Here is a 133,775-nt window from a genome sequence, read left to right on the forward strand (position 1 = left end):
GGATTTTGACCCTGTTGGGATTTTGACTGCATCCCCTCTCAAACACTTTAACTAATCGTCTTCAAACTTTGCACACTTCCTTATCTTCTTAAGGGACAATCGAAGTACGAAGGGCGCTGTCTTAAGGGTCCATAATATATCTTGCGCATGCACAGAGCCCCAAACATCAAAACGGGGCTGAATTTGGCCCCATCCAAATGGATCACAATCATCCCGCTTATTAGTTACCACGAGTTGCAGCAAATGTAACACGGCTTTAGCAAATACCATAAAATTGGTAGTTCACCATAAATTTTTAATATTGGATATTTCTTCAATGCAAAAGAGAAACTAGACTTTTCTGTACACCCGTGCTCATCCAATGAGAACACGCAGATCCACGCCTTGCTTCCGCCCCTGCGAATAGTCCCAAGGAAGGTTTTATTGTACCAACAGTTACATTTCAAATGCATAAAAAAATACAGCAGATCATGAAATATCTTATGGTTCAGCATACATAAAACATGACATGGTAAAATTGTAGTGGCCCCAAATATTTCTATTAAAATAGCTATTCATATTTAAGCAACAGTTTATATAAATACCAAACAAACTTTATTACATAAAAAAAAAATTCCCATCACTTGCTTCTATCAACAACAAAAACAATATAATACTAAAATAACGATTACATGTTAGTTCGGATACCATCCTGAGGATTTTGCCATTTCCATTCATCTAATTGGTTTGTACACATCATTTTGGAACTTTCTGTGCTTTATTTATTTCCACTGACCTTGGATAGGACACATCGCTGTTGTGCTTTGCATTAGAAACAATTCTATCAAAAGGATGGTCTGTACCTCATACAATTACACCACTCTGCCCGATGATTGAGAATCATGGACAAAACATAGATATCTTTGGACAGATAAAGAAATGTTGTAAAATCCTGCAGGCAGAAAGGTGCAATCCAATTAAGTAATTTAAATAGCGGTCTCTGGTAATACTGATAATAGATATACGGTTTATACATTTATTGGACTAAACAACATTTAAGTGAAAAGTAACTGGGCTTAAAAGGCAGTTTCTGAAATACTGTAAGTAGGGCAAGTGTTACACAGTAGTGCCATCTGCTGGTGGAAGAACAAAGCGCTTGTAATACGAAGGCAGCAAACAGTAGAGGTTCCTTAACTTAGTACTCAAGGCACACTAGCGATCCAGGTTTTAAGTATATCCATACTTAGCCACAGTTGACTAATACCCCTTCACACTTGCAAGCCGGTACAAAATCCCGGCTTGCAAGTGCTTTCACACTAGCCACCCAACCTGGCATAAAGCCGGGCAGGTGACGTCATCTTGAGGTGGGGCCGGGGAGGCGCTGGGAGATGTCAGCATCGTCCAGCGGCGCCTTTACACTGCAGTGAATGGGACCCGGTTCGCGTCGATCCAGGATTCCAGTTCACACTGCACCTGGACCTGCGAGCGTTCAGGGTCCAACCCTGGTCAAGACCTGGGTAGATATACCAGAACGCTGGACCCGGCATCATCTACCAGGACCCTTTCACACGGACCAATTTCTTGGGTTGATGCGAGTTCATGCGCAATATTTGTCAGTGTATTAGGGGTATTAATTAGTACCTTAGTCAGTTTGATTTAACCATCTGTGTACCATGTATATACTTAAAGCAGGCGTGTCCAAACTGTGGCCCTCCAGCTGTTGTGAAACTACACATCCCAACATGCCTTGCCATCATTTTAGCATTCCCTAATAGCAAAACTGTAGCAAGGCATGATGGGACTTGTAGTTTCACAACAGCTGGAGGGCCATAGTTGGGCCATGCCTGACTTAAAGGCTGGACCCTTAGGTTGCCATGAAGAACGGGATCTGCCTCAGGAGATGAACAATTTATTTAGAGCACCAACACATTAATGAATGGATCCCAAAATTATAAAATCAGGACATAATACCTATGGTAAATTGACCATAAAAATGATAATACAAAAAACAGATCTCCTATCCAACACTGTATCACACAGTAACCTTTAGTTGGTTTGTTCTAGGTAGAAAAAAAAATGGTATTTAAATGTTATAACAAAAAATAATGCTAAACAATAAGCTAGTGTGATTTTGTTTTTGTCTTTAACGATGTAACAATATGGCAAACGTAGCAATAAATATACAAATTCTCATAAAAAGCTCATAAAAATAGTTTTGCTCTGTACAGTACAAAAGTAACAATGACAAGAATGGTCCATAGTAGCCCTCTGGAATACAGCGTCTGTCCAGTATTACAGCAGGAATCTTTCATCCACCAGAGTTTTGGATGCTAAGTTCCTCTTCCCCGCAGCAGCACGAATAAGTCGGAAGAACTAAAACAGAAAGAGAAGACAGGGCTTTGAAAGTAGCGGAAAGGGTGACAAACAAGTGTGACAATCTCCGGCAGTAGTTGGCAAGAAGCTGACCTCGTGTTGCAGGTAGGTGAGGACAGCAGACAGAACAAAGCTCTGAGACATGAGATCCACAGTACAGAAGCACAGGGTGTCGAAGATGAGAAGCATGGGTTCATGGCCATAGAACAGAACGTCGCTGAAAGAGTGGTGTTCATCTGTGGATGGAGAGATTCACAGTCACATTACTGACAATAACAGGAGTTCCACATCTGTGGTTCCCAGCACAGTCAGTGTATTGGCTAGCATTGCTGCTTCTTCATTCGATTGCCTCCATGGCCCATACTGTACCAGGAGGGTCTTCAATTCGGTGTTACAATACAATGAGAGAAGATGAACAGATCGCCTAGTATCACATTGGTGTGACACACACACACACACACACACACACACAGTGTGTGCAAGCCATATGAAAAAAAGTAGCCAAATTGCATATAAACAAAAATCAGTGTACAGATCGCTATAAAACAAATACATTTAGCTTGACACCTTCACAAGAGGATCACAGAAGACAAAGAAACAATAATGTCACTAAGGGGGTTATTTTGGTTCACTCTTTCTGACAAAATACTTCTTAGAAGGACAAAACCATGTGCACTGCAGGGGGGGGGGGCAGATGTAAAATGTGCAGAGAGAATTAGATTTGGGTGAGTTATTTTGTTTCTGTGCAGGGAAAATACTGGCTGCTTTATTTTTACACTGCAATATAGATCTCACTTTGAAGTAAAATCCCACCCAAATCTAATTCTCTCTGCACAAGTAACATCTGCCCCACCTGCAGTGCACATGGTTTTGTCCATCTAAGAAGGAATTTGTCAGAAAGAGTGAACCAAAATAACCTCCTAAATCCTCAGATGTTCTTCTAACCACATAGTAATAATAATAATAATAATAATACTAGATGATGATGATGGTGGTGTGGTAATAGAAAAAAAGCACAATACCATTATAGAAGATACTCCTGTCCATGGGCTCCATAAATTCCATGTTAAGTACTCGTTCCAAAAGCAACTTATCCTTCACAAAGTAATCCATGTCTTTAAAAGCCTGGAATAGACAAATGGAAGTGCTCAGTAAGACAAAACCCTGCACTGGACGGAATCTCCACAGTGCGGCTATAAAGTCTCTGTTTCTAAAATTGTATAATTGAATTTTAACTATGAGCAGTGAAATCAGTGTAATGCATATCAATGGCATGGACGGCGCGGCATTAGTCGGGCGGGGTTTGGTGAACTCGCAAGGCTGCGACCCCCCTTGTCTTGGAGTGAAACCAGGGCACTTCCTGCATAGACAATTTGATGTCCTTGCATCAGTGTGGAATTCGCTCTGGAAACTCCAACTTCTGCTCATGGACCAAAAACATACAGGTAGGTTCATGTTCTTACTAATTTTGAGTTCCCCTGTTGGGGTGCTACCAGCCAAATAATTCCTGGCGGCTTCCCACGCTAAACATGGAAGGGTTTAGCACAATTAATTAATTAACAGTTTCTTATATCGCGCAGCATATTCCGTTCCGGTTTACTAAATGATTAAATACGACCTGGCAAACACAGATAACACCACCACACTGTTACACTGTATTAGGTAGTGTGAGTCTTACTGGAACATCTGAGAAGCAGTAATGGCGTTCCTCTCACAGGGCCACACAGCTCAGGGAAGATCAGCAGTTGGAAGCAATAGGGAAGGATGGTACTAGGTCCAGAGACATACAGATGTAACTGGGCTAAGAAAGGAAAGTTGGGAGCAATGTTTGGGCAGGAATCCAAGATGTAAGTAACCTGAATGTTTCACAAGTGAGAGATTATCGGCCTATGTCACACCGCACATGCTCCATGATGGCATAATGATGGCAGTCGCAGAGAATATTTTTCGCAGAGCGACTGACAGAGCGTTAGGGGCAGTGGAGTGGAGGCGAGAAGGCAGACATGTTGTATCTGGGGCGTGCTACTGCTTGCACCTGTATGCAATATAAACCTCTCCAGCATACTTCTTCCAGGCACTGTAGCTCTACTTAGCAGGACGATGTTTGTATAATATATGCCCGATGGCTTCATCTTTGTCAGTTGCAGCACGGGGTATGAATCATTGGGTAGACAGCAACTAGGTCGACAAGCATTAGGTTGACACCACTAGGGTGACATGCGGGAAGTTCGACATGCGTAAAGGTCGACAGGGTCATTAGGTCAACCTGCATTAGGTTGACATGGGGGTTTTTCTTTTTTTGTCCCTAATTTCGACACAGTCGACATGGACACTGACACGTAGCACCGCGTCTGCTCGCCATGCTCCGGGTACGGTGCCTCGCTGTGCTTGGCACACTATTTTGTTCTTCCACCACGCCCTAGTGGATGGGAGGGCATGAAATACCGCCTGTCAGCACATGTCGGATCAAAAAAGTGAAAAACCCCATGTCGACCTTCCACGTGTCGACAAATTGCATGTCGACATAATGGCCCAGTCGACCTAAGGCATGTCAACCTTCATTCACGTCGACATTCCTGCCGGTCGACCTTCAGTCATGTTGACCTTCATGCATGTCGACCTAGTGGTGTCAACCTAATGCTTGTAGACCTAGCGACTGTATCCCGCAGCAGGTCAAAAGGTGAAGAATATGGGCGTTTCTATACAAATCCCGGTGGAAGCTACATTACCATATTTTCGCACAGCGGCTGCGGACAACATCACAGCTGCGAATGTAGTTGGTTACATATCTGAGCCAGGCCTTAGTAATAACAATCACCAAGACGTGGTACGCACATGATCAATGAAAGAAGAAAGGAATTTGTTCATGGTGTGGTAGGCCTTTGTGCTCTGCTCCGACATGCTTGATGTGCTCTGCATAATCCGAGAAGGCCCATGGCTCTGCAATAAAAACAGACACATATCCATGTACCGAGACAGACAGACACATATCCAGGTATCAACGTACTGAGACAGACAGACACATATCCAGGTATCCATGTACCGAGACAAACAGACACATATCCAGGTATCCATGTACCGAGACAGACAGACACATATCCAGGTATCCATGTACTGAGACAGACAGACACATATCCAGGTATCCATGTACTGAGACAGACAGACACATATCCAGGTATCCATGTACCGGGACAAACAGACACATATTCAGGTATCCATGTACCGAGACAAACAGACACATATCCAGGTATCCATGTACCGAGACAAACAGACACATATCCAGGTATCCATGTACCGAGACAAACAGACACATATCCAGGTATCCATGTACCGAGACAGACAGACACATATCCAGTTATCCATGTACCGGGACAGACAGACACATATCCAGGTATCCATGTACCGGGACAAACAGACACATATTCAGGTATCCATGTACCGAGACAAACAGACACATATCCAGGTATCCATGTACCGAGACAAACAGACACATATCCAGGTATCCATGTACCGAGACAAACAGACACATATCCAGGTATCCATGTACCGAGACAAACCTGTGTAATCAGCACCATTGCCCCTTTGCCCCTCCGTACCCCTGGTCAGGGATAGAAGTCTCCGTACTGCACAGACTTACCTTTGTTAAATTATCATGAATCCGGTCAAACTGCAGCCTGGTACGATTGGAGATGGACATCTGGAAAGTCTGGATATCCGTGTTTGGTTGTAGCCCTCGCTGGCTGCACATATTCTCCTACACAGAGAACGACATACCAAAATGACTGCTGGAGCCTAGACTAGGGAGTCATTCCTATACTGGGGGATGGACGCATATCTTATCTTTAATCCTTAATAGAGTCTGTGGTTCCTGGATATCACGGTCACCTGCATGCTACATTATTATGTCTGGGCCGGACATACTCTATATACAGGTTGAGTATCCCGTATCCGAATATCCGTTATCCGAATTATTCCGAAAACCATACATTCCAGAAAGTGAACAAAAATTTATTTTTTTGCTAAAAACTTACTGGGGACATCTGTAACAGCACTACTGGTGACATGATATGTAACTGACACTATATATGTGCAAGAAAATGATTGCTTGGCATTTAAATTCAGTGCCTGAGATTGTACACAAACTTTGTTTCATGTTTTGAAACATTGTTTTATGCTAAAATAAAATATATTTGTGTTCATTTCATGTGTTTGATGTATATGTACAACATAAATGCAAGATACCTCAAGATACATCATTGAAATATTAAAATATTCCGAAATACGGAATAATCCGTTATCCAAAATTCTCCTGGTCCCGAGCATTTTGGATAAGGGATACTCAACCTGTATTACACAATACAATTACCGCTTCTCTCTTCAAATTCAAATTCATCTCCTCCATGTTGGTGTCTGAGTGCCCATGGACTGAGCGACCATGGATGTAGTATCCATAGCAACGGTGTGACAACATGAACACGGAGATCTGAAATGTGGATGGAAATTGTTATCTATCTATATCTATCTATATATATATATATATATATAAATAATAAGGATATTAGTACAAACCCATTATATACAGTATATATGGGCTGTCATTACCCCCCCCCGGTAGCATCATGGGGAGATAAATGACAACAAGATAAAAAAAAGACCCAGTGGTACTGTGCTGAATGATCTCTCCAAACCCACTAAGCATATAACCTAGGTATAATCCCGTAACAATACATATTTTTATTTTAGAAATTCCTTAATATTTACATAAGACAAATACAAAATAATAATATAGGAGTTATGTCTCATTAATATAAAATTATTGGTTTACATTAAATCCAACTTTAAGGACAGAGTAGATGGGCAAGTGGTTCTGATCTGCGGTCAAATTCTATGTTTCTATGTAAATGTTAATTGTGAAAGTCTAGCTTATAAAATCAGCAGGTTACCTACATTACTCATGGAACATAAATCAACAAACTGTCGGATTTTGTCTTCCACAAATCTTTCATAAATTCCAGAGAAAAAGAGAATCTGAAAGGACAGTATGAACAGTTAGTTATCAATCAGTTACCTTCCGCTAACGTAACAGGCTCTTCCTATTGTAGCCGTACCTGTAGCCCTCCGATGGCGAGCCACAACGCGGAGGCCACGCCGTAGCGCAGAATGCGGCTCCATGGAGCGATGTAATCCTGGGCATCTCTGGAGAGGCTGGCGGAGGAATCTCGTAACGCCAAGTTATCAAAACCAACAATCTGTAAGCCAAGAAAATGTTGGTTTTAAAAATGAACCATGCCATACCATGGGCGTGTATCTACGATCCTTGCGGTGTGTGCGGTGCACACTGGCCCTGCATCACACACCTGTTTAAGGCCAGAACATGGGCCCCAACCTCACTTGAAATAACCAATTTCCTACATCCCGCCCCATCACATTTATGTCACATGCACAGACAAATAAACCTGTGGCGTACTAGGGGGTCGATTCTATTATCATCGAAGGGGGTGAGTTGCCGTCCGGGTGCAGTTTTAACGCTGAAAACGGTACCTAAATTAAGCCTATCTAATTAAGCAGGGCCGCATTCGCTTAAAATTGCTCGCACCCCTATGGAGGTGCGAGCACTTTTAAGTGAATTCAGCCCGCCGTAAAGTGCACCCGGTGCCGTGATGATTCGCACTCTCAAATCATGTAATAGGATCGACCCCTATGTGTGCTAAGCAATGAATAAAACTTGTAATGATTGAACAGTTCCTTTTTCAGACATGTTTGACAGGGGGGTTTTGTCCTGGTTCGGTTTTCACCCATACCCGTCCAGGAACAGAGCATTTTCTCCCTGAAGGAGAGGGTCAGTGGACCCTATCCTGAGGCCATTGGAAGGAGCTGCATCCCCACTGAGGACCACTGGTCGGCTGCTGACCCACGGCACAGCATAAGGGTCCTATCACCCTGAGGGGTATTTTGCCTGTTTTTATCGATCACATGTGAGTGTAATAAATAAATGTAATTTTAATCTTTAAAAGACGTTGTTGCACTATATATCTTTCAGCGAGTCCCTAGGGAACGGTCATATGGAGGATCATGTTGGATTGAAAGAAAAAAAAGACCCATTGATATGCGCATTTATTCCAATGGAATGTGAGTGAATTGAATAAAACACAATAATCTCATGTTTAAACATTGCTGCACTATGGTCTTCCCCTTTTTTTGTTTCTTTTAGATTGAAAGAGACTCCTTTATAGAGTGTATTAATCCTAGTGTAAGTGATTTATACATTTCTCTATGTGAAACTCGCCAGTGGATTTACAAAAATTCTTGTTGTATCCTATGTTTGATGCAACATAATTGGTGGGCTCAGCCCTGTGACCCATAGTATGGTAATCTGCAAATCGAGGGCCCCTCCCCAGGTATACAAAGCTGACTCAAAACCAGTATTGTCCATGGTTTACTCAGCCACAAACACACAGCGGAGGGGCACGTGCGCAGACACTAGTTAACTTTTACTAGTGTAACTATAAAAGTGACACTAAAGATACTTACCTCCAGAAAGAAGAGCACAACGAGAACTTGAAACAGGGGATTGATCTTGCGCACAGTCTGTATTTTGTTCCACTCATTTGCTATAAAATAGGTTCTCCAAATACTGATAGGAGCGGGGCCAGTCTTCACACCCCCTGCACAGGAAAAACAAGTTCACACTACAAGTAAAGTGATCGTCAGCCCGCCAACATTTCATTATTTATATATATTCATATTTTGATACTGTAAGCCAAACAGCTGTTCATTTTAAAATAGGTGAAACAGTTGTTTAGCGTCTCAGGATGATGATAGGAAAACTTTAATAATTTTATTAAATTATTTGTAAAATTGAAAGAAGTTCCGAAAGAGTTCTGTTTACACAGGTTATTACTGGATAACAGGAGCCACTTTCCCTCTCAGCATGAACTAATAAATGAACAATCATAATTTAGTATTAGTCATTTTGTGCACCCACATTTTATTAATGCACTGTTTCTAAAACCTGGTCCTCCTGGAATTCTAAAAGGGATGCCGGACGGGGTCCCGACAGTCGGGATCCCGACGGGCATTTACCCGACGTCGGGATCCCGACTGTCAAAACACTGACAGCCGGGTTCCCAACGGCCACCGGCTATTTTTCCTTGTGGGGGTCCACGACCCCCATAGAGGGAGAATAGAATAGGTGGTGAGCACAGCGAGCCCGCAAGGGGCTTAGTTGCACTCGCCATGCTGTCTGGGTCCGGCCAGTTGGGATCCCGACGTCGGGCTAATGATTGTTGGGATCCCGACTGTCGGACCCCTGTATCACACCCTTCATTCTACAAGTGCATGTTTTCCAAATAATGTAGTTGGATCACTGGTGCCATGATTTGCTAACAATAGATTTACATGAAGTACTAATTATACCTGAGAAAACCTTGAAAATATGCATTGTTAGGGTTCCACTAGGACTGAGATTAAGAAAGACTCTCCTTATGATTATAGAATAATGTGTACACAGAGTCAAATTTGAAACTAAACAATTAGCCTCGCCACATTGGGTAAGATAACTAACAGTTCTATATTACTAAATGTATGGAAAAAGCATAGTAATATTTTCACCTTCCGATTTTATGGGTCTATTTTTGGGTCTCTCCCAGTCAATGAAGAAAATATCGATGTTAAGCTGCAAGATGAGTGTGTGCAGGAACTGAAGACCCTGAAACACAGAGAGAGGCAATGAGTGTGTGCAGGAACTGAAGACCCTGAAACAGAGAGAGGCAATGAGTGTGTGCAGGAACTGAAGACCCTGAAACAGAGAGAGGCAATGAGTGTGTGCAGGAACTTAAGAGCCTGAAACAGAGAGAGGCAATGAGTGTGTGCAGGAACCGGAGAGCCTGAAACACAGAGAGAGGCATTGGGCGGTATTCAATGTGAATACCCTGCGAGGTGCAGCGAATCCTTTTTAGGATTCGCTGCACATTCGCCACGTTCCGGAGCCAGCGGGCTCCGGTATTCAACGTGTCAGGGGCTCGCTGCCCCTGACAGGCGAATATGAGCTCCTGCGGCGATTGCCGCAGGGAGCCTCAGGACGGTGCCAGGCAGAGAGATGGTAGTCTCTCTGCCTAGCCCAGACCTTTGTGGGGGGTTAGGTGTGCTCCCCGGGTGCCAGGCAGCACAGGCTGCCCCCCCGGGGGTCCCAGCAGGCAAGCGTATATTCACTACACAGGATCGTAATGATCGTGCAGTGAATATATGAATATGTAATGAGCGGCTCCGCTCTGGCGCCACCTGCTGGCTGCTGTGTAAAAAAAAAAAAAAAAAAAATAAATATTATTTTTAAAATTAAATATATATTCATGTGCTTACAGCACATGAATAAAAATAGCATGCCCCTCCTCAGAAGAAAATTCCTGATTTTTTGACACCAAATGTAAAAAACAGAACACTTTATTTTAAAAGTTCACATTCCACTTCACCATAAAAAGATAGCGATTGCTGCTCGGTGAATCATGGTGACCAAAACCTTCAAATGTATTCGCCAACTGGTCATTGAATAGGGTGATTCACCGTTTTAGTCAGAAATTCGCCAAACAGCACAAATTCACCATAAAAACCTGGCGAATCAGGCTCATTGAATACCGCCCATTGAGTGTGTGCAGGAACTGGAGAGCCTGAAACAGAGAGAGAGGCAATGGGTGTGTGCAGGAACTGGAGAGCCTGAAACAGAGAGAGGGGCAATGAGTGTGTGCAGGAACCGAAGACCCTGAAACAGAGAGAGGCAATGAGTGTGTGCAGGAACTGAAGACCCTGAAACAGAGAGAGGCAATGAGAGTGTGCAGAAACTGGGGAGCCTGAAACAGAGAGAGAGTCAATGAGTGTGTGCAGGAACTGGAGGGCCTGAAACACAGAGAGAGGCAATGAGTGTGTGCAGGAACCAGAGCCGAATTTCCCATTAGGCACGTGAGGCACGTGCCTAGGGGCGGCACATGTTTGGGGGCGGCACTTGGATGCCTGTGATAGCACTGTCAGCCCAAAATGTACTAATAACTGCAAAATATCCACTGTACAGTACTATATTCCATCTTGTATAGAGTGTAAATGGATGGAACATGCAGATACTGCCCCTGTAAACTGTCCTACTTAGTAAATATGTATTCATAATAAAAGAACATCTCACTGATAGTGGCTATTTTATAAATCCATTACACTGGCTATTATCAAATGAGGGCTTATAAGTAATCAATAAAAATAATACAATTAGGTGTCGGGGGGGGGGGGGGGACATTATTGTTGTGCCTAGGGGTGCCCTCATCCCTAAATCCGCCCCTGGCAAGAACTAGAGGGCCTGAAACACATAGAGAGGCAATGAGTGTGTGCAGGAACCGGAGAGCCTGAAACACAGAGAGAGGCAATGAGTGTGTGCAGGAACCGGAGGGCCTGAAACACAGAGAGAGGCAATGAGTGTGTGCAGGAACTGGAGGTCCTGAAACAGAGAGAGGCAATGGGCGGTATTCAATGAGCCTGATTCGCCATGTTTTTATGGCGAATTTGTGCTGTTTGGCGAATTTTTGACTAAAACGGTGAATCACCCTATTCAATGACCAGATGGCGAATACATTTGAAGGTTTTTTTCGCCATGATTCACCGAGTAGCAATCGCTATCTTTTTATGGTGAAGTGGAATGTGAACTTTTAAAATAAAGTGTTTTGTTTTTTACATTTGGTGTCAAAAAAACAGGAATTTTATTCTGAGGAGGGGCATGCTATTTTTTTACACAGCAGCCAGCAGGGGGCGCCGGAGCCAAGCCGCTCATTAGATATTCATATATTCACTGCACCCGATCGTTACATATGCACGATCGGGTGTAGTGAATATACCCGGTTCCCTGCTGGCACCCCCGGGGGGCAGCCTGTGCTGCCTGGCACCCGGGGAGCCCACCTCCCCCCCACATACGCTCTGGGGCAGGCAGAGAGACTTCCATCTCCCTGCCTGCCACCGTCCTCAGGCTCCCTGCGGCGTTCGCCACAGGAGCTCATATTCGCCTGACTCGTTGAATACCGGAGCCGGCGAGGCTCCGGAACGTGGCGAATGTGCAGCGAATCCTAAACAGGATTCGCTGCACCTCGCCGGTATTCACATTGAATACCGCCCAATGTGTTCAAACATGGATATTCTTAAAACCTGGACTGTTCTTGTACGTTGAGGATAGAGTTTGGGAAACACTAACCTAAAAAAAGTATGTAGGCCCCTTTCCTGAACTCCTCATCATTTGAGGTAATAAGAGTGATCTACTGTCATAGGACCCATAATGGAACAGACTTAGAGAACTAATTGGAGACTTCAGAATCACGGTTTCAGTTCTTCCCGGCTGCAGAGAGATGAGCGGCGGTGAAGGCAAGAGGCAAAGGTCCTAAGTGTTGGGTTGCATAACTAACTACAGTAAAGGATGTTGTAATTTGGGGGAGGAATTTTTACTGCAAAATCGTCCGTAAATCGGCGACCTCGATCGGATGCGCGTTCCCACGGATCTTTTGCTAAATCTTCTGATCTTACATGCTGCATGAAAGATCAGAAGATTTAGCAAAAGATCCGCAGATGTTTCTAGTGTGTGGGCACCTTTAGATCAGAAGATTTCGTGAAAGTTCCGCGGCAGCGCACATCTGATCGAGATCGGACGATTAAAAACAAAACAAAAAAACGGCAGATCGTTTGGAAATCGTCCGATCGCCAAAAAAAAATCGTTCTAGTGTGTGGGCACCTTAACTCTCTCTGCACATGTTACATCTGCCCCACCTGCAGTGCAGCATGGTTTTGTCCAATAGTGAAAAATTTTGCTTTTGCGATCCATGGGCCTGATTCAGACCTGATCACTGATGTGCTAATGTACGATCAGATAAAGTGACATCCCGCCCCTTCGGATAATCCATTCGCAACTTACGCAGCCTGACCATAAATCTCTGACCCTTCTACAAGTCTGCGACAGAGACAGACTGACTGAGGCTGGCGCTGACCTCGCAGGGGATCGTGCACATGTGCTCTACGGTCCGTACGCATTCACCGTCGTATGATAATCTATAACCACAACAAGTATCAGCTCTGAATAACCCCCACAGTGCGGAAAAGAGAGTATCACATACCTTGAGGAAAAAAGCACACGATACATAGGTGATAAAGTTTTTTTCATCGTTTGGCAGCGGAAGCAGGACAGAAACATGTAGCTGGCCCTGTAACACAACACATGAGGCAGGTATTAGTACACATGAAAGAGGCGACTGGAAATAATCACAGACCGATCTACATTAAAGAGTCCATGTCCGGACATAGGCCCTTATTCTGGTTCACTCATAAAGGCAAATTCCTTCTCAAATGGACAAAACCATGTGCACTGCAGGTGGGGCAGATGTAACTTGTGCAGAGAGAATTATATTTAGGTGGGGTTTTACTTCAAAGTGAGATCTATATTGCAGTGTAAAAATAAAGCAGCCAGTATTTACCCTGCACAGAAACAAAATAACTCACCCAAATCTAATTCTCTGCACAAGTTACATCTGCCCCACCTGCAGTGCACATGGTTTTGTCCATTTGAGAAGGAATTTGCCTTTCCGAGTGAATCAGAATAACCCCCATAATGTAAGAGGTTTCCAGCAGAATGTAACCATGTTATCTACCTCACTGCAAGCTACCGGGCACGATTTCACCCGATTCAGGCCGATTGGTCCCGTGGGAATCGGATCAGACCAGGAGATCATACGCGCTGCTCGTATGATCTACCGGTCGGACCGCCTCCCTGTAGCAGGGATCGCACATGGTCCTGCCACCCGGGAGGCTCAAGTGAAATTGGATGTGATTTCTCCCGTAGGAGAAGTCACATAGTGTATTGAGGTCCTAACACAGTGGTTCCTAACCTGGGGTACTTGTACCCCTGGGGGGTACACTGCAGTCCGGTTGGGTTTAATTATAATAATATTAATAATGGCGGAAGAAGAGGAAGAAGTCTCCCGTTGCCGTGGAGATTAACCATGTTGCGACACATCCAGTTCCGTCTGCAGCATCATCAGCGTCTCCTCGTGTGGTTACCTGACCAGCAATCCAATGGGGCTACCCATGCTGCCCTCAGACACCAGCAGCTGCATTAATCCTACAGGCAATAGCAATAACCCAGGAGACAGTACACAGGCATCCTCGTTAAGGACGGGTATGCTGCAGCATGACCATCGATCACCATGCCGCTGCTCTCCCCACCCCACCCCCCGCACTTGCCGCCGACAATTTACTCATTTAGTGTGTACTGGGCTTTAGTTTAAGACCCAAATCTGCAACAATCCTATAAGCCTGTCCATCTGCACTTGTAAACTTGTATTTAGTAAAGAACCCAAGCTAGCTTGTGTGCTGACCAGGAAAGCCATGTCCAGCAAGACAACCAAATGTACTCAAGGTAGGCATTTATGTAGACAAATGTTATTCAAAACAGGCCCACAGAGCTGACAGGAGTAACAGAGAATTCTGCTCATTACAAAAGATGAAGCAAAACACTTACTTTGAACAATAGGAGCCAGTACAGCCCGGTGCCGACCGTCACAGCGACAAACACATTGGCCAAGACTCCAGCGAATAAAACCAAGAACTGAATCACTGTCTGCAAATGAACATTTACTCATTTATTATTGCGATGATCAAGACTGGTTATAAATCATATTTATTAATAAATATTTGGGGCAGATTTATGGGTGATGTGAATTTGTGACTGGTCACAATGTTAGTTTTCAACTGCACCCCAAACGATGTTTGGCCACCATAATAGGGTGATCTGCGCAGACAAAGACCGTGGCGGCACATTGGCAAAAACTGATTCTACCACTTTTACTCCTGCAGGCCCACATCTATTATATAATGCTATAATTCATGCGTCTGACAGCTCCGCCCACTTATGCCTCTCACTGGGCCAGATGCACTAAGCTTCAAAAGTGATAAAATGGAGAGTTATAAACAGCCAGCCAATCAGCTCCTAACTTCCATCTCACAGACTGTGTTTGAAAAATGTCCGACAGGAGCTAATTGGTTGTTTATCACTGGCCCACTGGCAGCTGCACGGGAGCTCTAGAGGTCTATGTACTATGCAGTGAAGAGAGATAAAGTGGCTGAGATAAAGTACCAGCTAGCCAGCTTTTAACTATCATTTTTCAAATACAGCCTGTAACCCAGAAGTTAGGAGCTGATTGGCTGGCACTTAATCCCTCTCCACTTAGTAAATAGGGCCCAATTCAGGCCTGCTCGCTGGGCTATGAGTGTTTGGAGGCCAGCGAGCATGTAGCCCCGCCGAACGCACTCTCCCCGCACCTGTGCACGGCTGTGAGCGCGTACGCAGTTGTGCACACAGGGAGGAACATGATTCTCCAGCAAATGACTTTTCCCATGCTTGCAGCGCTGATTGACCCAGGACTCACTCAGCGCTGCCAAGGCCATGGGGAGAAGGAGGCTGCTGCTGATGATGTCATCGCCCCTCCCTCCCAACGGCCGGCAAATGCCTGCGGTTTCTGAGGGATGCCCTGAAACCGCCGGCGGCATGCCCCTAAATGCCCGCAGGGTGTCAATCACCCTGCAAGAATACTGTGCACATGCGCGGTCGTTTGATAACCACTTGGGCTGCGGATTCGCAGCCTGGGGAGCGGGTCTGAATGACGCACCATAGGCCCAATAGTGTTTGATACACAGGGGTTTGATACACATGGCGCAAAGGTTTATTTTTTAAAGTTGTATTTTAAAACAAACAAAAGAATAGAGACAGTTTTGTTTCCCCACATAAAAATATAATGAAAGCCAATGAACTAACTTGCACAACATGGGTGTCTCACCTGCAAGTCAATGACTTGGCTTCCAATCCTTCGTTTCCAGGCTGCAGTTTTGAGGAGTGACCACAGCACGGCCAGCCCGCCAAGCACGCCTAACGCCACCTGAAATGTCACGGAGTAGGAGGATAGTTGTCAAGGAGAAACGACACCAGCAATTCTGGCAAGATAATCAGTGATCGCTTACATCTGTCTGGATGAGGGAGTCTGACTGATCCATTTCATACTGTACTGAGAAGGAAACCTGGAATGGAAAAGCTGTGTAAATTATCATATGCATACTGTATATACAACACTGCCGCACAATGCCAAAGAGATCATCCGGTACTCTTTACCTAGAAGGGCGGCCATCGCATGCACTAAAAAATCGGGTGCGATGCGACCGACGCGGTGCCCGCGATTTCCCATAGGGAACAATGTTAAATGTCTCAATTGACCCGATTTTCCTGTTCAATACCTCAATTGACCCGATTTTTCCATAGGAAACAATGTTAAATGGGCCACAGAGGCCAAATAGGCACCCTGAAGTGTGAAATGGCCCCCGCAATTGTTAACGCCACCCCACAATCAACGTGAACCCGAAGCATGGCGAGCGCAGCGGTACGTGTCCTACGACCTTTTCATACCCCCACTATCCACGTCGGCGTGGAGTTGAGAATAGAAAGTGTGGCGAGCGCAGCGAGCCACCGAGCCCGAAGCGTGGCGAGCCCCGCGAGGGGAGGCGGATACCTTCACATCCTTACATAACTAGCACTGTAATATTACATATTGTACTTGGCATGTTACAGGTAATAGATTACATTATTGGGCAGTTCTAATAACTCGTGCAAGTAAGGTCCCGAAACTGATAGCCACCAATGAGATAAGAGCTGTCATTTTTTTCAGTATGGTTTAGCAAATGAAAGCAAACTGTGCTGCCCGGACCAGTGACCTCCTCCTCCCTAGCTCCTACATCCCCTTCCGGGTGTAGGGAGGAGGAGGCAGAGCCCACAGCAGCAGGATCATCAGCCGGCCGGGTAAAGGAGAGAGGGGGAGCTGCTAGGGAGCCACCAGGACCCGCTGGACATCATCGAGCTTATCGCAAAGGGCAGCTCTTAACGCAAGAACTGTCCTTTGCATTAATTATGGCATATGTTAGTGCATATGCGATAATTATCTATGCGGCTGCCGGCGATGTGCGGCGGATGTAAGTGCCTACTATCTACAGGTTGAGTATCCGGTATCCGGACATCCCTTATCCGAATTATTCCAAAAACCGTCGTTTTTGGAATCATTCGAATTTTTTTTTTTTTTAACCCCCTAACCCTCTTTTCATACTTACCAAGTCGCCGGGCGTCCACAGCAGGCCTCCGGCATCTTCTCCAGGGTCTCCAGCGGTCCCAGGAATGCATTGCGCGAGTGTGCGCGCGCGCGCTGGTGACGTCACCGGTGCGCGCGCACACTCGCGCAATGCATTCCTGGGACCGCTGGAGACCCTGGAGAAGATGCCGGAGGCCTGCTGTGGACGCCCGGGGACTGCGCGGACTCCGAGGGACCACCGGACACCATCAGGGGACAGGTAAGTATGGCTACAAAAAAATATTCCAAAAAACGGAAAATTCCCCTATCCGAAATGCTCGCGGTCCCGAGCATTTCGGATAAGGGATACTCAACCTGTATTATCTTCTAGAAGGTGCTAAACAAATAAGTAGATTCTGATTGGTTGCCCATAGCAACATCCCATGTTAGTAAATTTTCCCCTTAGCATTGCCATCTCTCTTGAAGCAGTAAAGCCCAGTTATTGGGCCTATTTATCATGACCATTGTTATACTGTACCTTAACCGTTTGGATATCGGGATTTTGTATTTGTATATCTGTGTATCCAACTGTCATCAATGGAGGGTAGATTGTTCCTCTGTGTGTTCCGGATACAAGGCTGATACTGTGAAGAATGAATGTTGTTATTACTAACAAGCTTAGTATGAAAGATTACTTGTTGCCTGCTGACAGTGAAGGAAGCCATTTTGTGGAGCTAATTGAAGACAGCCATTTTAAAGTGATGTCACTGGCTGATAGTAAAACAATAGTTTGCATTCTTGGAAATATTAATTCAGCTTACAAAATGTCTTCCCTCAAAATGTGTAGGTGATAGTTGCACTTTAATGGTTATCTGCTGAGAGAATAATAATTGAGGTTACCTTATTCCAATTTTACTGGCGACTCGAATTACACGAGGTAAGCCGTTTAAAGTATTTTCTCGCCCACTCAGTGTGTCAACCAAAAATATCCGACGGGTCAACAGCCAATTGTTAATGTTATTTTCTTGAGTAGTAAATAAAAAAAAACATATCATAGTTAGAGATGCAACCAGCAGGACTGGAACCATTATCAAAGAGATAAGGAGGGAAATGTACTAAAAGCTTCTAAAAATGAAATACAGTGATGTTGCCCATAGCAACGAATCCAATTCTGTCTTTCATTTTCTTAGATGCAATAGAAAATGAAAGACAGAATCTGATTGGTTGTTGGGCATTATAACCTCTTTTCATTTTTAGTTTTAGTAAATTCACCTAAATGTGTTCCAAACCTAGGTGTTATAAATCATCAACATCAATTTCATGCATAAATAAAACCAGTAACCGCATTACAGTCACTAGTGTGGGAAGATGCATCAAAGCATGGAGAGATAAAATGCATAGAGATAATGTACCAACTAATCAGCTGTTTGTTTTTCAAACACAGCATGTAAAATGGAATTTATGCACCGATTGGCTGTTACTGTATCTCTCTCCAGAGTTTTATACACTCTAGTCCTAGTGGTAGACGTAGTATAACAAAATGCTAAATTGTAATTAAATGTTTTAGCCCAACAACACTAAACAACTAAGCTCATTTAATGACGATTCTATTGTGCCATACATGTAAATTTCCACCAAGTGCGTTCGCATAGAACCTTGACGTGCTGCTCATAGATCCTGGGCATGATTCCCATAGAACCATGGCACGCTTCTCATAGAACCTTGACGTGCTGCTCATAGATCCTGGGCATGATTCCCATAGAACCATGGCACGCTTCCTATAGAACCTTGACGTGCTGCTCATAGATCCTGGGCATGATTGCCATAGAACCATGGCACGCTTCTCATAGAACCTTGACATGCTGCTCATAGATCCTGGGCATGATTCCCATAGAACCATGGCACACTTCTCATAGAACCTTGACGTGCTGCTCATAGATCCTGGGCATGATTCCCATAGAACCATGGCACGCTTCTCATAGAACCTTGACGTGCTGCTCATAGATCCTGGGCATGATTCCCATAGAACCATGGCACGCTTCTCATAGAACCTTGACGTGCTGCTCATAGATCCTGGGCATGATTCCCTTAGAATCATGGCACGCTTCTCATAGAACCATGACGTGTTGCTCATAGATCCTGGGCATGATTCCCTTAGAACCATGGCACGCTTCTCATAGAACCTTGACGTGCTGCTCATAGATCCTGGGAATGATTCCCATAGAACCATGGCATGCTTCTCATAGAACCTTGACGTGCTGCTCATAGATCCTGGGCATGATTCCCATAGAACCATAGCACGCTTCTCATAGAACCGTGACAAGCTTATCATAGATCCTGGGCATGATTCCCATAGAACCATGGCACACTTCTCATAGAACCTTGACAAGCTTATAATAGATCCTGGGCATGATTCCCATAGAACGCTTCTCATAGAACCTTGACGTGCTGCTCATAGATCCTGGGCATGATTCCCATAGAACCATAGCACGCTTCTCATAGAACCTTGACAAGCTTATCATAGATCCTGGGCATGATTCCCATAGAACGCTTCTCATAGAACCTTGACGTGCTGCTCATAGATCCTGGGCATGATTCCTATAGAACCATGGCACGCTTCCTATAGAACCTTGATGTGCTGCTCATATATCCTGGGAATGATTCCCATAGAACCATGGCATGCTTCTCATAGAACCTGGGCTTGCTTCCCATAGAACCATGACACGCTTCTGATAGAACCCGGACTTGCTTCTCTCAGATCATGGGCACATACTAAAAATGTCTGGACACACTTCTTATAGAACTGGGCATACTTTTCATAGATCCTGGGAGTACGTTTCATTTTAGAGACGTATTGAAAGCCCGGAATGCAGGAATTACCTTGAGTGTAACACCAATGCAATGTGTGTTGAAAACCCAGTGCGTTTCGTTAATGAGATCTACCATGCTCTCAAACAACTACAAAAAATTTGACAAAATAACAATAAGTTGTATGTATATACATGCTAATTAGCTTGACGACTTACCTACATTAACCAATAGGTCATTGTGCTGCAAGTTTAGGTTTAAGACAGGCACAGGCCAGATGTTCTGCTGTCTATCGCTACCCGAGTAAGATAGATATACGTCATAGAACACAGGCTCGGGAAAGTCTCGGAGGATCTTGGAGACGGATATTTCGCACTGCACAAGATTGCAGGAAAACATTTAGTCAGGTTCCTTATTAACAGTTATTCTTCAACTATTATACTGAGAGATGGTTCTAAGTGGGAGATGTACGAAGCCTCCTAAATAGTGGAGAAGTGTACAAGTGAAGATGTTGCCCATAGCAACTAGTAAGTTTCTAATTGGCTTTTACCAAGTACATTCTCTAAAATATTAGTAAGGTTTCTGATTGGTAGCCATGGACCACTTGTCCAATTCTCCACTTATTACAGCTCCCCCCCAAAACCAGTATGTTAGAGGTACTCACTGACATTTCATGGGACATTTAGTCATGGAATAATAATACTGCAATAATATACCATTAGCACAAGCAGGTCCACAATATTATCCTGTTCTTACATTTTGTTCATATGTCGTTCCAAAATTGAAAGCATCATCCAACCGTTTGGCAATGTCAGGGCAAAGCTGTGAAGAAAATAATCTGCATCAATAATATAATTCGTTTTCAGATTACAGCCCCAATACCGTAAGTATACATAGTACTTTTGAGATAAAGGACCTTTTTCAGGTCCGTTCGTTCAGACCTCTTCATTCACAAGGGGCCGATGGGTGCATGCGGCCACGGCGAACAGTCTGTTTGTCAAGTGCACGCTCCCAAGGCTGCGGTGGCGTATAGTTGCACCCATGGGAATGCTAAGCATTTCATGGGCGTTCCCATGTAAACGCTGGGCGTTCCCATGGTAATCAGGCCGCGACGTCCATTTGCAGGCCATGTGTGTGAACACACAGGGGAGGGGCGGGAGTGGTGGATCAATTAACCAGCCAGGATAACCCCCAAAAGATACAAGCACAAGATTTCTTTTTTATAAGGAACCATATCATTCAGATTTTATTTTCTATAAACCAGAAATAAACGGAGCAGGGTGCGGGGAAACGGGGAGCATTTTTAAATGCCATATCTCAAATTATTCAGAATAAAAGTGTCCATATTTGTATACGCGACTCCCAACATGACCATGTTGGCTTCAGAAGTATAAAGCATGGTCACAATGTTTAGCAGCGCACTACTAGTACACCGCCATGTTGGATGACATACCGCTGCCCCCTTCTGCTTGTCAGCATTCTAAATGTAGATAAGCTAACTGCATTTCCTTAATGAGAACTATGCTACTAAAGAATGATGCTAGAAACGTAAGCCCAGATCCTATATATTATAGTCCATACTTCCCCTGCAAGGAAAACTTACGTTCGCGTTTAACATATTTTTCTATTCACTTAAGAGGTTACCTGCAAAAGGCCTCCAGCCAGAGACTTCCAACCGATGAAATTTCCTCTCACGTCGTACATAGCTGCTAAGAAAGTCATGTCTGTGTTCTGTGTCTAGAAGACAATACAACCTCATGTCCACTACACTTACATCCATCCAATACTTCAGTGTACGGCAGTATTTGGCACTGATCATCCACAGTAACCAGTGATCTGATAAAGGGGGGTTTATATAGAGCTGATCGCTGTTATGCTTATGTGTACGGATTGTAACGCGCATCTGTGATGCCAAACAGTGACAAAAATCAGAGATTACTTATTTTTCACAATTCCCTTGCAACTTGACTGACAGGTTTTTTGGAGTGTCAGATAAAACACAGGCATGCCCAAGCATTTTCAGAGAGGGTGTTTGATGTCAGCGCTGGTTTCTATCAGCCGGTCTCTGCCGCAGAGTTGTGGAAGGGTCAGAGTTCTTCACACTTGCGCAGACTGGGAAATAATTTGATGGTGAATGAGTTGCAAACGGATTTGCTGATCAGCAATCTATTTGCAACTCAATTGCAGACTTGCACGGAGTGGGATTCTCTCTGTCTGGAGTCTGACAAAAATACATCAAAAGAATACATGCTCGGGGGCAGTATCCAAATACTAACAATCTTGGATAATGGTCTTGCCTGGGGCTACCCAATTAGCACAGATAAACAAGCGTGTGGCTTATCTGGGATTTTGCTACACCTGCCTCAGGCAGGTGAAGCAAAATCCCTGAAAGCAGCCCTGCTTTTGAGCTAAAACAGGACTGAAGTGGCCGAAAACACACACAAGATTTACTGAACCTTTGTGGTTTAGGGCAGGGTTGGCCAAACTGGTCCTCGAGATCTACTGGTGCCCAGCTGTAGCCATTACTAATTGTCACATGTCCCAGGTCACCTAGCTGGTGCACAGCTGTAGTCATTACTAACTTTCAAATTTTTAAACCTGCTGCATTCATTCCTACTATAGATCCACAGGTGGTCTGAGAGACATGAACTGTTGGTAGATCTCGAGGACAGGTTTGGCCACCCCTGTTTTATGGCAATCTAAAAAATAGCATTGGGAAAAATAGTGAAAAACATCTTTGAGGCTAAATGGATATATATATATATATATATATATATATATATATATATATATATATATATATATATATATATATACAGTATGTGTGTGTATTTTAGACACTTCAATTACATTTACTAAAAGACAAGATGTTAACGATTCCCCAAATGCTCCAGCTCTGTGACCCCATCTCCTACTTCCTCATACAGGGCAAAACATAAGTGTTCTTGTTGATACCCCTCCCCTGTGTACTCATGCATGTAAATAGGTAGTATGTGGGAGAGAGGCTTCATAGAATAGAATCCCTTTATTCGTCTCACAATGGAGAAATTTCATCCACATAGGAGAGAGCAGAACACAGCACTACATCCACAGAACCTTCAGAGAAACCCATCAAGTTGGAGTAACAATGCAAAACAGAATTTGAAATCATCTTTTGATCAGAATTCATGTTCACTAGGGGGTGGAGAGGGGCGTTGGGCAGCCCCCTTCGCATATGGGAACGCCCAGCGTTTCATGGGTGTTCCCATGAGAACGCTGGGCTCTCTCATGCTAATGAGGCTATGACGCGGATATCACCGGATGTCCGCTGCCTGGCCATTTCCTTCCCAGTGTGCACGCATCTGTAAGCGACTTGAAAGTCACTTTTATATCCGTGCACCCACCACATATTTCAATGGTCGGCGACCATCAAAAGATGTGGGCGTTGCCCCTGGCCTGCTAATAGAGGTTACTGCATGCCCTGCGTGCGAATTGCGTTTGCGAATGGGTGGCACCAGGCGAAGTTTGGCGGACTCGCAAGGCTGCGAGTTTGCAGCCTTGTGAATCAACCAGAACAACCCCCAATAGCTTTGATGACCTTGACTCACCTGGTCGCGGGACTTAAAGCTGAAGTTTATAGGGAATGGAGAAGCTGTAAGGACTCGCGCTGCTAAGCCTGGCTGGTCGTCATAATATAACCAGGGGATACCTGGTTTCCTGCAAGACAGGACAGATAGAAATACATTTGAGAACACAGCCTACGCTCTTGCCATGCGGAATGTAAAATCTAGGTCTTACCAGAAAGAGATTGAATGCACCATCCCCAGTGAGGCGCTGTTCTGGAATATGTATCGGAACAGACCACAGGCGTCGGCACTGTGAGGACTTGTAGAATGCATGTTCATTACACACATGTTACCCAACGCCTGGCACGCTGTTTGATTGGAGTTCAGCTGCGGAGAAGATAAATATTGTACGGCTATTTTACGATGTATGCACAGTACATACATGTAGTATGACAGAACTGACAAGTATATGCAAAAACAACTGTAAATAAATACTACTTGAATATGTTATCACTTATGTATCCAACAGGGAAGACACAGAGGGAGTGGAGTCAATTATAAGAAAACTCAGTCACCATCATACAGGTTCGACCCTGGGCATAGGTAAACTAGACACTTGCCTAGGTCATCTTAGTGCCAGGGGGCATCACGGGGCAAGGCAGCACACTGCACACCTCCTCTGTCCTGCTTGCTGCCTGCCTCTCGTAATGTTGCATACCCCCTAAGACTTTTATTATTACTAGTCATTTCTCTATCCGTAATAGATCATTTTAATAAAAAACACACAATTATTTCCGTATGGCCAAAGACAAATAAAACATCAATTAAATCATAATACGTACCAAGCAAGCTGCCGCGGACGCCTGCAAACTAATTGAAAACCACTCTGACCGTAGCAAAATGCCCTGAAACCATATAAAAAAAAAAAAAAGATATCTAACATACACATATTTCATATCTGCTGTTAAATCTGCAGTATGTAAGTGCTTACCAGTTGCCCATAGCGGACAGATGGCAGAACTCTGGACAGGATGTGACCAGTGCCCGCGAAGCACATACCATCAGCCTAGGAAAGGTGAAAACAGAAAGTGCTGGTCTGTAATACAGGAAGGGACTAATAATATAACCAGTGCTTACTAATAATACAACCAGTGCCTAATACCATCTTACTGTAATTGATGGCAAACATACTTCTATGTTACCAGTAATATCTAAATTTGTTTCAGAAATGTGAGCGATAAAGGTGAGTGGCGTACAGTACTTACCACAATATTGGGTTGATAACAGTTGCAGGAGCGGTTCTTACTGATAAATGTCTGATGGCATCTCTCACACCTAGGATAGAGAAAGTAATAGGCTAGAATAGGGAAGGTCAGCAGCATAGGGCATAACGGTCTCAGTGGCATCACTACGGGGCTGCGGGCCTCACCCAGGTGTCACCCACCGAGGGGTGACACCACAGTTCAGACTACCGCTCAGTGACAGGAGCCATGTGCTCCACTGTAACATTACATGCAGCATCTGGCTTCTGTCACAGTGTAGAAGCCTATATAACAGAAAAGGCAGTCTCTGGGGGCAGCCTGCAGCCTCCACCCCCCGGACCCCTGGAGTGATGAAAACAAGGATCCTCCACTAGCTCAAGCCCCCTTTTAGTGACATGTGTATAGAGTCCCTTGCCACACTAGGCGTCTCTCTTGCTGAAAACGCAACTTTGTCGCAACATGGTTGCAACTGGGTTGCACCAGGAGTCTGTGTTGATTTATATTATATATGCGGAACTTGTATATTTTTTGTGACTGAGTCTGTATACAGAACAGAATCTTCGTATGGAAAAAAGACACAGCCACTGGATTGAAGCACTTTGTATACAGATCCAGAGACTCAGTAGTGCAAATTAAATCAGCACAGTTTCCTGTTGGAGCCTAGTCCCATTGCATGGTGACTAAGATGCATTTTTGGCAAAACAGTCTTGAAGGACCTGGCGTGACCTGTTGGGCATGACTACAGCAAAGATATGAGATTGAAGAACATGTTAGGCATGAATTTTAGTCTCCATTTATCACAATATAATTTAATATTAATGTAGATTATCAGCGAAGCATGAAAGAGCAGTGCAGACACCACCTACATCGTACTACTATGTGCAGTAGCATCACCCATTTAACCCCTTCAGAGCGCGCCCTAAAAAAAAAAAACCCACACACTCCCTGGGTCCGGGCAGCGCCGAAGGAGGCGAGGCGTAGGAGAGGGAGCCGGGCAGCACCGAAGCTGCCTGAGTTCAGTGATTGAACTCAGCTGCGCTGCCCGGCTCTAAACAGTGGCAATCCCGAGAATTTTTGTGGGCTTGCCAGACTGGGCACTGAGGCACAGCCCGGAAAATTCTCGGGATTACCACTGAAGCGGTAAATAGCTGACTTACCGGATTCCAGATGCATCTGGGGCTGTAAATGATGGCTCAGTCCCATCGCAGGGGATACATTCAGCTTCATGCAGCAAGGTACCGTTCACACCCCTTTCCACTAAGGGGAAATATTTCAAGTTTATTTCTTCAGTTACACTATGGGGTAATTCAGACCGGATCGCTGCTGTGCATATTCACATGGAAAAATCATTCAATGGCGAACATCTTGCGACAGGATTTGGACATTTTTGCATGGCCAAGAAGTCTTTGCTAGCCATACACATCCATTCGTAGTGTTCATTCTAGCACCCGCTATCTTTGAAAACCCATGCAGTTCCTGTTCCCTGCCTGGGGTGTTGCTGTCTGCTGTGGTATTTCTAGCACAGGTCTGGTTTGCATATCAGTGCTGATTTAGAGACCACACTGTGCTAGAAGCACTACAGCAGACAGCGACACCCCAGGCAGGGAAGAGGAATTGCATGGGTTTTCAAAGATAGCGGGTGCTAGAATGAACACTACATTCGCACAGTGCACACATTAGTTGGCAAGGTGGAATTTCACAATGGTGGGGCGGCATCTATCTGTTCGCTGGCCACTGCACATTCGCTTAGCAGCGATCAAGTCTGAATTAGGCCCCATGTACATTATTTAGCATGTTTATAAAGATCACAAAACAAGGATCACAAATTATACTTACCTAATATTTTCCCTAAAGAGCACTGGCAGTTACCAACTGAAGACAACCCAGCGGGACATTTAATGCAATTCCACCCATCTGTGGTAACACCCTGAAACAGATTATTAGTATAATAAATAATATGTATATTATGAGGCTGATTCCAAGTCAGGAACAATGCAGATATTTGTGCAAATGGTCAATAGTTTCCAACTCCACAGGAGTCTAAGGGGGAGATGTACTATAAAGTCTTATATAGGTATAAAGTGGAGTAAGAGATAAAGTACCAACCAGTAAGCCCCCCAACGGCCATTTTACAAGACACATTAAAAAAAATTACACTCATGAGCTGGAAAAATCTACCAACCAACCAACCAGCCAGCCCAAACTGTCATTGTATAAGACATGTTTAAAAAAATGGCAGTTAGGGTCCGATTGGTTGGTACTTTTTTGCCGTTCACTTTACCGCTCTCCGTGGCTTAGTACATCTGTCTGATAGTCACACAGTGCATGCATGCTCAACTGCAAATGAAACACATGGAGGTTTATTTCCTAAGATGGGCGTTATATTGAAGATAGGATGTTGCTAATTAATTTAGCACCCTCTAGAACTGGGCTGGGCAACACCGGCCCTCCAGATGTTAATGAACTACACATCCCAGGATGCTTTGCATTAGTTTTGCTATGTGGCCATGCTGAAACTGATGCAAAGCATGCTGGGATGTGTAGTTCATAAACATCTGGAGGGCCGGTGTTGCCCAGCCCTGCAGTCTAGAAGAAAATAGATAAAAGCTGATTGGTTGTCTATAGCAACAACCCTTTCTCAAAATAAAACCAATGGTTTTAAATGTATTGGGAGCAGTGACTAGAAAATGGCTAGTCATACATTTAACATGAAACATAAACACGTAAAGAAAGCTAAATAAATGTTATTGTAGTCTGAAAGCAGAATGAAGAATACAAGCATCACACTCAACATTGTTATGTAAGCAGTGCATCAATGAGACTGATGTAGGCAGGCTTGTTATATGCAAACACTCTTCATTACATTTATTATATTAGGGAAGTATATACCGTGCGAAACCAGAAGTAGTCTACGGGGACAATTTAATTGTGGGTGACTCCCACGAGTAAGTGAGAACATGTACAGTTGTCCCGAGATTGTGTAGTTTATTCATACTTGCCAACACAAACGTTGAGGGAGACTCATAGTTTTTAAGTAGTCACACCTGCAACAGTAGACAGATCTTCCTCATCGCACCCGCTTCCATAGGAAGATAGCATGATGGGGGTGAATTGCAGCTCTGTATGTCAGGGGGGGGAGCGTTCAATTATGTAAATTGCCCTGCCACAGCAACCTGCAGCAATTATCCAAGATAGGGGCGTGGCTTAATAGTGTGGAAACCTGGCCACACCACCCAAAGCGGCCAGCAACGTCTGATGCGCGGAATGGAGATTAGAAAAGTAGGCAAGTATGGTGTATTTATTTTTTTGTAGCCCCATGGGGCTGCAAACCAGAATCTGTGGTTTCGGTTAGATTTACTGTCCTGTTGTAACGGCATATCATGGCCATCATCAGCAACCGGATGTTTGACCAAAAAATACAATAAATGAAAGAACTTACCATGGTGTCCGGACATTTCTGGCAACTGACAATAGGCCCATTCTTGGAAATATATTTATATCCTGGGAGACACTCACATGAATCACCTAATGAAACACAAAGACCATAGAGCGCATGTCCTCAAATACGGCACTGTACATTTTCATAGACACTTTAGCGAATGGAACAGGCTCACAGACATAAATGCTTGTATATTATGAACCTAAGAATCCTGGGCTCAGTGATAACAGATGTCATTCAAATTCCAATGTCCATTTAAATGTACGAAAATATTGTGAGCACTAAAATCTTTAGCACATTTAGCACACCCCCATTATCCACGCCACCCTGAAGTGTGGCGAGCGCTGCGAGCCTCGCTAGGGGACGCGTTACGCGTCCTCCCAACCTGTTCATACCCCCACTATCCACATCGGCTTGGAGTTGACTTTATAAAGTGTGGCAAGCGCAGCGAGCCACCGAGCCTGAAGCGTGGTGAGGTGACGCGTCCTCCCCACCTGTTCATACCCCACTATCCACGTCGGCGTGGAGTGTGGCTAGTCTGAAGTGTGGCAAGCCCTGCGAGGGGACGCTGAAAATGAGCCCGAAGCATGGCGAGGGGACACGGATTACTTGACGTGTAATTCCATGTCCCGTAGCCACGCTTCGGGCTCGTTTTCAGCGTCCGCTTGCCTCACTGTGCTCGCCACACTTTATAAAATCAACTTCACGCCAATGTGGAAAGTGGGGTATGAACAGGTCGGGAGGACGCATACTGCCGCGCTTGCCACGCTATGAGGTGGCGTGGATAATGGGGGTGTGCTAAATGTGCAAAATCGCATCGCATGTGATTTGCATGGGATGCAATCCGCGGGCAGGGGAAACGTGAAACTACAAAAGTACGATCGCGGATCGCATGCGATGCGATTTCCCTGCCGCCGTGAAACTACACTAGTACTCTGCATTCAAACCCCACTGTTACCTTCTATATTGCACTGCCCCCAACACCAACTGATATCCCCTTCACTACTTCCTTCTGATGCCTCCTGCACTGCACTCACCGGTGCCCTCATGCACTGATCCCTGAATCCCTTCCCCTCTGTCTGGTGCCCCGGGCCCATACACTTTCACTACACTCACCCCATCTCCCTCAATGCCCATGCACTTCACTCACCCTCCCGGCTGGGCCTTTGGGTCTCCGGGCACTGCACACAGGACAGGTTGCCAGCCTCGTAGTACTCCTGCGCCGAGCAGTCCTGCGGCCGTTGCAGGGGGATGGAGTAGCTGAGGCCGCGGCCTGAGAGGCAGCATATCACGGCCAGGCCGCAGCACAGCCCTCCGAGCCGGGACCTAGCAGCGAGCAGCATCCCGGTCTCCATGGCCCCGGTTCCCGTCATACAGCTGGACCAGGGTCAGACCCCTGAGCGGCGGGGGAGGGGGAGAAAGAACAGTAAGGATAAGGACATGAGGCGGCGGGAGGAGGCAGCAGCAGCAGCAGGCCGGGCCGGGGCATAGAGTACCACATGTGAGGGGACATTGTGCTGCTGTGTAACACGGCTACTTCCAGCTGTCACCTCCGCTCCACACTGCATTATATATATTATACTGCGTGTGTACACTGCATTATACTGGGTGTGTAAAGGGCTTTATATATACTGTGTTTGTACACTGCATTATATACTGTGTATGTAGTGTATTCTATACTTCTTCGGTACAATGCATTTTATAATATACTGCGTTTGTAGTGTATTATGTACTGTGTGTACACTGCATTATAAAGTATACTACGTGTGTACAGTGTATGACATGCTGTATATAAGTCGACATGGACAAAAGGTCGACATGAATTTTTTGGGTATTTATTTATTTATTTACAGTTTCTTATATAGCGCAGCAGATTCCGTTGCGCTTTACAATAGTAGACAGTGATAAGACAAACTGGGTAACAGACAGACTCGGAGGTAGGAGGGCCCTGCTGCAAGCTTACAATCTATAGCAGGGGTGGGGAACCTCAGGCCCTGGGGCCGTATGCGGCCCCCGTAGCCGGTTTGAGTGGCCCTCCCACCCTTTGCCAGGAGTCAAGTACAGGGGAATTCTCGCAAGAAGTTGGTAGTTCTTGCGAGATTCCTCTTAATTAACAGCAGCCGGAGACTGTCAGTCCTATTCAGTGGCAGCCGCCAGAAAGTGAAACGGCTGCAGCAGGACAATTTGTAAGAGAAATTTTTACATATGGCCCCCGAAGGATTTTTTTCCCCATACAAACGGCCCTTGGCACAAAAAAGGTTCCTCACCCCTGATCTATAGAATATGGTTAAAACCGGACCAGGACAAGACCTCCAGACCGGACACCAAAATCTGCAGTCCAGAGCTTGTAGCGTCCGGTTCGGAGAGGGGGGCTGCCTGTGACACCTGTCACCAGGTAGTGGAGGAGGGGGACTTCCCCATGTCCCTGATGATAGCTATTACAGGGACGACCGACCCCCCCCTAGAAAAGACACCCCCGGGTCCGGTTTTTACATAGGCCCGAATTTTATTCACTCAGACAAGTCGTTAATACTTTTTGATCCACATGGACTATAATTGGAAATGCTAAAGTCTGCTGAGCCAAGCGAGTAACCATGGCGGAAACATGGTGAATGAAGAGAGCCATTGCGAGGGTACATGTTACAGTAACTGGGGGTCCATGTTGACACAGACAATAAAAAAAGTGAAAACTTTTGTCCATCTTTTGTCAGTTGGTCTAGTGCAGGTTGCCCTTTTTCCTGTGTTGACCAATAGTGGTCATCCTATTCACTGTCCTAATAGAGCACACCTACTCAGCTAGTACTGTAAAGGTACCCATACACTTACTATGATCTGGGCACTTTTTACCTGATTCCAATGAAGATATCCGGAGATAAGTGCACAAATTGTATGTGCCTAACTTCCGATTCTGATCTGTGGTCCTCTGCACATCTGAGCCGGGGATGCAAGGGCTGCAGCCCTTTCCGGGATCGCATATGATATGTTGCATGGGATCTGGGAGCCGTAATGTTTGGGCACCTTAACACTGGAGATAAGCAATGTACTTTTTTTATTTGAAGATAATTTTTTTAGAAAGACCACAAGATGTGCCTCATGTTATTGTAACCTCTGTCTGCACCCAGACGTTCATTCGCCTGTTCGCGAAGTCATAAGGCATATGAGACATGTTTGCTGTACTAGATCATTCGGGTCATTCCCGAGAATATAACCACATACCTGGGACACTGGCTCGGGTCTTTTCAGACATAGTTGTGACTGGTCGAGCCACAAGCCCAAGTTACATTCCAGGTCTAAAGGCTATGGGCCGGATGGAACAAGGTGCGATTCCAGCGGCCTGGTAATATGCCTGCCAAACTTTGAGTTTTTATTAAAGGGGCAATAATTTACAAAGGATGGTTTTGCCATGTCTGTCCCGCACGGCTCACTGACTCGCACTGCATTACATCCAGCCCCATGTCTAGAAGGGGTATTAGTGGCATTTAGGGACTTATGTATTATCTGGGCTCCCATGTTAAATGCACCCCATTTTTTCATACCCCTACTATCCAACTACGCATGGAGTTGATTTTATATAGTGTGGCAAGCGCAGCGAGCCACCGTGCCCAAAGCGTGGCGAGCGCACGTGGTCTCATAAGAAAAATGGGAGCCCAGATATTACATAAGTACCAGCTTTTATAACGGCGTAAAAATTGTGTGGGTCCTATTTTTTTGTAAAGTGTATATTACAGTTGACATATGCCCGAAACACTTGCCATATGTATCCCTTCATCTTTCCCCTTTCGTTCATGTTTTTTCTTAAACTTTTTTATTGCATTACATTTTTCACGGTTTGACTTTTTTTTATTCTTTATGTGCATCGTTGCGAAAAAATAGTTTATTGCAAATGTGTTGTACTTTCACAATGCTTAAAATAATAAAAAATGTAATATTTACAAAAAAAAAAAAAAATACCTAGCATGTCTACTATGTATGTTCTCTGTCACTGTTATCACTGTGGGGCAAGGAGATTCTGCCAAGGTTTTCAAAAAGAGGAATCAGAATGACATTTCTTCTATACAGGGCTCTATGAGGGGGACATTCCTTACAAGGAAATTGCAATTGTATTACCAGGTTGTATTACCTCTCGCTATATGGAGCCCGGTATCTATTTGTTGCATCCAAATTTGGGTTTCAAAATACCTATCTTGACCTGCAATAGTAGACATGTAATGTACTGTATCTGTTGTGGACGTGTATATACAGTATAGGAAACACAATAAGTCAATTTAAAGAATGAATGGCCTTACACGGGTTGTCGATTTGGATGGCACTAGAAGGGGTATGGGTAAAAACCGGACCAGGACAAAATACCCGGACCAGACATCGGGGGGGCGCTGCCTGTGACACCTGTCACCAGGTACAGGAGGAGGGGTAGAATAAAGCCTTTCCTTTATGGTTCGGGCATGTAGCAAAAACTGGACGGTCCGGACCACACGGGGCGGCTGTAATCTCCCATGTCCCTGGTGATCGCTATCACAGGGACCCCTTCCCCCCGGACAAGACACCCCCCGAACAGGACACCACCTGGACCGGACCCTACAAGCTCCAGACTGCAGATTTTGATGTCCTGTCCGGCAGTCCGGAGTCTAGTCTGGGTCCGGTTTTTACATAGTCCTCACTAGAAGGCAAAGATCAAGAACAGTCTTGTGCAGAGTATATTTGAACATTCACACCGCTTTTCGCAATGCATTCACAATTTTGCAAGGGGTGTCTTTTCTGTCTGTCTTGGCGGCGGCTGTTCTCAGATTAGAAATTCATGCTGAATTAGGCCCCATAGATGTATTTGGTAAAGATGTACAGGTTGCCATCTTGTGGCGGTTTCCAGGCATTACATTACTGGTGCTGGTATTTGTAAATTTGCCATACTGGGAGTTAGGGATGCCAATCCCGGGGCATTTTTTCAATCCCAGGATTCAGGATTGAAAAATGCTCAATCCCGAGATTGGCTTCCCTAGTAATAAAAAGCACCCTGGCCAGGTTGCTAAGTGGGCGGCCAGGCTGATTGGGAGGCCAGGAACCGGGTTGCTGAGTGGGCGGGTGGGAGGGTTGCTGGGCTCATACGGCGGGGTGGCTGGGAAGGCTCGTTGGGCGGGCCGTTGTGCTCTGCGCTACGTGAATTTTGCTGTTTTATTTTATTTTTTCAAAGTGTCGAGACACCTGCGACTATGCCCAGCGTATTGGGGGGGGGGGGGGGAATCTTAGAATGCACACCCTATATACATGAGGTGCCACCATGCTGGGACTTGTAGACTATGTCCAGCGTGTATGGACAGCGATGATGTGCGGGGAAAGCAGCTCAGTGCATACACACTGAGTGGCTTTCCCTCTGCCCAGCGCCGATGGAGAGGAAGGGGGAAGGGGGGGTTGCATAGCGCAGCGCTATGCAAAGCCGTCCTGAAAGCGGCTCATCTGCTGGTATAACCAGCAGATGAACGGGTTTCCCGGTGAAGTTGCGGGAGCGCGCAGCAGCGCTCATCACCCGGGCATACACACTGGGCGGCTTTGAGCTGAAAGACGCTCAAACCTCCTGTTTTGAGCGACTTTCAGCTCAAAGTCGCCCAGTGTGTACGGGCCTTAAGTGTGATGATCTGCAATGTATGCAGTCTCTGTAGCGTTTAAGTATTTTTGTGCAAATGAGCAACACAACCTAGCCAATGTAAACGGATAACATTATGATGTTTATTGGATTATTATTTTTTTTCTTGGGCAGCGTCTTCTGATTGCAGTGCACAGTGTTTTCTGTATTTAGCAGTCCATGGTGAATTAGCTCCAATTACCGCAAGCTCTCCATTGCCAAGCCTCAATTTATTCTTTGCACTTGTTGTTAGATGACTCTTTTCCCCTAGAGTGGTATTTTAAACATTCCATATTAAATTTGGTTATCTGAAAACAGAACCCTATACTGCAGTAGTTCCCAAACTTTGTTGAATCACGGTGCTCTAAACTATCAGCAAATCACCACAAACTAATGATAAGGTTTTTTAATTGATATATTTGGGAAAAATTATTCAATTGAACTGTGGCTATATGTCATCCTTGGATTCCGTTGCATGATGTCTACATTTGTTATTCTGATTTTCCACGTTTTTATGATTGCCAGCTTTTAACCCTGATTTTGCCCATCACGTTGACTACAAATAATTTGATTTGGTCCACAGTGTGAAAGTGCAGAGTTCTAGAAGTGAAAACAGGAGTTATGGTAAAACCTACATTCGGTTAACTCCCTTTCTTCGAGGTTCCTGGGCCCACAGGGTTAATATTGGGGTTGTAGGCAAATCCAGAGAACCAGACACCAATTCTTTAAAGCTTAAGGCTGGTTTCACACTGTCCGGCTTTGACCGGACGGAAAAAAGCCAGACCCACTTTGTCCGGCTTTCAGCCGGATTTCTGGACCTTTCACATGGTCCGGTTTGGAGATCCTGTGGCCCCGCCCCCTCGTCACATGGGGGTGGGTCCAAACAGTTTGACTGGCATTTCCAGTCTGACGGAGTGTACGCCCGCCCTACTCGTCACATGGGGGCGGGCGTAAGTATCCGGTAATTTCCGTGGTGTGTGAAGGCGCCCATTGCCTTCCACACCACACTGAATGGGCAGAACGGGACAGCCACGGCACGGCAGCCGGACACTGCAGTGGTAAGATCCGGCGGCCGCGCCGTGACCGTCCAGTGTGAATGGACACAGAGCTGTCCATCACACACTGTAGGGGCGGCACGGCTTTTAAGCCGTGCGGTAATTTCCCGTCCGGCAGGAGCCGGACAGTGTGAAACCAGCCTTAGGCCGGTTTCACACACTCCGGCTCCTGCCGGACGGTGAAATCCCACACAGCCAGGGAGCCGTGCCGCACACAGTAGTTTATCATGGAGGGGGTGGCCACAGCCCGGCAGCCGTCCCTTCCAGTGGCGGGATCCGGCTGCAGCCGTGTGGCCCGGCCGTGGCCGTCCCGTGTGAATGGACACATCAGGCGTGTCAGGGAGGGCACCCTGTGGGCCCACGAACCTCGAATAAAGGGAGGTAACCGAATGTAGGTTTTACCATAACTCCCGATTTCTTCTTCAGGGTTCCTGGGTCCCACTGGGTTAACATCAGGGATGCCCCAAAGCCGTAAATTTAAGGGCAGGAGATGACTGAGGGGTCAAAAGAACTTGGCGAATGAACACCGCATCTTGGGAAGCAAAAGAGTCAAAGGCCTAGAACCTCAGAAATGTATGAACGGAGGACCACGTTGTCGCCTTGCACGGCTGTTCAGCAGATACACCATGGCGTGCAGCCCACGAAAGGACCAACAGACCTGGTGGAGTGTGCTGAGATCGAAGTAGGTAACAGTAAATCAGCCTTCTCATATGCATAAGCAATGACCATTCTAATCCAGCGAGCCAAAGTCTGCTTGTGAACGGGCCATCCCCTTTTGTGAAACCCATACAGCACAAGCAAGGAATCTGACAGTCTAATCGATTCAGTACAATGTATATAAATCTTAAGAGCCTGTACAACATCCAAAGACTTCTCTTTGGTTGACAAAGTTCAGTCCCGAAAGACTGGTACCACAGTTTCCTAATTGACATGAAATGTTGAGACTACCAGAGGCAGGTGTGACGGTTTAGTCTGCTGGACAGCCTTGTCCTGATGGAGCACCAAAAATCCCTCCTATCCTAGGCTATAGCTATCAAGAATACCACCTTAGCTGTAAGCCACTTCAGCTCAAATGAAGACAAAGGCTCAAACAAAGGTTCAGACAGGGCCTCAAGAACCACTGACAGATCCCAGAGAGCAACCGGAGAAGTATACGGCAGTTGTATCCAGAGTACACCCTGAAATAAGGTGCATACATCCTGTAATGACACAATTAGTTTCTGCAACCATATTGAAAGTGCAGAGACCTGTACCTAGGGTGGCCAATCCCGGGATCGGTGGGATCCCGGGATTTGGCCCTAAAAAGTCCGGGATTTCAATCCCGGGATTGGAGTATCCAATCCCGGGATTTCGGTATTAGACTGCGCATGCGCAGTCTAATACCGGGCAGCGTCTGAGCACTCGCTCAGACACTGCCCAGTGCCCGGCTGTTCCAGACCCCTGCATGCAGCCTGCACAGCGTGACGGTCACGCTGTGCAGGCCACGCACGCCGCCCACACTACTGTTAGTGTCGCTCCTCCTGGCCGCCCGCCCCCCACCTCTTCTCCTGCGCTGGCCAGCCCGCCCCTTCACCGACACCGGTCCTGCGCCTTCCTCCCGCTGCAGTGCACTGCTGATGAGGAGGTGCACGAGCCCGACGGCACCGTGCACCTCAGAACCCACTCCACTCCCGGCCGCCCATGTAAGTAAATCTGCGGGTCGGCTGGTGTGGGGGTGGGTATCGGGTACACGCCAGCAAACTAAGGATGCCGATCCCGGGAATCCCGGGATTGAGCATTTTTCAATCCCGGATCCCGAGATTGAAAAAATGCCCCGGGATTGGCATCCCTACCTGTACCCTAAGGGATGCCCAACGCAAGCCCTTTTCAAGGCCACTCTGTCCAGTAATCTTGCCACTTTAAACTGTGGTGTCATAACCTTTATTATTATCCTTTATTTATGTGGCGCCACAAGGGTTCCGCAGCGCCCAGTTACAGAGTACACATTATCAAACTGAAAACAGTAACTTACAGTTGAAAACAATACAGGACAAACACAGGGTAAATGATTATAGGAACATCAGCCAATTGCTGCAACATTAGTATCAAGGTGGCAGCAAACAGCGTGCTTTGGTGCAGTTGAAGACTGCTGAAGTAAGAAAGGATAAGCACATGAGGTAAGAGGTCCCTGCTTGTGAGAGCTTAAATTCTAAAACCTTTAGCTTTACACCAAGAAAAATAAGTGTGCCACACCCTATAATAAATTCTCACCAAAGCTGGCTTGCAAGCTTGAATCATAGTCTTGGCTACTTTTTCAGAGAACCCCTTCTTTCTCAAGATGGCCGTCCCAAGAGCCACACAGACAAAGCTAACCAGTCCAGATGCAGGCAAGGACCTTGACTGAGTAGGTCCCGATTAAGAGGTAGCCGAAAGGGTGGAGCTACGGACAGATGAAGTAGATCTGCAAACCAATGTCTCCTGGGCCACGCTGGAGCCACAGGATTAGACTCCCCACTTCTTGTTTCAATTTCCTTAGCAACCAAGGAAGAAGAGACACTGGTGGAAAGACGTATGGAAGAGGTAAATTCCAAGCTATGGACAGAGTGTCCGTGAATGCTGCTTGGGGGTCCCTGGCTCTGAGATCCAAATAGCGGCACCTCGCGTTTGTAGTGAGACACCATAAGATCCACACCAGGAGTGCCCCATCTCTCGGTTATTAGGAGAAACACCTCGGGTGAAGAGACCTTTCTCCCGAGTGTACATCCTGGCAATTTAAAAAGTTGACCTCCCAAGTTAGAATTCTTGGGAGGAACTCCGCCGAGATGGCTGGTACATAGTGCTCGGCCCATTGGAGTATCTTGGATACTTCTCATTGCCTTTACACTCTTTGTACCACTTGGTGATTTATGTAAACCACAGTGGTGGCATTGTCTGACTGGATCTGAACAGGTCTGCCCTGTAGCAGATCCTGCGCCAACTGGAGTGCATTGAATACGTCCCTTAATTCCAGTATGTTTATCGACAGCTTAGATTCCACCCAAGACACTGTTCCAGGTGTCGGTCAGTCATATCCTTAAGGGAAGCTGCAGAATTGACCGGAAGAACCGAGGGTTTAATTAGGCGAGTCACATGGGAGTTTACCGGTGGTGGATTCTCCCAGAATTTACAATCCTCCATTGGGAGAGGATACCGAGAGATTACCCTTTTAGGTATCAGGAATATCTTCCCCAGGGATTTCCAGAGCTCCCTTCTAATCTCCATAAGGTCATCAGAGTGTGGAAACTCAGATCTAACCACTTTACATGATTTAAACACAATCTACTTTCTTTGCTACCAGAGCTGGCTCGTCTTCCTCAGACAGGCGCATTCCCCATATACAGGTTATAAATTCATCAACATTTACCGTGACAGATCTATCCTACTCTGTCTCAGGATCCCCTTCAGGAGGTATCTGCCTCATCATCACCCCCAAATGACTTAGTAGTGTCTATCATCAAGGTTGACCGAGAGGATGATGCCTGTTTAGGCCATTTTGATCCCCATGCAGTAGCTAAGGGTGTCTACCGCTCAGTGTAAACACAGGAATAAATTAAGAATAAAAAAGCTTGGGATTGCTCTAGGTACCTGATGGCTAACCTATGACACGCCAAGGCACTTTGAGTGACACGTGTGCCTTTGTGCGGAGAGATATGCTCGGCATTTGAATGGTATGCCTGGGCAGGGAGCTTCACTCTTCCCAGGAGACGTATAGGCTATCACGAATGCAGTCGCCTGCTGGTTCAGTGGATTCGGAGATCAGCCCGTGTCCATCTGTCTTGTCTCCTCCTCTCCTGCCCAGGAAGCCCACAAAACAGTGAGTGACCGATTTGAACTGTGCAGGGATGGCACGTGCTGGCCGGGGATGGGTTGGGGGCAGTGGATGGGTTGGGGGCAGTGGCATAACTACTGTATAAGGCCGCAGACCCCGCAGTGGCTTGGAGGAGCCAGCGTTGTCTGCGGTGTGCGCACTGAAAGGGACCCCCCTCCCACCAGACAAAGTTTAGCCAGTGCTCAGAGCTGGGCTGCGTGTGTGGTTGGAGTGCCAGGGGTACACCATGTGGCACATCTGAACCTCACCCTGCTCATAGCCAAAGCATGTGCCCTTGCTCCGGGCACCTCCAGCACAGCCTGCTCCATCAGCCGGGTCTCCGGACAGCAGCATGTGAGTCAAGGTCGCAAACTTCTGCAGTAGCTGCATTAGGGCTGGGAGTGGAGTCCTGGAACTGGAGGCAGCAAGCACATGAAATGCACAGTGCTCAGTTTGTGCGGGGCAGGCAGATCACAGGGTGTGTGACCTGAGTAGATGCTGCAGCTCTGAGTGAATGTGCAGCCTGCAGTATGGTAGTGCAGGCAGTGTACTCAGGAAGGCTGGCATAGTGAAATGCCGGTGTGTGGGATACGCAAGCTGTATACAGAGTGCATGGACAGGATGTTTGTGGCACAGGAGGCTACTGGCAGAGTGCTGCACCAGTATACTGGTGTATAAGCAGCAGTTTATAGGCCGGCAGTGTGCTGCACCAGGATATTGGACTACTATAAGCACGTCATAATTAGGAGACGTGACATCATGGACAATGCTGCATATCTTTGTACCAGAGTGCTGGACCAACAGAACAGAGCTAGCTCCATACACGCCTGCTCCCTCCAACGGACAGGCCACGCCCCCTCTGTCCCCTTCCCATTGGCGGCTCAGCATGCGTGCTTGCTTAGCAGCTTCCCTTGCGCACTTCCGGGTGTTCACTCTCTGCATCGGTTGGTCAGATGGACCTGTGTCTGCCTGTCAGTCAAAGTGCCTTGGCGTGCCACTAGTTACACGCATGTCATAGGTTAGCCATCACGGTTCTACCCTAATGTTTTCCCAGCAGGTTATGTTTTAAGGATCTGGGTCTGTGAAAGTGGTATGTATGGGTCAATCCAATTAAGGCAGACAAGCAATAGGTCGTCCACTATTAGTCCATAGGCACAACAGTAATTTTTTTTTGTATCTATGTTGGACTTATGTCGACATGGACACCATATAAATGTATCCCTTCACTCGCCATTATTTTATTCTCTCTATGTCCATGTGGATAGTTAAGTATGAAAAAACACCAGTTTGGGATATTTTTTTTTCTTGAAAAACTTTTGTCAACCTATTGTGTCAACCTAAGGGGTGTCGACCAACAGTGGTCAACCTATTTATCATTGACCTGCCAACAGTATCTTTGTCAAAGAAGATGGGATAGTAACTGACCCAGCAGAATAGATTAACTCACTTGGGCATGGTTAAAAAAAATCCACAAAACATGACCTGTTGGGGAATTAAGAATCCCTAGTTTACACCCTTAAATTAAACCGGTGACCAACCCATTCCTAAAAAATACAACCATTTGTGGATTTTGTGGTAGGTGGAATATCCCAAAATCCTTTTAGGGACACCCCCTAATCACACACACACACCCCTTAATCACACACACCCCCCCTAATCTCACACACACACACACAAAATGTAGGTTACACTGTGCTTGTAAGAATGGCCTTCTTTCTGGGGGAAGGAAATTTGATCATTACTGGAAAGTTTTTCCTTGTACCTTTGAGGAGCTGAACTTTATTTCCACCTAGGCTCACTGAAGCCCAATTCCTTCTTTACCGCCTATAAAGCAGGACATACTTTAAAACACTTTATACAGGTCCACTTATTAACTCCTGCTTTGATCTCAATAATGCCTAGTATACAAAGGTTGTACAATTCAAAGTCTAAGGAGGCATACACACGGGACGATCATGTGCTAAGTGATCTAGCTGTGTTTCAGCTACAGACACATACTGTAGTAAATACACATTCACACACTTTGTTCTCTTTAGCAGTTACTCACTATCAGGAAATAATTCCACACACCAGAAACGGAGTAAAATAATATTTATTTATAAAACAGCAGTGTATTGTGCTGGAAATTAGAGAGAATTGCAATGGAAGTCCACCGTTATACCTATGAAGGAGATATAGACATTGGTTATTAAAAGAAAAATACATAAATACAGCTTTAATATTGCTATATGCAAGTAGACACTAGCAGATGTCATTTTCTAGGATGCCAGGGAAATGGTAGACAGAATCTGATTGGTTGCTATGGGCAACATCACCTCTTTTCATAGTTAGAAGCTTTAGTAACAAATGGCCTATTTAGTTCACTGTGAGATTTGGCTGTGCACAGATCTGCCGGAAAAGGGCCCTTATTCAGATCTGATCTGTACAAAATTGTTCTCAAAATGGGCAAAACTATGTGCGCTGCAGGTGGGGCAGATGTAACATGTGCCAAATGTAACTCTCTCTATACAGGTTACGTCTGCCCCACCTGCAGTGCACATGGTTTTGCCTATTTTGAGAACAAATTTGTACTCTGTGATCGGATCGGAGTGAGGGCCTAGGTACACTGAGCATTACAAATTGTCCTGTGTTCTCTTCAGTGTGCAAGGAAACCATGCAATGTTGCTGGTCGCTATGTGCCTTCTGGTACAGCACATCGTGCCGACTGCACCAAAGGACCTGATGTGTAGACAGAGTAATTCATTTGCATACAACAAAATTGGATCAGAAAATGCCTATAATTGCCCATGGGGTTATTTAATCCGTGCCTAATTTTCAGACAGTTGGCAAATCACCACTTTTCCTAAAGGGCCCCTTACACTTGTGAGATTTTGTGAGATTTCATCCAATTTGAGTCCATTTATCTGACAAGATCTAATGTGCCTGATGTGTAGGACACAATCCACAATCCTGTGCCATTGGGTATAACTAAGAGATTGGAAGAGATTGAACCTCCTGCACATAGGATAAATCTCGAGTCAATCAGGTTCAATTTGTTGAGACAATAAGTTGACAAGTGTAAGGGGGCCTTAAAGTTTTCTATCAGATTTACATTCGGCCTTTTCAATCCAAGTGACATTTGGATTGAAAATTCTGCAAATTACTCAGTAATCCAAGTGTTTAGTCAAAAAAAGTCAGTTTGACGGTTTTCCGCAGATACAGATTTGATTGCATCGGTCGCATTGAATAGGTATGTTCGTTTTCGGGTATCCAAAAAATCCGGACAAAATTGAATACCCCTCCCTATGGGGTGAATCCTGCAGCTGGTAAGGAAAGCGAAGCTAAGCTGCAGCTGGTAATGTAAGCAGGACATGAACAGTAAGGGCATGTTCTGGTGTTTGTGTACGCTGGCAGACCAACAGAGACAAATATGCCCATATAAAATTTGTATTAAATGTTGATGCCTTAAGGGCCCCCATACACTATGCCTGATTCGGATGGATTGGGCCATTAAACCGGCCCAAATCGCATATGTAGACATCCAATGCGATGTGCAGTCCCATACGAATCGGAGTCGGGCGGCCTGACCAGCTGCACACAAGATTTGCTAAATCTTATGTACAGCCTCCGGGCGGGGGACGCAGAGAAGCCTCTGGCAGGATGACGCTGCGAGCCGACCAGAGGTGGGCAGGGGATGCCGTTGAGGGGAACGGAGACCTGGGCCGGAGTAGAAGGGAGATGCAAGAAAGAAAAATAACAACAATACAAATGAATGGGCAGCCGGTGATTGTCTGAGAGCACTCTCAGCCAATCACTGGCTGCCCATTCATTTATATGGGCTTTTTTTTTTCTTGCTCCCCCTGTCTGGCTCTCTGTTCCCCTCACCAGTGTACCCCACTGCCTGTGTCCACTGCACCTGCCCATCTCTCTGATCGGCTTGCAGCGTCCGGTCAACGTCCCCCGCCTGTGTCCGCTGCCCACCTCTCTGATCTGCTCACTTACCGGCGTCCTCCGCCTCTATGTCTGCTGCCACCCTGCAGCTCCCCAAAATCGTGTCCGACTTGTCCTTAGGACTAGTCAGACCTTTAACCTGGTGCAACTACACCAGCTTGTGACTGGATGCAAAATCAGCTCTGAAGTGCATCATCATTACACATGCATACATTATTTTCAAAGTTGTACCTGCTATAAAAGCAAGGTTAGATCGCTCAGCACACAGCGATGTCAGCATTGTGTGCTGAGCAATCTGTCAGGGCCAGATTACTCAGCACACAATGCTGACATCGCTGTGTGCCGAGCAGGGTCCTTAGAGATAGCATTGTACAGCCCTGCGCGTTAATATCGCCCGCCGATTAATATCCAGCATGCTGGATATTGATCGGTCAGGGGCCAATGGTCTCAAAGCATGCTGGATATTAATCAGCGGGCGATATTAACGCGCAGGGCTGTACAATGCTATCTCTAAGGACCCTGCTCACTGAGTGATGCAGGGGCATTATCTATGTGATAGAAAGAGCTCACCATTAAACTAATGGTGACGTTTTAGAACACTCCAATTTTTCCCAGTTTTTATTGAAACTGAATTAATTCAAGTTCAGTGAATGCTCTGACCTGTTACACAGATAAGCAGTAAAAAAAAAATGTACAAAAAGGGACCAAGTAATAAGTTAAGGACTTTCTACAGCAATGGAAAATCGCTTTCCAGGCCATGGAGTACTGGCAATGGGCAACTGAATACTAGAAGGTGTTATGTAGATGAATTTCCGGGCTTGACACTTAAGGGGTTGATACTTTTTTTCAAAATTACTATTCAAGTGAAGCAATTACCTGTTCTGTTATCCTTGTATGCAGTGTTCTGGGATACTCTTGACGGCTGACTTCACAACAGCAGCAACTTACCATAAGACTTACCAATAGCCAGCTGACCAGGGGAATCCCTAGTAACATTTCCAGAGCCTGCAATAGAAGAGAAGCCAGGTAATTGACCAATGTACATACATCATTGTTGCCATATAAGTAATTGTTAACATAAAACATAATTTAGTAGGTATTAGGATTAAAAGTAAATAGTTTAAATTAAAAAAATAGATTAATAGTAGAACAGATTTTAATGAGATAACAATGTCTATATTTTGTTGAAACGGATTAAAAAGGTTTGAATGTGAATAGCTTACATAAGCAAGTATGATAGGTTTGTATTTAATTGTAGATTGCTTTGTGTGTGTTGAGTCATTGGGGACCATTCAATAGTTTATGCGTGCCCAAATCTTCTGTCTAAAGCAGGCATGTCCAAACTATGGCCCTCCAGCTGTTGTGAAACTACAAGTCCCATCATGCATTGCCACAGTTTTGCTATTAGGGAATGCTAAAACTATTGAAAGGTTATACTGGGATGTGTAGTTTCACAACAGTTGGAGGGCCACAGTTTGGACATACCTGGTCTACAGTGACGAGAGATCTGTTATTTTTTGTAACGCGCTGATTGTTCCCGTAAGTGTTAAGTTTAGCTGCGTACAATGGGTAAACCAGGGTAAAGTGTGAAGCACAACGCAGAAAAAGTGACATTTGGACAGCCAAATGGGTCACTTTTTTGCACATTTCTGCCTGGCAACTCGGGGCTACGAGCAGAAAGGAGCCCAGCAGCGTCAGCTGCCAATGCAAACATCTGAATTCTCCCCAGTGTGTAGCCCAAAACACGCCAAAGTACATTGGTTGTTACAAAAAAGTATTGGCGATGACAACTTGTCCAATTCTAAAAGTTTATTAATTTCCTTATAAAAATAAGTTAGTAGAATGTAGAGGGTATGCATTTACCCTCATACAGTTTATGATGCCACTTTTAAACTAAAATCCTGGGTTTGAATATAGTTTTGGACCACGGTCCCAAACTGGTTCAGACCCCTTTCATACTGCATCTCTGACTTGGGTTATTCCCAGGTCAGAGCCGTTTACAATGCGTTCACGAGTAGCCTCTCTTTTCTGAAGGGGATATCTCCAAATGCCAGAAAATACAGATTTTCCTGGAACTGGATCAAAATGTGTGTCCAGGAGAATGACTGTCACAGCTGTCAATGGCAACCCAACATTTACCAGCATCGGAAAAAAGGTTATCAACTGACAATCTATCCTATACAATCTATGTATACGGCTACAATGTTGGACTATATAAACAGAATTTGAAGGCAGATAACTATGGGGGGCCATGTAGTATGCCCATTTTTATTCTTTAGGCCAGTGGTTCGCAACCCTGGTCCTCAAGTACCCCCCAACAGTGCATGTTTTGCAGGTCTCCTCACAAAATCACACCTGTGGATCTTTTCAAATGTGCCTGAATAATGAGTGCACCTGCCGGATGAGATGGAAAACGTGCACTGTTGGGGGTACTTGAGGACCAGGGTCGGGGACCACTGCTTTAGGCAATCTGAACCCTTATGAACCACTAGCTCTTTGGAAGGATAGTCATAGGTCTATCCCAAGCCTGTTTAGCTTGCTCGACTGTCTTAGGGGGGTTATGCAGACCTGAATGCACAGCTGCGAATTCCCAGGCCCGTCGATTACAGAAAGACCGTGCATGTATACTGATCGTAGTAAGGCCCTACGCAAGTGCGCTGCTAAGTTGGAGAACGCTGGTACTTGCAGATCTGGAGTACCAACATTTTCTGAGGTGAGTGTCCTGTGGCAATGCTTAAAACAGCCCTAGCCTTGTTGGATTTAGCAGTGCGCTGATTACAATACCTGCAAGAGCTCCCTCCCGACTTGAATCTCCATGCACCATATTAAATTGACCCCTATGAGCAGCTAAACACAACCATAATGATTTTCAGCTGAAGATAGCTCAAAACACCAAAAGTGAGCTACTTTCAGCTCAAAATCACCCAGTGTGTATGGGCCTTAATAATAAGCCACACATGTTTAGAATTGGAAGGTGTTTGAGAAGCAGCAGCATCACCAAATCAAAAACGGCAATATAATGCTGATTGGGCTTCCAGCTTCATCACAGCTTTGCTTCTCACAAAACCCCAGCTTCTGGCAGGGGCAGCAAAAGGAGGGGTTTTGGGAACCATGCTGTATTGAGCAGCATGGCCCTTCTTTCGATATAGCAGAAAGACTTGCCTGCACAGTCTATTTCTGCTTTTGATCCCGATGCCGCACATCAGGATTGGATGTGGCTGTACATGTGCGATTCTCAGTATCACATTCTATTCGATTTGGACGCTGGGGACCCTGAATCACCCATGTGTAAGCTTTTACGAACAGAGCCCCCTTCCCTTAAGTGCCTTTTACTTCTCTTATTTAAACAATCTATTACTCCATACCCCCTTTGAAGGCACCACATCCTGTGGCTTTCTGCCACCCCAATATTTATTTAGGTGTCCTCTGCTCATGGATATGTTTATGCTTAATTCTCCCCGTATGTATACCTCATTACAGTCCAAGACAATATAGGACGAGTACAGATTGTACTCATCCTATATTGTCATAGACTGTAATGAGGTATACATACGGGGAGAATTAAGCCCCATTTCTAAGCAATCTGACCAGATCACTTAGAAATGAAGTACGGATCGCTCTGTGTGTATGCCCCATGTGATGGCAATGTGCAGTCCCACACATCGCCATCGCATGCACTAACTATCCTACTCGATTGCAGTGTTTTGCCTAGCAACCACTGCTCAGCGCACATTGCGGGTGCATCGCTTGTGGGCAGAGTGATCGGTGCTTAAGGACCTCACACAGCACGGGTGTGGCATCGCTCCCTGGGTACGGGGCTTTAGTCACAATTTTCTAGTTTTGCTGGTTTATGTGCTCTGTAACTGGGGATCCATTGTGGAGCTATATAACTAAAAGGATAATGCCTGCACTCACTGTATATTCATACCATGAACTTATTGAGATTATATATATATATATATATATATATATATATATATATATATATATATATATATATATATATATATATATATATATATATATATAATTTTTTTTTTTTTTTTCATTAACATTCACTTGTGTTCATGGCATAATCATTCTTTACAAAGTTAGCAGCAATAACTGTGCTTGGACCAATTCCACTTTAAGATTATGGACAATTAAGACTTCTTATTGCATTTTCAACATTAAATGAACAGACAGGTCACTAAAATGTATTGTGGGTATTTGCTTATGGAGGGGCAAAAAATAGACCGGCGCTTGCTTGGAGGATGGTGGGGAGGCAAAGGGGGGAGGGATGGAGGTTGAGAGACAATGGAGATGGAAAAGTAAAAAGAAAGATATAGATGAATTAAAAATAAATGAAAATGAAATGAAATAAAATAAGAATAATAAAAAATATAAATATAAAGAATAAGTGCAAATAACCAAATGAAAATAAAAATAAAATAAAAATGAAAAAATGGCGATAATGTTTTACAGCCCCTTTGAGATATTTGGAAAGTCCCAGTGGTTAACCTGTACTGTGCTAACTCTTATCTAAAGTACCTAGAGTCCGTTATAGGAGCTCCCGTGGACAGCAAAATGTAGCAGCGGCAATGCGCTGTTTGTTGTTTTCAGCGTGTCCGGGCTTCGGCGGGTGACGTCACCGTCTCTCCGGCAGCTTTGTTTAGATAGCGAGACAGCGTCTGACAGGTCTTCTCCTTCTCTGGGGGATCTTTTACAGCGGTCCAACGTGTTTCACGTCACTAGGACGCTTTTTCAAGGATCCTTCCTTGAAAGCGTCCTAGTGACGTGAAACGCGTTGGACCGCTGTAAAAGATCCCCCAGAGAAGGAGAAGACCTGTCAGACGCTGTCTCGCTACCTATACAAAGCCGCCGGAGAGACGGTGACGTCACCCGCCGAAGCCCGGACACGCTGAAAACAACAAACAGCGCATTGCCGCTGCTACATTTTGCTGTCCACGGGAGCTCCTATAACGGACTCTAGGTACTTTAGATAAGAGTTAGCACAGTACAGGTTAACCACTGGGACTTTCCAAATATCTCAAAGGGGCTGTAAAACATTATCGCCATTTTTTCATTTTTATTTCCATTTTCATTTGGTTATTTGCACTTATTCTTTATTATATTTATATTTTTTATTATTATTATTTTATTTCATTTCATTTTCATTTATTTTTAATTCATCTATATCTTTCTTTTTACTTTTCCATCTCCATTGTCTCTCAACCTCCATCCCTCCCCCCTTTGCCTCCCCACCATCCCCCAAGCAAGCGCCGGTCTATTTTTTGCCCCTCCATAAGCAAATACCCACAATACGTTTAACCACAAGACCTGGCAGCTCAAACATAAGCGCAAGTGCTGTTTTGTAGGAGTAATTCCTACATACTTTAGGTCACTAAAATGAATAAAACAAACAAAAAACATGTTGTTTGCTTTAATTTAAATATAATAAACTAATTTCAAAGAATGTGTGTCTCTAATGAATAATGATAACATTTTAGGTGTTCTGTATTAAAAAATAAAAGAGGTACTTATGTAGTATCTGGGCGCCCTATTTTAAAATCGGGTCGGAAAAATCGCATCCGATCCGATGCGATTTTCCAACGGATTCAATGTTAACATAGTTCTGTTCATTTCCCCACTATCCAAGTGGGCATAGAGTTGATTTTATAAAGCGTGGCGAGCCCTGCGAGGGGCCGCGGATTACTTAAAATGTTTTCGGCGTGCGCTCGCCACGCTTCGGGCTCGGTGGCTAGCTGCGCTCACCACGCTATATAAAATCAACTCTATGCCCACTTGGATAGTGGGGAAATGAACAGGACCTTGTTAACATTGAATCCTATGCAAAATCGAATCGCATGGCATGCGATATCGGATGCGATTTTGACGAAAATCGCATTGAATCGCATCTGATTGTATGCCTTAAGGTAAGGCATACAATCACAAAATCGGGCGCCCAGATACTACATAAGTACCAAATAAAAAAATAAAGATTTTTTGGGGGAATTGTTAACATTTGCAGAGCTTTAGGTCAATCAGGGTGGGTTGCATAGCAAGCAAAATTTTAGATGAATTTACTAAAGCCACAACCAAAAACACACAATATTAGGCATAGGATGTTTAAGGCATTAACATCAAAATGATAGATTTGAGCTAAGCAAACTGAGGAGCTGACAATTTAATTAGCAGGAACTTTTGCAGAGTTAAAACTGGTTGATGCAGGAGAAAGTTTATATTAAAAAGAAAGGTTGTGTACACATTGGTCTAGTTTAACAACTCCATTAAGCAGCCCATACACGGTCCGTTTAACAGATCCGTTTGGGACTTCAATAGTACACATCAGATCGGATTGCATCCCTGGTGCATGCACTGCGATCCGATGTGTACCTAGTACAAAAAGTATGTGCCGCACATACTTTTTGTACCGTACTATGTGATGCGCGGGAGCGCGCATCACATAGTACAGAACGGAGCCGTACACAACGGACCGTGTATGGGCTCCATTAGTCTTATTTTCAAATTTTGCAATAAGTAAGGAATATTTATGAAAATACAAATTTTAAATACCAAAAAGAAAAATCAGACACGGACGTAAAAAAAAAAAAGAAAAACATATAAGAACTTTAATATTTTAACGAAGCTGCTGGGCTAGATCCATGACATTGAAGCTGGAGAGCGGGGTACACACGTAGAATCAATCGATTGATGCTCCAGATCACCTCGCAGTTCAATCCTTGCGCTCCACTGCCATCAGCATCTGCACAACAGGAGGAGGGAGACCCGACGTGTGGACGGACTCCATGGACTTTTGAACAGATCCTCTTTCACTCTCTAAATCTAGGAGAACAGCTAATCCTCTCCTACACATCATCAAGTTTTATATACTGTAAGCTCCGTCCACAAAAAGTGTTTCACAGTTTTGGACAACCCCCCTTCAAACTGACTGAGAAAGAGGGAGGTCATCCAAAAGCAGACCTTATAATGGTGACTTACAGCAACATCTATAATATGCTGACCTAGACATATTTAAGTAAACATAGTAAATCGTTGCAAGACTTTCACTTCGATTCATCTAGATCAGGGGGGCAATAAGCAGCCTCCCATCTGCGATTCATCTACATATCCCAGCATTTCCTTCCAAAGGCAGGTGTAGCCCCACAGCAGCCAAAGGGACACTTACTGGCCATCCCTGATCTAGGCAAAATTCTGTTATGGTAGTAGAAGCAAGTTATTTCAGATATTTTATATTTAAATAACTCTGAAAGTAGGACCCTCTCATCTCTGTGTGCTAAAGCCCATTCTTGTTTGATTAATGTGGTTGTTTGCAATTATAAAGTTATAGCTACATGAAAAACCAGGCGTTTTAATAAAATCAACCAAATATCTTTAGGAAAAGAAAATGGCTTAACACTAACAATTAAACGGGTACAAAATATATATTATTAGATTGCTCTCTATTTTTAGATATATCAAGTTTGTGCACATTAAGAGACCATGAGGGAGATTTAAAATGTATAGGAATTTAATTACTGTCAGAAACTAGCCCTGAGGTTGCACTATGGGTGGATTTCTGCCAGCGACCTCCAGAAGATCAAGCAGTGAACCGCAATTAATGCACCTTCATGCCTCGCACTTGGCTCAAGATCTGCAGTTTAATATGGCTAGTCCTGGAAATTAGCGCAGGATTATGATGCTTTGGGGCTGGCCAGGAGTGCCAGATGCGCTGTAAATAGTTTTTGGGCAGTACAGATGGTGTAATGGTTAACATTACTGCCTCACAGCACTGAGGTCATGGGTTCAATTCCCACCATAGTCCTAACTGCGCAGCGTTTGTATATACTCCCCGTACTTGCGTAGGGTTCCTCCCACAATCCAAAAATATACTGGTAGGCTAATTGGCTCCCAACAAATTAACCCTAGAATGTCTGTACATTTACATGTGGTAGGGAATATAGATAGTAAGCTCCACTGGGGCAGGGACTGATGTAAATGTTCAAAGAACAGAGAAGTAAAGCTCTGCAGAATATGTATGCGCTATATAAGAAACTTAATAAATAAAATCAATACAGAGCACCTAGTACTTGGGAGAAGATACATAACACAGCTATCCAGGGCATTCCTGCGCAGGCAAAGGACCGGTTATGCAGATTAAGGAATAGCTCCAAAACATTTAATCAGAAACTACAAACTGAAACTCCCCCACAATGCCTCTGGAACTGCACTACTAGAACAGTATGGTTAATTTACCTATTGTCATTTGTTGCATGCATATCAGTAATATGTAAAATGTACAAGAGCTACTTCTATGGGTTCAAAGGTCTGCATCATTTGCAAAGGTTTCTCTATAGACTAGTGTTAATGCATTCTTATGGCAGGCTAACACTATAGAAAATACAATGTTAGCAGCATAGCCTCTAAGAACGTAGTGTAAAACTATCTTCTACATTCTCAGACAAAACTAATGTCACTTTCTGATTTAAAAAGACCAGTTAATCATCATATGGGAATCTACGCATGTACGGAATATACTACCAGCATTTTCCACAAGAAAGTTTTTAATCACAGAAAACAATTGCTACACTTGGACATGTTTCACTTAGGAATTCAGAGCTGGATGGATACTAAAGATTGCCAAAGTGACTAAACAGTACAGTGCCCGTTACTTAAACAGCCACCGACTGTTTCACCGAACTAAAATAAGAGGCTTCTAAAATTAGACAGCAGAACTGTAGTGTCCTTGATTTAAGAGCGGCATGTCAAACTAGTGCTATGTATACAAGCCTGGATGGGAAAAATTGATAAGTCTATATAGTGATGGAGAACCTTAGCACTACAGCTGTAGAACTACACACCCCAGTATGCTCTGCAACAGTTTTAGCATGGCCAAATAGCAAACCTTTTGCAGGCCATGCTAGGATGTGTAGTTCAACAGCTGGAGTGCCATGGCTCTCCATCACTGGCCTTAGAGCTCATACTGGCTCCTTGAGAACACTAATCTGTCTAGAGTACAGAAGGCCTGTGTTGAATAGGTGATATATATTTTTACATGTATTCTCCAATGCAGAAAACTCATAACTTTTTTCCCACCTAGTCTTATTAGTGTTATCAAGAGAACAGTAGGAGTTCTAGTGGTTCCCAAACTCCGTCCTCAACAACCTCTATCAGTGCAAGTTTTCCAGGTCTCCTCACAGAATCACAAGTGAAATTCCGCTCCACTGAAGATCTTTTAAAATGTGTCAGTGAATAATGATTACAATTGTGAACCTGACAGGTGACCAGGAATGCATGTTTTATTGGGGTCCTTGAGGACAGAATTTGTGAAAACACCCCATAAAAAGAATACTCATTGGTGCGAATGCAATGGATTCCTACACTCCCTTTTGGGCATCTATAGCAATTAATAGTATTACCAGCAGCACACTTTCTTACAGCTTCCGGAAGTGCAAGAAAAACAGTGATTAAAGTCTGTAGTTTGGGCCCCCAGACCTGGACTATAACACGCCAAAATGGGAACTTTAGACAGGGTTAGACGCAGGTGCATAAAGTGCTAGTGGAGGTCTTGGCCGGGCAACAATTGAATAGCTACCCCTTGCTATAGAGGCACAACAGGGGACGCATGCAACAATTTAATAAATTACATGATAACCACTTTTGAAAAGTTCATAAAGCTCACGCATTTTACATCCATACTAAAAAGAAAATAGTCCAGGTCTGTTCCAGATCTTTTATAAATGTTGAAACATAAAAAAAAAAAAAAAAAAAGGGAGCAATACCAATCAAAGACTTCCATGGATTGTACTCAGAAAGGGACATTACTGGCAGAGATGAATACTTACAAGGCACAGATGAGATAATGCTGAGGAAGGTTCCTTCTGTTGACATCTGTCCACCGAAGCTCCATGTCAGCATCACCTTTCTACATGTAGTTGCTTCTGAAAACAGGTTACGTTGATCCGGCGAACTCCAGCGAAATTCTCCTTAATCACGCCTTCCCAGTCTCCACCTGCAGTCATGTTGTCTCAAAGAGGTTTTATTAACACGTTTTATTTACCTTTTAGCCAAATAAGATGCCACCAGGTTTCGCTCCGAAGTGAAAACTAATTTTCATTTCTGAGCAAATCTTTTCATCGTTCAACCTCTTGAAAGTATCTTCTGAATAACACAAGGATAATTCTCCCTTACCTTTGGGCCTATTGCCATCAGGAAAACACTATGGGCCAGATTCAAATGATTAATCACGCCTGGTCTCCGGTCTAAAGTGACGGGAGCTCGCAGGGACATATTCAAATTGCTGTTTTTATTGAATATACTGTGCCCATTAAGGTCAGGTTTATGCGCGCATAACAGTGAAACACGCCAACCTAATTAGTGCAATGCTAAAAATCCCATTTGTGCACCCAAAGGGGTGACTTCATGCATTTCAGCTCACCACCCACGGGGTGTTCGATCGGAAATGTTGGCACCGGCAGCCATACGTGCCCGAGCTGAGCTATATTTGAATAGCTCAGTTTGGCCCCCTCTAGAGGCAGCCGAAGCAAAATCATTCAATCCAGCCCAATATGTACAAATCTTACAAGTTTAATAATTAGGTATCCTAAGCATAAAGCTACTAGAAGATATACATTAGAGGCCAATATATTTCTTGTAGTAGGCATATGCTGCAAAGTATAAGTAGGCAGTATGACGACAACTCCGTTATCCTGTTGTATGGACATGCATGTGGACATTTCTTCTGTAACCCATCCGAGCTGCAAGCAATGTGCGATGTGTCTGAGTGACCACGTTACGGGCAGAACTTTGAACAGCTAAAACTGGCACTTCTGAGCTCAATAAAACAATGGGCACCCAAAAAATTGGCATACCACCCTGTCTAAAATGCAATTATGAGCATCCATTAAACAATTGACTTGCCCCCTATATGCCCAATAGACTACAAACCAGTCTAAACGCATGTAGACCTGGGACTACAATAAATGATCAAAATTCACTGTAAATTGAGCAATGCTTGGGCAGAGCGCTATGGGTGACTAGAAGGCAAAGGAAAAAAACAGTGGAGAAACCCTTTCAGAGTGAATGTGAGGTGATGCGCAATGGTTCTCAATCTAGACCAGGCTTTCCCAACCCCTGTCCTCAAGGCACACCAACAGCGCAGGTTTTAGTGATATCCAGGCTTCAGCACAGATGGTTTAATCAGAATCACTAAGGTACTAATTAAGTCACCTGTGCTCAAGCCTGGATATCACTAAAACCTGCACTGTTGGTGTGCCTTGAGGACCGTGGTTGGGATAGCCTGATCTAAACCATTGTGTCTGACTGAGGACCACTGCCTCGAACACTGAAAAGTGTGTTTGATATTTTAAATTAACCTATACTATTATATAGGTTATTCCAATACTTGGAAAACTCATTCCAAACTAAAATTACACCCGGGAAAGGCTATACAAGTATTATTTGTTTCAGAAATTCAAGAAGAAATATTCACTGCACTTATTTTTATGAATAGGCATGTTTCAATGGTTTTGAAAATATATATTGCCCTCATGTAAGTATTGGTTCCCACCAGGAAAAGTATAGCATACATGTATATGCTAGTCAGCTGTTCATACAAACAGGAAAGGAATGAGGAGTACACTACTGGGACATTTATGGATACTCATAGAATAACTTTGAAAAAATAATATTCCAGGGCTACAACAGGACCCACTATTGGACTGGTGTTTTCTTTAACCATCAGCTGTGAAGTATCAGGCATGCCATCTTCCATCCACACGCACTACACTTGTTATGTTGAAGGAAGCTGCAATTATAATTGGGTAACATTGGATCTAATAATAGTGTCAGGAAAGATGCTTTTTAATCTCCCACATTTAACACACTCATTTTCTCCCCTTCAGAGTATACTTTGGGGGGATACAACTGTTTATCAAGCCAACTGTGCAACCAATCTCCCCTCTTAAGTGACAGGACACCCTGGGCGCTATTCAATTCAACAGTGTCCAAACAGATCAGGTGTAGTCGCCTAAAATTGTTAAATGCAACTAAAGCAATCATATACTAAATATTATGAATATTAAAAAAAAATATGACATTAAAATAAACTTGGATATTGGCTATTCCAATATTATGTTAAATGGCTTTATTAAATTTACAAATAAAAATAGGGCAAGATTTGAAGCTTTTTGCGTTGGCTCCTATTCAATTGTAGCTCCATTCGGGCGCATATGGCTGCCAGTGCCATCATTTCAGTTGGGTGCTGGGCTGAAGTGCATGAAAAGTCAACCATTTGAGAACACAGGCCTTTTCACATCGTGCCCATTAGCTTGGTTGTGTTTAGTCGGTATGAACACCTAAACCCAACCTTAATGGGCACGATACTCGTGAAAAACAGCAATTTCAATATCGACCCACAACTTCCCATCACTTTAGACGGCAGATTGGGTGCGATCAAACATTTAAATCTGCCCCAAAGATTTACCCAGAATGATTTAAAAAATGTGCACAGTGTATTACATGTTAGTTATTGTTGCATCGGTTTTGTATAGGCCTCCTACAAAAACTAACATGTATAATCCTTTCACACTGCATTGCCAGTTTGCACTCAGGACTTTGTACCCTGCTTGCTACCTAGGTTGAAATGTTGCGCCGCTCAACGTGTGATCTCAAAAGCATGCTTTAACACTGCACAATATCCCAGGATGCTGTGCGTTCACGTACAATAACAACGATGAGACAGCCTACCTAGAGGAGGTTAGCAACCACTCTTGGTGCAACGTCAACAATCTGAACATCAGAAAAACTAAGGAACTAATAGTGGACTTCAGCACAAAGCAGGAGAAAAACTACCAGCCACTGACCATCAACAGGACCCCAGTGGAGAGAGTAGACCGTTTCAGGTACCTAGGTGTCTACATCAGGCAGGACCCGACATGGTCCTGCCATGCCAACTCCCTGGCAAAAAAGGCCCGGTAATGTCTTTATCATCTTAGACGGCTGAAGGACTTTAGACTATTCTCATGGACACTATAAACAGCAAGCGATGCTGGACCAAAGCCAGGAAGATAATGAACAATGGACTCTTCTCCCTATTGCGATCAGGGAAACGCTACTGCTCATTGAAGGAAAACACAGAACGAATGAGAAGAAGCTTCGTCCCGCAGGCCATTAGAGCCCTCAACCAGACCTCCTAGTAACAAGACTTTCCTTCCTTCTACTAGACCTACCCCACACAATCTCTCTCTCTCTCTACACTATTCCTCAGCCGATCTACTACCCTAACGTAATGTAGGACAGTTGTATAAGCATTTCACTACATATTGTACTATGTATGACCTTGTATGTGACAAATAAATTTGATTTGAATAACCAAGGATATTTGTGGCAGTGTAAAAGGGGTATTATTCGCCTAGTGTGCACAAGAGCATAGATGTGTTTTTACTGAACAAAATGAGTGCTAAACATGGGGATCCTATCTCTGTAGCAAATGAGGTTTGATGCAGCCATTAGGGTTATTAGAAAGGGAAGAATAAAAAATAAAAACAGAACCGTAGGCAATAACAGAAAAAAAAAAACTTCCATAGGTTTACTTATGATTTATATTGATTATTCTCAGCAACTATATTTTACATAAAGCAGTTTAGATCAACAGTGCTTTTAACTAGTAGCATTGACAGTTGTCAGAACAGATTGCAGTAATAACATTGTGAACAAGATGCTAAGGTACCCATACACTAGGGCGGTTGCACGGCAATTTGGTCACATTTCATCCGATTTCGCACCAGAATCTGGTGCAAAGTGTCAGAATCGCATGTTTTTGACATCAGGTTCGATGCGACGCGCGGTTCCGTGATCATATCAGAGCCTGAATATGCTATAGATATATTGCATTGCCAAGCCTCCGGCTGGCATACAATACTTTGTATGCAAAAGAACTTCATATGGTGTATCATATGTAGTCCTGCCACCCGGGAGGTTTACCGGGCAGTTCAAGGGGGATTGCAGGCGAATTCTACCTCGGGGGAAGTCACCCTAGTGTATGGCCACCTTTAGACTGTACTATGCACAGCAGAAGTCTGTCCAAGAATACCAAAGAACGAAAGCTTGTACTCTGCAGTCAAAATGATTGTATAGACTCATTCTCATTGGGTACTTTTATACATGTATATACGCATAGCAAGAGATCATTTTTTGAATGGATAATACAGATTTGGATTCTAAAATCTGTGATGGATAACTTCACTCAATAGGTTTTTAAGGTATTACTATAAAGATCTATACTATACTTATAGGAATATATTCCAGCACCAAATTTTTAGTAAGAGCTTCTAAACTTTCTGCAACTAAAAGATTAATCTGTAACCTGTGATTTAGATGCAAAAACAAAACAAAATACACTGTTGCTTCTCATTTGCGTTTACTCTTAAACATCTTCAACAAAGTGAAACTTAAAGGATTCCTTACAGAACAAATCAAATTCCACAATAGGGACTACAACTTATTTTCTAAGAGAAAAAAAAAAAACAAGGGACTTACCAAGAAAACTTAACCAGCAATTAAAATAAGCTGAGATACACCTGCTTATTGCCAATCTCTTTCTTGTTTAGTGATTCTATGGCAGACACTGCATCAGAGTAGCTTGACACACGCACAGTCGCTATGCCTCTCTCAATATTTTTCAGATTTACAGAGCTCATTTTGTAGCCAATGAAGAAGTCCAATATTTCACCAACAGTAACAGTGCAGGGCAGGTTCCTAATAAACAATAATGTCACTCTATTGTTTGCAGCCTCTAGCTTGGATTCTTCATTGCCGCCATTTTCAACTTTGGGAACCAACAATTCTGTTTCACCCGGACCCTCATTGACCGGATCACTCTGCTGCAAAGGACTTGCGGACTCCAAAACAGGCACAGGTTGCACAGCCTCTACGGATTCTGCGATTGTAGCCTTTAGGCTGTCCGGTGCCTCCTCTTCCGTTTTAGAAATAAAAAATGGAATAGGGTCATCGATGTCAAAACGCATCTCTACCTCCTTGGAATCCAGCGCTGGCGTCATTTCACTAGAGTCCGACGATGATGTCACTGCCATACTGGAAGCTGGTTTGGATACAGACTCTGAAGCTGGTTTGGATACAGACTCTGAAGCTGGTTTGGATACAGACTCTGATGGTACATCAGCGATGTCATCGGCTTGGGTAACGAGGCTCAGATCTTCTGAGTTACTCGTGGTAACGTTACCGAAAGCATTCATTTGTTCCTCGGTGATGCGACTCAAAAGGATTTCTGTCCCTAGAAACTGTTTATGGTTTTGTTTCTCGGCCTTGTAGGCTTCGTTTTCATCAGCGAATTTAACTAACACTTCTCCAAGGCCACATCCGCTATTATCAATCAATAGGGAAATGTTATGTTCTTTCACAGAAATGCCAGTAAAAAAATTCTGGACATCAACTTTTGTAATGGCAGAGGGGAAATTCCGCAAAAACAAGCACCGCTTTTCTCGAGAGCTTCGCTTGGCCGGTTTTTTCTTGTAATCTGGGTGATCTTTTGACACTCGGGTTCTCATGCGCTCAATTAACTGCAACATATCCCTTTTGGAAATGGGCAATATGTTAATTCTATTGCCTTTAAAGGTTTCATCGTTCAAACGCAACGCTCTTTTATAATCTTTTTCTGTGGTGAACATTGTGAAAGCTTCTCTTGTCCGTCTACCCTCTTTGTCGACTAGGAATGTAATGCGGGAGTCGCTCATGTCAGAATTGTAAAATAACTTTTTTATATCCCTTTTCTCAGCTCTGTAACTCAAGTTAATAATATGCACAAAAAATTCACGTATAAATGGTGACCTGGGTCTTTCCCTCCTAATTCTGGATCGAGATCTCGACCTAGACCTCGACCGAGACCTCCTCCTTCGATGGGTAGATGAACGGGATGGAGAGCGCTCCCTTCCCCGAACGTTTAACCCGCCACCGTTCTTGATCCACTCTTTCTCATCTGATATTTTGAGTGTCACAGACGAATCACAAAGGCACCGACTGCTAAGTTTGATTCCCTCGGTAGCATCAGTACTATTTTCAAATTTAACAATACCATTTCCATTCCTGATTCCGTTTTCAAATTTCAAGAATAAGATGTCAACAACCTTTAGCCCCTTAAAAAAGTCTTGGATATCCACTTTTGTAGTTTTTAAGGGCATTCCATGTATGTATATATATGAAGGCTTACTGACAGGAACGCTAACATTTGTTCCCGGGTAAGAGACAGCACCCATAGAATTATTCACACCTAGACGGTATACCTCCATTGCACTCTGCATTTCAGATTCGCTGCTGGGCGAAAGATGAATTTGGGAATTCTTTAGAGGACGACCTGACAGGAATAATGCACACCGAGCATCTTCGTAGGTTGCAAATATAATAAAAGCCTCACCAAATTTTCCACCAGTGATATACACACCTCCCTTGGGAATAGTCAATCCACAAAAGAACTGTCGAATGTCAACAGAATCTGCAATAGCAGGAAGCCCCTGCAAACGGATGATTGTGGACGTTCTTGGGCTACAAACAACCATGCCTGAAAGAAAAAAAAAAAAAAAGAGGGGGCATGACAAATTGTAATTTTCTGCTTATCACTTTAAATTGTCACTTAATTCTGACCAGTTTAAAACAAGTAAATTCTATGCAATATAAAAAAAAAATAAGGAATTTGGTACTCACCGATAATTCCCTTTCTCCAAGGCAGCAGGGGACACTGCAGTCATAACGTGTGGGATAGCATGGTGTACTGGAGGAGTCGGCACTTTAAGAAAATTTGAATGTGGCTGGCTCCTCCCCCCTCTATCACCCCCCCCAGACCTCAGTCTTAAAAAACTGTGTCCGCAAGAGGAAGATGATAGGGCAAGCAACCGACAGGAGGAGGATACTGTCACTCAGAGAAAACAGAGATTAGAACCCAACACACATTGAAAAACAGTAAATATGTATCAACAGACACACTTATACATATAGAAATCTAGAAATAGAAAGAACTTCTAACAAACATACAACTGCATGTTCACCCTTTAGGTTAAAGGTAAGTATTATTTCTTATGGCAGGAAGACTAGCGCTGGGAGGGCGTGCAGTGTCCCCTGCTGCCTTGGAGAAAGGGAATTATCGGTGAGTACCAAATTCCTTATTTCTCCCTCGGCCAGCAGGGGACACTGCAGTCATAACGGAATAATACCCAAGCACTACTCCCGGGTGGGAGAGCACTGGGATTCCTGCAACACCGCCCTTCCAAAGGATGCCTCAGAAGTGGCAAAGGTATCGAACCTGTAAAACCGAGCGAAGGTATTTGTACCAGCCCAAGTGGCCGCCCTACACACTTGTGCCAGGGAAACCCCCCTAGCCAGGGCCCAGGACGTGCTTACCGACCTTGTGAAATGAGCCGATATGCCAGATGGAGCCTGTCTTTGAGCCTGCACATAGGCTTCCTTAATGGTCAGGCAAAGCCAGCGGGCCAGCGTCTGTTTCGAAGCTGGCCATCCTCTCTTTTCAGCTCCATACAGAACGAAAAGATTATCCGATTTCCGTACATCCGCCGTACGTTTCAGATAAATTCGTAAGGCCCGAACTACATCCAGCAACTTCGATTCCCCAGACAGAACTGGAATCACGATAGGTTCATTCACATGAAATGCCGAAACTACCTTCGGCAAAAAGTCTTTTCGGGTCCTTAGTTCTGCTCTATCTTTATGGAAGACCAAGAAAGGAGCCCGGCAAGAAAGAGCCCCTAACTCCGATACTCGGCGCGCAGAAGCTTAGGCTAATAACATGACCGTCTTCCATGTGAGATATTTAATGTCCACCGAGTTAAGGGGTTCAAACAGGTTTGACTTAAGGAAGTTCAGGACCAGTGGCAGTTCCCAGGGTTCTGTAGGCGATACAAACGGTGGTTGTATTCTCAGTACTCCTTTTAGGAATGTTTGCACCTCCGGGATAAGGGCTAACCTTCGATGGAAAAAGATAGAAAGGGCAGAGATCTGCACCTTTAACGAGCCCAACCGGAGACCAGAGTTCAATCCCACCTGTAGGAATTGTAGCAATCTGGACAATTGAAATACGGCCCTGGGAAACTTCATTGACTCACACCAACGGATATAGGACCGCCATATCCTATGATAGTGGGCCGATGTGACCCCCTTTCTGGCCTTCAGCATGGTGGGAATAACCGATGATGGGATTCCCCTTCTTTTTAGCAAATTGGCCTCAACAGCCGGGCCGTCAAATGCAGATGACGTAAGTTTTGGTAACCGAATGGTCCCTGTTGAAGTAAGTCTGGACGCATTGGGAGGCGCCAAGCGTCTACTGACAGGAGCTTGAGGTCGGAGTACCACGACCTCCTCGGCCAATCCGGCGCTACTAGAATGACGGTTGTGTCCTCCCTCTATCTTTTTGAGGACTCTTGGAAGAAGAAGGAGGAAAAATGTAGACAAGTCTGTATGGCCACCGAATGGACAAGGCGTCCACTGCCACCGCCGCTGGATCCAGGGACCTGGCGCAATAGAGAGGCAGCTGATGGTTCAGTCTGGAGGCCATCAGATCTGTGGAGTCGGAAAAAAGGTATTCGCTAGGAATAATCAGGCGCCTTGCTGAGAGTTGCTTCTCTGGTAAGAGCTGCTGCTTAGATGTGGGGGTAGTCACTCCCCACTTAGAAAAAGACCGCAAAGTGTCTCACGCTGGGTGAGAATAGCAGCGCTCAATTCAATGAATGAGACAAATATTTGAAATGTAACAATTTTTACTGTTAATTAAAATACAATATAAAAAACATATATAAAAACAATAATGACAATAATGGTATAATGGTACCATTATACCATTATTGTCATTATTGTTTTTATATATGTTTTTTATATTGTATTTTAATTAACAGTAAAAATTGTTACATTTCAAATAATTTGTCTCATTCATTGAATTGAGCGCTGCTATTCTCACCCAGCGTGAGACACTTTGCGGTCTCTATCTGTGGAGTCCCCCACCGGAGGGTGATCTGATGAAACACCTCCGGATGGAGAGCCCACTCCCCTGGGTGGAAATCTTGGCGACAGATAGTCTGCCTGCCAATTTTCCACCCCTGGGATGAAAACTGCAGAGAAATCTGTGGCATGAGCCTCTGCCCATTCCAAAATGGGTCGAACCTCCCTCATGGCGGCACGGCTCCTTGTGCCCCCCTTGCCGATTTACATAGGCCACTGCTGTCATGTTGTCGGACTGAATCCTTATTGAACGTCCCCTGAGCAGCTCGTGCCCCTGCAACAGGGTGAGTCTGATGACCCGCAACTCCAGGATGTTTATGGGGAGTTTGGATTCTTGTAGTGACCATCTTCCCTGAAACCTGTGGTTCAGAGCCACTGCTCCCCAGCCCCAGAGGCTGGCATCTGTCGTCACTATGGTCCATGTACAGGGTCTGAAGCTGCGGCCCTGCAACAGATGCGGGGTGTGGAGCCACCACCGAAGTGAAGTGCGGGCTTTTTGTGACAGGGTGATTCTCTTGTGGATCTGAAGGTGTGATCCCGACCACTGGGATAACAGATTCTCCTGGAACTCCCGGGAGTGGAAGCGGCCGTATGGGAGAGCCTCGAATGAGGCCACCATTAATCCCAACAGACGGGTACAAAGATGTGCAGAGACTCTGCGTAGAAGCAGGATCTGACGTACTCTTGACTGAAGGGTCCTGATTTTGTCCATAGGAAGGAACACCCTTTCCTGGACTGTGTCCAGTATCAAGCCTAGGAACTGAAATCTTTGAGACTGGTTTAGTTGTGACTTTTTGAAGTTCACTATCCACCCGTTTTGTATTAGGAAATTGCAGGTCAGAAGGGCGTCTGCCTCTAACTTCTGTTGACATGGTGACTTTAAGAGGAGATCGTCTAAGTAAGGTATGATGGTCACGCCCTGTAGACGAAGGGCCGTGACCATACAGGCCAGCACCTTTGTAAAAACCCACGGAGCGGATGAGAGGCCAAAGGGTAAACCTCTGAACTCGTAATGATTGTCTTGTATGGCGAACCTGAGGAATCTTTGATGTGGTTCCCAGTTGGGGATATGCAAGTATGCGTCCTTGATATCCAGGGAGAGAAGATATTCCCCCTTTTCCAAGGATGCTACTACTGAACGAATTGACTCCATTTTGAACTTGTGATAGAACACAAATTCGTTTAGCTTCTTTAAGTTGAGAATTGGACGGACGGAGCCGTCTGGCTTTGGCACTACGAAAATGCTTGAATAATACCCGGTGCCCCATTGATGAGCTGGAACCGGGATGATTACCTTTGAGAGAATGAGGGACTGAATGGAGCCGCAAAGGGCTGAGGCTGTTTCCACCAAAGATGGAAGGCCTATTGGGAAGAATAAGGTTGGAGGCGAGGCCGTGAACTCCAGTTTGTAACCCTGAGTCACTATCTGGAGCACCCAGGCGTCTTTGCAGTGGGACTTCCATGTGTCTGCAAACAACAACAGCCTGGCGCCCACCTCGGGATCCCCCAGGTGAGCAGGGAGACCGTCATGCCACCGGTTTCTCGGTGGCCTTTGGGTCTCTGAGAGAGGTAGTGGCCTCTGTAGGAGGAGAAACCTCCCCTGGACCTGCCTCTAAACCCTGCGTTACCTCGAAAGGAACGAAAAGTAGGGGACACAAATGGCCTTTTTGTAGCCGGAGCAGAAGAAGGAAGGAAAGGCGACTTTCCCCCCATTGCCTGAGAGATCAGCCTATCCAAGTCAGGTCCAAAAAGCATGTCACCCGTGAAAGGAAGGCCTTCCACAGCTTTTTTGATCTCTGGTTTGGCCTGCCATGAACGCAGCCAAACAGAGCGTCTGGCCACCACCGCGGAGGCCGAGGCCTTAGCTCCCAAAACCGAAATATTAGAGGCCGCTTCACCTATGTAGGATGAAGCATCCCTGATGCACTCTGCCAAGGGGAGCAGTTCATCACGAGGAGTGTTTTGTTCCAAACCAGTGATAAGATCAGAGGCCCATTTTTCCATTGCTCTGGCTACCCAAGCAGACGCCAGAGCAGGGCGGAGCAGAACTCCTACATTTGAATAAATGTTCTTAAGAGAGCTATCCAAGCGTCTATCCTGAGACTCTTTTAGGGACACTGCCCCAGGGATAGGGAGTGTGGTTTTCTTGGACAGGCGGGAGACACATCTGGAGCGGGAGGGGTCTCCCATTTTTCTCTGGATACATCTGAGAAGGGGACCTTCAATCTCCTTGACATTTGAAATTTTTTGTCAGGAGACTTCCAGACCTTTAAAAGAGGGTCATCTAACTCCTTTGAGTCTGGGAAAGTTAGGGGTTGTTTTTGAACCCTGCCAAAAATAGATACCTGAGGTGGTGCGGAGGTATCGGCAATGTGAAATGTGTCACGGATTTCTCTGATCAAGCCTTCCACTCCCTGCACCTCCTCCTCTGGAAGGTCGTCCCCAATGGGGTCCTGAGCCAGATCTGGAGGAAATTCCCCCTCTTCTAAGGGGATATAGTTATCTGTCGTAAGCCAGGACTATGGTCGGCACTGCCCTTCTCTTCACTGGGGGTGAAGAGGGTCTAGCTTGGGAGTAGGAAGATACAGACTGTTTTAGGGAGTCAACCGACTAAATAAGGGATGAAGCCCATAGTGGCTCAGTTGTAGCAAGCTGAGACAGGTGAGAGTGAAATACTTCCCTGTCCTTTCTAGAAGCCTCCATTTCAGCAGTGAAGTTAGAAAGGAGGGTTTGTAAGACATCCCCAGGGTTCTGGGGGGTAGCCTGAGGCCCAGGGGAACTGGGAGTAACAGCAACATGCACCCTTGCAGAAGCCTGTATTCTTGTATAGCAAGGGCCACACAGGGAGACACCCTTGATGTGCTGCGTGTACTGTTGCTTGCAGTCTTTGCAAGTGTACACCTTTTGTGCAGCCTTAGAAGAGGTAGCCCTTCCTGCCATACTGAAGCCCCACAGAACCAAACACCCCTATTGACCAACACACATACACAGTCACAGGCACTCTTAGCACAGGTAAGCCAGAGGCCTGAGAGAGAATAGGGAGAGAGGAGCCAAGCCTTCCCCCCGATGTGTTGAAAATGGGGATATCCCCGCTGACTCACAGTACTGCTGAGGTCCCAGGGGATGCGCTGAAGCCCGAACAGGAGCCGGTACACCGGGACTGCAGCTGCTTGTTCAGTAGCGGAGAGAAGCTGCGCTCCGTGTAATGGCGGCCGCCAGCAGGAGAAGCAGAAGGAAAGCCCCGCCTTCCTGACGCGGACGCTTCCCGCGCCGATCTGCTGGGCGGGAAACTTGAAGCCAGACGCGTCAGCGCTGCCAGCAACCAACAATGGCTGCGGCCGGCTGACTAGCTCTCCCCAGCCAGGTGCGCTCCCTGGCTGGCCCCCTTTCTTCTTTCCTGGAGGTCGGGGGAACGTAGCCTTGGACCCGGAACGCACGCCGCGTGCAGCTGCGGCGGGTCCCTGGAGCGGATGCTCCGGTGGCTTGGGTAGCAGAGGAAACACTGCGTGCAGTGTCGACTGCACCCCTCCAGGATTCCCTCGTCGCAGGCAGACCCGTCCTGTCTGCCTGTCTCTATAACTAACATTTAATAAATAAAAAATAAATAAAAACCTAATCTCCCTAAGGAGACCCTTTCCCAGGAGACCGACTCCTCCGGGCACTTTTTTTAAGACTGAGGTCTGGGGGGGGGGGGGGATAGAGGGGGGAGGAGCCAGCCACATTCAAATTTTCTTAAAGTGCCGACTCCTCCAGTACACCATGCTATCCCACACGTTATGACTGCAGTGTCCCCTGCTGGCCGAGGGAGAAAATATATATATATGTCAAAATAGAAGACAGGAGGAGCGCTCCATAGTGTAAAACCAGAATATTTTAATGGGCAATAAAAAGCCCCAAGGTTACAGCCAATATAGTGCTGGTACCAAAGGACACACTGCTGTGGGCTGGCTACCACACAATATTATATATACAATCCCGGCAATCACTCCTACCACCTCCGGAGCTCTGGGGAAGCCTCTGCAGGGAACGCCGATCACTCCGTGGACTCAGCGTCTCAGGGACCCGTCACAGAAACAGCGGGTAGTAGGGGGATGCCCGGTGGGAAGAGAGCGATCGTCACCTGGCTCCGCCCTAACACGTTTCGTATTAAAACTTCGTCAGAGGTACTGACGTGTTTTGCACGGTTATGATTTAATACAGTTATTCACCGTTTTTTTTGAGTGCCGCCTCCTGTTTTCATTTACTTGGAAATCGCAGATAGATATATTCCCAAAAGAATACAGCGGCACTCAGAGACTTGTAAACAGTGAGAACAGGTGAAGTCTCTGAGTGCCGCTGTATTCTTTTGGGATTCTACACATTGGGCTACTTGCCCCAGCAGAAGGCAACTGAGCAGCATACCCCACGGAGGGGCCGAGTCCCGGGATTGAGAAAAAAAAATAAAAAATTATATATATATAATCACTCCGTCACTCCGGGGCTTCAGTGAAAAACTTTACTGTGTGGCGGTCAATGCCGTTTCGGGTTTCCCCGTCGTCAGGACCAAAATTTTGTGATGTTTGTGAATTTTGGTCCTGACGACGGGGAAACCCGAAACGGCGTTGACCGCCACACAGTAAAGTTTTTCACTGAAGCCCCGGAGTGACGCCTGTGTTTGTTCAGTTACATATGGTAGAAATCCTCTACCTAGGAAGGCACCCGGGCAGGTACTAACTGAGTGCGACGAGTGCCGGACACCCCCCTGACGATGATTAGATAGATAGATACTTTGTATTGCTGGCACTCACATATCGCTGTGGTCAAAATAGCTGGGGTGCCATTCCATAGAGGGCCAAATGGTAGGTCCAATAGTCATAGATAGATTGTGTTGGAGACACTCACCAGTCTTTTAGCAGAGTCACATAAAGATTTTAATCAGGCAGCATGACCCTCTGTGATTGCCATGCTGCCTGATTAAAATCTTTATGTGACTCTGCTAAAAGACTGGTGAGTGTCTCCAACACTAATTTTATATATATATATATATATATATATATATATATATATATATATATATATATATATATATATATATATATATATATATATATATATATATATATATATATATATATATATATATATATATATATATATATATATATATATCTATCATTCTCACACCATGGGGCTAACTATTTGCTGTGCTGCAGAACAGCAATTATGAACTCATTTAAAAAAGTATTTTTTTATTACATTTTTTGTTAATGCTGCAATTAACTGTGCTGATGGCAATAGGGAATAATAAAAATAAAAAAAAATACAGTGGTCCCTTGCTGGGTGCCACAGGTTGCCAACTGACTAGCTCTGATAGATGCCCATTCCCCCCCCCCTATGTGTTTTATCACAGGGAAAGAGCCGAATTATACTCACCGATAATTCCTTTTTCTTCCTAGAGATCCCATGGCAGCCATAACATTGGGATGTATCCCTTTCCCCATAGATTAGACAGGAGTTTTTTCTCTAGGACCGCCCACCTTGGGTATAACAGCCTCCTCCTCCTTAGCCTCAGTGTCTTTTGAGTGTCTCCGTAACCTGGAGAAAAAACACAATAATAACACGGGAGGGTAACAAGTGGCTGCCATGGGATCTATAGGAAGAAAAAGGAATTATCGGTGAGTATAATTCGGCTCTTTCTTCTACGATCCCCATGGCAGCCATAACATTGGGACATACCCAAGTACACCACACGGGAGGGATAGCTGTATTATATTTACTTATGGCGATGTCAGTCCCGCTGACATAGCTCCTTGCAACACGTGGTTCCCAAAGTGGGCAGTAGATACGTTGAGTGCATAATGGTTCGAAAATGTATGGACTGACGACCAGGTAGCCGCTTTACAGATCTCTGTAACTGATGCCTTCGCCTTATTTGCCCATGATGTGGAGACTGCCCGAGTCGAGTGTGCCTGTACGATCGGAGGTGCCACCTTGTTCTCTTTCTTGTAGGCAAATAAGATAGTTTCTCTTATCCACCTAGAGATCGTTTGCTTCACAGGTGCTCCTCCTTTCTTTATTCCTTCAGGAATTACAAATAAGTGTTTGGAGGTTCTAAATGTCTTGGTTCTTTCCAAGTATATGGATATGGCCCTCACCAGGTCCAAGTTATGCCACATTTCCTCCTCATCACCCTGAGGATTTGGATAAAACTCGGGAAGGGTTATCTCCTGATTAAGGTGAAATCTAGAGATTACCTTAGGTAAGAACTGCGGGTGTGTCCTCAGCACCACCCTGTCCGGGAACACGATAAGATAGGGTTCCTCGATCCACAGCGCCTGTAGTTCACTCACTCTCCTCGCAGAGGTGACTGCTACGAGAAAAACCACTTTCCAGTTAAACAGTTTGAGCGGAATGTCCATGAGTGGTTCGAATGGATGCTTGGCTAATACTGTCAGAAGTAAGTTCAAGTCCCAAGGGGCTACTATCGACTTGATTGGGGGTCTAACTCTCTTCATGGCTCTGCTGAATCTCTTTACCACCTTTTCTTCCGCCAATGGTCTGTCTAACAGAACGCTTAAAGCTGATACCTGAGCCTTAATGGTGGCCGTTGCCAGCCCTAAGAGGAATCCATCAAAGAGGAACTGTAACACCTCTCCAGTGGAAATCTTACCATAGTCACCTGAGAACTGCCCCCATTCGATGAATTTCATCCATGTTTTGTAGTATGCTAGAGAAGAAACATCTTTTCTGGCTTTCAACATCATGTCTGTGACTTGTGAAGAGAGATTATGCTTCTTTAGTATTTGCCGCTCAATCTCCACGCCCTTAGACATATTGTCGCGGGTTCTGAGTGTAGTACTGGGCCTTGTGTCAGTAGGTCCGGTCTGTTGGGTAGCTCCCATGGTTTCTGCACTGATAACCTCATGGCGTTTGCGAACCAGCCCCTCCGTGGCCAGTATGGTAGGATTGCCACTAGGTCTGCCTTGTCCTCTTGTATCTTCTTTATCACCTTGTTTATCAGGGGAAAAGGTGGGAATATGTACCCTAGTTTGAATTGCCATCTGATTGTGAAGGCATCCAATGTTGCTGCTTGGGCATGATAGTATCTTGAGCAGAATGTCCTCACCTTCTTGTTGGCATAAGTAGCCATCAGGTCCACTTCCGGGACTCCGAATCTCTGCACGATCTCCCTGAACACCTCCTCGTTCAGTTCCCATTCTCCCGGATCTAGTAGCTTTCGACTCAGGAAATCTGCTACTACGTTCCTCCTTCCTGGTATGTATATTGCCGAGATCGAGAGAAGGTATTTCTCTGCCCATACCACAATATCCTGTGATATTCTCATCAGTTTTCTGCTTCTGGTGCCTCCCTGATGATTTATATGTGAGACCACCGTGACGTTGTCCGACATGATTCTGACATGATTCCCCACTATGTAATTCTTCAGTAGCCTTACTGCTTCCCAGACTGCTTGAAGTTCTCTTACGTTCGAGGAATTCATTGTTTCTTCTAGGGACCATATTCCTTGCACTGATGCATTCTTCATATGCGCTCCCCAGCCAGTTAGACTGGCATCTGTAGTTACTACCGCATATCTCGGACTCTCTAGGCTGGACCTTCTTCTCTCCAGCTCCCTTGTCCACCACAGTATGGAACTTCTTACTGATTCGTTCAGTGTGATAAGCTGATGGTCCCTGTAACCTCTTCGGATCAGAGGTAACAGGTACCCTTGTAGACCTCTCATATTTGCCTGAGCCCAAGGTATAATCTTTATGCAGGACGTCATCATGCCCAGCAATTGTACGGCCATCAAAAAGGTCACTTTCTTCGAATACAGGACCTTTTCTATCATCTCCTGGATTCTTATACATCTCTCTGGTGATAGAGCAATGTTGAAATTCACAGTGTCTATCAGGACCCCCAGGAACTGAATATTCTGACTTGGTAAAAGGTGGCTCTTGGTTTCGTTTACCACCCAGCCGTGTCTCCTTAGTGTTGATAGTGTCAACTCTAGACCTTGTAGGACTTCTACTTCCGAATCCCCTACGATTAGCAGATCGTCCAGGTATGGCCAAATCAGGACTCCCTGTTTCCTTAGCTCTGCAATCAAGGTTACCAGAACCTTCGTGAAGACCCTCGGAGATGTTCTTAGCCCAAAGGGCAGGCAAGTAAACTGGAAATGCCTGTTTGACACTTCGAACCTGAGGAACCTTCTGTGGTAGCTGTTTACTGGGATGTGATAGTAGGCGTCCTTTAGGTCTATTGACGCTAGGAACGCTCCCTTCCTTATCCCAGTTAGAATGGATGAAAGGCTTTCCATCCTGAATTTTATCTTTTTTTATATTCAGGTTGAGATCCCTCAGATCCAGGATTGTCCTGTATTCTCCATTGGGTTTCTTCACTAGAAATAAGTTCGAGTAAAAGCCTCTCTTGTGTTGTAGCCTGGGAATTTCCTCTATGGCGTTTATTTCTAAGAGTTGCTCTATCTTTATTTTCAACTCTCTTCTTTCTTCCTTCGATATAGATGTTCTGGATTTTAAAAACCGGTCTTGTCTCGGGTGACATGCAAACTCTATTGAATAACCCCTCTGAATTATATTCAGGACCCATCTGTCCCCAATCGTCCTTTTCCAGACCTCTGGGAACTTCAATAGTCTTGCACCTATCTTGATGTTTAGAGGATAGTCATAGCCTTCCACCTCTGTCCGACTGAAATTTTCCTCGGTAAGGCTGGCGAAAGGACTGACGGGAAAGATTAGGGTTCCCTCTTCTATAGTATGGCTTTCCAGGCCTGTAGCTTCTTGCGTCCTTAAAGGACGGTTTAGGTGTTCCCGGATAGGGAAACCTATTCCTTCTATCCTGCGGCAGCCGGACAGATTTTCCGCCAGACAGTTTCTGTATCATGGCGTCAAGTTTAGACCCAAATAAATAATTTCCCTCGAAGGGTAATGCTGTCAGTTTGTTTTTGGAATTTGCGTCGGCACTCCAAGGCTTTAGCCACAGCGCTCGTCTTGCAGTTATTCCGGCTGCCATGGATTTTGATGCGAATGCCACCGAGTCCAGTGACGCTTCACACAGGTAGTCAATAGATTTTTGCATAATCTCTAAACTGCGTAAGATATGTTTTAGATATTTTATCTTCTACATCCGTATGTAGGTTTGCTGCCCAGAGCCTCAGAGCACGGGATACTGAAGCAATAGCGACTGATGACCTGAGTGCCCCTGAAGATGCAGTGTGTACCTTTCTTAAGGCGGTTTCCACCTTCTTATCCATGGAATCCTTGAAGGCCGCTGCGTCTTCCACCGGTATTGTAGACCTTGACGTGAGCTCCGCCGCGTCTACCTTAGGGATCTTGCACCACGCCATGAATTCTTCATCCTTGTATGGATACATTTTATCCACTCTATTACTAAGGGTGAGTTTCTTGTCAACATTTACCCACTCCTTAGCGATTATTTCCCTCACTACCTTATTAACTGGGAAGGACCTCCCCTTCTTTGATCTATCCTCAAATAGCGGGTCCTTTTCCGTAGAGGTACCTGTAGCCTCTTGGTAGTTTATTGCCTTGTATATGTTCTTTAGTACGTTCTCCACTATATCAAGGTTAAAGGTTCTATCCTCCTCTATTTCTCCTGACTCATCAGTGGAATTTTTATCTGGTTCCTCCATGCCGGATGAACCCTCCTCTTGGCTCAGCCCAGCTTGAGACCTAGACCTTTTAGCTGTCTGTGACTGGACAAATTCATGCTTAGACACAAAGTTCTGTTTCATCCAAGCCATCAGTTCTTTTAGTATCTCCGTATGCTCTGATTTTTTTGGCACTTCTCTTATGGGCTCCTTATGTCTTGTCTCACATTCTTCACATAGTGACTTGTTTTGACTCGCAGAGAACAACTTATCACATGACATGCAGTTAGATTCAATGTATTTCTTTTTAGAAAGCCTTTTCTTTGGCACAGGGATAACCTCTGTAGGCACACTATAAGAGATAATAGATACACTAAGTAGCTAGAAATAAAAGAACTCTAATGCCCCAAAAAGCTAAGGGCTTACCTCATAGGGGCACTGTCCAGCTTAGGGGAAGAATGCACTTCCATCTCAGCCATCGTTTCTGCAGCCCAGCGTGATGCACTGACCAGCGCTGTCTGCAGTGTTTAAATATGGCGCCATAACCCTTTCATTGCTGCACCAGCAGTATTCCGGATGGCCGAGCGGAACAGACGTTTCCTTGCTGTGTTTCCGGGAACACCTTTTGTGCGCACACTAGCTTATGCTCTGGGCGGAAGTAGACGCTGCCGCGTACTTCCGCCCTACAGCGTCTAGCCCCGCAGCGTGCAGTCGCGGCTTACAGCTGAGACTGCCGCTTGACTCACCCACGCTGCTTCCATCTGTACCGTCCTCCTGCAGCGCCTCAGCCCGTGGCCACAATGTATTCAGTCGGCTGTACAGGTACCTTGCTCCCAGACTGGCGTCCAAACAGGTATTTGGCTGTGCGTATAAACGGGTGTTATGCATAGGGGTATAGATAAATCTGGTCCCCCTCGCATGCTCTCCTTCCCATAATATAAGAGGTAGCCCTGCTAAAAATAAATTAACTCCTACTCTGTCCTCTCTAGGAGACAGGAAAAAAAGACACTGAGGCTAAGGAGGAGGAGGCTGTTATACCCAAGGTGGGCGGTCCTAGAGAAAAAAACTCCTGTCTGATCTATGGGGAAAGGGATACATTCCAATGTTATGGCTGCCATGGGGATCGTAGAAGAAAGTATTACATAGCGACGCAGATAAAACAGGAATATTAGCTGCTCCCTGTATGCTATGTTTTCTGTTTAAAGCTTAAACATCAAGTTAGGGCCTTACACTGGGGGGCGATTTAATTCAGCACATGTTTGGTAAGTAGCTGGTAGTATCCAAAGCTAATCAATGGGCTGTGCTGTAATATTTGGTTTAAATCAGATTTTTTTTTTTTCAATTTAAAGCAGATTTTTTTTTAGATTTAAATAGGATTTTCTTATTAATTTTTTTCTTAAGAAAACTGTTTCATTTTAGATGTTTACCTCTTGTGTTAGGAATACATGAACAATTTTTGAAGTAAGAAAAGTAACTAAATGAACACAATAAAAGAACAGTTGCAATCAAACATATACATGTATTTGTCCACATCCTCATGTTTGACCTCAACAGAAAAGGCTATGTGGCATGCAACCAGCTTAGCTGCTTTTTTTTATTTCCCAATCTGTTGCGTGTTTTGGATTGTACAAACCAAACCGTACAAAAAAAAATAAAAAATTCATTACAATTCCTGCAATTGTTGAAACTGCGATGAACATTTGCTTTAGAAGATTTACTATAGACGGGTCTAATGGCCCATACACACTATACAGTGTTCCAGCTAAGCTTCATTTGCAGCGCCCTGCCTGGTTTCTAACATTCTAAATGCGTGTCAGCTTTTCCAGTGCATAATTTGATGATTATTGGCATGAGCACCTACACGACAAAATCTTTCTAAGAAAAAGTTGTCGTTGTGCAACATTATTAATTAAATCATGATTTAAATACATTTGATTAAAATCTTACAAGATATCAACAAAACCTAAAAAAAAAGTTATAATATTCTACATTAGTCACTTCTGTTTATTCCCAATTCAAAATGATGTGCTGCCACAGAGCCCAATTACAGTAGTGCTGAAATTTCCTTGCATCTTTATACTCTTAAAAAAGGCACAATTGAGCATATTTAAGTACTTTAACCCACTGCAACCACTAGGGGGCACAAAACGGAGCAATTCCCACTGACCATGGCCAGCCACCATCATGCTGCCCCCGTATCCCAGCCCTGATCCTAGAAGGATCACTTATGAGCGCGATCAGAATCTGAATATGGAAACAAGATTTCCTGTTACTTTAGACAGGAGATCAGGAAGTGAGAAATAATTGAGGGGTAGATTTATTGGCATATATTCAATGCCGTGGGCGAGCGGTGACTGCGAGCAGGACTTTTTGCTCGCAGTCACCGCTCACCCTGTCAGTATTCAACTGACCCCCCTCATTCACAAATTCCCCCTCGCTCCGTTTTTTGAGCGAGGGGGAATTTGCGAATGTGCCTCCAAAAGCTGCGAGAGCCGAGGCTAATTACAGCGAGTTTGCTGCACTAGCCGCGGCTCTCGCAGTTTAGGGGAATCCTCGCAGTTCTGTGACTGCGAGGATTCCCCCGGAACGTTGCATAGTGCGAGCGGCCGGCGCGGGGGTTAAACTGCGAGGATCACTGGTTTTCTGTGATCCTCAGTGAAGGGGGGTGTTTGCAAGGAGCAAACCAAAAGACAAATGTGCCTTTCTGTGATCCTCGCAGTTTAACCCCCTTGCCGGCCGCTCGCACCGGCATTGAATACTGCACACTATGTTCGGTGAAGTGAAAAGCATAACCATGAGACAAGGCTGCACACACTTACTCACTGATAGAGAGTGCTGAAGCTCATAGAATGGTGTAATACAATAATTGCATTAGAGAGCCAGCAACATCAAAGTGACAAAATTAATTTATTAAAAGGCATATGAAGTGCAAAAAAATCGGACAAAAAAGCCAGTTAAAAAGCATTGGAGACATCTACTTATGACATCATGAGAGGGTTTCACAGGTGTTCAAGCATGGTCTCACTCCACCAGTCAGTCATAGCAATATATATATATATATATATATATATATATATATATATATATATATATATATATATATATATATATATATATATATATATATATATATATATATATATTTATTATTTAAGGCAGGGCTGACCCAGGTTCAGTGTTTTTTAGGGGGTAGATGGGTAGTGCTGTCCCCGGGTGCTGGGAGGAGGGGGGTCCCTGCGGCTGCTGAGGGGAGGGGGGTACCTGTCAGCCTGAGGTCAGAGCTCACTCAGCGGAGGAGATGATGTGCGCCGCTGCTGTACCACTCCCCGCAGCCGCAAAGTTCCTGCGGCGAATGTACAGTCAGTGTATGTACACTGACTGTCCACTCGCCGCAGGGACCGGCTGCCGGGGGATGGTACAGCAGCGGCGCACATCATCCCCTCCTGTGAGCTCCGACCGCAGGCTGACAGGACAGGTACCCCCCCTCCCGTCAGCAGCCGCAGGGACCCCCCCTCCTCCCGCAGCAGCTGGGCACATCTTCCCCAGCGCTGCACGCTGTGGACCCGCTGCAGGTGCCTGCACCCGCAGCGGGACCATTTACACCGCCATTTACACAGGTCCTATCTGGGTTCTACCCAGGTCAGGACCTGGGTAGAGGACCCGTGTAAATGGACACGGATGTACCCCATTTACACCGCCGATGATCTGGGTCTGACCCGCAGCTGACCCGGATTTTTAGGCGGTGTAAAAGGGGTATTAAACTTGTTTTGTATTTTGAGCTGTAAAGACAATGGTAAAGCACTTTGAGTCCTATTGGGAAAAAAGTGCAATATAAATACCATTATTACTATATTGAGCATCCACACTAGACGATATTGTGAACAATATCGCACAGAAGCCCCGTTCTGAGTAATAGTTTTGACAGTGTGGCCTCTCTTTACTGGTTTTTGCTCCCAAAATAATTGCTTAAAGCAGGTGTGCTCAAACTATTTCACTCTGGGACCCCAGCGGACAATACAAATAGTTACAGGACCCCAGCAAGTTTCTGCAGAAGGTCACCACATCACATATGTCGTCAGCAGACAGCACATACATGGAAGCATTGTGGAGGCACAAAATGCTGTGAGGAGTCTGAAATAACAGACAATTCAACAGATTGAATTACTGAGATTAGAAAACTCATCAGCCTGATGGTCAGCAACATGGAGTCGCGACCCCATGATAAGAAGGTCAGGACCCATAGTTTGAGAACTGCTGGTCTAGTCTAGAGTCATTAAATTATACCCACAGTTTAAGCTCTATAGCAGCACAACACCAGAAGACTATCCCAAATGTCCATTATTTCTTTATAGTTCCTCAAAAGCTGAACATAGTATGGTGGACATCAAAAACTAAAACATTGAATAGTAGTTGTGCTTCCACCATCAACTCCATTATATAACCATTAAAGGTTTTCATGTGTGCCTACGCAGAAGGCAGCCATGACCACCATTGGATGGGCATCAGAAAACTGCATCTGACAGCTGTCAACCACTGAATACATGAAAATCGATGGGAAAAGTACTTTAATATATTCAGGAACATCGACGGCTGCCAACTATCAGATTCAAATGTCCTCCCTTAAGCCATAATAAGGAACATAGACTGTTGCTAACCATGCACAACCCTAGACCATAGTTGCTAAAATCTAACTTGCACAAGGGGAACCGCCATGTAATTTAGCAGCAGTCTAAAGCATACGTATATATTCAGTGTGCAGGTAAACACATTTTCCTTATAGTTGCTACAATGTATTTCTGTGCTGCCAACATACCATGTCTCACTGGTGCATCAGATGTGAATTATTAGATTGATAGGGAAAAGGTCAACACAGGAAAAAAAAAAAAAGTTCAATATGGTCCACACAGGAAAATGGCGACAATAGTTTTTAACATTTTTGTTGTCTTACGATTCTCAATTGTAGTTCACGTATATGGGGGGGGGGGGGTCTCTCTTCATGTATCGAACAATGGCATGTCTACATAATGGTCCATCGCTTTTTTGACATGGTCAACCTAACCACCAACCTTTTATAAATGATGCATCACATGTACCATACTACACTAGTGTTCATTATAGCACTTGCCATATTTGAAAACCCATGCAGTTCCTCTTCCCTGCCTGGGGTGTCGCTGTCTGCTGTAGTGCTTCTAGCAGTGTGGTCTGTATATCAGCACCGATATGCAAACTAGACCTGTGCTAGAAACACCACAGCAGACAGCGACACCCCAGACAGGGAAGAGGAACTGCATGGGTTTTTAGAGATAGCGGGTGCTAGAATGAAAACTACTATACAGTCCAATAATAAGGTACTTGGGATGCCTATAGGACCTGCAAACAACACAGATCATAGCAATGTACAGAATAATAGGGTACAATCTCCCCCCATCACCCCCACACCGCCCAGCCTGTAGCAGGCCCTGCAGAGTCTCCCTATACACAGGCCCCTAATGGGCGACTAAATAACTCTGTATAATTACCGGGTAGTGGAGCATATCCCGCCATAACTGCGCTGTTACGACTGCCTTCCCCCTCAGGAGGGTAGTACGGCTGCTGCAGTGACATCCACGCAACAACAAACACTGCACGGCTGCTCACGGTGTAAAAATGGCGCCCGGTCCTCCTCAGCCGCCGTGGGATCACTGCGCATGCGTGCTCGGAGGGGGCGGGGCTATTATGTCTCACACTCAGCAAATCACCCCATTGAGGCCGTTGTTAACTGGTGCGTGAGAACGTGGACTTGGAGCTACACCTCTTCCAGTTCGCGTCACCCGCTCCGTTATACAGGTTCACCCCCCTGCCCCGACGGGCGTAGTATGGTAAAAAAAAAAAAACACAACAACATGGCGGTCGCCTCAGCAGCGACAGTTCTCGCGACCCGTGACGTCACGCCGGCTCAGCTTCTAGGCGTTTCCAGACGTCACGTGACTGACTCGGAGGAATTGGGCGCCATTTTGGGACCACCGCAGTTTCCTGGTTGGACTCTCGACTGGCGTGCTCCGTGCTACGGGCTGTGTGTGTCCGCCTGCCTGCCTGGTATTATTCATCGGGGTAAGTATGAGCTGTGTTTTGGAGATGTATCGGGCGGCGGCGATGTTTCTCCCGGCCGACCGTCTAGTCGAATATAGGAGGCCTTTGGATCGATTCTGCATTGTGTGGTACTGTGTACCCGGCCTACCCGTAACCTCTTCCTAGCTGGTGTGCAACGCATGTGCTTGGTTCGCCAGCTTCTGTGAAACTACAAGGCCCAGCGTTCAGATGTTGGACGTTGCGGTCCCATCCAGCTGTGGTTACGTAACTGCTATGGAACTACGAGGCCCAGCGTTCCAGTGTTGGAACTTGTGCTCCCAGAGATACTGTGCAGCTTCCAGGTGTGGTTATGTCGCTGCTATCGAACTATAAGGCCCCGCATACTGGTGTTGGAACTTGCATTTCCATCTGCTTGTGGTTACATGGCTGCTATGGAACTACAAGGCCCAGCATACAGGTGTTGGAACTTGTGGTCACATCCAGTTGTGGTTATGTAGCTACTATGGTTCGCCTCCAACTGTGTTACCTTCGTAGTGCGCCCACCATGGCTGCCTCATCTGGTGCACTTGTGGTTGGGATAAAAAATACATGGACTATGGATGGCCATCGACTACCAATGCTCCCAAATCATCGATGGTTGGGACCTAGTGCTCGATGTTTTGGGCGTCGATAGTGGATGGTCGAATAGTTATATTCCATCGTGGATGGCTTCCGATGGTAAAAGTTGAGGGCGCACTGCGTGCGCAGCGTCATTGCGTCTAGCCTCCGCCGGGAGGTGTGCGCATGCGCAAAAGAAACTTAAACTGGATTGATGGCTAAAGTTTCTTCTGCGCACGGATCTCGGCCTGGCAGGCTGCCCGCAGCGACCCGTCCCATTGCTCTGCACATGCGTGGCTAAGCGATGGCAGGAACCATCGATGGTGTGAGGTAGAATGGTTTATAGCCATCGATGGTTCTTGCTCTAGAAGCCATCGATGGCAACCATCGATGGGGGATGTGCCGATGGCCATCCCTAACATGGACCTGAGTATACACTGAAATCACCAAATTTATTTTAGTGGTGATCTATTCCACCCAGGGTAATCCTACGCAGAGTGCCTAAAATGGCTGCTGCACCTGGTACCTTGTCAGGGTGGCGTACACAACCCATGGAAGTTATTATCCAAAATGCTTGGGGTTGTTTTTTTTTGCCTGACACTGTACTATTTATATACTATTTATTAAGTGCATTGTTTATTAATGTCTGTAAATCGCCTTGAGTCCTCTTGGAGAAAGTGCGCTATATAAATTAAACTTGCTTGTGGTCCCATGACTACTGAGTGACCTCCAGTAGTGTTTACATATGGGATTCATTTATGGGGATGTTGTGTGCGGATCAGCTGCACATGTTGTGGCTAATGGTGTGTACACACGTTAGATGTGCCTTAAGATCTTATCCACGATCTGATCAGATATGCTGTGTACACACTAGTACAATCTGCATAAGATCCAGATGCGATTACAATTTAGACTATCTGCATACAATTTACACTATCTGCATTCAATTTAGACTATATAGTGCAGATCTGCACTATATAGACAGGGCAGCCAAGACTTTCTGGTTAAGATATGGGAGCGCGCATCTTGAACGCATCTGGATCGCTTGGGATAAAAACCATACAATCTGCATGAGATCCAGATAAGATTTTGACTATACAGGTTGAGTATCCCGTATCCGTATATCTATTATCCGAATTATTCCAAAAAACGTGGTTTTTGGAATCATTCGAATATTTTTTTTTTTTTTTTTTTACCCTCCCTAACCCTCTTTTTATACTTACCAAGTCCCAGGGCGTCCACAGCAGGCCTCCGGCATCTTCTCCAGGGTCTCCAGCGGTCCCAGGAATGCATTGCGCGAGTGTGCGCGCGCCGGTGACGCATTCCTGGGACCGCTGGAGACCAGGAGAAGATGCCGGAGGCCTGCTGTGGACGCCCGGGGACCATCAGGGGACAGGTAAGTATGGCTTAAAAAAAAATATTCTAAAAACCGGAAAATTCCCCTATCCGAAATGCTTGCGGTCCCGAGCATTTCGGATAGGGGATACTCAACCTGTATAGTCAAAATCTCATCTGGATCTTATGCAGATTGTACTAGTGTGTACACAGCATTATGCAGATTGTATCAGTGTGTACACAATAGGATCTTAAGTCACATCCGATTTGCATCCTATCTTGACTATATAGTGCAAATATCAATTCAAGAATGTAATTTACATTGCTGGCACATGCCAGCAATGTATATATTATCAGCTAATAAACAAATCATTGGTGGCAGTGGATGCTCCTTGTGTGGAGCACGACGGAGAGAACACGGGGCAGGGTGTCCGACGGGCTATGAGCGGGGAACTGTGTACGAGCGGCGCATCGGTGTGACATATGCACCAGGGCAGGGGGAGATATCGGTGAAAGAGCTGCGCATTCGTCCTGGCAGTGAGTATGTTCTAGAGCGGAGGAAGGGGGCGGTCAGTCGGGCTGAAAGTCTCTGATCTTTCAGCCCGGCTGCCGTACACCCATCGCCAGACGTGCTGGTAAAACCAGCAGATGGCCCACTTTGCTAGCGATGATGCGGGAGCGCGCATCATCGCTAGTCGGACATCGGTGGCCTATACACACTTGCAGACTTCAAGCTGAAACTCGTCAAGTGTGTATGGGCCGACAGGCAGATCCCAAACAAAAATCACAGTAAACTCAGAAACATAGGGTCACCCGGGAACGATTCAGTATTAAATCCCGGCGGTCGGGATCCCGGCGTTCAGAATCCCGACAGCCGAAATCCCGACAAGGGGGACGTGGATCCCCCCCTCCTTGCGGGCTCGCTACGCAGCGGGCCCAGTGCCTCGCTACGCTCGGCACACTGATTTATTCTCCCTCCCGGAGGGAGAAAGTGTTGGGATTTCGGCGGTCGGGATTCCAGTGTCGGGATCCCGACCGCCGGGAATATCTAGAAGCCCAACAACATTTAACAGACTCATTCCAAAAATTCAAAATAACCCCAACACCGCTAACGAAAGTACAATACATACAAGCTAGAACAAAACATGAAGAACTCCTGGCAAATATCGAAGCATGGTATACTTTTAGAAAATACTTCAGATTCCATAAATATGGTAACAAGTTTGGAAAGCTAACGTCAAACCTCCTGCAGGGACAACGCACTCCCTCCACTATACACCCCCTAAAAAAAGCTAGACTCTACAAAAACGTCACCCAACAAAAGAAATGGCTCAAGTACTCAATGAATACTATATACTCTAAACCACCTCATAACCTCGACCGAGCCATCACATTCTGGGACAATCTATCATTATTTTAACTTCCCCTTGCGCACAGCTCAGCCCTTGTCAAAGATATCACTCTCCAAGAGGTGATAGATGCCATCTCAAAATTAAAACCCAATAAAGCCTCGGGACCTGACGGCTTCATGTCTGAGTACTATAACAAAAGATTGCACCCTGCTTAGTAGCAGTATTCACTTACATACTAAGTTCTCCCTCAATTCCCCCTGACTTTTAATATGTCTAATATACGTGTACTTCCCAAACTTAGGAGAGACCATTCCGACCCGGCCTCCTATAGGCCAATTCCCTACTCAACCTTGATTACAAATTGTTAACCAAAATATTGGCAGAACGACTTAAATCACTTGTCCCTCTAATGCTGCTGCATTTTAAACCTTGGGCATCTAAAACCTATATTAAAGTAGAGTGCTGGTGACAGAGAAGGAGAGAGAGACCACGCCACAGTTGTTTGTGTTTCTTTTTTATCAGTGGAAACATGTAGAGGCGGTTGGAAGTCTTGTTTGCTCTGACAACGTTTTGCTTTGCAGGCATTAGTAGATTGTCTCATATGCCGACCACCTGTACACCTGCACCAAAGCTGGCGGTGGTTGACAGCTCAATGGGCATGTGTCCACCCGTTTGTTACATTAGTCCTGATGGATTGGGCGGTGTGTATGGAGAACACAGCCCAAACCATCTGTAGATATATCTGCATAGCATTTTTTACAAGAAAAAGGTAAGTATGGTATAGGTACACTGAAAGTCCTAATATTTATTTTTAAGATTTAACTTTTATTAGTATGCAATAAAATCGGTGAAATATTTAAAATATATGAAAGAAAAAGAAGAAATATAGAATTTTAAAATAAGAATGACCGCTGCTCCCCCGTCTAAACTTTTTGCAGGATTGTATTCTCAACTCTTATATTGTTACACTTTATATCAGGATTTTGTGTTATACTGTAAATCTCAGATTATATATGTTTGTTCCTGATTGCTAATGGAGCTGAGGATACTGTTTATTATTTTAATTATTCAATAAATCCTCACTTATCAGGTATTGCCAATTGAGGCTTTTTATATCAAGAGTTCAAATCTTAGATTGATGTGTGTGTTTTTTAATTTTATTAATGTGGCAAACAGATACCTAATATTCACTGCAGACAGGTTCTGTCTAATGGATGCGGGACCATTTGTCTACAACAAGAAGATAGACAGCCATTAGTTCGATAACTCAATAGGTCGACATGCCTTTAGGTCGACAGTGTCTAAGTCGACAGTCAAAAGGTCGACATGGGTTTTTCACTTTTTTTATCCAAAAGTCGACATGGACACAGTTTGAAGTAAGCCGCAGCCCCTCGCATCGCTCGCAATGCTTCAGGGGGCGCGGTGCCTCGCTGCGCTCGGCACACTATTATAATCTAACTCCACGCCCTAGTGGATGGTAGGGCATGAAATACTGCCTGTCGGCTCAAAAGACAGTGAAAAAACCATGTCGACCTTTTGGCGGTGTCGACCTTTTGGCTGTCTATCTTCTTGTTGTAGACAAATAGTCCAGATACCCTGTCTAATATACTGCAGATTCATGCATTTAAAAGTGCACAGATTTAATTATGACGGACAGACATCAGGTATCCTCTATAGCCCAACATCATTTATTAATATACAGGTTTTTATTTCAGAGTGTATAGTTTCTGAGCTATACCTGATGTCTGTCCGTCATAATTAAATGTGCACTTTTGAATGACTTAGGGTCAGTTATGTGGTGTGCTTTTGATTGTCACATGTTTTATGATAGGCAAAACCAGTGCTGGTGGCTGCCAATCACTTTGACTATAAATAATTGGATTTATTCCTGGACTTTTTTGAAAGATGGCGCCCTTGAGCATCAAACTGTTTCACGGCACCCCTAGGCCAAATGTTAATTAATTTAATAATGTTTTCTGAATTTATCATTAAGTAAATTGTGTTTACATGTCATCCTTAGGGTCAGTTACATGGTAAGTGACAGGATTTGCTACTGCTTGTCCACGTTATCATTGACAGAACTGGTTTAGCCTGTGATATCGATTGTAAATTTTAGTTGGTCCTGGGCCACCAACTCAGGGTGCCGCGGCACAGAGTTTGGGAACCACTGATGTAATGTAGTGTGGTTTATTAAAAGAAGAAACACAAATTCTTCTGTGAATGATTGGGGCACCTATTAAGAGTATTACTGAAGTATACATTTTTGTTTTGTTTTTTTAACAGTTCTATTAAAGATCTTCAGAAAAAAAGAGAGGTAAGGTCACCTGGACATAAAATGAAAACTGTTACTGACTTGTCTCAGTGAAGAAAAATGTCTGTTAAAGACCTGCATCTATGTGTATGTCTTAGTAATGCAGAGTTTTACACTATTTAGTTAACTGGCATAGTTTGGAATCATAGTTTGTGTTTGTAAGCTCCTGTCCTAAGGCCCTCATACACTAATGTGATTTGGCCTGTTTTCACCCAATTCCAATGGATCGGGCCGAGAAAATGGCCCATATCAAATGTCGTACATACTGCACATAGGATAACTTATGTGTGCAGCAGTCAGGTGCACAATCGCGTCCGATTTCCCCTGAACTCCCCCGGGAGTTTTTACATGTCATAAATCACATGCGATTTATGGCATGTAAAAAGTGGCACTTTAAATGTCAAATTGCATGTGAGGACTCCTGGGGAGCTACCGGGGAAGTTCAATGGCTATCGGGTCCGGCTTGTCTACATCACAACCCGGACAAGTGTATTGGGGCTTTTAGTTATCCTTTTCTGAGTTGTATTTCAAATGTTTGTAGTCCTACTTTACTAGGCAGACCATATTTTTAGGACCTTAACCAAAATGTTCAGTTTGAGTGCCTTCTGATTTTAGATATTTTTTTAAAAATCTATATATTTCATTGCCATTGTGTACTCTGTTTTCAGGTGAATTTCAGTCATAGCCTAAGAATGGCGGTAGTGATCCGTTTGCAGGGGCTTCCTGCTGTTGCTGGCTCTGGTGATATTCGGCACTTCTTCTCTGGACTGCATATTCCTGATGGAGGTGTGCATATTATTGGTGGTAAACTTGGTGAGGCCTTCATTATATTTGCAACAGATGAAGATGCCAGGCGTGCCATGAGTCGATCTGGCGGTGTTATTAAGAACTCGCAAGTTCAGCTTTTTCTGAGTAGCAAGGCGGAAATGCAGAATACTCTGGAAATGAGGCGGAAAAGTAACAAGAATCCAAAGCATCCAGCATTGCCACCTTCCATAGATATAAACAAACTAGTGTCGGTGGTGAAGAAAGGAATAAACCAAAATAAATTAGAAAAAAATTATGAAGCTAGTTTAAACAAATCTGGGTCAAAACATGACCAGCAAGAATCAGAGACTTTCATAAGCCCTGACGATGTCTATTTGTTTATGTTTGGACTCCCTTACACTGCAACAGAAGAAGACATTATTAAATTTTTTGACGGGCTACATGTGGTGGATGTAATGTTTCTACTGCGTCCAAATGGTTATAGGAATGGAAATGGTTATGTAAAATTTGGAAGTCCAGAGGATGCTGCTGCAGCACTGCAACGAAATAATGAATACATAGGCCATAGGTTTATATCTCTAAAGAAAACATCTGAGGAGCTTTGGGTGGCTGCTGGTGGCCAACCTGGAGGAAATCATTCCAAACAAACCAGGAAGCAAAGAACAAGGTCAAGATCACCACAGAACCAAACGTTTTATATACACCTTAAAAATTTGTCTTTCGGGGTGGAGAAATGCGATGTCAAGAATTTTTTTGGCATTCCAGACATGCCAGAAACGCAGATAAAGTTCCTGCTTGATAAGAAAAATAATCGAACAAGAGAAGGCTTTGTTATGTTAAAAAGCGAGAGGCAATATGAGAAATGCCTTGCATTACACAAAAGCAACTTAACTGGTCGGCCAGTTTTCATATCCCCAATTCCTCGTAAAGCCATGCTGGAGTTAATAGAGTCTTATGAAACGCAAACCCCACCACAACGTGAGAGGTCAGTGGAAGATTATGCAAGAAGGAATCGGTCTAACCAGAAAAGATGCCTATACTTAAGGAACTTTCCCTTTGATGTTACTAAAGCTGAAGTACAGAAGTTTTTCTCCGGATTCAATGTACATGAAGATGAGATATTCTTGCTATTTGACAACAAAGGAGTTGGATTGGGAGAAGCACTAGTGAGGTTTCCATCGGAAAACCAGGCTATGCTTGCCGAAAGCTTGAATCGACAACAATTCTTAGGAACAGAAGTGTTTTTGAGGGTTATTTCTGACGAGCAAACAAAACAATTTGGTGCTTTTATTGATGATCCAGTTGTGTATAGAGATGAGTTTATCGAACCTAACCGACGTGAAACCTTTGAAAGGTCCTTAGCTGGACCTGATGACTTTGCATATGGTCGTGGTGATTTTAGAAATTCCCCAGAAAGGGGAAGGGGTTCCTACCCAATGGAGTTTCGTCCAGATGATTCTTATGGCAGATTTGACATGAGAAATGAGGGTGCTGATTATAATCATTCATTACCAGCTCATCAAAGCATTAAAGCCAGATCCTCTGGAGCTATGATACACATGAAGAACCTGCCATTCACTGCTACCATTGACGAAATTCTAGATTTTTTCTACGGTTATAATATAATTTCAGATTCCATTGAGATCAAATTCAACAAAAGTGGATGGGCCACAGGACTTGCCACAGTTTGCATTGCAAATTACGATGAGGCAATGGCTGCCGTTAATGAACTCGATGAAAGGCCCATTGGATCACGTAAAATTAGTTTGACTTTAACAAGAATCTAGCAGCCGATATTTCATGTTTATTTCCTTTATCTCGCTGTGCCACTTGTTTTTTAACAGCATTTTCTTTATATATTATACATTTTTGCTCTCCAAAAATAGTTGTTGTACAAGGAGGCCACAAGGAGTTGGTATCAGATTTGTCACTCAACACATTCCTTTATTTTGTCTTCAGTTATACCCATAAATATAGTGACGTACATTGTCCTTTAGCTGTGTACAGTTCATGTATGTTTGGATTAAAATGTTTCGATACATCCATATGTCTTGATTTAATTAGACTTTATAAAGATAAATATTGAAAATGTTATCTTATATGCAAACCATTTCAAATTAGGCGTGGTCTACATCTAACCTTTCATGGTTTGTTTTTCCCGTGATATCTGCTTGGCTGGCAGTTTTTATGATTTACACCTGGTATCTGAATTCTGGAGACTCTTCCTTGATGTAACCACAATCTCTGACCAATAGGATTTTTTTTCTTGTTCTTTTGTAGCACTGGACTTAAATAACTTTCTAATATTTTGGATTGTGGCATTTCAATGGATTTATCGGTTTTTCACATTATAAACATTGCTGATTTGAATTGTAGTTTGCTGCTGGCCAATGATTCTTCCTATGATTCCTTCTTTGAAGTCAAGCGGAGTCATCTTTAATCTTTGTGGTCATCAAGAAAGCTGGGATCTACCAATTTAGGATATTATTTGCATAGGAAATGTTATTTTTTATTTTCATTTCGGATACGTTGTTCCTAGAGAATGTTTTTGAACTAGATACTTAAGAATTTTCATTGATACTGTGAAAAGGACTAAATTAACGTCTATCAATTGTGTTGTGGCTTTACTCTGTTAGCAGTAGTTTTGTGTGACTAAATGTACATGGGAAAGTGTTCAAAAACTACTATTGCCCCAAACTTGTCCCCAAACCCCCCCCAGAAAGGGCTTTTTGTAATAGTGAAGTTCTACTCTATGCTGTAGGCATTTTTTTTTTCCTGCATTAGTTTTTTTTGGTTTGATAGGTTCACTAGTGATGAACATATGAGGTTTATTTAGTTTATCAACTTATGGACATTTTGTTCTGAGCTGGACTATGCAAAATGGCTGATTGGCTGAAAAACAGGTGTTCTGTTCCCCTGGAATGTTGGAGGACATGTGGTGAGACGGGGAAAAAGGATGGGTGTTTGTGTATGGAAGACACCGCACCAGATATATTGAAATGCTTACAAGCAGGTTTTCTAAAGGTACAAACAATAAAATGGTCAACCAAGATTTGGCATCCCTGGTTCAATTGGTTTCAGTGTCCTACCATGTTGGATATTTAGCAACTTTTCTCTTGGGAATCGGAAAATGAATACTGTTGTAACATTGGTTTTGCCATTCAAAAATACCAAATTTGTTTGGTTTAAAATCTTCTAATATTTGGTTGACCTAATGATAAGTTCTAGAGAATTTGGTAGGGGTTGGTTTTTTGGGGCTGCAATGTAATAACTGCCTTCAGTTGGGGTATGAAACGTATTTTTTTACTGTTAACACAAAAAGGGCAACATTATAGTGTTGTTGTGTTTTTTATTTTTTTTTTTATTTGCTGAACCTATTTCAGGAAAATTATTTACCCGGGTTTGAGGATGATGATCTTTCTCAACCCCTAGTCATGCATTAACCATTGCCTCATTTGTCTAAGCATATGGTTAGCATTTATCGTGTGAAGAGTAAATTCTTAAATATATTGACAGACCAGTGGAGACTGGTGCTGTTCGCATTAAAGTAAGGGAAGTCTTGATTGTGGAGTACACATGTCCTTCCCATGTAATTGACTTTTGGAGCAGTGAAAATACTGCACGCAATTCTAGCTAATGTAGGTAGAATTTATGCACTCGCATTTCAGAGCAATGGCCGAGGCAAAACAACTAAGTGAGTTTGGAGGTGCTGATGACCACATGGGCTATTGAGTGTTTGAGACATCAACACTGTCATTGCTGTATCAAGAAAGGACCCATACACACATTACATCCAGCAGTACGGTGAGGAAAAAGCTTGATAGCGACTACCACTAGCAGTGAAGTATGATGATGCAAAAGAGGCCTAGAACTACATGCCTCTTTTTGGGGAGGCAGATGTCCCAACTGAACTTATCAGTGGAAGCTAGATGTTATGGAACATAAACTGTGGTTTAAGAGCATTTTAAACATTGTCTGATCTGATGAATTTTGGTTTGTGCGGTTCTAAGTGAATGGTTATTACCAACATATAGTAAAAAAAATCAATGGATGTATTTAACCAGGTTTTAACAATGCAGGCTAGTTCTTGAAGTGCCATTGTACAGGATGAGGGTGTGGATTTTGGAGGAACACTTTAATTTCCTTTGGCATGAGTAGAGCCATGTTTGAATGACCCAATCAATACCGACCTGGCGAATGGAATGCGCTATCACAAGGTTTGGGAAGTCTTGGTCCACAGAAATGAATTCCATTTCAGTGGCCTTTTTTTGTAATTCCCTCTTTAGTCACCAGATATTACTCCATTGCATCATTTTTGGGATGCGATGGAAGAAGCTCTTTAGCTGGCAATTTAATCTGTACTCCAAATTGAACTACAACACATCAGGATCCAGTGGAGGAAACCCGAGCTGAGTCTTTGTGCCTCTTTCTACACCTGGCCCAACATATTCAGACTTCTCTAGCTAATAAGAAACACTTTGATGGAAGGCAATGATCCCTAATAATAAAGTGGCATTTTTGCCTATATTGTTGAATGGTGATGCTTTAATCCTTTAGAATTTGAAAGCATAAAACCCCTTTCTTCAAGGATACAATTTGCTGAATCTGTTAATGTATTAATGACAATCTAAAATGTATTTAAGGAACTGTAACGGTTAATACATCATCTGCATAGGAGGAGCAGATAAAGCATGTCACCTACTGAGAAGTGCTTCCCAGCTTTAGCATACTGGCTGTGTCTTGTACCATATTGTTTGCAGGATGTAATATTTGTTGATTAGAAACTTAAATTAAAAAAAAATTGTTGCAAATTCATAATAAAAATTTAATTAATCTTATTATATTTTAAACTCTAGTCATGAGCTAAAATCAATTTTGTGTTGTATTTAGTAGTTCGCTGCACAGAAGAGCAAATAATTAAAAATTACATCTAGAACAATACTGTGCTACTGTCCATCTGGTTGAAATGCAATAAAAATCTGCAAACATTGGGTGCAATTCAATTGTTTTATGGGTACCAACAGGAGCTATTAAATTGTTCCTACTGTTGGGTGCACATTCTGAAATAGTCTGCCTGCCACTGCTCCTGGACAGAGTTATTGAGTGGCAGCTGGGGTGAGCAACAATTGAATCACCCCCATTGTACCCTAAACATAGTATGCCAATTCAGTTGTGCAAGCATTTGTAAGCACAAAAATCTGATACTTTTTGTCTTTTGGGGGGGATTTTTGTAATCCATTCTCATCTTGACTGAGAGGAAGAAGGCATTTGAGTGGTGACAACAGCAGTTTTGTGGGAGGGTGTTTGTAACTCCAGCTCTTTTGTAGAAAGAATTATGCACACTTGCACAGACTGGAAAGTTCATTTGATGGTGAGTGAGTCGCAAACTGATTTGAAGATGAGCAATCCATTCACAAGTCTTTTGCAGACTTGCACAGGGCTGGATCTCTGTCTTGGTGTCAGCTATCTTATTGCAGGGCCCTAGAAAATTGCATAATGCTGTGTACACACGGGGGCGATAGGGGCTGGAAATATGGTAGATGGCGACCATATTGCCAGTGATGGGAGTGTGCCCCGGCGATAAATCCCCAATTCTAATTGCTGTTCGCAGGAGCTTGCGACCAGCTGATTACCTCTGCGGCACCACCGGCTGAGGTTCCTTTTCGTCAGCGACCATCTCTGGTTGCTGATGAAAAGGAGACACGGAGCAATATATTGCTCAGTAATATATTGCTGAGCAATATATCTCCCCCGTGTGTACGGGGCTTTACAGTGATCAGGTCTAAATTAAGGGGGATATTCAATCTCCGGCGAGCACCTCCCATCGGGGAGATGCCTGCCGGGCCCTAACTTGCGGCCACGCCCCCTTTTCGCTCCCCGGCAGGCGGGACATGGAATCCCGCCTGCGTGTTCTCGGTCGAGCTGACCAAGAACGGGACTGGGTCACGGCGGTCGAGCTGACCAAGAACGGGACTGGGTCACGGCGGTCAAGCAAGCTCGACTGCCGTGACCCTGACATAGAATACCCCCCCTAAGCCTTTAATTGAAAAGCCCCCACCAACATTTTTCAGTTCTGAAAAAACTTTGTTTATACTTTTAAAATAACCTAATTAACATTACTGCTGTACACTTCAATTTAACTAAATCCTGAGAAATAATTATGGCTTTTAAATTGCCATATTTCCCTTATATTGAATTTAATATTGACATTTAATCAAACCTATAAATCTATTGCTTTTTATATGCAAATGATTGTCAATTATATTGTTTCTATTCATTGAACTCTGCTCGTTTTAAAAGACCTAACTTAAATCACTAGATCACAATCATTTTCCTCTTAACGTAATAAAGCATTTCCATATCTTGTTCTTGTGTTGATAAATATATATATTTTTTTTAATTTAGAAAATCAGGTTATTCATTTGGATAACTCAATAAAAGACCTATTTCACTCACTATGAAAACAGTTTTGTAGGAAACTGCTTTTGCCCAGACACCTCTTTTTCATTATTGGGGGATTTTGCTTTGCCTGTTTGAGGTAGTCAAAACAAATCCCTGATTTGGCAAAGGGGCTGGTAGATACACACAAATTCAAGCTCTGACCCAGAATATGTTGCAGCCGCCTGGAGAAGCTGGGCCACCATAAATGTTATGTTCCTAACCCATTAACTTTTTATGACCCCTAGTCAATTGCATCAAACTTATTGTGGTGATCGTTGCCATTTGAATATGAGTACTAGATTTTTTTTTCTTTTCCAGCAGCTGGTAGAATAACAAAATATTGAATTAGAACAACTGAAAGTTGTTCTAATTCAATATTAGTAAATGTACTAATTTAGTACATAAAAGGCTACAATACTTTCATGTACTAAAACCAAAAATGATATTTATTTATTTACAGTCTCTTATATAGCGCAGCATATTCCGTTGCGCTTTACATAGGGGACCGTGATACAACAAAACAGGGTATTTACAGACAGTCATATAGGTCATTCCTTGTCAAATCAATACACCGCTATTACCTCACTAGCTCAGATTTCGTTAAAATTTGGTATATGGAGAGTATATATGTGATCTAAGAAAAATAAATGTATTAAAATAAATTGGGCAGTTTCCAAATGTATGGCTATGTAAAAATTTCAAAAAGCTGTTAAAAATACACAAACAGCCTATATTCAAATAGCCACAGCTGCTCCTCTAAGCTGGAGAGGTGGGAGTAGTGTCACTTTACTGGGTTTTTTTTATGTTCTTTCCTATTATATTCAATACCCTAGGCTGCATGAGGAAATACTTTTTAAGTTCAAACTGACACTTCATTATTATCTCAAATAGGGTTGACAAAGTTTAGAAAATAGTCTATACTAATATTACATTTTTTAAACATTTACAAGTGGAAGAATAATGGGTTAATAGTCTAATTATCTTAAAACAAAGGAATTGGAATTTGAGTAGATACTTTGTAATGAATACTGTAGATCAGGGGGGTCTTCAACCTTTAATGAACAGTACTGTATGGCCCACATTAACCCTTTGCAGTCAACTTTTTTTTTTTTTAACAATTCAAACAGTCTGGTTTAAATTAATAAAAAAAATGTCTACATTGTACGGTGCTAATGTTCTTTTAAAGTGGCTCACCACTAGATCGATGAATCTACTTCTAAAGATCTTGAGCCCGACTAGACGTTGGGCTTGAAAAGGTTAAAAAAAAAATCCACGAAGCCTGAGGGTTACTAAGCTTTAATCCTAGGAAATAAGCTGGTCCATAGGCTGAAGTGTTGTACCTGTGTGAATTGAGGAACACGCATATGCCACAGCGGAGATGAAGCAAAGATGGCCACTAGAGGGGTCGTTAATGGCATCTTTTTATAATTTTAGACAAGAAGTCAAGGATTGCCAAGCTCGTCCCACCAGGATTGTATAGCCGCCAGGAAGAGCTGACAGTCACTGCTAAACACAGCTTGGCAGGCCTGAACTGTAAAATTGGCAGGATCTATTCTTTAGGTTACAAAATGGTCAGGTCATAGAGCCCTGCAATAGAAGCTTATTGGGATTATGAAGAGCCACTCCACTTCTCCTTCCTGGAACTACAATAAAAAAATATTCATGCTGCAGTACCTGAATTCTTCACTAGGTGAAGTTTGACTTCTATGTTCTCAGCCCTTTTACATTTGCTGCTTCTCAAGGTCCAGCAGCAACAGGATTAAAAGGTATTTACTCCTATCAGCCAATAAATGGTCTTTCCTCTGGATACCAGTTACAATAGCTGGTAATGAGAGGTAAATGGGGCCAGTTAAAAGGGTCTGCCTTTATGGTGGTATCACATGAGTGAGGTGATTACATTGGTCACAAGCATGACATTCAAACGCCAGACAAGCTGGAGCACACAAAGAACATGTGAAGCTATTTAATGGGAACGCAAATGGAGATATGTCTAAATTGCAATTACTCTCTGGCTCTTTCACACATATATCCTGTATCTGTTTTAATAGATTTGTGTATAAAATAGATCACAGGTTCTCAGTCAGTCCTCTGGACCCCACTCAGTGCATGTTTTGCAGGTCACCTGACAGGTGCACTTAGCACTGACACATTTTTAAAAGATCCACAGATGGAGCTAATTAGTTCACTTAATTCTGTGAGGAGACCTGCAAAACATGCACTGTGGGGGGTCCTGAGGACTGACTTTGAGAACCTGTGAAATAGATATATATATTGCTCAATCCTTAATTTGTGACTGTTCTCTTCAAGAACATCATGAGGAAGCATGCAATTTCACTGGACAGTGAAGGATGATCAGTAGTAAATGAACAGTCAAAGCATCCATAATTGCTGGATAGATAAAAAAACATCTTCTAAAGTGTACACAACGGTCCCAAATAGGCTTGGTCAAATTAATTTCACAACTAACCAGAAGTGGTGAAAGTAGTTGTTACTTTTATTCATTTTACAGATGTAGCACTTCTAATCTTTGCAGGGGCTGGTGGTGGATTCGCCAGCCGGGTACATGCGTGCGTCCCCTTACTACGAAGGTCACCACCACTTCGCCACTGCCCGATCTGGCGGAGTGAGCTAGCACTTAGTAGGCTAACATATATTACATAATAACATATTTTACATGTTTATAAGCTCCCCTCCAACCCCTTTAATGTGAAATAAAGTGATGATCCTGGCTAGAAGAAGCACAATTCAGTAGGGGCTCATGGTGCGGCTTTTATGGATGTTTCTGCAGTGTTGGTAATAGTTGGAGGGGGGGGGGGGGGGATGTTTCTTTAGCCTGGATGCTGAGCCTTTAGTTTGTACAACAGCAGTAAATGTGCCAGTGAAGAAAAAAGTCCTGTGGGAAGCTGCTGCTGGAGGCACTAGTGGCTAACTGAACCCAGGATCCAATGCTAAAGGGCACACAGCCAGAAGCACAATTAGCTGTGTCATTTTCTTTTAAGCGGCTGGAGGGACACTGCAGGCAGTGCAAGTCAGCTGAAGCCAGGACCCAATGCCTGAAAGCACACAGCTGGAAAAAGAGGTAAGTAATAATCATAGAGGGTGGGGTGTAAGGTCCAACCACAAATACAATGGCTCCACTGATGTTCAGTAGGGCACATCTAATTCTGGGTATACAGACGATTTGCAAACAACCAATTTTTTCTTGATTAGTGATTTAGTAGCTTAATACATACAATAATTTCAGAATTTGGAATTTATACATTAACAAAATCCAAAGGAGAAAAAAATAATAAAAACCTAGTCAAATCCTAGTCAAATCATATATGAATCATAAACAATAAACTTCCCATCCATATGGAACATGCTTTTGAGATATACCACGCAACATCTCTAAGACAGAAAAGGGGACTCCACTGTATTGGTTGATGATTGGCCCCTAATCTTGTTAGATACCAAGAGGTGTTTGAAAAACATTTAATACATTTTTTGTAGAGGTGGGAAGAATTTAAATAGTCTACCATCATTTAACAACATATCAGGTATAAATGTAGGTAGTGTGTACAAACTGTCTACTATGCTGAAAATCATTGGCTATATCAAACTGAGTTGCATACGCGACCAACCTGAAGACCTGAACAACTTATTGGAACACTAGATGATGTGAATGGTTTTTAACTCCAGATCTGTCAGAAACTGTCACGTCATTTAACCCCTTCCCGACATTTGACGTACATTTACGTCATGGCCGGGATGTACTTCCCGACACATGGCATAAATGTACGTCATGACTTTAAACTGTCACTGCGTCTCGAGACGCAGTGACAGAGGGACGATGTCTGCTGTCCCTGACAGCAGACATGTCCCTGCATGCCCAGGGGGGGCTGCGATGCCGCCCCCCCGTCGGCGATCGCTGTGATTGGCTGTTCAGTGTGAACAGCCATTCACAGCGTTTTCCTGTGTTACCAGCGAATCAGGCGCTCGGTAACACAGGTGTCAATCACCGCCGGGCGTCAGGGGGCATGAGGGGGTCATCGGTGACGATGACACCCCACCTGCCCCCAAGGCTGTGATTGGTCCGTGGGACCCACGGACCAATCACAGCCAAGGCGCGACATTTAAACTAACGGTGACTGCGCTGCAGACGCCATTCCGGTCTGGAATAGCGTGCAGAGCGGTCACCGTGCCTATCTGCCGTGATACTGACCTGATCCTTGCTAATACTTACCTGATCCTTGCAAATACCTTACCTGATTACCTGATCACTGCTTGTAGCGTGCTGGACGCTTCCTGGATCTGACTTCTTGGGACTTCCTGCTGCTGCTGCAGTGTGATAGAGAGAGAGAGATAGTGACAGAGAGAGCTATATTTTGTGTCTGCTACCCCCCCTTTTTGGGGGTGCAGGGGTTTTTTATATATAAATAACTGTCAGTGCTGCTGCTGCAGTGTCATAGAGTGATAGATAGTGAGAGATAGTGAGAGATAGAGAGATTTGTGTCTGCTACCCCCCCTTTTTGGGGGTGCAGGGTTTTTTTTTTATATATATATAACTGTCAGTGCTGCTGCTGCAGTGTCATAGAGTGATAGATAGTGAGAGATAGAGAGAGATAGTGACAGAGAGTGATAGAGAGTGTATATTTTGTGTCTGCTACCCCCCCTTTTTGGGGGTGCAGGTTTTTTTTTATACATATAACTGTCAGTGCTGCTGCTGCAGTGTCCTAGAGTGATAGATAGTGAGAGATAGAGAGAGATAGTGATAGAGAGTGTATATTTTGTGTCTGCTACCCCCCCTTTTGTGCTGATCAGTATATCTGTGCTGATCAGCAACTTTTTGGGGGCGCAGGTTTTTTTTTTATATATATATACCTGTCAGTTGCACCAAAGGTTGTGCACCTGCTGCCCCTCACTGGTAATCAGTGTTGCATCACTGATCACCTTTTTTTTTTTTGAGGCTGCTGTGGGGTCTTTTTTTAATTTTTTTTTTTTTACACACACTGTGATTTTGTGGGTGTCCTGTGGCCACTGTGCGCTGATCAGTAACGTACAGGGTTGATCTTTTTTTTTTTTTTTGATCAAATTCCTGTTGCCTTTGAGCGCTGTTCAGTGACTGACGTTACTGACCAACATCTGTGCTCAATTTTTGGCGCAGGAGCTTTTTTTTTTTTAACCCCTTCAATTTTTTTTTTTTTTTTATTTGGGATCAAATTCCTGTATAAAGTATTTTTTTTTTCTGCACTACATACACACTACACACTACATACCCCCCCGGGTTGAAATAAAGTTTGTACCCCCCCCTACACTATACACGTGTTGAAACATTTCACTACCAGTAACACAAAAAAAAAAAGGACATCCCAAATGTCATCCCAAATGTCATCCCAGTCATCCAGAAGAATGTATTCAGCGGAGGAGGCATATGCCATGCTTGACTCTGATTCTGACACAGCCAGTGAGGCAAGCGGGGAATTTGAAGGATTCATCTTAAGCTCCTCTTCCTCCTCTAGTGATGAGGGACCCCCTCAAAGACGCCCCCGTAGAGCAGCTGAGACCCCCCCCCCCCCAATAATTGATCTCGTATGGACCCCACCACCAGACAATTTTGAGCCCCAGGTTCCTGAGTTTTTGGCCATGCCAGGAATCCAATTTGATTCCACAGGTCTCAGAGAAATTGACTTTTTCAAATTATTTTTCTCTGATGATTTTATAAATTTAATTGTGGACCAAACTAATTTATATGCCCAGCAGTTTATTGCTCAAAACCCCACGTCATCATTTGCTAGGTGGACCCCTGTAGATGCAGTAGAGATGATGACGTTTTGGGGTCTGGTGTTTCATATGGGCATAGTAAAAAAGCCAGAAATTAGGCAATATTGGAGTACAGATGTTCTGTACAGCACCCCATTTTACCGTATGGCCATGCCCCGGGCTCGATTTGAGACGATCCTTAAATTTTTGCATTACAACGATAATGCACAGTGCCCACCCAGAGATGATCCCACCTTTGACCGGCTATTCAAAGTCAGGCCGGTCATTGATCATTTCAGTGCCAAATTTGAAGAGATGTACATCCCAGATAAATTCATTTGCATAGACGAGTCCCTTATACATTTTAAAGGAAGGGTTAAATTCCGCCAGTACCTTCCCAGTAAGAGGGCAAGGTATGGCATAAAAATGTATAAGCTGTGTGAAAGCACCTCAGGGTACACCCACAGGTTTAGGGTATATGAAGGGAAGGATTCAAGAATTGAACCGCCAGAATGCCCCCCCTCCCTCGTAGGTGTTAGTGGAAAAATTGTCTGGGATTTAGTGCACCCCTTCCTGGATAAAGGTTATCACCTCTATGTGGATAACTTTTACACCAGCATCCCCCTGTTTAAGGCCCTTGGTTCAAGAGGTACAGCAGCTTGCGGTACTGTGCGCAAGAACCAAAGAGGCCTCCCAAAAACGCACATTGCCCAAGTAATGAGAAGGGGTGAAAGCAGGGGAATATGCACCGAAAATATGTTGTTGGTCAAATATAAGGACAAGAGGGATGTCCTTATACTGACAACAATTCACGGAGACAGTACCACCTCCGTCCCTGTACGAGGTACCAGTACCCACACCTCCAAACCTAATTGTATCCTGGATTACAATAGGTACATGGGCGGAGTGGATCTTTCAGATCAGGTACTGAAGCCGTACAGTGCCCTGCGGAAAACAAAAATCTGGTACAAGAAGCTGGCCGTGTATATCATCCAGATGGCACTGTATAACGCTTACGTGCTATTCCGTTCTACCGGCCAGAGGGGGACATTTATGCACTTTCAAGAGGAAGTCATAAAGGGCCTAGTATTTGGGAACCAGCAGGCAGAGGGCCCCAGTACTTCTAGTACTGGCCCCCGTATTGTACCAGGGCAGCATTTTCCTGATGAAATCCCCTCCACTGGAAAAAAGGGCAGGACACAAAAAAGGTGCAAAGTTTGCTATAAAAAGGGAATAAGAAAGCAAACTATTTTCCAGTGTGACACTTGCCCCGACAAACCCGTCCTATGTATAAAGGAGTGTTTTAAAATATACCACACATCTATGGATTTTTAGGTTCATCATTTCACCGTGCTTCGGGGGTCTTGCTAATGCCACATAGCACCCACCATTCATTCCACCAGAATCTGAGCCGCAAAATCCAAAAATCACTCCTTCCCTTCTGAGTCCTGCCATGCACCCAACTGGTATTTTTTGGTCACATGTGAGGCATTGCCGTACTCGGGAGAAATTGGGGCACAGATTTTGGGGTGCTTTTTCTCCTTCATACCTTCTGAAAATGAAAAATTTTGAGCCAGAACTGCATTTTTGTGTAAAAAAATGTAATTTTTCATTTTCACTGCCCAGTTGTATCAAAATTGGTGAAACCCCTGGGGGTTTGAAATGTACACTATACCCCTAGATGAATTCCCTGAGGGGTGTAGTTTGCAAAATGGGGTCACTTGTGGGGGGGTTCCACTGTATTGGTGCTTTGGGGGTCTTGCTAATGCGACATAGCACCCACCAACATTCCACCAGAATTTGTGCTGCAAAATCCAAATATCACTCCTTCCCTTCTGAGTCCTGCCACTTTTTGGTCACACATGAGGCATTGCCGTACTCGGGAGAAATTGGGGCACAGATTTTGTGGTGCTTTTTCTTCTTCATACCTTCTGAAAATGAAAAATTTTGAGCCAGAACTGCATTTTTGTGTAAAAAAATGTAATTTTTCATTTTCACTCACCAGTTGTATCAAAATTGGTGAAACCCCTGGGGGTTTGAAATGTACACTATACCCCTAGATGAATTCCCTGAGGGGTGTAGTTTGCAAAATGGGGTCACTTGTGGGGGGGTTCCACTGTATTGGTGCTTTGGGGGTCTTGCTAATGCGACATAGCACCCACCAACATTCCACCAGAATTTGTGCTGCAAAATTCAAATATCACTCCTTCCCTTCTGAGTCCTGACACTTTTTGGTCACACATGAGGCATTGCCGTACTCGGGAGAAATTGGGGCACAGATTTTGGGGTGCTTTTTCTCCTTCATACCTTCTGAAAATGAAAAATTTTGAGCCAGAACTGCATTTTTGTGTAAAAAAATGTAATTTTTCATTTTCACTGCCCAGTTGTATCAAAATTGGTGAAACCCCTGGGGGTTTGAAATGTACACTATACCCCTAGATGAATTCCCTGAGGGGTGTAGTTTGCAAAATGGGGTCACTTGTGGGGGGGTTCCACTGTATTGGTGCTTTGGGGGTCTTGCTAATGCGACATAGCACCCACCAACATTCCACCAGAATTTGTGCTGCAAAATCCAAATATCACTCCTTCCCTTCTGAGTCCTGCCACTTTTTGGTCACACATGAGGCATTGCCGTACTCGGGAGAAATTGGGGCACAGATTTTGTGGTGCTTTTTCTTCTTCATACCTTCTGAAAATGAAAAATTTTGAGCCAGAACTGCATTTTTGTGTTAAAAAAATGTAATTTTTCATTTTCACTCACCAGTTGTATCAAAATTGGTGAAACCCCTGGGGGTTTGAAATGTACACTATACCCCTAGATGAATTCCCTGAGGGGTGTAGTTTGCAAAATGGGGTCACTTGTGGGGGGGTTCCACTGTATTGGTGCTTTGGGGGTCTTGCTAATGCGACATAGCACCCACCAACATTCCACCAGAATTTGTGCTGCAAAATCCAAATATCACTCCTTCCCTTCTGAGTCCTGCCACTTTTTGGTCACACATGAGGCATTGCCGTACTCGGGAGAAATTGGGGCACAGATTTTGTGGTGCTTTTTCTTCTTCATACCTTCTGAAAATGAAAAATTTTGAGCCAGAACTGCATTTTTGTGTAAAAAAATGTAATTTTTCATTTTCACTCACCAGTTGTATCAAAATTGGTGAAACCCCTGGGGGTGTGAAATGTACACTATACCCCTAGATGAATTCCCTGAGGGGTGTAGTTTGCAAAATGGGGTCACTTGTGGGGGGGTTCCACTGTATTGGTGCTTTGGGGGTCTTGCTAATGCGACATAGCACCCACCAACATTCCACCACCAAAAATCACTCCTTCCCTTCTGAGTCCTGCCATGCACCCAACTGGTATTTTTTGGTCACATATGAGGCATTACCATACTCGGGAGAAATTGGGGCACAGATTTTGGGGTGCTTTTTCTCCTTCATACCTTCTGAAAATGAAAAATTTTGAGCCAGAACTGCATTTTTGTGTAAAAAAAATGTAATTTTTCATTTTCACTGCCCAGTTGTATCAAAATTGGTGAAACCCCTGGGGGTTTGAAATGTACACTATACCCCTAGATGAATTCCCTGAGGGGTGTAGTTTGCAAAATGGGGTCACTTGTGGGGGGGTTCCACTGTATTGGTGCTTGGGGGGTCTTGCTAATGCAACATAGCACCCACCAACATTCCACCAGAATCTGAGCTGCAAAATCCAAAAATCACTCCTTCCTTTCTGAGTCCTGCCATGCACCCAAATGGTATTTTTTGGTCACATGTGAGGCATTGCCGTACTCGGGAGAAATTGGGGCACAGATTTTGGGGTGCTTTGTCTCCTTCATTCCTTGTGAAAATGAAAAATTTTGAGCCAGAACTGCATTTTTGTGTAAAAAATGTAATTTTGCATTTGCACAGCCCAGTTGTATCAAAATTGGTGAAACCCCTGGGGGTTTGAAATGTACACTATACCCCTAGATGAATTCCCTGAGGGGTGTAGTTTGCAAAATGGGGTCACTTGTGGGGGGGTTCCACTGTATTGGTGCTTGGGGGGTCTTGCTAATGCGACATAGCACCCACCAAAATTCCACCAGAATCTGAGCTGCAAAATCCAAAAATCACTCCTTCCCTTCTGAGTCCTGCCATGCGCCCAAATGGTATTTTTTTGGTCACATGTGAGGCATTGCCGTACTCGGGAGAAATTGGGGCACAGATTTTGGGGTGCTTTTTCTCCTTCATACCTTCTGAAAATGAAAAATTTTGAGCCAGAACTGCATTTTTGTGTAAAAAAATGTAATTTTTCATTTTCACTGCCCAGTTGTATCAAAATTGGTGAAACCCCTGGGGGTTTGAAATGTACACTATACCCCTAGATGAATTCCCTGAGGGGTGTAGTTTGCAAAATGGGGTCACTTGTGGGGGGGTTCCACTGTATTGGTGCTTTGGGGGTCTTGCTAATGCGACATAGCACCCACCAACATTCCACCACCAAAAATCACTCCTTCCCTTCTGAGTCCTGCCATGCACCCAACTGGTATTTTTTGGTCACATATGAGGCATTGCCATACTCGGGAGAAATTGGGGCACAGATTTTGGGGTGCTTTGTCTCCTTCATTCCTTGTGAAAAATGAAAAATTTTGAGCCAGAACTGCATTTTTGTGTAAAAAATGTAATTTTGCATTTGCACAGCCCAGTTGTATCAAAATTGGTGAAACCCCTGGGGGTTTGAAATGTACACTATACCCCTAGATGAATTCCCTGAGGGGTGTAGTTTGCAAAATGGGGTCACTTGTGGGGGGGTTCCACTGTATTGGTGCTTGGGGGGTCTTGCTAATGCGACATAGCACCCACCAAAATTCCACCAGAATCTGAGCTGCAAAATCCAAAAATCACTCCTTCCCTTCTGAGTCCTGCCATGCGCCCAAATGGTATTTTTTGGTCACATGTGAGGCATTGCCGTACTCGGGAGAAATTGGGGCACAGATTTTGGGGTGCTTTTTCTCCTTCATACCTTCTGAAAATGAAAAATTTTGAGCCAGAACTGCATTTTTGTGTAAAAAAATGTAATTTTTCATTTTCACTGCCCAGTTGTACCACAATTGGTGAAACCCCTGGGGGTTTGAAATGTACACTATACCCCTAGATGAATTCCCAGAGGGGTGTAGTTTGCAAAATGGGGTCACTTGTGGGGGGGTTCCTAAATTTTAGCATCTTATGGTGCCTAGAAACCTACATGGTGCCTAAAAAATAATCTCATAAAAAGGAGGCTCCAAAATCAAGTAGGTGCTCCTTCTATTATGAAGCCTGTGGTTTGGTCAACGTGCACACTAGGGCCACATATAGGATATTTATGAAAACAAAAGAATTGGGGGAATCAATTTTTAGTCACATTTCTCTAGTAAAATGTACTGTGTTCCTTAGAAAAATGTATTAAAATTGCAAATCTGCAAAAAAAATGACATTTTGAAATTTCACCTACACTTTGTTTTAATTCCTGTGAAACACCTAAAGGGTTAACAAACTTCCAAAATGCTGTTTTGAATACTGTGGGGGGTGCAGTTTTTGAAATGGTATCATTTATGGGGGTGTCTCACATACAAGTCCCTCAAAGTCACATCAGAACTGAACTGGTCCCTAAAAAAATCAGTGTTTGAAATTTTCTTGAAAATTTGAGAATTTGCTATTCATATTGTAAGCCTCCTAGTGTCCCAAAAAATTAAAAGGAAGTTGAAATAATGATGGAAACATAAAGTAGACATATGGTCTATGTTAGTTATTAACTATTTTGAGTGGTATGATTATTTGTCTCACAAGCAGAAAATTTAACATTTTGCAAATTGCAAAATTTTCCATTTTTTCACGACATTTTGGTATTTTTCACAAAAAAACACAGACTGTATCGACCCAAATTTACCACTAATTTGAAGTACAATGTGTCACGAAAAAACAATCTCAAAATCACTGGGATAAGTAAAAGCAAAAAAAAGTTATCCCCACTTAAGTGATACATGTCAGATTTGAAAAAAAGGGCTCTGTCAGGAACGCAAAAACTGGCTCTGTCAGGAAGGGGTTAAAACAAAAAAATCTGGAGTCCCTCTTGGAGCCTATTTGCACTGTAGAGTGCCAGAGCTCAAGGCTGACCCATCAGCCAAGAGCTGGTATGCTGACAAGCTCCCCATACCATCCGACTCATGTGAAGATCATCAGTGGGTGTATACTTCTTGTTCGTAGAGGAGGAAGGTCACTGATTACACCTATACCTGCCCAGCTGATTATTTGGCAAGTTCCAGTACCCGTGGGAGCTCCATAATTGATGGGAAATATTTCCTTCTCCATATGTCTGATTATCAACAATGCACAATTGCTTTATACCATACAGATATATTGCTAACAATATACGGAGGTTGTGCATACACCCCAGACTTTCCAAATTAACTTTAAATAACCCTCCTGGTAGATTTCTGATGCTGCACTGGGAAGGGCATATACACACACAAACACACAGAAGTATCTGGTGAGTGCACATATACTGCCATTAAGGGACTTGATGGATATATGTCTTTTTCCCCTTAAACTACTATGTTGCTATGTATGACCAATGCAGAAGTTTCTCTTCAGATAGATTGTTTACAGGTATAATAGAGGTTACATTCTCCTTTTTTTATTTTTCGTGGTGCCACTGCCATAATAGAAATGTTGGTTTTAGAGCAAACAATCGTGTCACAAAATCAGAATCCGTAAATGAGATTTTGTTCATATCTGTTTTTAGTCCAAAATCTACATGGGACTCCGACCCATTTTAAATTTAAAGGATTTAAACAGAAGATAGGATAGAATACGCATGGATTCTGTAAGAACAGTCCTCAACAGAATGGCGGCAAAAGAGTTTATGGCATTTATAGGTGCTTATCTACATGTGCCCATTTGGAAACACCACCACTGCCTCTTAAGTTTTATGGTTGTGGAAGACATAATTATTTTTATTTTGTTGCTGGATTGGGTACTTATGTAGTATCTGGGCTGCCGATTTTGTGATTGTATGCCTTACCTTAAGGCATACAATCAGATGCGATGCGATTTTGCATAGGATTCAATGTTAAGAAGGTCCTGTTCATTTCCCCACTATCCAAGTGGGCATAGAGTTGATTTTATATAGCGTGGCGAGCCACCGAGCCCGAAGCGTGGCTAGCGGACACATATTTCTTAAAAAGTATTCTGTGTCCCCTCGCGGGGCTCGCCACGCTTCGGGCTTGGTGGCTCGCTACGCTCGCCACAGGTTTATATCCAACTCCATGCCCACTTGGATAGTGGGGAAAGGAAAAGGACCCCTTTTTCCCATTGAATTCTATGTTAAAATGGACTCAGACCATTTTAACATTGAATCCTATGGAAAAATCTTGACCATCGCATCGCATACGATTTGGTCGCATGCGATCCGATCAGATTTCTAAATCGGACGCCCAGATACTACATAAGTACCCTGGATTGTTCCATAATTAGACAATTTATTTTTTCAAAGCAAATTTATTTAGCTCCGCTAAGAGTCATGGATGTCCTAAAGTCCCATGGCTATGCTATAAATTTTCAAAAGCTTTTTAAAGATTATTCCCAGTGCATACACTTTTTGGTACTTGTGTATTATCTGGACTCCCATGTTAAATGCACCCCATTTTTTCATACCCCTACTAACCAAAGTATTACATAAGTACCCACTTTTTTTTGCCATTGTGTTCAATTACCAACCAGCCACATTCTTTTTGGCAACCGAAAAAAATGGAGGCATTCATAATTTACTGCAAAAACTATTGAAGTTTAGAAGTAAGTTGGTTCTTTGTTGGTATGGAAAGATGATTATTTTTTTTTTGTTTGTTGTCCAGTATGCAAGTATGTATACCAGGTCATATAACATTGATCAAGAATAGGCTTTTCCTTATCCAGGTTTGGTTGGTTATAACAACAATGCCAGTCTCCAGGGAATGGGGTTTTTCTGAAACATAATTTCTCTAGCATCCATTATGGGATACTGGGGTTGAATGCGATGGGGGGGGATAGAGGTCCTCCACAGGAGAGACAGGGCACATCAAAAATCTTCAGTGTGGGTGCACTGGCCCCTCCCACTAGTCAGTTTAGAAAAATGTGCCTCAGGAGAGGCTGCACTTCTGGATACTCCAGAGAGCTGTTTTTCTTCAGTTTGTTTTATTTTTTTATTTTGGGTGTGCGGCTATGGACAATGCAGCATTCCTGCTTCGGGGGAGCCAGGGGAAGGGTCAGTCCCTGGCATCTTCAGGGGTAGAGCTGACCCTGCTGCAGGACCACTGTCCTGTGAGGGGTTTGTCACCACCAGCATTGCACTGTAGCGAGCAAACCCCCCCCCCCCCCAGCTGCCGCACACCCCTGGCAAAATGTCTGAAGACATCAAGTGGTGAGTACAGCTGGGGTCCCCCCTTTAAGGGGCTCCCCGGTTATTGGTGTGGCAGGCGGCATTAGCGGTGGCCCTCACGCAGGGACCGCGCATAGCCCCGCTGACACTGGCAAGCCACGGACAGCCGCTGGACCACCAGGGCTGGGCAGCATATGAGAGATTACTCTAGCAGACATTTGACAGTATAAATAAGCTGAGTTGCCAGCTCTGTATAAAGGGGGCAGGGCTTCGGGCAGAGCGGGACCAGGATCTGCTGGGCGTGTTTTTTCAGATTCCTGCTTCTCCCTGCAGACTGAGTCGCCATTGTTGCACCTCCTCAGAGGTGTGGTGGATGCCAGGATCTTCTAGCCAGCTGTTGGATGGCAAAAGCCATTTATACTTCACAGATACAGGAGGGATTATTAGGAGACATGTCTGTGGCACAGTTCGTAGAAATACTGCGCCACATTCAGGACACGGCCAAGGTGCTTTGCGAAGTACAAAAGGAATTAGGCTCTATAAATGCGCGCAATTCGGCCATGGCGGTGTCGGCCCGAAGAGCCCTGTGGTTGCGTCAATGGGTCGCTGACGTAGACTCAAAACGTAGTGTGGAAAGTATTCCACTCACAGGTGATAGGCTGCTTGGAAGCTAACTTGATGACTGGATTTCTAAGGCCACGGCTGGTAAATCCACTTTTCTTCCGTCGGCATCCACTGGTACAACGTCCATTTACAGGTCCTGGTCAGCACTCCTTTTGCGGGTTTAGATTCCGCAACAAGGCCAGAAGTGCCTCCACTGCTGACAGAGGCACGTGAGGGAAGTTCAGGAAGGCTGCCCCATTAGGACTGCAGTGTCACTACAGCTGCCTCCAAGCCAGCGGCATGACGGGGTCTTCCCACTCCGGGATGTTCTCGAGGTGGGTGCTCGTCTGGGATGCCTCTTGCCTAGATACCTGGGTCAGGGGTCTTATTTTGCAGGGCTACAGGCTGGAGTTTGCCAGACCACAGCCCCGAAGATATTTCAAGACGGCCCTTCCGGACTCAGTGGAGGACCAGATGCTTCTTCAAGGAGCAATACAAAAGCTACTTCAGACATGGGTTATCTTATAGGTGCCGCGACAAGAAAGCGGGCAGGGTTATTACTCCAACCTCTTCCTGGTACCAAAACCCGACGGCTCGGTAAGTCCTTGAATCCATATCTTCAGGAGTTCAGGTTCAAAATAGAATCACTCCGTTCAGTGATTACCAGTCTGGTAAGGGGGGAGTTCCTAGCCTCTCTAGATGTGAAAGACTCTTATCTTCACATCCCCATTTGGCCAGAACATCTAAGGTTTGTACTAGGGGACAACCATTTTCAATTTCAGGCTCTGCCTTTCGGCCTGTCCACGGCTCTGTGCAAGGTCATGGCGGTAATTATGTCCCTACTCAGGCTACGGGGAGAAAACGTGATCCCGTATCTGGACGACCTGCTCATCAAGGCAAGGTCAGCAGAAGCCTTGAGAAGTGCAGTCCACCTGGCAATGCACGTACTTTCTGACCACGGATGGATTCTGAACCTACCGAAATCATCCGTGGTCCCCATCCAGAGGATGCTGTTCCATGGTGTGATTCTTGACACAGTAGAAAAGAGGTGTTTCTTCCAGAGGAGAAAGTGACAGCCCTTCAGCAGTTGGTGGCAGAAGTGCTGGAGACCCCTCAGGTATCAGTCCATCTTTGCCACAATGTTGGGGAAGATGGTGAAGGATCCAGTATGCACGTTTTCACTCCAGAATCTTCCAGCTGGATATCCTGGCCAAGTGGTTGGGGTTGCCTCTCCACATGCAGAGAAGGATCCGTCTATCGCCGCAGAACAAGCTATCTCTCCAATGGTGGCAGTGCTCATCCAACCTACTGGCGGGCCGGTTGTTTGGGATCCAGGACTGGATTCTAGTCACAACGGATGCCAGTCTAAAGGTGGCCATACACACACAGATTTATCTTCAGATCTGGCTGGTTGGAACAAAAACCTGGTTATGGATGAGAGCAAATGACAGTTGACCATTTGCTTGGAAATGCTGGAAAACTGACAAACTGTCACTCATCCATAACCATGTCTTTGTTCCAACCAGCCAGATCTGAAGATAAATCTTACTGGTGTATGGGCACCTTAAGAGATTGGGAACCGTGATCCGTTTTCAGGGAAAATGGTCTCCATTGGAATCCAGACTTCATATCAACAAGCTGGAGTTGAGAGTGGTCTTTTATGCTCTTTCACAGGCAGCCTCCATGATGCGGGGCAAGTTGGTACAGGTTCAGTCGGTCAACACGACCACGGTTGTGTATATCAACCAGCAAGGGGGGACCAAGAGTATGGCATGCATGTGCGAGGCGTGCAAGATCATCTCTTGGGCAGAACAATATATGACAGCGCTGTCGGCCATCTTCATACCGGTAGTGGACAACTGGGAAGCAGACTTCCTAAGCCGGCACGATCTCCATCCCGGGGAGTGGCAGCTGCATTCCCAGTGTTTCCTCGCATTGTGGAACGGTGGGGGTTGCCACAGATCGACCTTGTCGACCACAAGGTCGACAAGTACTGTTCATGGACCAGGGATCCTTGTGCACAGGCATGGAATTACTGGTTGGTTTACCCGTTTCCACCACTCCCGTTGATTGCCCAAAGGGCGGAGGTCATCCTGGTGGCACCGAATTGGCCTTGAAGAGCATGGTACGGAGGTCTACAGTCCATGCAGGTAGAAGACCCATGGCGTCTGCCTCTCCAAGAAGATCTGCTTGTTCAAGGGCCGTTCTACCAGGACTTATAGCGGCTACGTTTAACGACCTGGAGGTTGAGCGGCAGATTTTAAGCCACAAGGGTCTACATGCTTCGCTCATATCAACCATGACGCAAGCTAGGAAGCCGGAAACTGCGACCCACTATCACCTCATATGGAAAAAAATGTGGCCTGGTGTGAAAGAAAGACCCTACCACCAGAGGTGTTTAAATTAGACTGCTTACTGCGGTTCTTGCAGGCTGGATTGGATTTGGGCCTTCGGTTGGGTTCCTTAAAAGTCAAAATCTCGGCTCTGTCAGTGTTTTTTCAAAGGAAGCTGGCGTCCTTGCCGGAGGTACAGACGTTTCTCCAAGGGGTACTGAGGATTCAGCCCCCCTTCGTGCCGCCTACAGAACCATGGAGCTTGGATGTAGTGTTAACTTTTCTACATTCTTCCTGGTTTGAACCTTTGGACCAATCTGACTTGAAGTAACTTACGTGGAAAATGGTGGTCCTGTTGGCCCTGGCTTCAGCCAGATGGGTGTCTGAAATTGGAGCCCTGTCTTGTAAGAGCCCATATCTTGTTTTTCATGGACGAAGCCACAGTTCTTGCCTAAGGTTGTGTCACCTTTCCACCTCAACCAACCCATTGTGGTTCCGTCCAGTGTTGCGCATCCGGAAATCCCTGCTTCCCTGGATGTCGTTCAGACTCTCAGAGTGTATGTCAGACATACAGCTAGAATTGGAAAGACAGATAGTCTTTTTGTACTTTATGATGCCCAAAGAAAGGGATGTCCGGTATCTAAGCAAACCATCACCCGTTGAATACATTCCACTATACAACAAGCATATGTATCGGCAGGTTTGAATCTTCCAGCATTGGTGAAGGCTCATTCAACTAGGTCGGTAGGGACTTCCTGGGCTGCTGCCCAAGGTGTCTCGGCCCTGCAACTTTGCAGGGTTGCTACTTGGTCAGGTCAACACACATTTGTTAGGTTCTACAAATTTGATGCCATGGCCAGGGAGGATTCCCAGTTTGGACAGGCGGTGCTCCGCACATCCCCCCGCCCCCCCCCCCCTTCCCCCATTCTGGTAGCTTTGGGACCTCCCCATCGTATTGAACCCCAGTTTCCCATAATGGACGCTAGATAAAATAGGATTTGGGTACCTACCTGTAAATCCTCTTCACGTAGTCCATATGGGATACTGGGCGCCCGCCTCGGTGCAGAGTTACTACTGCATGTAGTTGTCATTTACCGTGAAGTTAAGACTGTTGCCTTGGTTGTCACTTTGTGACAGTTTTTTCTTTTTCTAAATTTTAAAGAAAAGTTTGTTTTTTCTTGTCTGTTTACGGTGTGCTGGTATGAATCTCACCATGTTTCACCAGTGGTGTAGCTTGGTTCCACAGTGCCCGGAGCAAGGGCATGTTTCGCGCCCCCCCCCCTCTCCTCTGCTAGTAAAACGCACAGATGGGGGTTAAGGATTAGTCCTGCCTGTTGAACCTCTGGGTACCTTTGGAGATAGGACCACACTGGCCAACTCACGTGCCCTGGGCTGGTGTCTGGGGTGGTCTGAGACCTTCCTATTCAGTGCCAACGGATGCTGGGGGCCATCACTGGTCGCTGCCTGATGTGGGGGGGTCAGTTGCTGTGGCCAGGTAGGTGCTGGCTCCCTGACGCTCTGGCTTTTGCCCAGGTGACACTGTGTACTGCGGCCAGTTGCTGAGTGCGAGGCCTGGGCTCTCATTCTCTCCTGTGGCCACCAGGACTTGCGGATCAAGGATGACACATTGGCCATGGAGAGGAGAAGTGCCTGGTCCCTGGAGAGGAAGCCCGAAGTCAGGGGGCAGTGCGACGAGGAGGAGGAGAGTGAAGCTGCATGGCGAGGGGCAGGAGGAGGAAGAGCAGCAGCGTGGCCAGCAGCGCATGGGAGCAGAGAGAGGACGGAGCGGAGATTGACAACTCCAGTCACCGGCACCCGACAGCAGCGCCCGATACCCGGCAGACTGGTGCCGTGGACTGGTGCGGTGATGCGGCTGCCGGGTATTGGGCGCTGCTGTCGGGTGCCGGGGACTGGAGCTGTCAATCTCCGCTCCGTCCTCTCTCTGCTCTGCTCCCACGCGCTGCTGGCAACGCAGCTGGCTGCTCTTCCTCCTCCTGCCCCATCGTCACGCAGCTTCACTCTCCTCCTCCTCGTCGCGCTGACACCCGACCCCGGGCTTCCTCTTCCTCTCCTAATGTGGGCTCCTTGTTCCGCCCCCTACACAGGCACAACGGGATCTATAGCACAGAGGGGAGCCGGCGGCAGAGCTCCGGCGCCAGGTGACATGCTGGTGCTCCGCCCTAGCTCCGCCTCTGTGTTTCACAGATCCTTCCTCACATAGTTCGCTCTTCCTCGGCACAGTTTTTCATTAACTGACTAGTGGGAGGGGGAAGTAGAGGGGAGGAGCCAGTGCACCCACACTGAAGATTTTTTTATGTGCCCTGTCTCTCCTGCGGAGGACCTCTATCCCCTCCATAGTATTGAACCCCAGTATCCCATATGGACTACGAGAAAAGGATTTACCGGAAGGTACCCAAAATCCTATTTTTCAGGTACTCTGGTCCAGAAAGGAAACAAGGCTTCCAATCAGTACCCAGGATTTTCCAATTAAACATTCTAAGAGACTTTGCTACATCAGCTATTGATATAATTTCTTCATCCTGTCGCCAGAGACAAAACCATCTCTTAGATTGTGGACCAGGCTAATGTTTTCACTTTGTATTCCTATTTTATTTATTTTTTTCAGCTGAGCTGGGTTGTGTTTTTTATTTTATTTTTTAATTAGCCATATTTTTTTACATAGCTTCCCATCATGCCCCTAACGTGTCTGTCTATTAATACCAAAGGCCTTAACACCCCATAGAAGCGCTCGCATCTTCATATTACATAAAAAATAAAACACGTGGGTATATGGTCTTTTTTCAGGAAACATTTAAAGAAGGACTCAAATCTTTCATTGTCTTAAAAACTTTTCTCCTCAGTGTGGTATTCTAATAATGTTGGCAAATGCAATGGAGTGGGATTGGTACTTTAATCCCGGCGTTCACAATCCCGAAAAGGGGGTATGTGGTTCATCCCCCCCCCCCCCCCTTTGCAGACTCAGGGGGTTATTCTAGTTCACTCGGAAAGGCACAATCACTCTCTAATGGACAAAACCATGTGCACTGCAGGTGGGGCTGATGTAACATGTGCAGAGAGAGTTAGATTTGGGTGGGGGGTGTCCTTCAAACTGTATTGTATCAATCTATATTGCAGTATAAAAATAAAGCAGCCAGTATTTACCCTGCACAGAAACAATAAAACACCCAAATCTAACTCTCTGCACATGTTACATCAGCCCAACCTGCAGTGCACATGGTTTTGTCCATTAGAGTGTGATTGTGCCTTTCCGAGTAAACTAGAATAACCCCCTCAGTGCGCTCGCCACGCAGCGGGCCCGGGTTCCTCGCTACGCTCGGCACACTAATTTATTCTCCCTCTATGGGTGTCGTGGACACCCATAGAGGGCGAAGGGGTCAGAATTTTGGACGACGGGATTCTAACTGCTTCCCAATGGAGTGGCCTTCTCAGAGGTTCTGTTCTCTTCCAACTTCCAACAGGACAATCCCTCTTTTTTCAGCAAATTCTTTCAGGAACTCAGCCTTTTTTGCAATGGGGAAACCTTGGTAGGTGACGATTTTAACCATTGCCAACATTTCTGTGAGAGATGTGCAAGATATTCGCTAATAATTCCAGCATCGCTCACATATGTTTTACTGTATTAAATTCATATAAATGTTGTGTAAAAATATTTCCTATGTAAGGTAAACGTTACAGGTTATTATGATGTATAAAAATGTTTGCTTGGCAAGTTTCACACCTATTTAGACAAATGCACTTGGCACTCAGGGGTAATATAATACACATTTGGATAAATCAGGCTCCCCCTGGTTGAGAGAGTATCCACGTCTATCTTTGTGCAGATGTATGGCCAAAGCAGGTTTATTTGATGTCTGGCGTTTTCTTAATCCTACTGTCCATGACTATACTTTCTATTCCAATCCACATGATGTTTATTCTTGTATAGATTTGTTTATGTGCTGTGCCTTCTTCTCAAAAATAGCTTCCTACTGCTCAATAATCCCAATTACATGGTCAGACCACTCTCTTTTAGTGGCGCCCTTTAACATCTTTGAAACAACAGGAGGTAGGCCTTCGTGGAGACTTAATGAAACTTTTCTGAAAATTCCTCAGTTTCAGGAACTGATTATATCTAAAAAATCGGGACTATTTTTAAGTCCCAAGATGATTTTAACCCTTTGAGTACCAAGTGGATTTGTCCATTTTTATTCATCATAATAATCTGTAATGTTTACCTTACATAGGAAATATAATTATTTTATTTTACATAACATTTATTATTTGAAGTTATATAACAAATGTGAGTGATGCTGGCATTTTTATGGGAAAATTTGAACATCTCTTACAATGTTGGTACTCAAAGGGTTAATGAGTCAACCGAAGGCAGTGATACAGGGGAACATCATTCAATATGCTTCACACCGAAAGAGAGAAGAAAAAAAAAAGTTACCTCATTGTTTTGTTATACAGCAGACCTAGATTTAGAACATAAACAAACCCAATCTAAATGGGTTCTAGTGGTATCTATGTTTCAGCTTCTTTATATTTATTTATTTACAGTTATTTATATAGCGCACACATATTCCGCAGTGCTTTACAGAGCTTATTTGAACATTCACATCAGTCCCTGCTCCAGTGGCGCATACATATTCCCTACCACATATACACGTACACATTCATTCCAGGATTTTGTTGGAAGCCAATTAACCAGATTCGGCATGAAAAGCCGGGGGTCGGGATCCCGGCGTTCAAAATCCCGAACGCCGAAATCCCAACAAGGGGGGGGGACGTGGATCGCGCCCCCCTTGCGGGCTCGCTGCGCTCGCCACGCAGCGGGCCCGGTGCCTCGCTACGCTCGGCACACTAATTTATTCTCCCTCCGAGGGTGTGGACGCCCACGAGGGGAGAAAGTGTCGGGATTCCGGTGTCTGGATTTTGAACGCCGGGAACCCAACCGCCGGGATTGAAACTGCATCCCAATTAACCTATCAGTATATTTTTGGATTGTTGGAGGAAACTCTTTAGCCAACCTAGTTTTTGGTAAGTATGCAACAGAACAAGATTGTTACCTTAAGTTTTTAGTACACAGTAGGCCAAAACCAATAGACAATTTTGTCAGCGTACGGATTGTTTTTTTTTGAATGCACCTCTTGCTCTTCAATGGAATGGTTTGAGCACATTGGTGTGCAAAGCAAATTCCTTACCAGCAACAAAACCAAAATCCAGCCCAAATGTTGATTGGCTGACCAACTCTAGAAAGGCTATCTACCAACTATCAAGCAAGCCCAACGCACTACCACCCAAGACTACCATGTTTCCCTACATCAGCAAAAAATTAATTCATCTCAATTGCCATCCGGACAATGCTGAAAAAGCCTATATATTTGTAGAAATAAGATCCACTGTTGGGGATGGCATTATGTGCACCAGCTTCCATTCGATGGCTGCTCCACAGTTTGGGAAATGCTAGGGGGCTTCAAAATCCTGGACAATAAATAGCCATTCCAGTCAATGAAGGTAGCAGGAAAAAGAACATTTTGATATTAAATAATAAAAAAAATGTAATTGAAATACAAATTGATATGATTTTTTTTTATCTTTCAGTTATCCACTTTTATAGAGGAGACCAAACTTCGGTGATGATCCTTCAGCCCCATGATAACTCGTCTCCTGCTACTTTTTAAAAAGATGCAGATCGCAGCAGCAAGAGACCTTCAGAAATTTCTGCTACTCACCCATCACAAATACCATTTAACCACCCAGTGTATCGGCACTCTACCAGTTACTCCCTTAACCCTCCTGCACCCAGAATCACCACACCTGCCAACAGGAGTATCGACATGATTGAGTACCGTGGAAAGCCATCGCCAGAGGACAAGGACATCACAACATATGTAGTGATGAACAATTGTAAATATTTTTGAGTATATAGATGTAAATATAGATTGTGCTATTTATCAGCATTAAAGAAAACTGTTGTAAAGGTTTAAAAGTTATTTTAATAAAAAAATTTTTTTTACATCATTTTGTTCTCCCCTATAAATACTGAGCTTTAAGCATATGTAAGATTTCATGTTTCAGGGATGATCAGACCCAGTGCATGTAGAAATCTGAATATGCTGAATTTCAGATCTTCCAGCGACCTTCCTGTTGCCAAATATCACAAAGTAGCCACTAGCCTGTTCAGCAGAAATGGTTCTCCTTAAAAAAAAATGTAACCATTCATTTACTGGTATGGCCAGTTGCAGCAGCTCCTGTAATCATCAGAATTATTCTCCTGAATTTTCTGTAATACGGGGTATGGGACAACAACTCGGTACTTATGTATTATCTGGGCTCCCGTTTTTCTTATGAGACCGCGTCCCCTCGCGGGGCTCGCTGCGCTCACCACGCTTCGGGCACGGTGGCTCGCTGCGCTCGCCACACTATATAAAATCAACTCCATGCGTAGTTGGATAGTAGGGGTATGAAAAATTGGGGTGCATTTAACATGGGAGCCCAGATAATACATAAGTACCAACAACTCTTCTCTGGAGCCATCCCTGTGTACACCACCTCCTATTACATACTCCTTTTGTGAGATTGCAGCAATATCACTGTAGTAACAACAGCTTGCCTGGCAAGATCCATTATCTACAGCAGCAGATAATCTTACCAAGCTTCTGCATGATACAAAGAGCAGTACTGGTAATGGTGTTTAGCTAGTTTCTTTTCCTAGATGTTTGTTCTACCCAACCCAATATTCTAACTTTATTTGCATTGGCCATCCTAGACACATAATAATGTCCTAACAGTTATTAGGACAATCGGGATGGAGCAATAATTCACTATTGTGCATGTAGTCTGTTCTTGAGATCATATTTTAGCTCAGCAAAACATGTATTCATTAGTCATATCTACAGGTGTCCATCCTTTTACTGACTCTTTCATCATTATTTATTCAACTATGTAGCAGAAAGCAGCAATAAATGAATTCAAATTATACCCTTTGTCGACAATACAGGGTTTTGGCACACAAAGGCAATTTTAAAAACTATAATAGGATAATAAATGATATGCAGGTGCTAATTCAGGGCATTTCTATGAAAATCTGATACAACAGCAGTACAATCAACAAATAATAAATTATACGCAGGAGGGGGAGCAGCTGATATCTTAATTGGTGTTATAAAAATCTATAAATACATGTAATATAGAAAAACAAGCATATAGCGCTCCTACTGTTAGGAATCTTAACCTCAGATCTCACAGTTTCACATAGATTTCATAAGAAAAACAAAATAATAACAAAGTGTTATTTAGTAGAGGTAAATCATAAATACGAAAATGGGTACTTGTTTCCTAGCACGACGCCCATCGCATGCCGTACTTAATGGTGTGAAATGCGATGCGATATTTCCATCAAATTAACAGGAGTGCTTGTACAATAAAATACCACATAGCATTGCATGCCAGCAAATGGCATGCGATGCGATTTTCAATTGTACAAGCACCCGGATGGGTGCTTACAATGTTAAATGCACCCACATTGTCAACGCCACCCCCACTATCAACGCCAACCCGAAGCATGGCGAGCGCAGCGGTACGCGTCCTCCGACCTTTTCATACCCCCACTATCCACGTCGGCGTGGAGTTGATTTTAAATTCTGTGGTGAGCGCGAAGCGTGGCAAGCCCCGCGAGGGGACACGGAATACGAGCCCGATGCGTGGCGAGCGGACGCGGAATACATGTATAGTAATCCGTGTCCGCTCGCCACACTTCAGACTTGGTGGCTCGCTGCGCTCGCCACACTATCTAAAATCAACTCCACGCCGACGTGGATAGTGGGGGTATGAAAAGGTCGGAGGACGCGTTCCGCCACCCCACTTGGGCTCGCTGCGCTCGCCACGCTTCGGGTTGGCATTGATAGTGGGGGTGCCGTTGACAATTGGGGTGCATTTAACATTGTAAGCAACCATCAGGGTGCCTGTTCAATTAAAAATCGCATGCCGTTATATTGCATGCGATAAGATGCACTTGGATCAAAATCGTGGGCGCCGTGGTAGGAAACAAGTACCTGAAAATGCGATGGGGTTCCAGACACCAGGATCTACAGGTTCCCAGGAACGATGACAATTGACTTCAAAGGGATCACCACGTGTGAGACGGCATAAAGGTAGAAGGTCGCTTTTGAAGCTTACATCAAATAATGGGGATGAGTAATTGGTGAGCGTATTAAGTGGTGTGTAAATGGGTACTCAGATACATGGTATATACAAATAGACAATGAGATATAAATAGTTGTGATGAGAACTATAATAGATCCATGTATAGTGCATGATAATAGATACATGTATAGTGCCTGATTGCTGGTCATTTCGCTTGGTAAATGATAATAGATTATATATTTGAATGCTCTGGATACTGTGGTATCTACGACAGTCTAAAGTGTATTTAATTATTGCCTCATTGGCGATGACCTACTTGAGATATAGTGGGGAATGTGTTCAGTGGTGGTATCTACCCATCAAGTGAATGGTATAGGGATAACCGGAAATAGATAGGCAGAAAGTTTGGATAAGGGCTGTGAACATCTAATAGAGGGCACACACAGTAAGATGTGCACTATTTTTCGATTAGATTTTGCTTATAGAAGCAAAATCAAATAGAAAGTCAAATGGGTTTTTCTACATTCGATGCAGATTCGATCCAAATGCGCGCTCCCGTATAGTGTAAATCGAATAGAAAACTAAAAAGACATGTGGAGCCCTGCGCCACACGCAAATCAACAAATTCCAGAATTACAATCAGTAGGCCAGACTAATTTGTTAACACTGTCCCTTCCCGTCTATTGCTGCGGTTCTGAGGGGGATAGCTCACCACCCCAAACAGACCAGGGTATAGGAAAAAATAGAACTGCGCAATATAAGGCATAAAACAGTATTGGCAATTTATTTTCTCTTTAAAATAAGCAGAATGTACAACACATCACACAACAAATAAAAAAAGGGTGGGGGTAATGAATCCTGTTAAAATACAAAGAATACACAACCGGTTGTGACTACGTAACGCATGCATAGATTAGTTGATTAAAAGAAAATAGTATTAGGTTTGGATTGCTTCTCTTGCCGGTAATTAGCAGTCAATTGGAATATTTTTGTTAGCTTGATGAAATGGTTGATTAGTACACAGTCTGTTTATGGATTAGTAATTGATTAGTTAACCAGTGATGACTTGAAAGAAATATTTAATATAATAAAATAGAAAACTAGTCTTGTCAGCAAGCCTATATAGTACAGATCTGTGCTATATAGTCAAATCGAATGCATTTTGCATACCATTCTATTCAATCTCAATCAAATCGGAATCGAATCGCTAGCAAAATCACACAGTGTTTACCCATTATAAGTCAGTGAGTATCTTCAAAGGGTTGCAGGTGGGTAAAGGTATTATGAAGTATATTGAGGTCGATGGTGGGTTATTTGTTATCTACTATGGATTTGATTTAGTTGTTTCGTTGACCACGTGGTGCTAATATTTTGAGCACATACATCCATTTAAGTTAAATGGTGTTTATTCGGTGTATGAAATTCTTCCCTCTCCAGTTGGGGTAGACTTTCTGAATGCCTGTAAATTTCTCTTTAAATGGTCCTGGTGACACAGCTCAACATTGGGATGTAGGAGGGTCCGTAGGAGCCAGGCACCTATCCTAAAGCTTTTGGAGGGGAAGGCTCCTCCCTTCTGCATCCCAGACTCCTCAGTTTGTGTTAGGTGCCCACTGGAGTGGGTGCTATTCTAAAGGGCTGCTGGAGCAGCCGAAGGATTAGAGTTAGTTAGGAGTTTTTTATTTTATTAACTTTTACACTAGCTAGGTAGGCACAGTGTGAGGATTCTCACTGAATCCTCACACTGACAGCGCAGCAGGAGCTGACAGAAGCGCGTCCTGTCAGCTCACTGTGCACGGGGGAGACGCTGTCTGGTCTCCCTGTGCAGCGCTTACAGCTTCTATTAAGAAGCTGCCTGGGCTCTGGAGCGTTCTGAAACCGGCTTCACGCTAGGTGGGGATCATGGGGGACAGGCGCTCCGTGATGTCGGCGGCCATTTTCTGCGGAGCTTACACACTGAGCTCTTATATGAGAGGACAGCAGTGTGTTACAGGCATGTTCCAAGTGGTCCCCAGCAGAGGGGGAGACACTGGAACTTGGAGATCCTGCAGTGGGAGCGGCTGTCTGGGGGTGGTTGGCGCCAAAAGCCACGGACCCCGCAGCAGCAGGGACTTGGTCTCTTCTCTCACTCTGTTTTGGCGCCATTCGGAATGCTTTTGTCCCTGAGCAGATGGCCAAGGCAGGCTTGTGTATTGCTTGCGCTGCTGTGAGACCCATGGGGAGTGAACCCCAGAGGGTAGAGCAATCGGAACCTGCGTGGGCCAGTGCCCTGGGCAGGTCTGTTAATGCCTTAGTGCAATTGCTGGACAGGCAGAGTGATGTGTTGGTAGCTTCCCCGAGACCTAGGTCATCATCTCAGCAGTCCTCTGGCTCCTTGCCTCTGACCCAGGCAGATCCTGGCTTCTTACAGGTCATGCAGGATACTGCTAAGGGGATCAGCAGGTTTAATGATTTGTTAGACAATTTTGATGGTGATACTGTGGGGACCCCTTAAAGGTCTTATTCAGTGTCATTGCTTGTTGCTGAAGAGGAGGGAGAGTACACAGACATCCCCTGGGATCAGGGTGATGACTCTGATGATTCCTCGGCCTCAGGGGTGGAGGATTTGATTACTGCTGTTAAACAGGCTTTGAACTTGTCTGTGGAGGATAAAACTCCTGCAAAAGGTGTTTTTAAAAGGCAGCGTAAGGAAACTGTTACCTTTCCTGCGGATGAAGGTTTACAGGATTTATTGGAAGGGGCTTGGAAAACGCCCGATAAAAGGCTGCTGATGCCTAAGTGATTTTTAAGTCTATACCCTATGCCTGAGGCTCATGTAGACCTCTGGGAAAAAGTTCCGGTGGTAGATGCTTCTGTGGCACGGCTTTCTAAAGCCACGGTGCTACCTGTCCAGGGGGGGGGGGGGGCAGCCTTTAAGGACCCCGTCGACAAGAAGCTGGAAGGTAACCTCAAGGCAATATTTGAGGGGGTAGGCTACACCTTACGCCCTCTTATAGCATCAGCCTGGGTCTCTAAGGCCATGATTGTGTGGGTCAATGACCTGTGTACAATTTTACATGCTGATCCATGTGTGTTGCTGCTTGCTGAGAAGCTTAAAGCAGCTGCAGAGTATGTGCTTGAGGCTTAGGAGGAAGCTCTCAAAATGGCTTCCAGAGTTTCCACAGTGTCCATCAATGCAAGGAGAGTGCTTTGGCTTAAAGCCTGGGAGGCGGATAATGAATGAAAAAAGGCCTTAGAGGCATTAGCTTTTAAAGGAAAGCTGTTGTTTGGTTCAGAGCTGGAAGAAATTATTAAGCAGGCCACGGGAGGCAAAAGTACCTTCTTGCCGGCTCCTGCAGCTAAGCAGGCCTCAAGGTTTTCTGCTTTTAGGCCGTCCTTTCGGCCCTCCCCTAGAGGGTGTGCGTCCTTTCGAGGACAGTCTTTTAGGGGAAAGTTTCAGTCCTCCAGGGGCAAGGCCCCAAAGTCAAAGTTCGGTTCCTTTCATAAGAAACCAAGCACCAAAGGAGAGGACAAGCCCTCCGCATGACTACCTGGGGAATACCCCAGCGGTGGTCAAGGTGGGGGGGGGGGGCATCTGAGATGGTTCAGGGCTGCGTGGGCATTGTTGGACCGGGATTCCTGGGTGCTAGACATTGTATCCCAGGGTTACAGAATTCCCTTCAAAGGTCTTCCTCCGAGAAGATTCATTCCTACACCACTGCCAAAGGAGTCGCGGCTCTGTGTTGCTCTTTTGGCGGCGGCTCAATCTCTCTTAGAGAAAGGGGTGGTTATCCCGGTTCCTCGAGCGGAGTGGAAGAAAGGCTTTTATTCCACTCTGTTTTTGGTGCCCAAGCCAGACGGGTCTCTCAGACCAATCTTAAATCTAAAGTCCTTGAATCTCCATCTGTGGGTAGTCCATTTCAAGATGGAATCTCTACGGTCTGTGCTGCTAAGCCTGGACCAGGGAGAATTTTTGGCGTCCATGGATGTCCAGGACGCATATCTTCATGTCCAATCCACCCGGAACATCAGGCTCTCTTGAGGTTTGTGATAGGAGACCTGCATTTGCAATTCCAGGCGTTGCCCTTTGGTCTGGCCACAGCACCAAGGGTATTCACCAAAATAATGTTAGTAATGGCGGTGGCCCTCCAACTGAGGGGAATCACTGTGATTCCATATTTGGACGACCTGCTGTTCAAAGCAGAGTCGGCGGAAATGTTGCAGAGCCATCAGGTTTTTGCAGGCTCACGGTTGGCTTTTCAATTTACAAAAGTCTCAGTTGGTGCCGTCACAGAGACTCCAGTTCCTGGGAGTTGTCCTGGATACCCATCTACATCGGGTATTCCTACCAGAGACAAAGGCCAGGGACCTGGCCTCCTTGGTGCGGGAGATCCTGGCGTCTCAGAGTCCATCGGTTTGGAGGTGTTTCAAACTGTTGGGGAAAATGGTGGCGACTTTCGAGACGCTACAGTTTGCCAGGTTCCACTCTCGAGTGTTCCAGTGGAACATCCTGACATCCTGGTCAGGAAATACTCACACCATGAAGTCAGAGCACATAGTGTTGTCTCCAGAGACACGGTCTTCCCTGCATTGGTAGATGGAGGTGGATTCCCTTCAGTGGGGGCGATCTCTGCAGTCCTGGGACTGGCTGGTAGTCACTACTGACGCCAGTCTCAGGGGCTGGGGGGCAGTGGTTTTGGACCTGCGCCTCCAGGGCTTATGGACCTCGGAGGAGTCTGCCTTGCCGATCAATATCCTGGAACTGCGGGCTGTGTGGAAAGTGATATCTCTGGCAGGAGCAAGATTGCAGGGTCTTCCTTTAAGGATTCAGACCGACAACGCCACGGCTGTGGCGTACCTTAATCATCAGGGAGGCACACGCAGCAAGCTGGTCATGTGGAAGGTTTCCCGGATCTTCTTGTGGGCGGAACAGAACGTTCCAGCGTTGTCAGCGATATTCATCCTGGGGGTGGAGAATATCGAGGCCGATTTCCTGAGCAGGGAGGAGCTGCTAGAAGGGGAATGGAGCCTGAACCCACAGGTGTTTCATCAGATTACACTGAAGTGGGGAACTCCGGAGGTGGACCTGATGGCGTCAAGGTTAAATCATCAGGTGCCCAGGTTTTATGCCAGGACAAGAGATCCACTGGCCGAAGCAGCGGATGCAATGACTATTCCCTGGGAGGGGAATCTGCTTTATGCCTTCCCGCTGTTTCCAATGCTGGCGAGAGTATTGAAAAGGATCCAGTCCCAAGGAATTCTGGTGATTCTAGTAGCCCCGGATTGGCCAAGGAGGTCCTGGTACTCGAGGCTTCAGAGATTGTCTGTGGACTCGTGGCGTCTACCTCTGAGGTCAGATCTGTTAAACCAAGGGCCATTCTTACACATGGATTCAGCTCGGCTAAATTTGACGGCTTGGCTATTGAAACCGCCATCTTGAAGAACAAGGGTTTCTCGGAGGCTGTGGTTAACACCATGGTAAAAGCTAGGAAGTCAATGTCTTCAGCAAACTATTATAGGGTCTAGAAGACCTATATTAGGTGGTGTGAAAGGCAGAAGTCGCATACATCGCGGTTTCGACTTTCAAAATTGTTGGAGTTTTTGCAGGATGGTTTTTCGTCTGGGTTAAGCCTTCAATCACTCAAGGTACAGATATCGGCCTTGTCGATTTTTTTCCAGAAAAGGATAGCTTTGCTACCGGAGGTGCAAACCTTCCTGCAAGGAGTTTCACGATTGAAACCTCCCTACAAGCAACCAGTGGCTCCATGGGATTTATCGCTGGTACTGGAGTGTCTTCAAAAGGCACCTTTTGAGCCGCTGAGGTCGGCTGACCTTAAGTTCCTTACATGGAAGCTTGTATTTTTGTTGGCTGTTGTGTCAGCAAAGAGAGTATCAGAGTTGGGAGCGTTGTCATGCAAGTCTCCTTTTCTTATTTTTCATGATGACAGGGCTGTTCTTCAAACAGTACCCCAATTTTTGCCAAAAGTAGTCTCTGCTTTTCATCTAAATCAGGGCCTGTGTTTCAACCCCCAGAGGGTTCAAGGAAAAGGGACAAATTGAGGAATTTGGATGTTGTGCGCGCCTTGCACATTTATATGGACAGGGTGAAGGGTGTCAGGAAGACTGACACTTTGCTAGTCTTGTATGATGTGCTCAAGATTGGTTGGCCTGCCTCTAAGCAGACCATTGCTAGGTGGTTGCGTTCTGTTATTGCCTTTGCATATATTAAGGTTGGTAGGCCTGTGCCGGCCAGGATTAATGCGCATACCACCAGGTCGGTCGCCACCTCTTGGGCGGTTCGACATGGGGCCACAGCTGAGCAGGTTTGCAGGGCCGCCACTTGGTCATTTGTTCACACTTTTGCCAAATTCTATAGGTTCCATGAGTTTGCATCGGAGGACGCATCATTCGGGCGAGCAGTGATGAGAGCTGCAGACCTGAGCGTACCCACCCAAAGGACCGGCTCTGGAACGTCCCAATGTTGAGCTGTGTCACCAGGACCATTGAAAGAGAAAAAGGGATTTTTGTAAGAACTTACCGTTCAAATCCCTTTCTCTGATATGGTCCTGGTGACACAGCGATCCCTCCCTTACGCTCAGTAAGTATGCCAGTGTTCATGATGTTTCATGTTATATATGGTTGAAAAGTTATTTTGAAATTGTGCATATAATATGTGCAGGCGTTTGTACTGAGTTAATGTATTCCAGTGGCTTTGAAAGATTGAACTGAGGAGTCTGGGATGCAGAAGGGAGGAGCTTTAGGATAGGTGCCTGGTACCTACGGACCCTCCTACATCCCAATGTTGAGCTGTGTCACCAGGACCATATCAGAGAAAGGGATTTGAACGGTAAGTTCTTACAAAAATCCCTTTTTCAGGTATTTCGAATTGCTACTATGGTGGTCCCTAAGTTGTGGTCCTCAAATCCCTTCCTAATGTTATGTATGTGTTCGCTAATACACGGTTTCAGTTTTCCAGTGGTGTGGCCTATGTATTGTTTCTTTAATGTGCACGATAGCAGGTATATTTCTTTTGCATGTCAGTCTATTTTTTTATTTTATAGGTAGCATTGGTATTGGTAGTTGTTAGTAAGGGTGGTCTGTAAAAGTCGTTTTAGTGAAATGTGATTATGTATTTGATTACTTCTTATGTCTGGTACTTTTCTGAAAATCACTGTGGGTTGGGTGGCGATGTTGTCTGCTATATGTTTGTCTTCTCTTAGTAGAGTCCAGAGCTTTTTCAGAAATTGTTGTAATGTGGTGGCCTGTTGGGAGTAATGGGTGATGAACAGTACTTCCTGTGGTGTGGAGTTTCGCTCTTTGTCTGTGTATTGTAAAAACTTGCCTCAATTGTAGTCCAGTTCTACTAAGGCGGGTGCATATTGATTCTCATTGAACTGTGTTTTGAAATACTCTATTTGGGGGAAGTAGAAACCAAGCTTTCGGACCTGGAAAACAAGCTTAAAGCTTCCCCCTCGAATAAAACTATTTACAGGGAACTCCTTAAAGTCAGAGAAGAATGGACGGTTCTCACCCTGACAGAGGTTCACAGAAATTAATTTTGTTTGAAGCAGAGGTATTATATCAAGGGAGATAGGGCAGGAAGACTTCTAGCTAGGATTTGAGGGCTAAAACAGCAAGGGATTGAATAAAAGTTGTAGCCAACTGGTTAAGGTATCCGACCCTGCGGATATTGCATCTGCTTTCGCCAAGTATTACTCATCCCTGTACAACCTAAAAGATGACGCTAACACCCCACAACTGATTTTCTAGGGAAGCTTTCCCTACCACGTTTAGAAAAGGCAGATCTCCATAAGCTAGATCTCCCCTGGTCACAGAAAGAACGTGTCCAGGTTATTATGTCCCTCCCACAGGACAAGGCCCCAGGCCCAGATGGCTTCATTAATAAACTTTACTCCTGTTTTCAAGAGGTTTTATCCCCTGTGTTGCTGTCGGTTTATAATGAGGCTTCAGCGGTGGGCTCATTCCTCACTGAAATTTTAGAAGCCAGAATAGTTGCATTTCCCAAACAGGGGGAAAACCCAGCGTTGGTGTCTAATTACCGCCCGATAGCCCTCTTGAACACGGATGTGAAGATTTATGCCAAATTAATTGCTAATAGGCTAAACCCTTTACTCCCCTCCCTGGTCTCTCGAGATCAGGTAGGATTCGTCCTGGACAAATTGAAAAACGGTGTGTTCTGAGCGCTATGGGTCAGTGTATGTGTGCTGTGTGCAAATGGCTGCCCTCTAGAAGGGGGTTGCCGCCCCCAGAAAAAGGAGTTTACAGAAAGAAAAGAGATACCAGTAGGCGCCTCTTGCACACAAATAAACCAATTTATTAGGCTAATACATCATACATTAATTGAATTTACTTAAATTAAATTAATAAACACAAAGAAATAAACAGAAAAAAGTATGTAATAAAATTAAAAAATAGGCATAAAAAGATTAAAAAACATGTGCAATATTAAACAGCTGATAAGGTGCGGTACATAGTTACCAGGTCCTGGTGTGTTTATTTTCTTTCATATGCGCATATGAAGCCAGGTATTAGTATCCCAGTTAAGGGGTAAATTGCCAGCACTTTGTAAGGATAATAAAAAGCTGTAGAGTAACCCAACAGGGTATTTGTAATCCAAAGCAGGAATTTTCAAGCAGCTTTGTAGTAGCAGGAAAAAAGATTGATTAATGCGCCAATGCGGTCGACACTTCTGTGTCGATGAAGACGACAGCCACAGGTCTTATATGTCGATAGATAGTCTGTAGCAGATCCCAATATGGGAAGAAAGATACGCCAAATGCCCTGCGTGCTGTGTCAGATGGTGACAAAGCAGCTGTACCGGCCAGACAGCCAAGCACGAGCCGCTGGACACTGACGCGGGCGGAGGCTGTTTAGAGGTGAGAGTCTCGTACGTTCTGCTACGGATGCGACAGCTATGTGCCGCAGAAGGTAAGATGGCTGTGTAGGGTCTTCAGTGACACACCACTGCTGCGCCTGTAAGAGGTTACCAAGGACCGAGGTTAGATGGAATAGTAGGGAGCTCAATATTTGAGAATTTCCTCCAGGTTCACTTGTTCGAATGGCGGCAGCAGGGCTCCTATTCAAGACGCGTTTCGCCGCGCTACGGCAGCTTTTTCAATTGAGGATAGGAAGTGCAGCTAGGTGGGCTGGTCTTATACCTGGATGTTGTGCACAGGTGTGTGTAGCCAGTTATCAAGGGCTGCACAATTAACGACTTCACTTTGGTGTTTCACTTTATGAGTCAGCTGTAACAATCATTGCAGTCTTTCTGTATAACTATTTCCCGCACAAATAACGGTATACTCTACTAGCACATGCATATATATAAAGTAAAAAATTATTATTTTTTTACTTTATATATATGCATGTGCTAGAAGAGTATACCGTTATTTGTGCGGGAAATAGTTATACAGAAAGACTGCAATGATTGTTACAGCTGACTCATAAAGTGAAACACCAAAGTGAAGTCGTTAATTGTGCAGCCCTTGATAACTGGCTACACACACCTGTGCACAACATCCAGGTATAAGACCAGCCCACCTAGCTGCACTTCCTATCCTCAATTGAAAAAGCTGCCGTAGCGCGGTGAAACGCGTCTTGAATAGGAGCCCTGCTGCCGCCATTCGAACAAGTGAACCTGGAGGAAATTCTCAAATATTGAGCTCCCTACTATTCCATCTAACCTCGGTCCTTGGTAACCTCTTACAGGCGCAGCAGTGGTGTGTCACTGAAGACCCTACACAGCCATCTTACCTTCTGCGGCACATAGCTGTCGCATCCGTAGCAGAACGTACGAGACTCTCACCTCTAAACAGCCTCCGCCCGCGTCAGTGTCCAGCGGCTCGTGCTTGGCTGTCTGGCCGGTACAGCTGCTTTGTCACCATCTGACACAGCACGCAGGGCATTTGGCGTATTTTTCTTCCCATATTGGGATCTGCTACAGACTATCTATCGACATATAAGACCTGTGGCTGTCGTCTTCATCGACACAGAAGTGTCGACCGCATTGGCGCATTAATCAATCTTTTTTCCTGCTACTACAAAGCTGCTTGAAAATTCCTGCTTTGGATTACAAATACCCTGTTGGGTTACTCTACAGCTTTTTATTATCCTTACAAAGTGCTGGCAATTTACCCCTTAACTGGGATACTAATACCTGGCTTCATATGCGCATATGAAAGAAAATAAACACACCAGGACCTGGTAACTATGTACCGCACCTTATCAGCTGTTTAATATTGCACATGTTTTTTAATCTTTTTATGCCTATTTTTTAATTTTATTACATACTTTTTTCTGTTTATTTCTTTGTGTTTATTAATTTAATTTAAGTAAATTCAATTAATGTATGATGTATTAGCCTAATAAATTGGTTTATTTGTGTGCAAGAGGCGCCTACTGGTATCTATTTTCTTTCAGGATTCGTCCTGGGCAGACAGTCCCCTGACAACACCAGGAGACTCATCAAAGTGTTGGATGCCTTCTCTGCGTCCCAGGGACCACTCTTACTGCTCTCACTGGATGTGGAGAAGGCTTTCAATAGGCTGCATTGGGGCTATCTCAACGCAGTGTTGGGAAAATTCGGCATGGGAGGAAAGGCACTCTCCTCTAGCTCAGCATTTTACTCCAACCCCACCGCTAGAGTATATGTGAATGGTGTCTTGTCCAACCCCTTTCAAATTACCAATGGTACTCGCCAGGGATGCCCACTATCCCCTTTGGTTTTCACCTTGGCGATAGAACCTCTTGTCGGCTTGGTCTCACCTATCCCATTGGCTGATGTCCTTTGGCGTCCGGAACCAGAAGGTCCTCACCTCATAGCTCGGTCAGTGGTAGTCTACTCAGCACGGAGGGCATGGCTGGAATTAGTCTCCAATATAAATAATGCTCACCTTCCGTCCCCTAACCTATCGATGACAGGTTTAGCGTCCTTAATCCCTGACTTGAATTCGGACTCTTGGGTCTCTAGCGGCATGGTCTCACTTCATGAAGCAACAGCTGATGGCCGCCTCCAGCCTTTTAACCTGCTCCAATCCCATTTCTCCCTGCCACATAGGGATTTCACATTGGCTATACAGTGTAACTCAACCCCCTCATAAAATTCTTGCAACTCCAAATTACATACAAGATTTATTGCATAGAGTTGACAGTAAAGGAAGAATTAGTAAGTGGTATAATTCCATCATAGACCTCTATTTCCCCCAAAAATAAATGCCTTGGCCAGATGGAAATCTGATCTCTCGTGCTCAATATCAGATGAAGATTGGCAGGGGGTGTTTCATACATGCTTTCATAAATCTAAATGTATGTCTCACGTTGAGCACTTTTATAAATTGCTCCATCGTCTATATCTTACCCATGCCAAATTTAATTCCATCTGGCCATCTCATTCAAATGCTTGCTGGCGTAATTGTGGTGGTTTCAGTACTTTGTATCACATTTTCTGTCGTGCCTTACTCTGGTTATCCTGCTTTATGTTATTTTATGCTCTCTGGTGTGCCTTCTTTAGTCGTGGAGCTTGCCTCAGGATATATATATATGTATGCACTGCACCACAATCAGCGCTATTCTAAGTTCTGGTGCTTCTCCCTCTTAGTGATGTTGTTTTGTATTCTGTGTGGAGTTTGTATCTGTTGTGGGGTTTACTGTGCTTTGTCTTGTTTGTTTCATTGTGTATGTGAATCAATCGCTTTAGCCTTGTTTCTGCAACTAGGTCGCTGGTGCAATTAGATCACTTACTTCGTTTTTGCTGCATTCTGGATGCTCCCTTTTGATTTCCATTACCTTGTTTAGGGTTCCTTTAGTTAGGTCTCCTTTTGTACTTTCTCTAGGGATAACTGTCTCTTTGTCCCCTGTAAGACCTGGTGGCACTAGAGTTGGGGCGTACCTAATTCGCCCCTTCAGATGTGGCTCTTGTAGGTGAAGCCTAGTATCGCAGTAGCCAGTCATCCCTGAGATGGCAGTGTAGGAACCAATGTGACTGTTCTAAACAGCAGTCATGGCTTTGGGTTAAACCAACATCGTAACATTCTGCAGTACCCGTTCTAATCAGCGGTTACAGCTTTAGGTTCACACACAAATCATAACACTTTAGGTATTGCTTTCAGCCAGTTGGGATGGTGCCAAGTGGTTGAGAGGATAAAACTGTTGACATTGACCATCTTCCTATATATGCTGGTGTGTATTTGCATGTTTAAGAAGTAATTTACATCTAAGTCTACAAGTGTTCTGGTGTAATTGGTGGTAAGGTTTTTGGTGTTGTTGCTCATGTGTGTGAGAGAGTCCTGTAATGATGGTTTAGTGCCTCAGTAGATGAAAAAAATATGGTCTATGTAACAAGTTTAGAGCACGGGTTTTGCTTTAAGTTGACAACCACACCAGATGTGGCGGTCTTCCCACCAACTCATGAATAAGTTGGTGTAACTTGGGGCCTCGTGCCCATCGCCGTGCCTGTTGTCTATAAGTGGAATGGATCTTCAAACCAAACATAAGGCCTGATTCAGACCTGCAGACACGCAACCTAGAGAACAGGTAAACAATGCCCAGCTCGAATGAATAGCCGGCAAGAGTGATACTCGCCAAATACTTTTTCTCCTGGGATTTGTGCATGCTTGAATTCCGAACATTGGGGATGGGGATGGATTCGGAGCCGAACAAACAGGTTTGAATCGGTCCCATCATTGTGTTGTAAAACGAATGTGATACTGTTGATGGTGAAGTTGCGTTGTTGTATGTCATTGTTGGGTCTTGTTGTAGGTTATAGTTTATGCTTTCTTTGCCCTGATGGTGATCTATTATGAATTATAAGAATGTGACATCTGATGTGACCAGCCAGAGATCATCTTCTCAAGTGACATTGTGTAAGCGGTTAAGGATATGGGTGCTGTCTTTGACATAGTAAGGTTGCATCTGTACATAAGGTGAATTCACCCACATGGTACCTTATTTCAAGTGAAATTACCATTAATTGTGCACTATACCTGTATCTATTTTTGGTCTTATCACATCTATTTACATCTCCTTCTTCACTTGTATGCACAAATACTAACTGAATTGATAGATCCTGAAGTGGGTGGAGATGTGATTAACACCATGATTGTCATTCCACAAGACCCAGCCCATCACCTGCAAGACCAACTGTAAAAATATTGCCACTTTAAAAAGAATGGCGATTTTTTTAACAAATCTCTCACTTTCTGAATATCTCATCCTATTAAATTCCACCCATTACGTCTACACAAAGAAAAAGTCCGCCCCCATTTCTCAAATAAGACTCCAATTTGGACATATGAATATTCCACCATCGGATCCAGTCTGACAAGTCCACCATCGGTTCCCAGACCGATAATATACCATCAATCACCAGAGTATTCAAGACTAACCGTTAGACTTCCCAGTGTGTTCAGGACATTGAGTACAGTCAGGAGTCTAGGGCAGGGGGCCATGACCTGCTTGTCAGGCAAAGTCCATAGCGCCTTTCAAGGCTCCCTGGCAAAAAACACCGGTGGGCTAGATTCCTAGTATTTGTCAACACCCTGTCCCAGCTGCTCCCTTGTGTGCCACCCTTCCTCTGTCCACTGTATGTCATCCAGATTCATCAAAGCCCCAAGCTTCCAGTATCCAGCGACCCCCACTGGCCCACTAAGGTCACAGCCGGGAACATATATTTCCCCAGTGTTGACACATAGATAATAATGTTCAACAAATTGCAATGAACTAATTAGGGCCACCATCAAGGGGGTACTGTGTTCACAGCTGTCCTGGGCCTGGCAACTCTGACAGAGAGGGAAGGGCCCAGGCTGCTCATTCTGCCCACCGAATATCATTGAAGATTGACCAGGAGCAACCCTGCAGTCATGCCCAACTGCCTCTGCTGAGCTGCCCCTGCTAAAGCCCATTTTTTTCCTACCCTTCCAGAGGCTGGCGGCCATGTAAAATGCGGTGAGCCAATCAAAGCTTGCGTTATGGCAGCCACTCTGAAGCTCTGATTGGCTGACCACCTGGCACCATATTTTAAATGTCCGCCACCATTCGGAGGTATAGAAGTCTGTGCTCCTCTAGAAGTGCTCTGGGAGCAGTGGGCTTCAGTGGGGGGTATCGCAGCAGAAGAAGGGAGAAGCTTGCACTCCATTCTGCTTCCCCCCATTGACCAGCACAGCAGCGCCGGCTCAGCGGTGTGTGAGCACCAAAGGGACATTATGTGTATACAGCACTATAGGAGCATTATAGGAATAAGTGGTACTACAGGGGACATTCTAGGCATTATTTGCACTACAGGGGGCATTATAGGTATATGTGGCACTATAGGGGGCATTATAGGTATAAGTGGCACTACTGGAGGCATTTTGTGTGTAAGTGGCTCTGCAAAAGGCTTTATGTGAGTAAGCAGCACTTCAGGAGGCATTTTATGTGTAAGAGACACTACAGGGGCATTATGTGTGTTATGGCACTACAGGATTAATAGTCTCACCATGGGCTATCCTAATAGCCCCGATAAGTTGGCAAGAGCTGCAGCTTATCAACAATTTGTTTCACCTGCCCCAGGATCTTATCACTTAACCACTCACCTGGGGGCTGACTTTAACCATTTTGGTGGTATGCCCAGAAAGTTTCTGGGCTGAGCAGAGCAGGCTCTCCTAGAAAATTCACGGGCATACCATCGATATGGTAATCATGCAAATTTAAGTAAAAAATCACCCCACCCCCTTGTCACTCCGAAACCTCAACCTCCCTGGCCAGTCCCAACTCCCCACCCTAGCATACGCTGAGGCTCCCCTGCTTCTGCACCTGCCACCATTCGCAGCAGTGAGCAGGTGCTGGTGGCAAGCCCTGCTCAGGAAAGTTTGGGGCTGTTTTGGAGTTCAGCCGCCCCGAACATCCCCGAGCCTGCCGCCTGGTCATTGCTGTCAATGCCGGCAGAGCCAGCATCAGGGAAACCCCAGCGATCCAGGGTGGGGAGTCTGCATTGGATGGTGGTGAGAACAGGGGAGGAGGGGTAACTGACAGGGGAGGGGCTGCCCCTAATTTCTATGGTGGGTTTTTCTGGGGCAGGACAAATCTGGGTACTTGTTTCCTAGCACGGCGCATGGGTCATTATAGCGGTATGCAATGTTTTTAATGTAACTTTTTCTATGGCCATTGTATCCCAGTATATCGCATGGCATCGCATTGCATGTTCCGCAAAATCGCATGCGATCGCAGCGAGCCACCGAGCCGGAAGAGTGGCAAGCAGATTACTTTACATGTATTCCACTCGCCATGCTTCGGTGGCTCGCTGCGCTCGCCACACTATATAGAATCAACTCCATGCCGACATGGATAGTGGGGTAATGAAAAAGTCAGAGGACGCGTTCTGCCGCCGCCCGCCACGCTTCGGGTGGCATGGGGGGACTGCATTAAACCTATTTTTGGGACATACAATCATATTATTGTACACCTAATGTCATAGCATAGCCAGGGCCGGAGCCACCACTAGGCAGCCCTAGGCAACCGCCTAGGGCGCCGGTCATTGCACACTGCTGACGATTGGTTGTTTTAACATTTTGATAGCTCGGTTGAGCTTAGTTGCCGGCAATGCCCGCCCACCCACAGCCTGCAGCCGCGCCATCTATCTACATTGCTGCTGGCTGTGGAAGCTGGGAGGCAAACAGGAGGAATGTTATTTCAGCGCACCTTCCCTGCTCCCTATAACAATGTAGACGCACAGCGGGGAAGGACAATGTCATTGACGCTTCAAATCCGCGTCCTCTGCTTCCTGTCGCGCAGTCTGTGTCTGGCCTCAGAGGGAGAATTTCACTACAGTGTTTGCAGAATATAGACACCCACAGCAGCCCGCCGTCAGCCACCTGGAAGCTCTCAGCCGGCCTCTCCTCCCACCCATCACCTCGCTCCCTCCTCCAGCAGCCTCGGCCGCACCATGATGAGAAGCAGTGCCATGCCTGCATACTGCTTCCCCACACAGCAACAGTAGCCCAGCGCAACCCCCTCCCCTCGGATGCCGGAGCGCACAACCCGGCTGCCTTCTCCCGCTCAGCAGAACCAGCATGCCTGACGCCTGCTCCCGCACAGGGATGAGTCCACTTAGTGGACTCGCCACTCGAGATAGCGCCATTCTGAAGTGCAATGGTGTGCCTGGGTCAGCGGGCTCGACTCACTGACAGTGTGCAGGCTGAAGTTTATTGGGATCAGGAATGCCTCTGAAGATGGATACCAGGGGGACCAGGTGAGTATGAAATATGGTACGGGGGGAGGGAGGGGGCGCATAATGCCGAATATTTGCCTAGGGTGCCAAGAAACCTAGCACCGGCCCTGAGCATAGCACCCCAGAAAATCGCATGCGATCAAAAAATTGATTTTGCGGGAGGTCTTTTTTGTGAGTCTTAGGCCCAACATTTTTTAGTGGCAGCCCTGGATCTAATAAGCATTCTTTTGCAACTGTCTAAAAATAATATTTAATTTCTTTGTAGACAGTCCCTTGCTAATAAAGTAGTAAACTGGAGAAATTAATTTCATGCATCGAGTAGATGTTATAAACCCTTGGGTATTCTGAGTCTTTACAGTTGTTTTTAACTCAAGCAGCTGTAGTTGCTCAATTCCCTGGGACATAGCACACAGAGAGGTACATGCTGCTACACTGTCTGATACACACACTACAGTCATAGAAACAGAAATTTAGGGAAGATAACAACTACCTGACCCATCAGGTCTGCACATTTCTTACCTTTGGAAACGTAAACCCTATTTGATCCTAAATGTATAAAGCAGTGATGAGTGGAGAATTGTGCCAGTGGCAAAGTTTCCCATGGCAACCAATCAGGATTGAAGTAACATTCTCATTTGCATACTATAAAAGTATACAGAACAGATGATTGGTTTCCATGATCAGCTTTTCCCCAGGTACACTTCTCCACATTGTCACTGCTTCATTCATTTACCCCTTAGTTTTTTTGAGTATATTTATATGCCCAAGCATGTTGTACAATCATGCAAACATTCCATGTAAAAGAGCTATTGCACAGCAGTTAGCAGAAAGGCTACAGTATGAACATAAGGGGCGGGATGTTCTAACATCCGTCCCCCCTCTCTGTCGGGTACCACATTTATACTAATCACATATGCATTAACATATGCGATTACTAACGCAAAGGACCGCTCTTGTGATGCAGTTCGGACCCTGGACTTCTGGGTCTGAGACCCGGGAGTCCCTTTGCGCATGTGTAGAGTGATGGCATGGGGCATGCTGGGAGGGATCCCTGAAGGCTTCTATAGGGTATTGCCCACAAAAGCTGGTGATTCCCTCTGCAGCGCTGCCTGAACAGAGGGATTTTACTACGTACGAAAATGTGGTAAAAACCCAGATAACGGGATTTTTACTGCATTTTTGGTTTAGGGCGTAATGCCAAAGTATCTGGGTTGGAAAGTGTGTCTTACAGCTCTGGTGTCAAAGTTAATCACATAGGGATGACCAGGTACCCTGTTCCTATACCACTGTCCCTCAGCACATCTTCTTGACACTGATCCATGGAGCAGCTACTGTACAACGATTCATCTCGTACTCACTACCCATTGTTGTGATTATTGAATACACCAGCTCTTTTAACTTCAACATGTCCCTCTTCACTTTCCTATTCTGGAATGGTCCATATATTTTTCACTTATAGTTCCTGGGCTGGTATGCTAGCATACTTAAGCTGGCCATACATCAGAACGACCTTGATCAGAGTCATAATTTCCCTTGAATTTAGAAGCATAGAACGGACTCCACAATAGCAGTGTAAAAGAGCTGCAGCAGCTCCTGCAGAATGTTGAATTTTTGCCTCAGGAAGAACAGCCGCTGTTGGGCCTTTTTGACAATGGAAGTTATGTTTCTGCCGCACCACTCTGAAAGCCTGTCCACTTCCCGTCTGTATGCAGACTCATCTGCCTCCTTGATTAGGCCGATGATGGTGGTGTCATCAACAAATTTTATAATTGTTACTGACTGGTCACTCGAGATGCAGTTATTAGAGGGAGAAGAGCAGGGGGGAAAGGACACATTCCTGGGAGCACCAGTGCTGATCGTACGAATGGTGTATGTGAAGGCTCCGGCTTTCACCACCTGTTTCCATGCCATCAGGAAATCCACAATCCAGGAGCAGGTAGATTCTGGAACTCCTAGGG

The 133,775-nt window shown here is 44.7% G+C and overlaps 3 protein-coding genes across 6 annotated transcripts; 1 reads left to right on the plus strand and 2 right to left on the minus strand.

Moving 5' to 3' along the window:
* Positions 1-272: 272 nt before the first annotated feature.
* Positions 273-30,268, minus strand: TMEM67 (transmembrane protein 67). Of its 2 annotated transcripts, XM_083187056.1 has the most exons (28): positions 29,673-30,262; positions 28,523-28,608; positions 26,920-27,010; positions 26,241-26,340; positions 25,087-25,156; positions 24,813-24,887; positions 24,664-24,726; positions 24,054-24,208; positions 23,864-23,972; positions 21,921-22,013; positions 21,033-21,098; positions 20,495-20,651; positions 18,369-18,492; positions 18,007-18,112; positions 16,378-16,434; positions 16,197-16,295; positions 14,882-14,980; positions 13,482-13,568; positions 9,964-10,060; positions 8,884-9,017; positions 7,461-7,601; positions 7,300-7,380; positions 6,719-6,835; positions 5,990-6,106; positions 5,188-5,292; positions 3,375-3,477; positions 2,446-2,588; positions 273-2,352 (listed from the first exon to the last, which is right to left on the minus strand). In XM_083187056.1, exons 1-28 carry the CDS (start codon positions 29,893-29,895, stop codon positions 2,272-2,274), a joined length of 2,979 nt encoding a protein of 992 aa, XP_083043182.1. In that variant the 5' UTR covers positions 29,896-30,262; the 3' UTR covers positions 273-2,271. The 2 variants fall into 2 exon arrangements, with proteins under 2 accessions (XP_083043182.1, XP_083043183.1); XM_083187057.1 differs by lacking the exons at positions 273-2,352; positions 2,446-2,588; positions 3,375-3,477 and having other exon boundaries at positions 5,187-5,292; positions 7,296-7,380; positions 29,673-30,268.
* Positions 30,269-43,369: 13,101 nt separating this feature from the next.
* Positions 43,370-77,430, minus strand: LOC146080133 (RNA-binding protein 12B-like). 2 transcript variants are annotated; one of them, XM_083187058.1, is made up of 3 exons: positions 77,070-77,430; positions 57,465-59,499; positions 43,370-43,952 (listed from the first exon to the last, which is right to left on the minus strand). In XM_083187058.1, exons 1-2 carry the CDS (start codon positions 77,152-77,154, stop codon positions 57,485-57,487), a joined length of 2,100 nt encoding a protein of 699 aa, XP_083043184.1. In that variant the 5' UTR covers positions 77,155-77,430; the 3' UTR covers positions 43,370-43,952; positions 57,465-57,484. The 2 variants fall into 2 exon arrangements, 1 of the variants encoding a protein (XP_083043184.1); XR_014474828.1 differs by having other exon boundaries at positions 43,373-43,952; positions 59,383-59,499; positions 77,070-77,393.
* Positions 77,271-113,495, plus strand: RBM12B (RNA binding motif protein 12B). Of its 2 annotated transcripts, none has more exons than XR_014474829.1 (3): positions 77,271-77,640; positions 83,187-83,217; positions 113,076-113,495. XR_014474829.1 is itself a non-coding variant. In XM_083187059.1 (3 exons), the coding sequence occupies exon 3, from the start codon at positions 83,907-83,909 to the stop codon at positions 85,767-85,769; it is 1,863 nt and encodes a 620-aa protein (XP_083043185.1). In that variant the 5' UTR covers positions 77,280-77,640; positions 83,187-83,217; positions 83,883-83,906; the 3' UTR covers positions 85,770-88,975. The 2 variants fall into 2 exon arrangements, 1 of the variants encoding a protein (XP_083043185.1); XM_083187059.1 differs by lacking the exon at positions 113,076-113,495 and adding an exon at positions 83,883-88,975 and having other exon boundaries at positions 77,280-77,640.
* Positions 113,496-133,775: the final 20,280 nt, after the last annotated feature.

Source organism: Crinia signifera, chromosome 5, assembly GCF_055691185.1.
Source record: "Crinia signifera chromosome 5, ASM5569118v1, whole genome shotgun sequence".
NCBI classification, from domain to species: Eukaryota; Metazoa; Chordata; class Amphibia; order Anura; family Myobatrachidae; genus Crinia; species Crinia signifera.

What these genes read in the sequence shown, in the direction of transcription:
- LOC146080133 (XM_083187058.1), bottom strand. Translation starts at nt 77,154, where the DNA reads ATGTCACTGCAGCAGCCGTACTACCCTCCTGAGGGGGAAGGCAGTCGT. An exon ending in GGGATATGCTCCACTACCCG is followed by an intron (nt 59,500 to 77,069) that starts GTAATTATACAG and finishes TTTTTCTTTCAG; the next exon opens with GCATGGTTGTTTGTAGCCCA.
- TMEM67 (XM_083187056.1), bottom strand. Translation starts at nt 29,895, where the DNA reads ATGACGGGAACCGGGGCCATGGAGACCGGGATGCTGCTCGCTGCTAGG. An exon ending in CTGTCCGCTATGGGCAACTG is followed by an intron (nt 24,727 to 24,812) that starts GTAAGCACTTAC and finishes ATATGGTTTCAG; the next exon opens with GGCATTTTGCTACGGTCAGA. An exon ending in CCGATATCCAAACGGTTAAG is followed by an intron (nt 16,435 to 18,006) that starts GTACAGTATAAC and finishes TTTCCATTCCAG; the next exon opens with GTTTCCTTCTCAGTACAGTA.
- RBM12B (XM_083187059.1), top strand. Translation starts at nt 83,907, where the DNA reads ATGGCGGTAGTGATCCGTTTGCAGGGGCTTCCTGCTGTTGCTGGCTCT.